Here is a 131961-nt window from a genome sequence, read left to right on the forward strand (position 1 = left end):
AAAGGAGTTCTTGCAGAGAAATAAAGAGAAGTTTTCAGACTTGCCGGGGCTAACTAGTATCATAGAGCATGATATTATCACGGAACCTGGAGTCAAAGTTTTTGTCAGGCCCTACCGCATCCCAGAGGCTCAAAGGAAGGCCGTTTCAGAGGAAGTAAAGAAGATGCTGGACCTGGAGATCATTGAGGAATCGCAGAGTGAGTGGTCGAGCCCGATTGTGTTGGTACCAAAGCCCAACGGGACTCTGCGATTCTGCAATGATTTCCGGAAGCTTAATGAAGTTTCACGGTTTGATGCCTACCCCATGCCCCGGGTAGATGAACTTATTGAGAGACTAGGTCCAGCTAGGTATATCACAACATTAGACCTTACCAAGGGGTATTGGCAAATCCCATTAACTAAGGCTGCTAAAAAGAAAACTGCTTTTTCTACTCCAGAGGGGAGTTTTCAGTACAAAAGAATGCCTTTTGGACTGCAAACTGCTCCAGCCACGTTCCAGCGAGCAATGGATAGGATTTTACGACCTCATCGGGAGTATGCCTCAGTGTACTTGGACGACATAGTCATTTTTAGCAGAGACTGGGAGTCACACTTGCCCAAAGTCCAGGCAGTACTGGACTCTCTCTGGAAAGAGGGGTTTACAATAAACCCTGAAAAATGTGCTTTGGGAATGGAGGAGGTGAAATACCTGGGCTATATTGTGGGTAGAGGGGTGGTGAAACCTCAGGTCAGCAAGGTAGAGGCTATAAAGAGTTGGCCCCGCCCCCTCACAAAAAAGCAGGTACGTGCATTCCTGGGCATGGTGGGATACTACAGGAGGTTCGTACCCAACTTTGCCACATTGGCGGCTCCATTGACCGATCTGACTAAGGGTCGGAAATCGGTCATGGTGGAGTGGAATGCAGACGCTGAGAAGGCTTTTTTGGTGCTCAAGTCAGCACTGTGCCAACACCCTGTCTTGATAGCGCCCAATTTTTCAGAAGAGTTTGTTGTCCAAACTGATGCTTCCGATGTAGGATTGGGAGCTGTGTTGTCACAGGTTGTTTGTGGTGAGGAACACCCAGTAGTCTTCCTCAGTAGAAAGTTGACACCAGCGGAGAAAAACTACGCTATTATTGAAAGAGAGTGTCTGGCCATTAAGTGGGCTCTGGATTCCCTCAGGTATTACCTCTTGGGGAGGAAGTTTAGGCTCATTTCTGATCATGCCCCTTTAACATGGATGAGGCAGGGTAAAGGGACTAATGCCAGGATTACACGTTGGTTCCTGGCGCTCCAAGAATTTAAGTTTGTAGTGGAGCATAGGCCCGGGAGACTGCATCAAAATGCAGATGCCCTCTCCCGAGTCCATTGTTTGAGCTCCACTGTTGCCTCCACCTCCTTGGCGTTGGGGCACAGGGGGGGGATATGTACAGGACGCCATGGCTGGGTCCTGGAAGGACGTTATATTTCCCCTCTGTTTGGACTGTGGTGCCTTTAAGGGAATGGAAAGGGTTAACGCACCTGTGTAAGGAAGTAGTTTAAAGCAGACAGGAAGTGCAGGTGAGAGTGAAGGAGTGTAGGAGAGTCCAATGCATGGTGAATGGTGGACAAGGAAAGCTGTGGAAGCTATGAAAAGCTATGAAAAGCTGTGAAAGGACTTGGCAGTGTCCTGCCTAAAAACCTGCTACTGAAGGACTTACCTGGAAGGACTGTTTAACTGCGATAGCAGTTCTGAGCTGTACAAGTCGGTGAGACTGTTATTTCTTTTGTTTTTGCTGCTGCTAAGCCATTTAAGTTTAATAAACAATAGTTTTGATTTAAGAAGCCTGTGTCCTGCGATCAAGCTGGTCCCCCAAACATTACACAACGCTGAATAAGCTACACTTTGCTACAATGTAAAGTAGTGAGTGTACAGCTTGTATAACAGTGTAAATTTGCTGTCACTTCAAAATAATTCAACACACAGCCATTAATGTCTAAACCACTGGCAACAAAAGTCCAAATTGGGCTCAAAGTGTCAATATTATGCATGGCTACCACATTATTTTCCAGCACTGCATCAACCCTCTTGGGCATGGAGTTCACCAGAGCTTCACAGGTTGCCACTAGAGTCCTCTTCCACTCTTCCATGGTGACATCACGGAGCTGGTGGATGTTAGAGACCTTGCACTTCTCCACCTTCCATTTGAGGATGCCCCACAGATGCTCAATAGAGTTTAGGTCTAGAGACATGCTTGGCCAGTCCATCACATTTACCCTCAGCTTCTTTAGCTAGGCAGTTGTCATCTTGGAGGTGTGTTTGGGGTCATTATCATGTTGGAATACTGTCCTGCAGCCCAGTCTCTGAATGGAGACCATGCTTGACTGTAGGCAAGACACACTTGTCTCCTCACCTGGGTGCCCCCACACACAATTGACACCATCTAAACAAAATAAGTTTACCTATCAGTTTATATATAAAATATGTTTATTTATCATCAGTAGGGATGAGCTTCGTATTCAAGTCGTTCCGAATTACAAATGTTTTGGGCCGTTCGCGCCAAATTCGAGTTGCGTTTCACGGCCCATAATTCACTGCGGCATCGCAGTGCATTGCTGGCTGATGATTGGCCAGGCATGCACTATGACCCGCATGCTTGGCCAATCACAGCTTGCAAAAAACGGAGAGCCATAATTGGCCAAAGCCAGGGTGGCTTTGGCCAATTATGGCTCAGTGGGTTTAGTACACGCCCCACACTATAAAAGGCCGCCTGCAGGTCGGCCTTGTGTAGTGTGTTGCGGTGGTTAAAAGAGAGAAGACAGAGAGAGTTTCATTTTTAGTAGGTAGATAGAGCAGGCAGGCAGGCTAGTCAGTTAAAGTTACAGGGCCAGATTCACAAAGAGATACGACGGTGTATCATAGAATCAGATACGCATAGATAGGGCTAAGATCTGACAGTGTTACACTGTGTTACACTGTCGGATCTTTTTTTCCATTTAAAAATGGCGCCAGGGGGCGTTCCCGCTGATTTACGATAAATAATATGTAAATCAGCGAGATACGCAAATTCACGAACGTACGCGGACCCGACGCAGTCTTCTTACGACGTTTCCGTAGCGGCTTTCCTGGCGTATACTTACCCCTTCTTTTATCAGGCGCAGCCAATGTTAAGTATAGCCGGCGTTCCCGCGTCGAATTTGAATTTTTTAACGTCGTTTGCGTAAGTCGTTCTCGAATACGGACGGACGTCGTTTACGTAAGCGTCGAAACCACTGACGTCCTAGCGACGTCAGTGGGAGCAATGCACGCCGGGAACGCGCCTGATTTAAATAGTACACTCCCCTAGCCGCGGAATTAGAATTCCGCCGGGGGATTTAGGATCCGCTGTCACAAGTTTGGAGGTAAGTGGTTTGTGAATTAGCCACTTGCCTCCTAAAGATGCGGGAGCGGATCTTAATTCACGTAGATCGAGCGGATCTATAGATCCGCTGAGCTACGTGAATCTGGCCCACAGTGTGTAGAGGATATATATGCATCCCGGGTGTTGTGTATATATATTTATACACTGTATAGTTTAGCTAGATCTGCACTTCCTAATTTACTGGCAGGCATAGAAATTTGTGCTAGCTGCAGTATTCTCACGTGGTGTACTGCCTGTGTCCTCTGCAGTGTGCACCTAAAGATATGTGGTGTGTACTGCTTGTGTCCTCTGCAGTGTGCACCTAAAGCTACGTGGTGTGTACTGCCTGTGTCCTCTGCAGTGTGCACCTAAAGCTACGTGGTGTGTGTACTGTGTCTGTGCTATTTTTCTCAATGATTTTCATCCATATTGCAGGGACCAGACATTACATTAACCACTTAAGACCCGGACCAAAATGCAGCTAAAGGACCTTGCCCCTTTTTGCGATTCGGCACTGCGTCGCTTTAACTGACAATTATGCGTTCGTGCGACGTGGCTCCCAAACAAATTTGGCGTCCTTTTTTCCCCACAAATAGAGCTTTCTTTTGGTGGTATTTGATCACCTCTCTGTTTTTAATTTTTTGCGCTATAAACAAAAATAGAGCGACAATTTTGAAAAAAATTCAATATTTTTTACTTTTTGCTATAATAAATATCCCCCAAAAATATATATAAAAAATATTTTTTTTTCCTCAGTTTAGGCCGATACGTATTCTTCTACCTATTTTTGGTAAAAAAAAAAAAAAAAATCGCAATAAGCGTTTATCGGTTGGTTTGCGCAAAATTTATAGCGTTTACAAAACGGGATAGTTTTATTGCATTTTTATAAAAAATTATTTTTTACTACTAATGGCGGCGATCAGCGTTTTTTTTCGTGACTGCGACATTCGGGCGGACACTTCGGACAATTTTGACACATTTTTGGGACCATTGTCATTTTCACAGCAAAAAAATGCATTTAAAATGCATTGTTTATTGTGAAAATTACAATTGCAGTTTAACCACAGGAGGCGCTGATGGGGTTATGTGTGACCTGAAGCATGTTTACAACTGTAGGGGGGTGTGGCTGTAGGTGTGACGTCATCGATTGTGTCCCCCTATAAAAGGGATGACACAATCGATGCTGCCGCCACAGTGAAGAACGGGGAAGCCGGGTTTACACACGGCTCTCCCCGTTCTTCATCTCCAGGTACCGATCGCGGGACTCCAGCGGCGATCAGGTCCCGCAGCTTCGGACCGGGTCGTGGGTGCGCGCCCGCGACCCACGGCTGGGTACTAGTACAGGACGTACCTGTACGTACATGTGCCCAGCCGTGCCATTCTGCCGACGTATATGTGCAGGAGGCGGTCCTTAAGTGGTTAAAGCCGCAAGCAGTTTTAAATTACTTTTTTCTTATAGTAATCTCATTTTGTGCAGGGACAGTTCTAAACACGTGCCACTTCACAGACATACTATAGACACCCAGCAGGTACGATATTTAAAGGAATTTTTCACTTTAAGCATCATTAAAATCACTGCTCCAGAAAAAACGACCGTTTTTAAAACTTTTTTTCCATTGATACATGTTCCCTGGGGCAAGACCTGGGTTCTCAAAGACGTTTTACGACAATAACTTGCATATTAGGCTTTAACCACTTAAGACCCGAACCTTTAGGCAGCTAAAGGACCCAGCCAGTTTTTGCGATTCGGCACTGCGTCGCTTTAACTGACAATTGCTCCCAAACAAAATTGGCGTCCTTTTTTTCCCACAAATAGAGCTTTCTTTTGGTGGTATTTGATCACCTCTGCGTTTTTTTTTTGCGCTATAAACAAAAATAGAGCGACAATGCAATATTTTTTACTTTTTTCTATAATAAATATCCCCCAAAAATATATAAAACATTATTTTTTTTCTTCAGTTTAGGCCGATACGTATTCTTCTACCTATTTTTGGTAAAAAAAAATCGCAATAAGCGTTTATCGATTGGTTTGCGCAAAATGTATAGCGTTTACAATAAAGGGGATAGTTTTATTGCATTTTTATTTATTTATTTATTTTTTACTACTAAAGGCGGTGATTAGTGATTTTTTTCGTGACTGTGACATTATGGCAGACACTTCGGACAATTTTGACACATTTTTGGGACCATTGTCATTATCACAGCAAAAAATGCATTTAAAATGCATTGTTTACTGTGAAAATGACAATTGCAGTTTGGGAGTTAACCACAAGGGGGCGCTAAAGGGGTTATGTGTGACCTAATTTGTGTTTCTAACTGTAGGGGGGTGTGGCTGTAGGTGTGACGTCATCGATTGTGTTTCCCTATAAAAGGGAACACACGATCGATGACAGCGCCACAGTGAAGAACGGGGAAGCTGTGTTTACACACAGCTCTCCCCGTTCTTCAGCTCCGGGGACCGATCGCTGGACTCCAGCGGCAATCGGGTCCGCGAGTCCAGCGGTCACGGAGCTTCGGACCGGGTCGCGTGCCGTGCCATTCTGCCGACATATATTGGCGTGAAGGGGTCCTTAAGTGGTTAAAATGAGCACTTTTGAATTTGAACGTTCGAGTCCCATAGACGTCAATGGGGTTCTAAATGTTTGCGCAAACGCTCGGTCCGTTCGAAGGTTCTGGTGCGATCCGAACAGGGGGGGGAAAGTGTTCAGCTCATCCCTAATCATCAGACCACAGGACATGGTTCCAGTAATCCATGTCCTTGTCTACAGCAAACTGTTTGCGGGCTTTCTTGTGCATCATCTTTAGAAGAGGCTTCCTTCTGGGACGACAGCCATGCAGACCAATTCAATGCAGTGTGTGGCGTATGGTCTGAACACTGACAGGCTGACCCCCCATCCCTTCAACCTCTGCAGCAATGCTGGCCACACTAATATGTCTATTTCCCAAAGACAACCTCTGAATATGACGCTGAGCACGTGCACGCATCTCCTTTGGTCAACCATGGAGAGGCCTATTCTGAGTGGAACCTGTCCTGTTAAACCGTTGTATGGTCTTGGCCACTGTGCTGCTGTTCCGTTTCAGGGTCTTGGCAATCTTCTCATGGCTTATGCCATCTTTATGTAGAGCAACAATTTTTTTTTTTAGATCCTCAGAGAGTTATTTGCCATGAGGTGCCATGTTGAACTTCCAGTGAGCAGTATGGAGAGTGAGAGCGATAACACCAAATTTAACACACCTGTTCCCCGTTCACACTTGAGACCTTGTAACATTAAATGGCTAATTGGGCCCAATTTGGACATTTTAACTTAGGGGTTTACTCACTTTTGTTGCCAGCGGTTTAGACATTAAAGCGTTTGTAAAAGAAATAATTTTTTTATCTTAATAGCTTCCTTTACCCTAATGCAGTGCTGTTTTCATGTCCTCATTGTTCGTTTTTGCTCTCAAGTTGCTGTAATTCTTCTCTGATCTTCACACTTGCTGGTTGTCTGTTTCCTGATAACCACAGTACTGGGAGCTTTCCCTCTGTGGTCACTAATCAAGGAGGTGTGATTACTGTGTGTCTAAAACCCCACAGCACCGTTTCGTTTTCCAAACCATCACTGCCCTGTATTGGCTCAGTGGCTCTGTACATCACAGAAGCAGGAAACAACATGCAAAAACGAAACTAGAAACTGCAGGTACATTATATGATTGTGAAAGGTGAAACTCCTGCGCTGTCTGTGAATACAAAGGGGGAGGGAGAGTGAAAGGGGCACTGCTGCAAAACCTAGGAAGGTCTACCTTGATAGACAAAGTGATAATGGAACAAGTGAAAGATGTCTGCGCTGTGAAAACACACTATCAATAATATATTGCAAATGTGTGAAAGGGGAGGGACACAAGTGATAGTGAATACGTGGGTATGCCGTGGTAATAACTATAGATAGCAAAAAAATTGAACAATAACTCAGTAAATATAAAAGATACACATATGCAACTAAAAAAGAAAAAAAAAAAAAAGTCCAAGAAACGAAAGAAATCCCAGGTCTCCAAAAGTCTGGCAAGTCTGATGGTTGAAAAATGAGGACAGATATTCAACGAAGGGAGACCCCACAGCCAACTCTGGTGAAGAAAGGATAGACCGTCACCTTAAAAATCTCCACACACACCTCTGGTGGTCCCAGCAGCTCACCTTACATCAAGCAAAAAGAGCCTGATAGGAAAACCCTTATGGTCTGGTCTTGATGGTATAGATTGCTCTCACATTCCAAGGCAGTACATGGAAATATAAGGAACATAGAACAGGATGGTGTAATATTGATAGAGCCAGGGGGTCTTGCACATAACACACTCAGATGCACTCACATGGAATATAAAATATGAGGCTTATCTCCACGAGCAGCGAGCTCATCAGTGTCCTGCTTCTCCTCTCCTCTACATTATATGATTGATTTTTATCTATTTTTAATCATTTTTAAAAGGAATCAGTTAACTATTATGTCTCTATACCCTGTAAACAGTAATTTCAGCAAAAAAAAAAATGTTTCCTTTACCCACTTAAGACCCGGACCTTTAGGCAGCTAAAGGACCCGGCCAGTTTTTGCGATTCGGCACTGCGGTGTGGCTCCCAAACAAATTGGCGTCCTTTTTTTCCCACAAATAGAGCTTTCTTTTGGTGGTATTTGATTGCCTCTGCGTTTTTTATTTTTTGCACTATAAACAAAAATAGAGCGACAATTTTGAAAAAAATATTTTTTACTTTTTTTCTATAATAAATATCCCCCAAAAATATATAAAACATAATTTTTTTCCCTCAGTTTAGGCCGATACGTATTCTTCTACCTATTTTTGGTAAAAAAAAAAAAATCGCAATAAGCGTTTATCGATTGGTTTGCGCAAAATTTATAGCGTTTACAAAAAGGGGATAGTTTTATTGCATTTTTATTTTATTTTTACTACTAATGGCGGCGATCAGCGATTTTTTTTTCGCGACTGTGACATTATGGCGGACACTTCGGACAATTTTGACACATTTTTGGGACCATTGTCTTTTTCACAGCAAAAAATGCATTTAAAATGCATTGTTTACTGTGAAAATGACAGTTGCAGTTTGGGAGTTAACCACGAGGGGGCGCTGAAGGGGTTATATGTGACCTCATTTGTGTTTCTAACTGTAGGCGGGGTGGCTGTAGGTGTGACGTCATCGATTGTGGTTCCCTATAAAAGGGAACACACGATCGATGACAGCGCCACAGTGAAGAACGGGGAAGCTGTGTTTACACACAGCTCTCCCCGTTCTTCAGCTCCGGGGACCGATCACGGGACTCCAGCGGCGATCGGGTCCGCGAGTCCCGCGGCCACGGAGCTTCAGACCGGGTCGCGTGCACGTGCCCGCGACCCCACGGCTGGGCTTAAAGAGCCACGTACATGTACGTGGATGTGCCCAGCCTTGCCATTCTGCCGACTTATATCGGCGTGAATGGGTCCTTAAGTGGTTAAGGCTGGATTCACACCTTTGCATTTTCAGTGCTTTTTGCATTTTGCAGATTTGCACTACAGAACGTGTTCCATAGGAAACCATGTTAAATAGACTGCAGTGCAAAATGCAAAAAGCACTAAAACTGCATAGGTGTGAATACAGCCTAATGGCTGTGTTGACTCATTTTGAGGGGATGACACTGTTATACAAGCTGTACACTCACTACCTTACATTGTAGCAAAGTGTCATTCTTTCAGTGTTGTCACAAGAAAAGATATAGTAAAATATTTACAAAAATATGAGGGGTGTACTCACTTTTGTGATATACTGTGTGTGTATGTATGTATATATATATTTATGGCCCGCATGACACTGCGCTAAGAATAAAGCCCAGAACATGAACCGGTGGAGTACTACCACGCTCAGAACCCCCGCGTAAAGTAGCAGGGATGAAACTGAATGTGTAGCTCCCAACAAGCGGCATGCCCAACCCTAGGAAAACACAAAGAACAGATAACCAGACACGAGACACCCTTCCCTCTGTACCTGCCTGGGCCAAAGACGTGAGCAGAAAAGACCAGACCTCAGCGTGTGAATGAACCCGACGACAGATCCCACCCTAGTGTATATAGTAAGTGTATGTAGTAAGTGAGCCAGAGTAACCTACCGCGCAGAGACAGGTAATTAAAAAACGAAACACTCAGGGCCGGTGTACCCACAGACCGTGTTGGGTAGTTGTATAGGCGTAAGAATGAACGTGCACATATGACGTATGGTATACAGGCGAGAAGATTGTGGTCAACAATCAATTAAAAACGAAACCTCAGCCCGTATGCAAGAACCTGAAAGAAAGGTATGACGAGACAAAGAAAACAAAATGAACCTGCAACGGCTGATCGTGTGGGCCATGACTGCATAGCACCGACAAGCTATGACAGAATATGCTACGACTGGCTGAGACATGCTATGACCGAAACACGCTGGAGTGAACGCACTACAACAGAAACACAACCCCCAAGTATGAAGACATATGCAGTGATAGTGGGACCACAGCATGTCAATTAACCTGATGACCCCCCCCCCCCCCCCCGGTGAATGACGTGAGAGAGTGCAAGTGACCACAACCTGAAGCCGAGACAGAATGCTGGAGCAGAATGGTGCAACAGAAACCCAGGGGCAGAAACGCTATGGACAGAACGCCATGACAGGAATGCTGGGCAGAAACGCCATGACAGGAACCGAGGAGCAGAAACGCCATGACAGGAACCGAGGGGCAGAAACGCCATGACAGAAACCGAGGGGCAGAAACGCCATGACAGAAACGCGGGGGCAGAAACGCCATGACAGAAAACACTGGGGTAAAAACGCTATGACAGAAAACCCTGGGGCAGAAACGCTATGACAAAAAACCCTGGGGCAGAAACGCTATGACAGAAAACCCTGGGGCACAAACGCTATGACAGAAGACCCTGGGGCAGAAATGCTATGACAGAAAACCCTGGGGCAGAAGTAGTATGACAGAAATGCTGGGGCAGAAGTAGTATGGCAGAAACACTATGACAGAAAATGCAGAGACTGAAACGCAGAGACAGGATCTGACGAATTGCATGTCGCAAGGAAAACTGCCAGCATGACCTGTGGAGACGAGGGTGGACAACCTCCCCCCATGCTGCCAGCATGACCCCTGAAAATGTGGTGGACAGCCTCCCCCCATGCTGCCAGCGTGACCCCTGAAGATGTGGTGGACAGCCTCCCCCATGCTGCCAGCGTGACCCCTGAAGATGTGGTGGACAGCCTCCCCCCATGCTGCCAGCATGACCCATGAAGATGTGGTGGACAGCCTCCCCCCATGCTGCTAGCATGCCCCCAAGAGGAGGGGATGATGCTCCCCCTCTCATGCTGCCAGCGTATCTGGGATGAGTAGGTAGATGCCCCCCCCCCCCTGATGGCAGCAAAGGCCATGGAGGAGTGGATGGATGCCCCCCCATGTTACCAGCAACAGCCCGGGAGGAGTGGATGGAAGATCTCGGGGGAGTGGGTGGAAAGGCAGGTGCCCCCCACAAGACAATGCGGGATTGAGCCCAGGAGAAATAGGTGTATGTACCGGACCCCCCGCGAGAGTTGCTGGATAACGGGCGGCGCCCCCCCAACCCCCATGCGGGATGGCCCCCCATAATACCCGAGCGAGTGGATGCCCCCCCTCTGAGCATGAGCCCGGGAGGAGGAGTAGCGGGTGTGTGGTCGCCCCCCTCCCGATACCAGCGTGCGCCTGGAAGCCCTCGGATGGATGGGATCTGGTGGCTGGGATCGGAGCCCCCCTCAGCGTGAGACCGGGAGGAGGCGTGGGTGGACGAGCGGGCGAACCTGCAAATGATGGCAGCGTAAGCCCGGGAGGAGAAGAGGAATGGGCGTCCCCCGACACCAGGCGGGCGCACCGGCAGAAGCTCCCCGCAAACTGCCGGCTGAGCACCGTAGAGACGTGGAGAGTGGGCAACCCCTTCTCTGCTGCCAGTATGGGTTCGGAAGTGTGGCTGGACGAAAGAGCGATAGGCGAATCCTCAGGAGAGCACAACTGGTGGGTGGCAAGGGGGCCCCCCCACCATGAAGCCTGGCAGAACCCCCCCTGCATAACAACACAAACGCCACAAGACTCCTGCAGCTGATGCCATCGGAAACCGTAAGCGACGTGCGTCGGCACCCAGAAAACCCCACCGACGCAGGAGACAAGAGAAGAGGAGGGATAATAGCCCACAGACTCCTCCTACAAATCCAGGCTAGCCTGCGGCCAGCCTTTACACACACACACACACACACACACACACACATTATACATATATATATATATATATATATATATACACATATCTATATATGTACAGTATATATATTTAGCAGAAGCCCTATAGAATCAAATGATGGATTTTGCAATTTTTATGTTACATAGTATTTGCACAGCGATTTTTCAAATGCATGTTTTTGACAAAAAATACACTTTAATAAAACATATTGCACACAAACACAATATAATACCCAATTGTTTGGTAAAATGTGGTAAACGATAATTTTATGCCAAATAAATAGATACCCAACATGTAACTCTTTAAAATTGTGTATGCCCGTCAAAACTACAATATTTCAAATTCAATATAGGTGAAGTTTTAAAAATGTTTGCAGGTTACCAGTTCAGAGTTATACAGGAGGTCTGATGCTAGAATTATTGCGCTTACGCTAAAGCTCGCAACAATACCTCACAAGTGGTGCGATTACTGTTTACATATCCATGTTGGATTTACATCTATGTTTGCATTTGCACATAAGCATAAGGGGGGGGGGGTGCTTTAATGTTTAAATGTTTTATTATTGATTTTTTCTAAACCTTTTTTTTACACTGTTTCTTAGTTATTATTATTATTATTTTTTTTAGGGCTGTGGAAATTAAAGATTCATTCCTCGATTAATCGTAAAAATGTTTGATCGGTACTAGTGGTGCAAAGGATCGTAAATGATCAGTTATCCGAACGGATCACCATATGCAGCACACCACGTGATCCACAGAGCTCCGCTGCTGCCTCGGCCATAGGAAAGGCCGCGGCTTTGGCCTAGCTCCTGGAGCGGTGGCCATCTTGGTCCAGCCAGTGGCGGCCTAGGTGAGCCTAGAGCGGCGTGATGACGTCATCACCCGGCCTCAACTGCACGTGTTCGGTGTTCTCTGGTAAGACTAAGCAAGCACTAATCTTCCTATACAGTGGGGGAGATGTGAACCATATTACAGTGGGGAGATGTCTGTGGATATTACAGTGGGGGGAGATGTCTGTGGATATTACAGTGGGGGAGATGTCTGTGGATATTACAGTGGGGGAGATGTCTGTGGATATTACAGTGGGGGAGATGTCTGTGGACATTACAGTGGGGGAGATGTCTGTGGATATTACAGTGGGGACTATATATAGTGGTGGTCCCAAAAATGTATGTGCGTTATAATTAATCGAAATTAGTCGATTAATCGTTTTATAAAAATCAATTAATCGAACGTGAAAATTTTAATCAGTAACAGCCCTATTTTTTTGTAATGAACAATATCCCTTTTGACAGCATGGGCTGTGACATGTCCTCTTTATGGAGAGATCTGGGAAGTAGAACTCAGATCTCTTTGCAGACCTCCAACGCAGCCGATCATACACAGAGTGGTCTGAACGGTTGCTTTCCTGCAAAATTCTTGTTTCCGGAATCACAGAAAGGGAGGAATAACGTAAATTTCTCTCTCTGCTGTGCAGCCATCGCAGCCGGTCAGAGTGCTTCTTGGCTCTGCAATCAGTTGGCAGAGTGGGGGGGGGGGGGGGAACCACATGTGTTAAGCCACTCAAATAATTTTTGCATTAGAGGGAACCACTGGTTGCAAATTTTAATACCAGGTTGATATAAGTTGCTGCAGGCATACAAAGACTATATAAAACCCACAACCTTTCAAATACTACCCAGCTAGAAGTCCAATGTGCTCTCCATTAAACCACAGATACATCCCGGTGAAAGTCGTCAGAAGACGTTGCCAAAGGAGCTACCCAAGTCGTAGCAAAAAAAAAACACATATTGTCTGCCACTAAATAACAGGGATGAGCTCAAGATCTGGTCCAGTTAAACAAATTACGTTTGAAATGTACCCGTTTGGGCATTTGCCGAATCACTAGATCTTTTGATCTTTAGGTGGGAACCGGAGGTCATGTTATGTAGCAATATTTGCACTGTTGAGTTGTTGGAGAAAGGAAAAGCTCAGCTATTGGGAAATTTCAGGATAGACTTCCTGAAGAGATGAGTTTCCAGGGATCATCTGAGGCATAGAGAGTGGGAAATAGCCATATAGATTAGAGTAGGGAATTTAAGAGGATGGGAGAGCCCCTGGGAAAATCCCGGAGTCAAGCATGGGAGGAAGTGTTAAGGGAGCTAGCGAACAGAAGTTTTTGGAAGGAGAGAACAGGGTGGTTTGTTTGATACTTACAGATAAGGTTGATGATGTAGCTAGGGGCAGAGTTGTGGGTGGCTTTTTATGTTGTTAGTATTTTGAATTTTATTTGTTGGGCGAACGGAAGCCAGGAAGCGATTGGCAGAAAGGTGGTGGCTGACACTTCTGCTGGTAAATGGCTGGTAATGGGGATAAGACTGGAAGCAGCATATAAGGTAGGGCAATGGTCTGTTTAGAGTCAGGCCAAAGAGTAGGGAGTTGCAATAGTCAAGGCGAGACATATCAAGGGAGTGAAGTAGAAGTTTGGTGGTGTCATCGGTTAAGGTGGGGCTTTCTTTGGAAATCTTATTGAGGTGAAGGTAGCAAGATTTGGAAAGTAAATGGTTGTGGGGCTGACAAGAGAGGACACAGTAAAGAATTGCTGTTTGCAATTGGCATGAGGGAAGGGAACAATAGAATGCAGGTTAACTTACCTTTATGATTTCAATTTCACAGGGTACCTCCAATTTTGCTGATATCAACTCTCAAGTGAAGCCTGAAAAACTAGGCGCTATCAGTAGCTTGTTTGGCAAATACACTTTACTACAGCAATCTAGTGATTGGAATCCGTTATTTTATAGCATGAGCAGCATCACTATGAACAAGAACTATATAAAACCGACTATGGTGGGACTCGAACCCACAACCTTTGAATTACTACATCTACTAGAAGTCCAATGGGTTATCCATTGCGCCACATAGCCCTCCCTGTGGATGATGTCAGAGGACCTTGCCTGAGGAACTACTCAAGTCGTAGCTAATTAACACATCCACATAATGGCTGCCACTAAATAACAGGGATGAGCTCAAGATCCGGTCCAGATACAGTTTAAGATTGAAATTGACCTGTTTGGGCATTTGCCTTAGCGCTACACCATTTGATCAATAGGTGGGAACCGGAGGTCATGTTAAGTAGCAGTCTTGGTACTGTTGATGTGTTGTTGGAGAAAGGAAAAGCTCAGCTATTAGGTAATGGCAGGATAGACTTCTCCGAAGAGTTTGCAGGGACATATCATGGGAGTGAAGTAGAAGTTTGGTGGTGTCATCGGATTCAATGGAGTGTTTGGAAATCTTATTGAGGTGAAGGTAGCAAGATTTGGAAAGTAAATGATTGTGGGGCTGACAAGAGAGGATACAGTAAAGAATTGCTGTTTGCAACTGGCATAAGGGAGGGAAACAATAGAATGCAGGTTAACTTACCTCTATGATTTTAATTTCGCAGGGTACCTACAATTTTGCTGATATCAACTCTTTAGTGAAGCCTGAAACACTAGTTGCTATCATTAGCTTGTTTGGCAAATACACTTTACTACAGCAATCTTATGATTATAATTCATTATTTTATAGCATTAGAGCAACATCACTATGAACAAGGACTATATAAAACCGACTCTGGTGGGACTTGCATGAATTACTACATGTACTAGAAGTCCAATGCGCTATCCATTGCGCCACAAGATTAGCACCAGGCAAAGCTATTAATTTTTAAGTGAGCACCAAATATGCCAATCCATGATAACAAAAGACACAACAAAAGGGAACGTTACTAAAGAAAGCATTTTATATTAAATAATGATTCACAATATTACCTTTAAATAACAGCTTTCATTTTGTTGCAATAAAAAATACCCCCTGATATTTATTGTCAAAATTCAAGTTGTAGTTGTTATTTGCTTGTATTGTATTTCAGTATGACTGTCATCCACAGCATTAAGGAATAATATACATTAGTACCAAACACTGTGTAAACAGTTGGCAGGAAGAAGCTTTGAGTTTTATATTTTCTTGGATGGATTTAAGTCCTCTTACTTATCTACAAAGAATTTTCTTTGTGCTCTTCTGGCTTTTTCAATCAGCTCAAAAGTTGGCAATCCTTGTGGCAACTCAAGTAAATTATTTTCATTTTCAATAATATTCTCGGCACTACCTGGAATGAAAGAGAACAGATGTATATTCATTCATCAATGTACACAGTAACACAGGGAATATAAACTACACTTGTCTGTAAGAGTCTTGTCATTATAATCCTTGTATTAAAAATGAAAGTTTAAGATGAAACTCAAGTCTTGTTGCGAAAACAATAGGCAATCACCTTAGTAAACGTTTTATCTATTAGTAAACTAAGCATTAGCACTTTCTGATTGTGACTGTTAATTGGGAGTCTTTCTTCACTATAATCACAGGATTAACCTTGGGGTGCATAAGCATCCCTGCTGTGGGGCTCAGATGAGGATTGGGCTGTTTGGGAAAGCTATAAACGGCCAAAACCTCATCTAGGGCTGTCCATGCTCCTTCTAGACCAAAACTGTTAAAGCGAATGTAAAGTTAGCTATATTTTTTTTTTAAGGCCCCCCCAGGTGGGTTATGCCATAATGTACTAGCATGCACAGCATATTAGTATATCATGGCAGACTTACCTGTCATAATTTGTCCCGCAGCGCTGGGACCGATCCGGCGGGCCCCCAGCGCTTCCATCTTCGCCCGCTCTTTCTTCTGGGTCCCATGCCTTCGGCCACTTGATAGGCCAGGTCGCGATGATGCCACTCCCATGCATGCCTTCGGGAGTCACATCGCCGCAACACGGATCAGGGCCATTCGGGTCCATAAATGTTCTCTGAGCTGTACATGCGTGGCTCAGTGAACATAACAGCTGACAGGCAGAAGGATGCCTTTATGGCAGAAGAGACCAATAGGGTCACTTCTGTCATAAACAGTCATAAACACCCTGCCTGTCAGCCATTTGATTAAAAAACAACTTTACTTTCACTTTAACCACTAGTGTTCCTCTGTCCATTGGACAAGTCACACAGGAAGTGGTCCCAGTATTACAATAAGATTGCAGATGTTTCCTTGCCCATTGCTCTTGAGGATACATCTTTCAATCTATGGTTAGAACTTCTATGGCAAGAGATAACTTTAACTCTTTCCCAGTGACTTTCTATAAATTGAAAATGAAGATTTTAGACATACCGAATATTAAAAATTCCTTAAACATTGTTGGGGAATTCGATAAAGCTGCTGTGGGCCACTTATTCTGGCATTAATCCCTCTTGTTAAGGTATTGCACCAAATTCATGAAGCACTTTTGTCTCCGACAGCGACTCACGTACCAAATTCTTTTTTTTTTCATATTTAAATTTTCTTTATTTTAAATAGTCAAGGTTACAGAGAATTCACATAACATATATCTTATATGTATTAACATATTGCTACCAAACATACAGTCTGAAGGAAACCATCAGGTGAGCAGGCCGGATGGATAATAAAAAAAAAAAAAGAAGAAAAAAAAAAAAAAAGAAAGGACAGAGAACTCGGATTTACACCTTCCCGGTTCCCCTCCCCTATTCCTATATTCAACAACTTCCTATCCGAAGCCTGTTTTCCCATTTCCTCCAGACCAATGTATTACCTCATACATACTCTGTTCCCTTAACCTTCCGTATTCCCTACCTAACTCCCCTTTGATCTAATAAACAAAACAAACCTCAAAAAAAAAAAAAAAAAACCCCTAAGAAACCAAACCCCCCCCCTCCCCCCTCTCTTCTCTCCCCCCTCCCCCCCTCCCTGCCGGAGACGGACGTGTCCTCTCTTGTTTCTCCTCTTCAGCTCCTCTCTGTCTACTCCCGTCCTAACAAATTCTGTTCTTCTTTCTCTATTCCTCTAACATCCTCTTCCCTTCTTCCGTTTTCATGTACTGATTCCACCCTGTCCATGTTTCTACGTATTGTTCCTTTTTATTCCTAGCTGAGAGTATTAAGTCTTCTATAGCTCCGGTCTCTCTCACTCTGTTAAGCCATCTCGCAATAGATGGTGGTATGCTATCTCTCCACTGTAGTGTTATCCCTTGCTTGGCCGTGTTTATCAGATGACATATCACCGATTTTTTATATTCTCGCATTGGGATTTGTGAGCAATGGAGCAGAAAAAAGGCCGGATCATCCGGAATCTGGTGCTCCGTAAATTTTTGAACAATTCTCTGGACTTCTTTCCAGTAATCTCTTACTTTTGCACAGGACCAGAAAATGTGTAGTAAGGTTCCCTGCTCCAGCCCACATCTCCAACAATACTCTGAATTTTCCTTGCTAAATTTATGCAGCTTTTCTGGTGTATAGTACCATTGGGTCAATAATTTGTAATTGGATTCCTGTATACGTGTGGATATTGAGGAATGTAATGCTAAATGTATTATGTGTTTACGCTGTGTCTGTGAAAAATTTCTTCCCAAATCTCTCTCCCATTTTCTCAACCCTGGCAACTCAAAGTCTTCTTGAGGGGAATTCAATATTCTGTACATCTTTGAACTTACTCTTTGTATTGGTTCCTCCTCATCACAGTATTGTTCAAATTTAGTTAATTGTCGCCGAAAATTAGATGGTTGTCCCAAGGATCTTAAGAAGTAACTTAATTGAAGTGCTTGCCAGGCGCTTAACTCATAATTCCCCCCTCTCCTCGTCAAATCCTCTATTGATGGCCATGTGTTTATTTGTAAAAAGTGTGATACCTGCACCTTGCCCCTTTCTTTTAGTTTGTTAAAAACTATTCCTCCTGTGCCTGGTATAAATCCTGGGTTCCCCAATATGGGAAACAGCGACAGCGACTCACGTACCAAATTCTTAAATGCACCACTTTTACATTGTGTCCCATTGAATGCTTGAAAATCAACTGTCACATTTACTGTGACAATATCAAAAGAAAATACTGACAGTTGGTATCTTAAGAAAGTAATTAAGACCAACACTCTTTTGGTGCACATAATTAAACTGGTGCAGACAGATTTTGCCAAAGTGTCTTGTGTGTGTTCTAAAAGTGGCACAGCACAAGCCAAATTCAAGTACAAATTCTAGACAGGTACATGATTTTGGCGCACGCTGCACCACTTTTACAACACACGAGAGACGCTTTCGTAAAAACATGTCAAGCCTTTAACCCCTTCACTGCCATGTCCATACGCCGTACAGACCTACAGAAGTGCCCGCAGTTTGCCAAGTTCGTAAGCTGTACAGACCTCATTTCTTCTTTTGCTATAAGCTCATGGTGACTTCAATGACCATAAAGTTATAGCAAAATTGTTCAGCAGGCTCTGCTGAACAATTCTATAACTCTGGCCAGCGAATTAGAACCTGCTGATCAGTTATTAACCCCAAATGTGACCGCCCCCCCACCCATGCCGCCGCTTCCCTGTCCCTAGCCCCTCCACCTCCCGCCACTAACTTCCATCTAAAACTACTTCCCCCCACTCGCCTTTACTATCCCCTTTGCCCCTAGCACCGATTACCCCCCCACACCCGATCCAAGAAGCATCCCTCCTTGCCTTCAGAAGCTGTCAGGCTGGAGAGCGTGGCGGGGATGAGGGGAGCAGTGCAGGTGGGGGTGAAGTTGAGGCTTGGTAAACATGTGTTTACCAAGCCCCCCATAGTAGAGTGGGCGCAGGCAGCGATCACTACAGATCGCTCCTAGATGTCCCACTGGCAGAAGATCATAGTAAACCACGAGTGTTACTATGTATCAGACTAATTTCATGAATGAATTAGGAATCTCTATACATATTCCTTATTAATTCAAGTAAAGTGCTGCAGAAAAAAAGGGACTTTCTCCGTCTCCAAAAAAAAAAAAAAAAAAAGAGATATGGGGTCTGTTTAGACCTCTGATATCATCTCGCCATCTACCCCCCCCCCCCAAAAAAAATATATCACTGTAAAAAAGAAAAATCATAGAAAGTCCCAGTGACTTTTTTGGGAGATGGCAACCCCCCCCCCAGGTCCGCCCGCATGGTGACGCCTCCTCCTTCCGCACTCACCCCTCCACGTGTTGGTCTCCCCCCGCACTCACCCTTATTGGCTTCCTCAGGAAATGCTGGAAGACAATAGCGAATATTAATTTGCTATTGTCACAACTGGGTGGGTTCGGGGTGCAATGCAATGCTCTGCAGTAGCACCTTCTTTTTATTCTACTGGCCGTGTGCTGAAATATTACAAATATTTGTTATTTATTAACTAAATACAGGGTAAGCATTTATATTTAGTAGGAATTTAGCAGGATTTTTTTTTAATTAGCTGTGTTTGTATCTGCTATTAATGGTTTGAGTGTCATTAACAATCTCTGAAAGCTGTAAGGGAACAATGAAAACTTTCAGATTTTTTTTGAGAAATGTGGTCATTTACATTTTTGCGTACATTCAGTTTTCACCTCTTTGCAAAAAGGCGTAATTTAAAAATTACAAATATTTGTTACTTAATAACTCAATACAGGTTAAACTTTTATATTTAGTAAGAATTTTGTAAAATGTACTGTGTTTTTATTTGCCAATAATGATTTTAGTGTATTTTTTACTAATATATTGTTTGATAAACATTTGCGGAAATATCAATGTGCCCTAAAAGTCAGTAGCACCTTATTTGTATTCTACTGGTCTAGTGCTTTCAGAAAATATATGGTTTTGGGGGGGGGGGGGGGGTCTTTAACCATTTAACCCCCGGACCATTTTGTTGCTAAAGGACCAGGCCCCTTTTTGCGATTCGGCACTGCGTTGCTTTAACTGACAATTGCGCGATCATGCGATGTGGCTCCCAAACAGAATTGACGTCCTTTTTTCCCCACAAATAGAGCCTTCTTTTGGTGTTATTTGATCACCTCTGCTGTTTTTATTTTTTGCGCTATAAACAAAAATAGAGTGACAATTAAAAAATATATATTTCTCTTATCGTCCATGGACGGACACAGCTCCTTAAGTCTTGACAAGTGGGTTATGTTCCCTGTTTACAGGAGAGGACTAGGCAGAAACATGTTAAATGGTTAAATACATGTTACATTAACAGAGTTGAACAGCCCCGCCCAGGGGGCGGTCCCTCCAGACATAACCCTCCTCACTGCAGCTTGCAGCCTCAGTTTCGTTCTGCCTAGCAAAGGAGATGGACGTATGGCTCCCTTTGGGCCCAGCGCCTTGAGGAGAAATTTTCTTTTATTTTCTTTTCACTCGTGTTTTTTTCCAGAGGGAAATGCTGTCGAATCTCTGGTCTCTGAATCATCAGATTCAGGTACGCCACCTAGTCAGTGTCTCTCTGAATTGGTGGCTGGGATCCCTGACTTTTCGGTCTGGGAGGTGGTTTCTTCCCTTCTGTGGAGATTACAATGGACGCCAACCTCTAGGGTTGTGAGGGCATCTGGGGGGTCCGGTCGGCCCAGAGTCGCTGGACGTGAGTGGACCTACGACCACACAGGCCTATATGCGCCCAATCTCGGTAACTGCCCAAGCTCGGGCCTGGTTAGCACCTGGGTGGGAGTCCGCCTGGAAATACCAGGTGCCGTAGACCTTGTCTACTGTTACTTGCCCTAGTACTATGGGCGGTACTATGAGAGGCTATGCCTCTCCTCATGGTCGAGGGGGTTGCAAGGTCGTCCGATCTTGATTCAACCTAACAACGCCACGCCGGTGGCTTCGGGCTACCATCAGGTATGCCGGCAGGCGGGCTACTGGAGTCGCCTGATGTTGAATCAGGACAACTGGTCTTGGTACATGGAGTCAACTCCCCGGCAGGAGGTGAGCCTCGCAGGGCATGGATCTCCTAGCCACTCGTCTCAGCCACAGGGGTATCAAGGTTAGTGGCCAGATCTAGCGATCTGGTACAGACGTGCAAGTTGCGCTGGTGGCCCTGTGGGGTCTGTCTCTGCGACTTTTATGCCTTTCCCCCATTGTAGTGGCTTCCCCACAGAGTGGAGGCTGAGGAATCCCGACGACTTTAATAGCTTCAGATCCTGGGTGCGCCGATTTCGGCCGCCTGGTAGCGGAGGTACCCTGGCGGTAGCCAGGGCAGGAGGTCCTCCTGTCTCGAGGTCCCATACTTCCTCCTGTTGTACAGTCACTGACTTGCTCAACAGGGCTATTGGAAGCCAGACTTTAAGGGACCGGGGTCTGTCCGACCCAGTCACCTCAACAATGCTGAGGGCACGGTAGTCTTCTTCCGGTGAACCTACCGTCGTGTCTGGCGGACCTACATCTCTGGGTGCAAAGAGATGGAGTGACGTCCACGGACGTACTCGGGGTCCATCGGCCTGCTGTTTTTACAGCTCGGTGGATCAAAAAATTACCTTAGAGCACCGTTTGGGGGCAGATTTCAGCCTTGGCTGTGTTCTTTCAGTGGACACTACCTCAGAAGTGGCCCCTTTAAGTGGCTTTTACCTCTGTTACAGAGGGGTTTCTGAGTTGGCGCTCTTGTCTTGCAAGCCGCCATGTTTGATCCTTCATAGCCTTAGGTGGTGGTGCGTCCGCGACCTACCCTTCTTCCGAAGGTGGTTTCGGCTTTTCGCCAGAATAAGGACATTGTTTCTCACATCTTTCTGTCCTCGGCCGCCGCATCCTACGGAGGTTGCCTTTCATACTTTAGGCGGGGTACGCACTTTGCGGGTATACTAGCCTGCTACTGCTCAGTTTCTGAAGATCTGACTCTTTAGTGTCGGTGTCTGGTCCACAAAAGGGGACTGACAATCTCGTTGCCCACCATTTCTCGGTGGATCAGGTAGGCTGTCATACAGGCCTGTGTTCTTAAGGGGCGGGCCCCCCTTTTCCGGTCCGACAACATGCGTCGGTCTCAGGTGTGCGAGGCGGCGACTTGGTCGTCCGTTCACAGCCTTTCCAGAATTTACATGGTTGCTGTGAGTGCATCTTCTGATGCTTTTTTTCGCCCGCTAGTGTTTGCAGGCGGCCGTTTGAAGTCGCATCTCCTCCATTTGAGGAGCTCTGCTTGTTTTGGGGTGAAGTTAAAATTGGTTTTACTGATATATTTCCCACCCCTCGTTTTTTGACACTGCTTGGGGACGTCCCACTTGTCAAGACTTAAGGAGCTGTGTCCGTCCATGGACGATAAGAGAAAATAGGATTTTTTGTACTCACCGTAAAATCCTTTTCTCTGACGTCCATGGACGGACACAGCTCCCACCCCTCCTTTTTAGGTTTGTACTGCTTGTTACGAACTGAGGCTGCAAGCTGCAGTGAGGAGGGTTATGTCTGGAGGGACCGCCCCCTGGGCGGGGCTGTTCAACTCTGTTAATGTAACATGTATTTAACCATTTAACATGTTTCTGCCTAGTCCTCTCCTGTAAACAGGGAACATAACCCACTTGTCAAGACTTAAGGAGCTGTGTCCGTCCATGGACGTCAGAGAAAAGGATTTTACGGTGAGTACAAAAAATCCTATTATTGTAACGGAATGACCCGTGACACCCAAAGACTTTGTGAGGATGGGGGATACTCCTGTGTCAGCTTCACTGATAACTCTTGGGTCTGAGTCCACTCTGTGCCCTTTGGGCATGGAGTGGCAAGTGAATCATAATTCATGTATTACATGAGATTTGACATCACGGACAGTTCATATTGCAGGATCTTGAGAGACTACAAGATGTTGGTTAATTGTGACCCCAACCAGTCAATATTCTATGACTCAGTCTAGTGACATGCTAATTGCGTCAGGGCCTGGGAGACAGTCCATTGTCCTTATGTAAAGGTGTTGTAACGGACAGGTGTTAATCCCAGGTCTGCTCCCAGAACTCTAATTATGCATACTAAAGACTGCTTACGTGTGATAACCCTGTCTACAATCTATTGATGCTCAGAGGTGTCAAGCGGTATGCGGAGACGGAGTGGGTGAAGGCTTTTGTTGTTAGTAATTGAGGAATGTTTAGTAATTAGCCTTAGTGTGTGATTAGGGGGGGGGGCAGTTTGATTGTTCCTGTAAATTCTGTGACCTGTTGTACTGTATATAAAAAGACTGAGAGAAATCATTAAAGTATCTTTACATTTGGAACAAGTACAGAGCTGCGTGTCTCGTCTTGATTCTGGGAAATTGATATGGATCGGGTCCTGTGGGTTGGAGTGTCGATAAGCTGTCGTGACTGGGATGGAAGGTCGTAAACGGTGGTGACCGTTACAGTGGTGGCACAGCAGTGGGATAATTCCATCCCTTAAAGGACGGCTACAAGGACACAGGACGATGGAGACGCTGTATGAACGGCTGAAGCTCTCTTCCCTCAAGGACTTACTGGAGAGCCGGGGCAGATCGGCCAGCAACCGTAAGAGAAGGGACATTATCGCACAACTTGTCGAAATGGATAGAGCTGAGAGGCCCAGCGTAACAGACAGGACACCCGATGAAGAGTTTTGGGACCGGGCTGTTAGACGTGGACTGGCACAGTATGGACCTAATCCTCCACCGGAGATCATAGACCGGGTTATAGCGGCTGTGGACGCCACTTGGCTAGAGCAAAGAGGTGCTGCAGCAGCAGAAGTCACAGCAGCACCAACTGAAGAGAGGGGAGAGGTACAGATGCCAGTCACCATGGAAGTGGAGTTCCAGGGAGCCGGGGCAATTGGCCCCTCTCCCCAGCAACAAGCTGTGGTGGTAAAGCATTTACCCCCAGCTGAATCCCTGGCAGCAGGGCAGGATGATACTGGCTGCGGCACACAGCTGCAGCTTGAGCTGACATCGGGGGATGGGACTGTGGTCTCCCCCCAAAGTGACCCAGCAGAAGAGCTGGCAACAGAGCAGAGCGCCACCAGCCTCTGCTCTCACCTAGCAGGAGAGGGAGTTCCTGTGGGAGTGGATGGGACTGTGGTCTCCACTCAAAGCGACCCAGCAGAAGGGCTGGCAACGGAGCAGAGTGCCACAAGTCTCTGCTCTCACCTAGCAGAAGAGGGAGTTCCTGGGGCAGTGGATGGGACTGTGGTCTCCACTGACACAACCCCAGAAAATGGTGCGTCACAGAGACAGGGGGATGTCGGCTTTGCTTTGCAAGCATCAGGGGATTTTCTACTACCAGTGGATGGGACTTCAGTCTCCACTGGAATACCCCAGGAATGGTGGCCAGTTGGCCCAGATCCCCAACCACATGATGGACTGAGCCCAGTCACCCTGTCTTCTCTCCAGCGGCTGAAAGGACTCCAGGGAGAAGGGCCAGTCCAGGCCTCTCCCCAGCGGCAGGCAGATTCTCTTAGAGAGAGAGGTTGGCTGGGTGAGTAATGCTCTGTTTGGAGCAATTTATTTGGGGTATGGTATGGATACCAGCATTGGAGGACTGGATCTACTGACTGACTTCGGAGTCAACCCGTTCGGGGTCTCCTCCTGTGTCAGTCTCCCACCGAAAGGGGAGAGATGTAACGGAATGACCCGTGACACCCAAAGACTTTGTGAGGATGGGGGATACTCCTGTGTCAGCTTCACTGACAACTCTTGGGTCTGAGTCCACTCTGTGCCCTTTGGGCATGGAGTGGCAAGTGAATCATAATTCATGTATTACATGAGATTTGACATCACGGACAGTTCATATTGCAGGATCTTGAGAGACTACAAGATGTTGGTTAATTGTGACCCCAACCAGTCAATATTCTATGACTCAGTCTAGTGACATGCTAATTGCGTCAGGGCCTGGGAGACAGTCCATTGTCCTTATGTAAAGGTGTTGTAACGGACAGGTGTTAATCCCAGGTCTGCTCCCAGAACTCTAATTATGCATACTAAAGACTGCTTACGTGTGATAACCCTGTCTACAATCTATTGATGCTCAGAGGTGTCAAGCGGTATGCGGAGACGGAGTGGGTGAAGGCTTTTGTTGTTAGTAATTGAGGAATGTTTAGTAATTAGCCTTAGTGTGTGATTAGGGGGGGGGCAGTTTGATTGTTCCTGTAAATTCTGTGACCTGTTGTACTGTATATAAAAAGACTGAGAGAAATCATTAAAGTATCTTTACATTTGGAACAAGTACAGAGCTGCGTGTCTCGTCTTGTTTCTGGGAAATTGATATGGATCGGGTCCTGTGGGTTGGAGTGTCGATAAGCTGTCGTGACTGGGATGGAAGGTCGTAAACGGTGGTGACCGTTACATATATATTTTTTACTTTTTGCTATAATAAATATCCCCCAAAAATATATAAAAAACATTTTTTTCCCCTCAGTTTAGGCCGTATTCTTCTACATATTTTTGGATAAAAACAAACAAACAGGCCGCGTACACACGGTCGGTCAAAACCAATGAAAACGGACTGAAGGACCTTTTCATCGGTCCAAACCGATCGTGTGGGGGGCCCATCGGTCAGTTAACCTTCGGTCAAAAAATTTAGAACTTGCTTTAAAATTGAACCGATGGACGCCTAACCGATAGGTCAAAACCGATGGTTAGTATGCAAAAGCATCGGTTAAAAACCCGCGCATGCTCAGAATCAAGTCGACGCATGCTTGGAAGCATTGAAATTCGTTTTTTTTTCAGCACGTCGTCGTGTTTTACGTCACCGCGTTCTGACACAATCGTTTTTTTAACTGATGGTGTGTATGCACATCAGACCATCAGTCAGCTTCATCGGTTAACTGTTGTCATCGGATGGACCGATCGTGTGTACAGGGCTGAAGCATTTATTGATTGGTTTGCGCAAAAGTCTACAAAATAGGGGATAGTTTTATGGCATTTTTATTATTATTATTTTTTTTACTAGTAATGGCGGTGATCAGCGTTCTTTATCATGACTGGGACATTATGGCGGACTCTTCGGACAGTTTTGACACTATTTTGGGACCATTGTCATTTTTACAGCGATCACTGCTATAAAAATGCACTGATTACTGTGAAAATGACACTGGCAGTGAAGAGTTTAACCTGTAGGGGAGCTGAAGGGGTTAAGTGTGCCCTAAGCGGTCGGCAAGCAGTTAACTCTAAAAGCTGTAAGGGAAAAATCAAAAAGAAATGAAAAAATTTGCAAAAATGGCCTGGCCACCTGAGCGTACAAAATGGAGCACAGGGCCTGGCAGCGAAATGGTTAAACCTTACTAACAGTTAACAGTAAAGTATGGTTCTAGAAATGTTTCTCTGACCCTGCAGCAGTAACTTATATGTGTGGTACAACCTTCATATACAATGTGTACACACCTGATCCAGGCTTTTGCATTCTTATGTGTGTGTGTGTGTATATTTTTTTTAATCGTTTTTTTATGCAAAACTTTACTTTTTTCCTTTTTTACTTTACTTTATTGCTATCACAAAGGGGCTGATGTAATACAATTGTACAGGTGACATATTCTAATTAAGGAGACATCAGGGATCTATTAGACCCTCAATGTCACCTCTGCACTTTTGCTTGATGTGCTTGATCAGCTTCTTATCTGGCCAGAAACTGATAGTTCTGAACCAGGAAGTGATCAGAGCTGAGTGCATCCGGGTTCATTCTTCACAAGAGAGATCAACGAATGGATGTTCACTGATCTTCCACCACTTTTTATCCTGACACCCACCACGGAGGTCCCATGTACCCAGAGAGCACCTCCCTTCACCTGTAGATGTGATTGGGTGGATTTACAGTTTATATTACAGAATCTGTTTAAATGCCAGCGCTACAAACTAAGCTACATCAGCGACAGTGTAAGGGTTAATCCGATCTTAAAGAGAAACTGCAGTCTGCTCACATAATTTGTAAAAAAAACATCTTTGCCATTATAAAGCTTCCCTCCAACCACTTTGCATATTATTTTATATACAGTCAGGTCCATAAATATTGGGACATCGGCACAATTCTAATCTTTTTGGCTCCATACACCACCACAATAGATTTGAAATGAAACAAACAAAATGTGCTTTAACTGCAAACTTTCAGCTTTAATTTGAGGGTATTTACATCCAAATCAGGTGAACGGTGTAGGAATTACAACAGTTTGCATATGTGCCTCCCACTTTTTAAGGGACCAAAAGTAATGGGACAATTGGCTGCTCAGCTGTTCCATGGCCAGGTGTGTGCGTTATTCCCTCATTATCCCATTTACAAGGAGCAGATAAAAGGTCCAGAGTTCATTTCAATTGTGCTATTTGCATTTGGAATCTGTTGCTGTCAACTCTCAATATGAGATTCAAAGAGCTGTCACTATCAGTAAAGCAAGCCATCATTAGGCTGAAAAAAACAAAACAAACCCATCAGAGAGATAGCAAAAACAGTAGGTGTGGCCAAATCAACTGTTTGGAACATCCTTAAAAAGAAAGAACGCACCGGTGAGCTCAGCAACACCAAAAGACCCGGAAGACCACGGAAAATAACTGTGGTGGATGACCAAAGAATTATTTCCCTGGTGAAGAAAATACCCTTCACAACAGTTGGCCAGATCAAGAACACTCTCCAGGAGGTAGGTGTATGTGTGTCAAAGTCAACAATCAAGAGAAGACTTCACCAGAGTGAATACAGAGGGTTCACCACAAGATGTTAACCATTGGTGAGCCTCAAAAACAGGAAGGCCGGATTAGAGTTTGCCAAACAACTTCTAAAAAAGCTTTCACAGTTCTGGAACAACATCCTATGGACAGATGAGACCAAGATCAACTTGTACCAGAGTGATGGGAAGAGAAGAGTATGGAGAAGAAAAGGAACTGCTCATGATCCAAAGCATACCACCTCATCAGTGAAGCATGGTGGTGGTCAGGGCCGCCATCACGGGGGTACAGGCAGTACACCTGTAAGGGGCCCGGATGGCAACCTCCTAAAAAAAAAAAAAAAAAAATGGAAACCCCCCCCCTTTTTTTTTAAGATAAAATGTATTAATATATTTTTATTTTATTTTTTTATTAAAGGGCCATTTTTTTGAGGGGGGGTCCAGAGGTCCCCAGGGGCCTGGATGACAACCCCCTTTTTTTATATAAAATAAATAAATAAATGATATATTATTTTATTTTTTTTCTTTCATATATATATATATATATATATATATATATATATATATATATATATATATATATATATATATATATATATTTTTTTTTTTTTATTATTATTATTAAAGGGCTCAGAGGTCCCCAGGGCCCCATGTGGAAACCCCCCCTTTTTTTTAATAAATGTTTATTTTTTTTATATATATTTTTAATTTTTAATTAAAGGGCCCAGAGGTCCCCATGGCCCTGGATGGCAACCCCCCTTTTGTTTTCTTTTTTTTATAAATGGTTATTTTTATTTTATTTTATATATATTTTTTTTAATACAGGGCCCAGAGCTTTCTTTATTTTTATTAAGGGGCCAAGAGGTCGTGGATGGCAATCCCCTTTTTTGTAATATATATATATATATATATATATATATATATATATATATATATATATACACAGGGAGTGCAGAATTATTAGGCAAATTAGTATTTTGACCACATCATCCTCTTTATGCATGTTGTCTTACTCCAAGCTGTATAGGCTCGAAAGCCTACTACCAATTAAGCATATTAGGTGATGTGCATCTCTGTAATTAAAAGGGGTGTGGTCTAATGACATCAACACCCTATATCAGGTGTGCATAATTATTAGGCAACTTCCTTTCCTTTGGCAAAATGGGTCAAAAGAAGGACTCGACAGGCTCAGAAAAGTCAAAAATAGTGAGATATCTTGCAGAGGGATGCAGCACTCTTAAAATTGCAAAGCTTCTGAAGCGTGATCATCGAACAATCAAGCGTTTCATTCAAAATAGTCAACAGGGTCGCAAGAAGCGTGTGGAAAAACCAAGGCGCAAAATAACTGCCCATGAACTGAGAAAAGTCAAGCGTGCAGCTACCAAGATGCCACTTGCCACCAGTTTGGCCATATTTCAGAGCTGCAACATCACTGGAGTGCCCAAAAGCACAAGGTGTGCAATACTCAGAGACATGGCCAAGGTAAGAAAGGCTGAAAGACGACCACCACTGAACAAGACACACAAGCTGAAAGGTCAAGACTGGGCCAAGAAATATCTCAAGACTGATTTTTCTAAGGTTTTATGGACTGATGAAATGAGAGTGAGTCTTGATGGGCCAGATGGATGGGCCCGTGGCTGGATTGGTAAAGGGCAGAGAGCTCCAGTCCTACTCAGACGCCAGCAAGGTGGAGGTGGAGTACTGGTTTGGGCTGGTATCATCAAAGATGAGCTTGTGGGGCCTTTTCGGGTTGAGTATGGAGTCAAGCTCAACTCCCAGTCCTACTGCCAGTTTCTGGAAGACACCTTCTTCAAGCAGTGGTACAGGAAGAAGTCTGCATCCTTCAAGAAAAACATGATTTTCATGCAGGACAATGCTCCATCACACGCGTCCAAGTACTCCACAGCGTGGCTGGCAAGAAAGGGTATAAAAGAAGAAAAACTAATGACATGGCCTCCTTGTTCACCTGATCTGAACCCCATTGAGAACCTGTGGTCCATCATCAAATGTGAGATTTACAAGGAGGGAAAACAGTACACCTCTCTGAACAGTGTCTGGGAGGCTGCGGTTGCTGCTGCACGCAATGTTGATGGTGAACAGATCAAAACACTGACAGAATCCATGGATGGCAGGCTTTTGAGTGTCCTTGCAAAAAAAGGTGGCTATATTGGTCACGGATTTGTTTTTGTTTTGTTTTTGAATGTCAGAAATGTATATTTGTGAATGTTGAGATGTTATATTGGTTTCACTGGTAAAAATAAATAATTGAAATGGGTATATATATTTTTTTTGTTAAGTTGCCTAATAATTATGCACAGTAATAGTCACCTGCACACACAGATATCCCCCTAAAATAGCTAAAACTAAAAACTACTTCCAAAAATATTCAGCTTTGATATTAATGAGTTTTTTGGGTTCATTGAGAACGTGGTTGTTGTTCAATAATAAAATTAATCCTCAAAAATACAACTTGCCTAATAATTCTGCACTCCCTGTATATATATATATATAAATACATAGTTACATAGTTAGTCAGGTTGAAAAAAGACACAAGTCCATCCAGTTCAACCACAAAAAACAAAATAAAAAAAACACAGTAAAATCCTATACACCCAACTCCATACCCACAGTTGATCCAGAGGAAGGCAAAAAACCCCAGCGGAGCATGATCCAATTTGCTACAGCAGGGGAAAAAATTCCTTCCTGATCCCCCGAGAGGCAATCGGATTTACCCTGGATCAACTATACCTACAAATCTTAGTACTCAGTTATATTCTGTACATTTAGGAAAGAATCCAGACCTTTCTTAAAGCAATCTACTGAGCTGGCCAGAACCACCTCTGGAGGGAGTCTGTTCCACATTTTCACAGCTCTTACTGTGAAAAAACCTTCCCGTATTTGGAGGTGAAATCTCTTTTCCTCTAGACGTAAAGAGTGCCCCCTTGTCCTCAGTGATGACCGTAAAGTGAATAACTCATCACCAAGTTCACTGTATGGACCTCTTATATATTTGTACATGTTGATCATATCCCCCCTTATTCTCCTCTTCTCAAGAGTGAATAAATTTAGTTCCTCTAATCTTTCCTCATAGCTGAGCTCCTCCATGCCTCTTATCAGTTTGGTTGCTCTTCTCTGCACGTTCTCCAGTTCTCCTATATCCTTTTTGAGAACTGGTGCCCAAAACTGAACTGCATATTCCAGATGAGGTCTTACTAATGATTTGTACAGGGGCAAAATTATATCTCTGTCTCTGGAGTCCATACCTCTCTTAATACAAGAAAGGACTTTGCTCGCTTTGGAAACCGCAGCTTGGCATTGCATGCCATTATTGAGCTTATGATCAACTAAAACCCCCAGATCCTTCTCCACTACAGACCCCCCCAGTTGTACTCCCCCTAGTATGTATGATGCATGCATATTCTTAGCCCCCAAGTGCATAACTTTACATTTATCTACATTAAACCTCATCTGCCACTTAGTCGCCCAATCAGACAGAGCATTGAGGTCGGCTTGTAAATTGGAGACATCCTGCAAGGACGTTATTCCACTGCATAGCTTGGTGTCATCTGCAAAGACAGAAATGTTACTTTTGATCTCAGACCCAATATCATTTATAAATATATTGAAAAGTAAGGGTCCCAGCACTGAACCTTGGGGTACACCACTGATAACCTTGGACCATTCAGAGTAAGAATCATTAACCACGACTCTCTGAATTCTGTCTTTCAGCCAGTTTTCTATCCATTTACAAACTGATATATCCAATCCTGTAGACCTTACCTTACACATGAGCCGTGTGTGCGGAACTGTATCGAACGCTTTTGCAAAATCCAAATATATCACGTCCACAGCCACGCCTCTGTCCAGGGTTTTACTTACCTCTTCATAAAAGGAAATCAGGTTTGTCTGACAACTTCTGTCTTTCATGAATCCATGTTGTCTGCTGCTTAAATAGTTTTTTTCCAGCAAGAACTCATCCATGTGGTCTTTTATTAAACGTTCCAGTATCTTCCCAACTATAGAAGTTAAACTAACAGGTCTATAGTTACTTGGTAAAGACTTTGTTCCCTTTTTAAATATGGGCACCACATTGGCCCTGCGCCAATCCAGTGGTACTATTCCTGTCTTTAATGAGTCCCTAAATATTAGATACAGTGGCTTTGAAATGACAGAGCTCAACTCACCTAGGATCCGTGGATGGATGCCATCAGGTCCAGGTGCTTTATCCACCTTTATTCTGTCTAAATATTTCTGGACCATATCACTTTTGAGCCATTGTGGATTTGGGGCTGTGTCACTCCCACCCCCATTTTGGACATGAGCTCCCCCATGCTCCATTGTATACACAGAGCTGAAGAAAACATTTAATAAATTTGCCTTCTCTTTGTCCCCAGTCACCCACTCTAGATTATTTTGTAAGGGGCCTACATGCTCAGACTTCACCTTTTTACTATTAATATATTTAAATAATTTTTTGGGGTTTGTCCTACTATCTTTTGCAATCTGTCGTTCGTTTTGAATTTTTGCATCCTTGATTTCCTTTTTGCATATCCGGTTATATTCTTTGTAACATTTAAACAACATTAGTGTTCCTTAATTTTTATATTTTTTAAAAGCTACTTTCTTATTGTTTATAGCTTTTTTAACTTTGACCGTGAGCCACATAGGTTTTATTTTTAGCCTTTTAAACTTATTGCCCATGGGAACATACTTTGCAGTGAGGTTCCACACAGTCTTTTTGAAGAATTACCATTTCTGTTCTGTGTTCATCAATGACAATAGTCCCTCCCAGTCCAAGTCCTGGAGAGCAGCCCTCATCCTTGGAAAATTTGCTCTCTTAAAATTTAGTGTTTTAATATTTCCTGTATGTATTTCTTGCTTATAGTTAACATTAAATGAAATCATGTTATGATCACTGCTACCCAGGTGTTCCTTTATCTGAACATTAGTAATAAGCTCTGCATGGTTTGAAATTATCAGGTCCAACAGAGCATCATTCCTAGTTGGGGCCTCAATAAACTGCACCATAAAATTGTCCTGCAATAGGTTTTTAAATTTTTGTCCTTTAACTGTCCCAGAAGTGCCATTAATCCAGTCAATTTCTGGGTAGTTAAAATCCCCCATTATTATCACAGTCCCAGACCTTGCAGCCCTTTCCATCTGTGCAAGGAGCTGAGTCTCCACCTCCTCATTAACATTGGGTGGTTTATAACAAACTCCAATGATTAATTTTGAACTACGCACATCTGTATGCAGTTCCACCCATAATATATATATATATATATATATATATATACACACACACACCTGTATTTATATATAGCCTATATTTATATATATTTTTTATTAAAGGGCCCAGAGGTCCCCAGGGCCCCAGATGGCAACCCCCCTTTTAAAAAAAATAAAAATAAACATATATGTTTTATATATATTTTATTTATTTTTATTAAAGGGCCCAGAGGTCCCCAGGGCCCCGGATGGCTACCCCCCTTTTTTATATATATTCTAGTTTATTTCTGCTTTTTTTTGTAAAGGGCCCCCACCGCTTCTCAATTCCAGGCGGTAGCACCCCCCCCCCAGTGCTCCAGGGGGCCCATGCCTGAAGCTGTGTAAGGGGCCCCATAATTCCTGATGGCGGCCCTGGTGGTGGTAGTGTCATGGTGTGGGCATGTATGGCTGTAAATGGAACTGATTCTCTTGTATTTATTGATGATGTGACTGCTAACAAAAGCAGCAGGATGAATTCTGAAGTGTTTCAGGCAATATTATCTGCTCATATTCAGCCAAATGCTTCAGAACTCATTGGACGGTGCTTCACAGTGCAGATGGACAATGACCCGAAGCATATTGTGAAAGCAACCAAAGAGTTTAAGGGAAAAAGGTGGAATGTTATGCAATTGCCAAGTCAATCATCTGACCTGAATCCAATTGAGCATGCATTTCACTTGCTGAAGACAAAACTGAAGGGAAGAAGAACAAGAAGGGACTGAAGACAGTTGCTGTAGAGGCTTCAGGCTGTAATTGACTGCAAAGGATTTACAACCAATTATTAAAAAGTGAAAGTTTGATTTATGATTGTTAATCTGTCCCATTACCTTTGGTCCCTTAAAAAGTGGGAGGCACATATACAAAACTGTTGTAATTCCTACACCGTTCACCTGATATGTATGTGAATACCCTGAAATTAAAGCTGGAAGTCTGCAGTTAAAGCGCATCTTGTTTGTTTAATTTAAAATCCAATGTGGTGGTGTATAGAGCCAAAAAGATTAGAATTGTGTTGATGTCCCAATATTTATGGACCTGACTGTATACTGTGATTCTGTACTTGCCGAATATACTGCAGAAATCTCCCTCCACAGAGTCTGGCTGCATCAATTTTAACTGTGGGCAGCTTCAGCTGTTGCCTGTTCACTTCCTGGATTTACACAGAGGCACACCTCCAGCTCTCCTTGGCCCTCGTATAACTCATCCCCCCTTCCTTCATGGCAAACTCTTACGAGAGTGAGAGAGAGAGAGCTGTGCATGATGTCATAAGCCTAGGCTAATGACCAGACAGGAAACAGGAAGTTGGCTGTATAAGGTTATTTACTGACAGAAAAAAATTGTTTTACTATCCAGTTAATCCAAGTTAAAACAACAAGGGCAGACGATTTAAAAGATGGAAGGATGAAATAATGACTGAAGTTCCGCTTTAAAAAAGTAAGTTAACAATGGGCATTTTCATGAATCTAAATTATACCAGTTCACCCACATATCTCAAAGAGAGCCTTTATTAAAAAAAAAAATGTGATAGGCAAAATCTGTGAATTATGACAGCCTTTCGTTTTCTTTCATGTAATGCAGACAACACCTAAGTTATGAGTCAGTATGTTCTCAGCACTAACAAATAACAGGATTACTTTGCAACCTGACACTAATGCCGTGTACACATGATTGGATTTCTGATGGAATAAAATCCGATAGAATTTCGATAAAGCTGACTTTCATCGGTCTTGCATACACACTATCAGACTAAATTCTGACCGTGCCAAAATACGGTGACGTAAAACACTACGACGAGCTGAAAAAAGTTCAATGCTTCCGAGCATGCGTCAACTTGATTCTGAGCATGCATGGATTTTTCTCCGATGGAGTTCCACACAGAGCGTGTGTACTCGGCATTAATGGTGTATTTATAAAAACAAACTGTAGAGCTATGTGTCTTGTAAAACTGCATGCACATTCAGTCTGTGCAAATGGGTTAAATGTTTTTTCATTTATACAGTAGAGTGGTCTTGGAAAGTATTGCATTATGACCACAAGATGAAGCTGACGATCACAGTAAATACATATTTATGATCATCAGCTCTAGTTAGTGGCCATTTTGCAGTAGTTTCCCAACTCAATCACTTCTGTATGAATGAAAAACATAAAATGAATGTAATTTCTGAAAGGTGAGCATTTAGTAACAGCTCAAGGGTGGAAACACAGCTGATGAAATGAAGACTGGTTCTCTTTAAACCCTCTGTAGAACAATTTTATGAAGTTGTGTATTGTAATTAATATTTTTATTTTTTTGCAAGGAAGAGAAATTAGAATTTTTTGGCTGTTTTTGTAAAAGCACAATTGGCTGCAGAATAAAATGCACAATTGCTTGCGCAGCAGTTTTAGTAAAAATAATTTAAATCTACTAAAACTAGACAGTACAATAAAATGAACGATTGTTATATTCTGTTATAACTGGGGTAAAATAAAACCCACATACATACTGTACATATGTTTTTTTTTTATTTAGTAATAAAAAGGGCCATTGACGTTTATGCTGTTAATACGATTAGTTATGTCAACAGCAGCTGTTCTTTAGTGTTTCAGGTAATAATGTATATCTTTAATACAACAGTCACAAAATAATCCCCATTTTAAGCTTTAACATACATAATGTAACAGGCAGATGTTTTTTACAAACTGTAGGTAACACACATCACAATTTCCGTGACATCAATTTTAATTTCAGTGATGCACACATTTGTTATGCAGACAACTCCTTATATGTAATATGGATTATTACTAGTTAGGAAACAGAAACTTGCTGCCAGAATATACTTACTACAATAATGTGTGGTAAACAATTAACTATGATGTAAGGAGAAATATGGAAAGACTAGAGGGGTCGGCACATTGTGTTCCAGTTTTGTTTCAAACTCATTTTGTATATTTACCAGTATCAGATTTAAGGTCTATGGAAAAAAAAAGTAAAACGTGAAGTCAGCAGCTAAAAATACTTAAGCTGCTGACTTTTAAGATAAGGACACTTACCTGTTCAGGGATCCCATGATGTCGGCTCGGTGCAGGCGCTGGCATTGCAACTAAGGGCAATCAGCAGTGAAGCCTTCAGGCTTCACTGCTGGTTTCCTACTGCACATTGCACTTTCTGAATGGCCCTGTGGTCTTCTGGGACACACACAGGTCCCAGAAGGCAGTGGGGGGGGGGTTATATTTGAGCAAAAACTAAAATGTGAGTGGCAAACATGACCTGTGTGAGAATATAGCTGTATTTCAGAATGTATACTGTATGTAAAAACTATAGGAAATGTGCAATTGAACTGAAAATATATGTATTATGCTTTATGTAAATACAATTTTCCTGGAAAGGAATTACATGTGCGCTGAATGTCTAAAGGATAGTCTTCAATATTAATCAGCATTTTCCTGTCAAAGTCCTGAAGCTCTTTAACATGTCTCTGGCCTATATAGTAGAAACAGCATTTGTCCCAAATGCAAAGAGGCCTCCGGAATGAATCTCAGGAAATTCCTGTTTTGCATATTAACCAGCTAAGGACATACTATAAACGTCTCCAAAAAATTATAAAAACCTCACTATAGTACACAGGACGTATGTAGCGTGCCCAGTCCTTCTGCCCCTCTGCCATGTTATCCTCTCCCAGCTACTGACAATTAGAATTGACAATGAAGCAGAGAGTTACCCTGTATATACAGCAGCTCTAGTTGTCGAAAAAAAACATCTGAATCACACAGTTTAGGCACGAAATTGAGAGATACAAAGTAATTTTGACTACTCGGCTTAATTCATTGCCAGATAAAAAGAATGAACTTTGATCTGCAGATGCTGTCAGTTAAACCAACCAGACAAGTAAAAAAATGAAGAGTATTTATGTAAAATAAATTCTGTCTATTAAACCCCTGTATTAAAGCGGATGTCCGCTGAAAAAAAAATATTAAAAGCCAGCAGCTACAAATACTGCAGCTGCTGACTTTTAATATCAGCACACTTACCTGTCCTGGAGTCCAGCGCCGTCCGCAGCAGAGGACGAGCGATCGCTCGTCACTCTGCTGCCCCCCCCCCCGCCATTCTCAGTGAGGGAACCAGGAAGTGAAGCGCTCTGGCTGCACTGCCCGGTTCCCTACTGCACATGCGCGAGTCGCGCTACGCCTGCCGATTGGCTCCCGCTGTGTACTGGGAGCTGAATGTTCCCAGAATACAAAGGGGGGGGAGATGGTGGGGGGGGGGGGGGGGTGACATCATGCCCGAGACTGTGTGGCCGGATATGGGTGCAAATACCAGGTATCTGCACCCCCCTCCCCCTGAAAGGTGTCAAATGTGACACCGGAGGGTTCCGATCAGCGGGAGTTCCACTTTAGGGTGGAGCTCCGCTTTAACCTTTAGTTTCCCTTAATCAGTCTACATTAACTCCCTTTTCACCTTCTCCATTCAACTATTATTTTCCTGTGTTTTTTTTTTTTTTTTTTTTTTCATGGATGCTTAGGAGAAGGGCACAAGGATGACAAAACAATATTCTTATTGAGATCGAATGCTGAAACCACCTTAGGAAGAAAAGATGGTCTTGGGCGAAATACAATCTTGTCGTGGTCTTGGGCCACCAAAACACATCCGACATATGTTATAGCAACAAAAAAGGATAATTTGCTGGCAGGAATCTCCAAAGGGAATATCCTTGATGAGTTTAAAGGGTGGTTTTTGCAAGGCAGAAAAAAAACAAATTAAAGTTTCCAGGGAACCATTGGGTTCTGCAAAGACATACAACTTGAATAAATGTTTTTACAAGAATGTGAAGCCAAAGGCTGAAAGTTGCTTTTCTTACTTTTAGCAAGATAGGAATCACAAATTTAGAAACGCTTCTACACTTTAAGACCTGTGTTTCAACAGCCATGCCATTAAACCAGAATATGTGAAGCAGGATGAATTAGAGGGCCTCGGGATAGCAGATCTAGTTAGTTGGGAAGAGCCCCTAGGTCATCTGCAAGTGGTCTAAGTATATCTCTGTACCAGGCTCTTCTGCGCCAGTTCAGTTCTCTTTCTTTATTTTGTGGAGCAAGTAAGGTAGCATGCTTACTGTCTGCCGTGAGCTGTGTGAGCGCACCCACGGGACCCGATCGCCGCCAGTGTCCCAAGATCGGGTCACATAGCTGAAGAACGGGGAGATGTTAGTGTAAACACAACATCTCCCCGTTGTGCCTAGGTGACGCTGTCACTGATTGTGTTCCCTGTCATCGGAACAACGATCAGTGACGTGTCACGACAAGCCAAGTCCCCTAACAGTAACAAGCACTCACTAGGACACACTTAACCCCTTCAGTGCCCCTATAGGTTAACCCCTTCACTGCCAGTGTCATTTTTACAGTAATCAGTGCATTTTATAGCACTGATTACTGTAAAAATTACAATGGTCCCAAAATATCGCCAAAAGTGTTCGATGTGTCCGCCATAATGTCGCAGTCACGATAAAAATCGATGATCGCCGCCATCACTAGTAAAAAAAAAAAAATATTGATAAAAATGCCATAAAACTATCCCCTATTTTGTAGACGCTTTAACTTTTGCGCAAAACAAATAAACAGAATATGTATCAGCCTAAACGGAGGGATATATATATATATATATATATATATATATATATATATATATATATAGATATATATATATATATTCTTGGGGGATATTTATTATAGCAAAAAGTAAAAAATATTGAACTTTTAAAAAAATTGTCACTCTATTTTTGTTTATAGCGCAAAAAATAAAAACCGCAGAGGTGATCACATACCACCAAAAGAAAGCTCTATTTGTGGGGGAAAAAAAAAAGGACATCAATTTGTTTGGGAGCCACATCGCATGACCGCTCACAATTGTCAGTTAAAGCGACACAGTGCCGAATCGCAAAAAATTGGCCCGGTCTTTAACCAGACAAATGGTCTGGGGCTTTAGTGATTAAGAAAAGCTTTTAAGAGTGTCTTAAATTTTCTGACCTCTTTAAAACAAGGAACATCTTCAATAGGTACAGGGAGATGTTGGTTTAGGACAGAGACGGCAGGGTCTACTACAGGAAGAGCCCACGTTTTTGCAAACTTACCACTGGAAAGAGTGTAGCAAAGACTTTTGGGGGAGAGAAAATCATTTTAGAAGCGACACAATTATCAAAATACACATTCTATCTTTTCATGAACAGAAAACATCTTAGTACCCAAGGGGGAGTGAAGAGATGAAGTAGAGACAACCTGCACAATGCAAAGGCTTTTGCAGAGGCATTGAGCTTTTTTAACATTTACAGCCATATTGTATAAAGCTCCCTCTTCAATATATTTATTTTAGTGCTGTCAAGCGATTAAAATTTCTAATCGCGATTAATCGCATTAATGTCATAGTTAACTCACGATTAATCGCGCGATTAAGGAGGTTCACCCTTTAAAACATTTTTTTTTTGTTTTCTTATTTATTTTTATTTTGTTTATAATATTAAATAGTGTTTTTTTATTTTTTTACATTTTGATCACTTTTATTGCTGTCACAAGGAATGTAAACATCCCTTGTGACAGCAATAGGTGGTGACAGGTACTCTTTATGGAGGGATCGGGGGTCTAAAAGACCTCCGAGCCCTCCTTTGCACTTCAAAGTATTCATATCGGCGAAAACGGCGATTCTGAATACTGTGTACTTTTTTAAATCCGGCGCCATTGGCAGCCGAGAAACCCGGAAGTGACGTCATGACGCCGCTTCCGTGGTTTCAATGCGGAGACTGAATCAAAGCCGTTTACGGCTTAGTGTCAGTCTCCGCCTGGACACAGAAGGCGCCGGATGGAGGATCGGGTCTCCCGGTGGGACGGGAGGCCTGGTCAGAGCGGCGAAAGTCGGCGGGAGGGGGGGGGATGTCCCCTCCCGCTCCTCCGGCATAACAACCGAGCGGCTTTTAGCCGCATCGGTTGTTATGTTTGGATAGCCGATCGCCCGCTCTAAACAACGGTACCGGGATGATGCCTGCGCCTGCAGGCATCATCCCGGTATAACCCCCGAACGTTAATCGCGCGATAAAAAAATTTACGGCGTTAACATGGGTTTGTGTTAACGCCGTTAATAACGCGTTTAACTGACAGCACTAATTTATTTATAATATAACTCCAGCAAGGATGCTCATGAGTTACACATCAACAGCTGTCCAATGGCCAACCCCAAAAATGCTGGACAAAGGCAAAAGATGTCAGTGGCAGTAACAGAGTGACAAAGCAAAGCCCAGACACTGCATCACTGGAGGAGGGCATATTGGAGAAGTGTGCCATAATGTGCATACTTGCACATAATGGCAAGAACGCATGAATTTTAAAAGCGATAAAGTTTCACATTAATGCAATAATTTGCACATGGTTAGGACAATGAGGAAAAGCAAAAATTGTGTTGGGTAAACTAAGTAAAATAAATGTATTACCTTTCATCCTTTGAATTAGGGTTCCATAGGCCATATCATATTGGTATGCACCAACAATTCCTAGCGGTATAAGAGGGGCAAATAACACTGGTTTCTTTCCTTTGATGGCCCTGCACACAAAACATAACATGCGTTATTTAGGTTATGAGTTATAATCTGAACATCATAATTTATTAAATAAAAGATAAGACAATTATACAGATACAATACATTTACATATATATTGATTGCATTATATAATTGGGTAACATTCTATGTATTCATTTAAGAGTATTTATATCCCCTTTTATTTTCTGCTTTCCATTTTTGTCCTAGCCAACTTACGGTACTTAATTCTTCCAAGATTTATCTCATTCCCACCTCTCTATTCTATTCATTCCTAAACATTTAAACCACTATATTCATTACCTACAGAAAGAAAAAAAAAGGAGAGGAAAGGGGGATATGGTCCCCCTCTATAGATACTATATAATGCTTGCCGAGGCTCGAAATTTTTCCCATTGCTGCCATGCTTTTAGATTTTTTGTAATTTAGAGCTTTATTGTCATAGAAAGTGCAATCAACACAGATAGCAGAGATACATATCAGGGATCAGAAAAAAACGGTCAAACATGGTCACGGAATGGGAGAGGCATATCAGATATCCCGGTGATGCACAGTGAGCAGGCACATGAAGAGTAACACAGAATAGAGGTAGAATCAGTGTGCATAGCCGGGGAGGCATCCTGACAATTACTTGCGCGACCTAGAACAAATTTTAATGAAAACTAAGCTATCCAAATATTAACAAATTGTAAATTATATAGTTGTTTGGGAGACAAGGCAACCCAATGGCCAGATAGGCCCAAACATGGGACACATGAAAATTTAATGCACATCAGGATATGCACAGTATCTGCTCAAACAACCCATGATTAAGTAAGAATTATGGGGAGGGGATGTGTACCTAAAAGGGAGGGATAAAGAATCGGAGGGGGAGAGGGGGAGAGCATAGTGGAGTACATGAGCAGATAGTAGAACAGGGGTCTCAAACTGGCGGCCCTCCAGCTGTTGCGAAACTACAAATTCCCATGAGGCATTGCAAGGCTGACAGTTACAAGCATGACTCCCACAGGCAGAGGCATGATGGGACTTGTAGTTTTGCAACAGCTGGAGGACCGCCAGTTTGAGACCCCTGTAGTAGAACCTAGAGGAGGAGTCGAGTAAAGTAAAGTAGGGTAGGGTAGCCAAGTAAAGTGTTGCCAAGGTCTCCAGGTCTCCCGGAAGGTCTCCTCCCTGTTGTGCAAGGTGGCAGTGAGATCCTCAATGTCTCCAAGTTCATTCACTTTAGAAAACCACAGAGACTTCGCCGGCGGGTTCTCCGATCTCCAACAGAGGGGGATGCATGCCTTGGCCGCATTCAGCAACTGGATGGTGAGGGAGGCCTTGTATTTCTTAATGGGTCGCTCTGAAAGGTGAAGCAAGCAGGCCACCGGGTTCCCCTCCAAAGAGACATCAGTCAGGTGCCTGATCGTGCGAGTCACCTCGAGCCGAAAGAGGAGAGTTTGGGACCAAAAAATGTGCAGCATTATATATACAGTGGGGATCGAAAGTTTGGGCACCCCAGGTAAAAATTTGTATTAATGTGCATAATGAAGCCAAGGAAAGATGAAAACATCTCCAAAAGGCATCAATTTACAGATTAGACATTCTTATAATATGTCAAAAAAAGTTAATTTTATTTCCATCATTTACACTTTCAAAAATTACAGAAAACAAAAAAATGGCGTCTGAAAAAGTTTGGGCACCCTGCAGAGTTAATATCTTGTACTGCCCCCTTTGAACCTTTTGAACCTATTCGCCATATTCCTTTGATTCTTTTGAGCAGGAAATTGGCCTTTTTAATTGCTATCTCTACTGCTAGGAGAGTATCAGAATTAGCAGCCCTTTCTTGTAAAGAGATTTATTTAATTTGTCACAAGGACAAGATTGTTCTATGACCCCATCTTACCTTTTTACCAAAGGTGGTGTCGGCATTTCATTTGAATCAAGATATTGTTCTGCCTTCCTTTTTTCCGGATCCGCGGATAGCGGAGGAAAAATTATTGCACACTCTAGATGTAGTGAGAGCAATAAAGATGTATCTGCAGGCAACCGCTCAGATACGTAAAACAGATGTTTTGTTTATTTTGCCAGATGGTCCCAAGAAGGGACAAGTAGTATCAAAATCCACCATAGCAAGGTGGATTCGACAAGTAATTATTCAAGCTTATGGTTTAAAGAACAGGATTCCTCCCTTTTCTGTTAAGGCACACTCTACCAGGGCGATAAGTGCTTCATGGGCAGTGCATCACCAGGCTTCGATGGCTCAGATCTGTAAAGCTGCTACTTGGTCTTCAGCCCATACATTTTCCAAATTCTATCAAGTGGACGTGAAAGGACATGAGGATACCGCCTTTGGGCGTAGTGTGCTGCAGGCAGCAGTATAGGGCTTGCCTGATCTGTGTCTCCCACCCTTCATTTGAGCATTGCTCTGGGACATCCCATTATGTAATGACTGGCTCTGTGTCCAGTGGTGTACGATAAAGAAAACAGGATTTTTATAACAGCTTACCTGTAAAATCCTTTTCTTGGAGTACACCACGGGACACAGAGGTCCCCCCTTCTTATGGGAACCTTAGTGCTTTGCTACAAAACTGAGGTACTTCCCTGATGGGAGGGGTTATATGGAGGGGAACTGTCTTCAATTGGTTGTGCCAGTGTCCAATCACCGCTGGTGACCCTTAACCCATTATGTAATGACTGGCTCTGTGTCCCGTGGTGTACTCCAAGAAAAGGATTTTACAGGTAAGCTGTTATAAAAATCCTGTTTTTTGGGGTTGTCTCTGCCAGCATTGCACATCTAGTGAAATGTGTGCCCGATCTTCTTTGCAAAAAAGATCAAGCTCTGTCAGATTGGATGGAGAGCGTCTGTGCCACAAGTCCTGCCACAGATTATTAATTGGATTTAGGTCTGGACTTTGACTTGTCCATTCAAACACATAAATATGCTTTGATCTAAACCATTCCATTGTAGCTCTGGCTGTAGGTTTAGGGTAATTGTTCTGCTGGAAGGTGAACCTCCGCCCCAGTCTCAAGTGTTTTGCAGACTAACAGCTTTTCTTCTAAGATTGCCCTGTATATGGCTCCATCCATCTTTCTATTAACTCTGACCAGCTTCCCTGTCCCTGCTGAAGAAAAGCATCCCCTGAACATGATGCTGCCACCACAATGTTTCACAGTGGGGATGGTGTGTTAAGGGTGGTGTGTAGTGTTAGTTTTCCACCACACATAAGACACATAATATTGCTTTTAGGCCAAAATGTTCAATTGTTGTCTTGTCTGACCAGAGCACCAACAAATAGCTGTCCTGTGGACAGATTCTCCCACCTGGCTGCTTCTCTGATTAAGACTCTCCTTGCCTGGCCTGTCAGTTTAGGTGGACAGCTATTTGTGCCACACTCTTTCCATTTTGGATGATGGATTGAACAGTGCTTCGTGAGATATTCAAAGTTTGGGAACCTAACCCCATTTTAAACTTCTCCACAACATTATCGCTGACCTGTCTGGTGTGTTCCTTGGCCTTCATGATCCTGTTTATTTACTAAAGTTCTCAAACAAACCTCTGAGGGATTCACAGAATAGCTGAGTTTATACGAAGATTAAATTACACACAGGCTGTGACTTCTGAAGGCAGTTGTTCCACTAGATTTCAGTAATTTGTTTTTTTTAGTTATTTAGGGCCAGATTCACAAAAGGGATACGACGGCCTTTCTCCTGATACGCCGTCGTATCCCTGTTTCTATCTATGCGACTGATTCATAGAATCAGTTACGCATAGATATCCCTAAGATCTGACAGGTGTAATAGTTTTACACTGTCGGATGTTAGGATGCAGTACCGCGGCCGCCGCTGGGGGGAGTTCGCGTCGTAAACCAGCGTCGGGTATGCAAATTAGGAGTTACGGCGATCCACAAAGCTTTTTCCCGTCGTTACGTAGCCGCGAGTGTTAGTTTGCCGTCGCAAAGATAGGGCACCTTTTACAAAGTGGAAAATTACTCCACCATGTAAAAGTATACCAGTCTTTCCCGCGTCGCTTTTGAATTTTTTTTTTAATTTTTTATTTTTCCCGGCGCAAGTCTTTTTTTCACGTCGAGATTCACAAAACGTCGGCGCGTCGTAATTTCGCGCAAAGCACGTCGGGAAATTTGCGTCGGGAGCATGCGCAGTACGTCTGGCGCGGGAGCGCGCCTAATTTAAATGGTACCCGCCCCATTTGAATTGCCCCGCCTTGCGCCGGACGGATTTACGATACACCGCCGCAAATTTCCAGGTAAGTGCTTTGTGGATCGGGCACTTAGCCAGAAAATTTGCGGCGGTGTAACCTAAATCGGTTACGTTACGCTGCGCCCGGGCTACGTGAATCTGGCCCTTAGTTTTTAAACATGCATTTTTTGAGTATTCAGGAAGTTTTGATTCCATATATTTCAATGGGCACTAGAGCTGCATGATTCTGCCTAAAATGAGCATCACGATTTTTTTGCTTAGAATAAAGATCACTCACAGTGTAACATCTTCTTTCACATTATACAAAAAAAAATTGGGCTAACTTTACTGTTTAGTTCTTTTTTTTTTTTTTATTCATTAAAGTGTATTTTTTTTAAAACATTGTGTGTGTAAAAAAACGCTGCGCAAATACGGTGTGACATAAAATATTGCAACAACTACCATGTTATTCTCTAGGGTCTCTGCTAAAAAAATATATATATCACATTTGGGTGTTCTAATTAATTTTCTAGCAAAAAATAATGATTTTTAATTGTAAGCAACAAATGTCAGAAAAGGTTTGGTCTTTAAATGGTTAAACTTGCCTCATTTACACGCTGGAGTTCTTTCCTTTGATAAAAGAATGACAAGATACTTGTTTCTACTTATTTGTGTTGTGAAAAAACTTGGCAGGCGGCCTGGATTTTTGTTCCCAGCTGTGAGAACTCTCTGCACTTGTTAGAAAGATTGTCACATTCTGTTTTGAAGATCGTGAAGGGAAAAATATTGCTATTTCGATTCCTAGCGATTAATCGTGCAGCTCTAATGGGCACACCTGCAAATGCAAGTGTCCTTGTGCATTTTTTTTCCATCTTAAGATCTCCTCTACTCCTATAGAGCTGCTTTCCTCTTCTTAACCAGAAAACAAGTTCCTGAAGTTGAATAAAGATGCTTGTAAAATGCCTGTAATATGCTTATAAAAATGCTTTGAAATCACCAGGAATATGCTCTACTCAGGTAGGAATGCAAGCCAAGTACATTTACTTGATAAGCCTTGATAATTCTTCTTTCCCTTTTGCATATGGCAGCTGTAAAGGTTTGGCTGTGTAAAGTTTTGTGTCACTTACATTGATGTTTAAAGATGACAGCCGTTTGTCCTAGCTGGTTTAATATGTAATCTAAAATGTACAAACCCTGTTGTCAATCCAAGTGCTGCCAATCCTAAAAAAGTCCCATAATATTTAAGACATTCCCGACTCCAGGCAATCTGCATGGCCATCTGCCTCTCCCGCATCTGATTCTGCATCAGGATCTGTCTCTCCAACTGTATAAGAAAAAAGCAATATATGACAAACTCTGTTATGAGAAACAAAATGCAATTTTCCTACTTGTGCAACAGTGTTGGTTAAATTTGCCCATCCATCAATACACACATTGTTTTTCAGTCAGCTGCGAATTATGTACATAAACTCATAAAAAAAAGGTTACAGCGGTGTTCAATTGGTGTGCACATTAATTTCTACATGTGTACATATTTTAATATTGGGTTTCAGGTGGTTTTAGAGTTATATGAATGCAAGCAATATTTTTGATAGCAATAAAATATTAATCTTGCTGACAATGCCTTTGATTCTTAAGCGGTTACTACTTTACGATGTGAACTTGTATTTACATTTTTTAGCACCACGGTGAATGTTTAACCACTTGCTGCCAGCCTGACGACTTTCTACGGCCGAAATGTGGATCCTAATTCCCGGGAGGCCATCTATATACGGCCTCCAGCCACTGGGGGGAGCAAGGGCTGCCGCCGGCAGCGCGCGAGTGTCTGCCGCATCACTGAGATGCCGATGCGCTTGCCTGGCGGCCGCGATGTCCGCCAGACACCCGCGAACGGCAGTTACACAGACAAGGACGTGGATCTGTGTGTGTAAACACACAGATCCACGTCCTGTCAGGAAGAGAGGAGACCGATGCTGTGTCCCTTGTACATAGGGACACAGATCGGTCACCTCCCCCAGTCAGTCCCCTTCCCCCACAGTTAAAAACACTATGCAGGGTACACATTTAACCCCTTCCTCGCCCCCTAGTGTTAACCCCTTCCCTGCCAGTCACATTTATACAGTAATTAGTGCATATTTATATCACTGATCGCTGTATAAATGTGAATGGTGCCAAAAATGTGTCAAAAGTGTCCGCCATAATGCCGCAGTCCCAATTAAAACCGCAGATCGCTGCCATTACTAGTAAAAAAATAATAAAAAAAATAAAATAAAAATTCTGTCACCTATTTTGTAGGCGCTATAACTTTTGGCGCAAACCAGACGCTTATTGCGATTTTTTTTTTTTTACCAAAAATTTGTAAAAGAATACGTATCGGCCTAAACTGAGATATTTATTATAGCAACAAGTAAAAAATATTGATTTTTTTTTCTTCAAAATTGTCGCTCTATTTTTGTTCATAGCGCAAAAAATAAAAAAAGCAGAGGTGATCAAATACCACCAAAAGAAAGCTCTATTTGTGGGGAAAAAAGGACGTCAATTTTGTTTGGGAGCCACATCACACGACAATGTGCAATTGTCAGTTAAAGCGACGCAGTGCCAGAAGCTGAAATTTCGCCTGGGCAGGAGGGGGGTATATGTGCCCAGTAAGCAAGTGGTTAAAATCTTGCTCAAGTTTTTCTGGCACACTTTTATTGCTTTCAGTTACCGTTAGGAAGATTTCACCTCATATCACTCAAGGGACAAAAAGTAAAAATAAATCAGACAACAAGAGAGGGGTTCTAACTATTTCAAACAGTACAATAAATAAATAAAAATGAAGGTTTTGTCTGAAATTACACTTTGAAATATATGCCCAGCATTTTTCTGATGGGATAGGGAATGTTCTGAACCCCTGCTGGGTTTTTACTGCAATCTGGGGTTCCATAATTTACTGTTCTGGTATTAATAATAAACGGCAATACACATTTGTGGGACACAAAGTTTATTTTATTTGTTTTTGAATCCCCCCCATTAATTTATTAATAAAGGAGCCTAAGCTATATTTACACTCTCCAGTGCTGTCCTAAGCTTCCTCCTAAATCCAGTGCCATCAATCCACTTAAGGAAGATTGACCGTTATGTCGTTCTGACATTTTCTGTAAACCAGCCTTGTGGTTGAGTCATCATGCAGGCTGAGCATACAGTACTCAAGGACTGAGCGGCACTCGTACATTATTATGTGCCACCCAGTCCAGTAACAATACTAATCCCCCTCACTGACCGCAGAGAAAGAAGTGGAAGTAACAGTGACATCATTGGACAGATAGAAGACTGCAGGAAAAAAAGGTATGTACAGTATAAGGTTACAAAAAAATAAGACCTGGGGAGGTGGTGTGGTTTTACTTTTATTCCACAAGCTGAAATTATGCAGATTAGCATTATACTTGATGCTGCTCCTCCTACCTTGCTGGTAGAATCACCAAATGAAAATAAAGTGAATAAAGAGACTTAAAAAAAAAAAACGAATGCAGCTTCCAAACTTAAGAACAGGCAAACAGAAATATATTAAATTTTTGTTTTTCGGGTTTAGATGCTAATAATGTCTAATTGTTTTACTAAAAGATGTTTGGTTAAAAGACAAGTATGCTTCTTTTTTTTTTTTTTTTACTATACATACTTACCTCGTGGATGGAGCATCAGGCTGATGCTGCCGCTGCCCCCCGGCGTCTCTGCACTGAGAACCGAGCCAACGAACACCGCCAATGGCTCAGTTCTCACTCCTCCCCGAGCAGTGCCATACTGACTGTCAGTCAGCAAGGCTTCTGCTCTACTTCTTAGCGATCATTGTAGCGCCGAGCAGTGGAGGGGTGGGGAGAGGCTGTCTCAGCGGCTGAGGTGCTCACACTGCCATCAATCAGGGCAGCTGGCAGATCCCAACTTGTAAGTCATAATGACACGCTTCCCCGACTGATGGCAGTGACGTCAGCGGTATTATCATAATGTCAGTAATGTATGGTCAAAGCACAAAAGGATGAGCGTGGGATATCCAGGGTTGCCAAAAAAATCGCAGCAACTGGTCATGGGAGACAGCAAAGATGTTAATTTCTCATTGACCATAACATTATTCATGCAATGTTTCACTGCTTCTAAACTGGTTAGTGTGGTGGGGTTATTCTACTTCTACCCATTTGGTTTCCTTAAAGCGGGAGTTCACCCAATTATATATTTTTTTATCTTTTCCCCTTAGATGGATGCTCGTTTTGTCTAGGGGAATCGGCTAGTTGTTTTAAAATATGATCTGTACTTACCGTTTTCGAGATGCATCTTCTCCGTCGCTTCCGGGTATGGGTCTTCGGGAGCGAGCGTTCCTTCTTGATTGACAGACTTCCGAGAGGCTTCCGACGGTCGCATCCATCGCGTCACTAGTAGCCGAAAGAAGCCGAAAGTCGGTGCGGCTCTATACTGCGCACCGACGTTCGGCTTCTTTCGGAAAATCGTGACGCGATGGATGCGACCGTCGGAAGCCTCTCGGAAGACTGTCAATAAAAATAGGAACGCCCAGTCCCGCAGCCCATACCCAGAAGCGACGGAGAAGATGCATCTCGTAAACGGTAAGTACGGATCATATTTTAAAACAACTAGCCGATTCCCCTAGACAAAACGAGCATCCATCTAGGGGGAAATAGTGTCATGTGCGGGTGAACCTCCGCTTTAAGGCTCCGTTTACATCTAGGCTATTTTACAGGCGTTTTTGCAGAGTTTTGCAGCGTTTTTGTACAGGCATTTTCACTGTTAAAACATCACCAAAACGCCTGTAATCTGCGACAAAATAAGCCCCTGTACTTTTTTGAGCGACGGGCGTTTTGCTTCAGGTGACAGATCGCTCGGATGTGAACAGGGGCCATTGAAATGAAATGTCCAAAAATGCCTAGGTGTGAACAGAGCCTAAAATGAAAGCCTAACTCCAAGTTTAATGTCCATTTAAATAATTTGTTTGGGCAAAAGTTGACACAAGCAATTTACTGCACTAACAGGTGTGCTTGCTGTGTGCGCTGTATTAACTGCATGTAGCCTCTGATACATACAGTATACAGGACTGTGTTCCGGCAGTGGGTCGAAAACTTCCTGTCCCACTCCCAGAACAAAACAAAATTAAGGTGAGTACTGCTCAGCCATTCACGGAAGCTTTGTATTCTATGAAAGAATACAAAGCTTCCCCTGATTGGTTGATGTGGAGGGGCAGGCAGATGACAAATAGCTGAGTGGCACTCAGCCCAAATCGATGTTATTCCGGGAGTGGAACAGAAGTTCTCGTCCCACTGCCGCAACACAGCACTGTATATTTTATGTAGCTGAGGATAAATCTTGACATGTTAGATATCTGTTTACTTGACGCAACATCATATTTTACATGGAAAATTGGTATTATATTGTGCCTGTGTGTATACAATTCATTTAAAGTATAAGTTCACCTTTACAGAAAAGTCTGTATAATGAACTTACACCCCACCTCGTCCCCCCAGTCCAGATTTTTCTGTAAAGGTGAACTTACCCTTTGAGGGTATTTTTCCTGAAAATATGAATTTGATAAATGGCTGCACACATATCGTGTTACAAAACAATGAATAAGTGCAGCGCAAAAAAGAGTGGGGTGAATGTCCATTCAGCAATATAAAAAAAAAACGACAAGATCCCTCGTGAGGAAAGATGGAAAATGATCCTCTGGCAAGATACGTGTGACACGATCCTCCACCACAAACACAATTGCGCATGCCAGATGAGGTGGACCTCTATGTTATTTTAGGCTTGTGATTACCCATTAGTGTTCAGCTTGCATTATCTGTGCTTTTTTTGGTTGTCTGCGCTGATTGTTTTCTCTTTTATACATATCGTGTTCCATAAAAAAAAAATATTGCACTAGCCACCATTTAATTTTCCAGGGCCTCTGCTTTTTTATTATCGTGTGCCATAAAAAATTGCAATAGACACAAATTGTAATTCCCTTAGCAAAGACTGTGAGACCAGGAAGTGAGGGGAGAGAGCCACTGCAGACCAGCACATCGCTGGATTGAATGAGGGCTTAGGTAAATATAGGGGGGGGGGGGTTGAGGAGGGATACTACTACCTAAACATTTTTTACCTTGGGGCATGGCCAAGAAGGCGGACTGAGCTCTGATGGAGTGCGATCTGTGTTTTTATTGGCACCTGGGCGATACTGTGCTTTTGAGGTGACCTGTGGTCTCTGGATGCCTTCTAAGACTCCTGGGCATCAGAAAAGGGGTAAGAAACCAAAATGCCCCCATGTGAGTAAGCTGCAGCTAGCCCGGTATCCGGTGCATCGGGCTCGGCATGAGGACTCTGCACCACCTGGCATCCTGCAGGTGACGGCAGCTATTACCTCCTGCCAGACTGCATTAGCCTCCAAGATTGAGGCAGTCCAGTTGGATGTAGGCTTACTCCAGCAAGATCTGGACAAGATCTGTACCAGGCTTACAGCTGCTGAACGTTCCATCAGGGATGTGGAGGACTCAGTGCTGCATCTATCTGGGCCCTGCAAACAAAGGTCAGAGCCTGGCATATAGAGCAGGAGACGCCAAGAACTGGAGCCGCCGAAACAATCTCTGCATTGTGGGGCTCCCAGACGTTGTGGAGGTCTGCAATCCTTTGGTTTTCAATGAGAAATTGCTACATTCCCTGCTGCCTGCGACCCAGCTCCCCCCGTGCTTCACAGTGGAGAGAACCCATCATGTCTCGCCTCGTCCTGGCTCAGAGGGGACATTGCACATTCATCCTCCGGCTGCTTAATTTTTGGGAAAGAGATTAACTACTTAGGGCTGCTCGAGTGGCGGGAGAGTTACCCTACCACAATGTCAAGCTTCTGATGTTCCCGGATTATACCATGGAGACCCAAAGGCAACGCCACTATTTTGACAAGGCTGCTCTGCGCAAAGACATCAGGTACAGCATTTTATTCTTGGCAAAGTTGTGGGTGATTGATGGTAAGAGTGAGAGTCTTCACCAACCCCAAGGATGCCAATGCATGGTTGGAGATGCTACCTCCATAGTGGTGTCGGTGCTTGTGTATTTAATGCAGTCCTTATTTTGCTTCATAATCTGCTCTCCTCATGCTGCTACAGGAAAAGGGAGAGCTCGAGCGTGTCTCCCTGAGACTGCCTTATGGTTCCTGCTATCCCTTGAGCACTGTTGCTGACAGGGGAGGTTGAGAGGGGCGGCTCGGGCTGCTTCCATTGTTCTGATGCTGTGGAGGAACTAACTTTCAGTGCAAGACTCCCCAATTTCTTGTTCCCTGTTTTGTTGCAACTTACTCTAAGTATGTGCCCCTGATCATACAGGTTAACAAGTGATATTGTCTACAGCTGTCTGGGACAGTTCACCATTTGTGCCTCATATACCATATCTGCACCACATTTCTGAGACTTGAGAATGTCCCAGTCTGGTTACACGACTCCCTCATAGGGTTTTGGACTAGGTTTGGGACTTAAATGCCTTTCCATGTTCTGGGATGCACGGGGTGGGGAAGGTTGGCCGTTGCTGACCATGGTTGGATTTGTTCTAGAGGTGGCGCTTACTAAATAAAATTAAACCACTAATATATGCAATGATGTGAAAAATACCAATTGATTCTGTCCAAAAAAAACAATGAATAAATAAGTGTCCAATTGAACCCAATTGGTCTTGTGCAAACAAGCAAACAATGAATAAATGCAAATAAAGTGCAAGAAATGATAAATGATCTGTGCCCAATTAATCCTGTGTGAGATGAACGTGATTAAACAAATGTGAAGATATGCAAATCCATAATCGCATCCATAGGGCAAATAAGCAAGAATGCAAAATGTAAAGATAAAAATAGTAAAATATATAAATTATAAATACTAATACATATAATATAAATACGAATACAGTTAATCAAAGTCCAAAAAACTGACGTGAAGCAGAAGTCCTAAATCTCCACTCCAAAAACCTGCAAAAGAATCACTATACAAGAAAATTTCTGAGCAATCCAAAACAGCATGCATAAAGTCCAAGTGTAGATGCAAATTCCAATTTCTAGTGACATATCCTCCAATGCAAGGTGCATGTGTAATCATCCAGTGCAAGTGCCCATATTTCCCCCATCCTCTCACCTCATCTGGCTTATAAAAAGCCTTTTCACATAAATTCCACTGGCCGAGATCAAATTCTTGCTTTACTCCAACACGGTCAGGTTTCCCAAATGTACATGTTCAAAGGACATAGAGAGGAAAATAGGGGGGCTCCATGGTGTAGTATAATTGATAAAAGGTAGTTTATTAATTAATAGATACACTTACAATAAAACAGCAAACAGTGCCTTCCCCACGGCTTTGTATCACTGATGCGTTGCGCCCTTTGAGAAAGTCACGTGGACAGGGACGCAAGGGCGCCCCCTCTTTTCCACTCTATGTCCTTTGAACATGTACATTTGGGAAACCTGACCGTGTTGGAGTAAAGCAAGAATTTGATCTGTGGGTGATCACTCGGCCAGTGGAATTTATCAGAAAGGCTTTTTATAAGTCAGATGAGGTGAGAGGCTGGGGGAAACTTGGGCACTTGCACTGGATGATTACACATTGGAGGATATCTCACTAGAAATTGGAGTTTGCATCTACACTTGGACTTTATGCATGCCGTTTTGGACTGCTCAGAAATTCTTATATAGTGATTCTTTTGCATGTTTTTTTGAGTGGAAATTCAGGACTTCTGCTTCATGTCAGCTTTTTGCAAATTTTTTTTGCACATTGCTGAGTTTGGACTTTGATTGTATTAGTATTTATAATTTATACATTTTACTATTTTTATATTAAATTTTTATCTTTGCATTTTTGCTTATTTGCACTATGGATGCGATTATGGATTTGCATATCTTCATATTTGTTTAATCACGTTCATCTTACACAGGATTAAATCGGGCATAGATCATTTATAATTTCTTGCACTTTATTTGCATTTATTCATTGTTTGCACAAGACCAATTGGGTTCAACTGGACACTTATTTATTCATTGTTTTTTTTGCACAGGATCAATTGGTATTTTTCACATTATTGCATATATTAGTGGTTTAATTTATTTAGTAAGCGCTACCTCTACCCCCTATTTTTATTGCTTTAGGGTGTAAACACCTCAGTGGTGGCTGCTGCTTTTTATTAACTTTCAGATTAGTTTTACCCTTGTGGTTGTGCATTAGTATCCCTTATTTATCATTCAGGTGTGATACTCCCTCTCATTGTAGAAGGTCTTTACGGAACTCCTGTCTCCTCTATTATCTCACATATGGCCAAATTTACAGTAGTGTCATGGAATATTTTGAGGTCTCAACGTTCGTTAGTATTTAATCATTTACGGAAACTTAACCCACAGATGTGTATCCTGCAGTCCAGGGATCTGGCTAGGCTTCACCCCTCTGGTCCCCTCCAGGCTGGACTCTCCCACTGGGCGTCTTATTTTTACATGACTGATGTTTGGCGCCATTTTCACCCCTCAGATAGGAAACATACATGTCTCTCTACCACATACCAGACCTTGTCCCGCTTAGACCTGGCATTTGCCTCCCCTGCTCTGTTGCGGTGAGTCTCTGCTGAGATCCTCTCTAGAGGAATCTCGGATCATGCTCCGTTATTTGTTACAATTCAACTTTTCCCTGTGGAGAGACGGGGGGTGTGGAGGCTCTCCAGATACTGGATCATGGACCTCGAAATTCAAGAATCTCTACCTGAGGCCCTGTGTAATTTTTGGCTACGGAATGTAGACTCAACTAGCCCCTCAATGGTATGGGATGCTTTTAAATCCTGGTTTAGAGGGGAATACATTGCTCAAATAGCCGCAAGGAAGAGACAATCTGTGCAGTCTCTGAGGCAATTGGAAGAACAGATCGCACTAGAAAATCTATGCTGGATGGTGCCAAAAGGTTGTTTGAGTTCGGGACCAAAAACGGTAGACTGCTAGCTTGGCTGGCCAAGGGACAATACATGGTGACTCATATTGGTAGGCTGAAAGATTTGGATGGATGATCACCGACTACCTCGGCAGAGATTAGTGATCGATTCTTCCAATTTTATCGAGAATTATACTCCTCTAGGGTGACTTATGACACTACTGAGCTGACTCATTACCTGGACCAGATTACTTTCCCCACGCTTGACTTAGAGAGACATAGGGACTTAGACAGACAAAGACATCTCCCTTGAGGAAGTGCAGAAGGTGCTGGGGTATATGAAGTCAGGAAAAGCCCCTGGCCCAGATGGAATTCCAATTGAATTCTACTCTGTTTTTCAGGAATTGATGGCTCCTAGGCTTACTTCTCTATTAGCTAAATTTTCCTCCCTCCACTCCCTCCCGGACTCAATGTCTGAGGCAATAGTGGTATTGATGCCCATGTCGGGGAAGGGCACTGATATCAATATCCGTTGAGTGTTCCTAAATTTGGCAACTTCTCATAGTAATGGGGGAACAAGAGTCATTGCTTCACTAGATGCGGAGAAAGCTTTTGACTCCGAAGACTGGGAATACCTGTGGGAGGTTCTGAGGTGGTTTGGCTTTGGTTCCAAGTTTCTACACTGGCACGTTACGCAAAGGATTCACACAAATTACACCTTCTCTGATTGTTTTCGCCTCCAGAGGAGGACTCGCCAGGGATGCCCGCTGTCGCCCAGCCTATTTGCGTTGGCCCGTGAACCATTGGCATTCTTGGCTCGAAATATTTTCATTGCATTGGGGCTTGGTGTACAATCCTTTCATTCACACTAGTAGCCAGTGTGAAGGTCCCCCTTACATTGGTGGTCAGTGTAAAACTTGCCTTACATTGGTGGTTACTGTGAATGCTTCTATTACATTAGTGGTCAGTGTAAACCCCTATTACATTGGTGGTCATTGTTGAAACTCCTCTTTATATTGGTAATCGGTAACAGAAAAAAAATCAGCAGTGTCATTGATCACACCCTCCCCTCCCCCCAGCACTGTCAGTAATCCCAAGAGTTCTAGGATCCCTAGGAGTTTTCTGTCTATTGATGGGTCCCCTCACCACCCCAGTCCATGGTGTGCAGGCAGTGAGATGATGTTCTGTAACCTCTAGCAACCAAACATTGAATAGTATTGATGTACAGTATACTCTAGCAACCAATCAACAAGCAAAAGTCATGTGCTGTAACCTCTAGCAACTAGTCGCAATCACTGCCTGATCAGATTCAGTAAACTGATTTTGAGTTTAGCAACAATTTATTGTATGTCTCAGAGCAGATGGAGAGTGAAATTGATGGGGGGGGGGGGTAATGTTTGCCCAGGGTCCAATCTATATTAAAGATGGTCCTGTATAAAATCCTCACATACTTTTTCCTGAATTTGTTAAATAATATTTTTTAAGTTAGGGTTTGAAAGATATTTCCTATTTTTTCTTTTTGTTTATGTTTCTTTCGCTCTCAGTCCATACAGTTCTTGAGAAAAAAAAAAAAAAAAAGAATCTCACTATTCATAAATTGGGATATGCAGAATTGTTTTCTCACTCCTTGTTCATATTGTTAACGATTTTCCCACAAAAATGTCTTTATTTTTACTTCTGCAAGTATTACAAGGGGTTACTAAAGGTATTATGTTGGCAGATGCGAAGTGTCACCACTGATGAGTTCTGGGCAATGAAATCTCATATGCAGAACAAAAACCCTTTAGACCCGGTTCACACTGGGGCAACACGACAGGCGGCTCAGCCACCTGACGTGTCGCGTCCCATTCAATGCAATGGAACCGTTCTAATAGGAGCGACGCAAGTCGCTCCGACTTAGAAAAAGGTTCCTGTACGACTTCGGGGGCGGCTCGGGGTGACCTGCATTGACTTCGATACAGAAGTCGTTTTGCAAATCGCCTCTGAAGTCGTCCTCAGGACCACTTGCAGAGTCGCCCCCGAAGTCGTGCCACTGCTGTGTGAACCGACTCGGAGATTTACATTTTTTGCAGCAAGAGAGAAACTTGTGTCTGTACCATGCCCTCTCCTACTTAACGTTGACTGATGGTGCCCTTTTCAAAAAACAAAGCACAAAAAAGTTTCCTTTGCGTTTCAGTAGCATTTTTCCCCAATGTAGGCCTGTGCAAATGTGACATGCAGTGGGGCTGTGAGCCATGACTACATAATAAATTGTACGTTTCTTTTACCAAAATATTTGTAGCTTTTATTAAATTACAGTGGGGTTATATTACCACCCATTAACATATAAAGAGCACTAAGCCCCTGTTCACACCAGTGTGACTTGTCATGCGATCTGACAGGTCAAGTCACGTGACAATTCGCACCCTATTGTTGACAATGAAACCGTTCAAATGGGTGCAACGCTGACTTTGCGGTGCTGCACCAATTTGAAAAAGTAGTTCCTGCACTACTTTTGGCGATTTTAGATGCCACTTGCATAGACATTTGTGCATGAAGTCGCACAGATGTCAGCCCAGTCGCACTGACATGCAGCTTTGAAATTGTGCGGTTCTAAATTAAGTCGCCTAATTTTAAAGCCGTTTTCATTTTGAGCGAGTGCTTATCTGAAGCTCAGCAAGCTACAGACCCTTCTTTTTGATTGTTTATATAGATCTATTTTTATTTTACTTATTAATATGTCGTGACCTAATTTTTGTTTGAATAGAAATTACTAAAACTGTAAAAACGGTTTACCAATTATTCCCCCTATGGCAGTAAATCAATTATGTAACTGTACCTAATATTTCAATCATAGAACTGAGCAAAATAAAAATTGCAGAAAACAATTAAACATAATGACTATGACAAAGGATGAAAAACAAAGTGGTCATTTAAGTGATCACACTGTATGTTACTATAAAATGAATCTTCGTAAAACGTATAAAAATACATTAAAACAAAGGTTTAGCACAGTGTCAAAACATAAAACGCCCACAGTCATTTGGTCTCATCAGAAAACACGGTGTGTATTCACCCCCCAAAAAATTAACTACAATAGAAATCAAAACGTTTATGACTCCCAAAGCATTTAAAAAAGCACATACAAAATTAAAGGTAGCAGCAAGGGTTTTAATGCCTCTTCGGGGAGTGCTTTATATATTCTAACTGTGGCTATCAATACAGTTTTATTAAAGTGATTTTGGAGAATGCAAAAAGTCATGCTATGCAATGATCCATGGGAGATCTGATAAGTGCATCCAGATTCCCTATGTGACAGTCACAATGAGTAATGGAACAGAATGTCAATTGTATTTTAAGCGAAAAATGGTTACAACTTATTTGTAAAGTTGAGATTAGCATAGGAGCCCTTTCACACGGCCACCTCCTGTTCTAGATCAGCAAGGGATCTGTCCTCTGTCCTTATGTAGTGTGAATATGGACAGACCCCGCTCTGCTCTATGGGTAGCCGGGAGTACACGGCCTCCGCTGTCCATTTTTACACCTAGCTGCCTCTGATCCAGTTTGGCCAAAAAATAAATAAAATTGGGGTCACTTTTATTCCTATTACAAGGAATGTAATAGAAAACAAAGCATGACAGGACCTCTTTAATGTGAGATCTGAGGTCAAAAAGGCCTCAGATCTCACATTTACACTTAAGAGCTATTAAAAAAAATTCCTTTAAGACCATTGGGCGGAAGTGACGTTTGACGTCACTTACGTCACCCAATGGTATGGTGCCAAGGGGGGCCATCTTTTCCTCACTTGGCTCCTTGTCTCAGAGGGGAGAGGACCCGATCGGCTCCGCCGATACCGAAGGCTCCAGTAAGCGACGGAGACCACTAGGGAGCGGCAGAGAGGGGCACCTCTTTGGCTGCCGATAAAAGTGATCTTGCAGCCAATGCGCTGCAGAGACCACTTTTATCTGAAAGCGGATCGGACCGCCCGCTGTTTAAAAAGATACTGGGGTTATGGCATCAAACAGCTGACGTACAATGACAGCGGGCGGTATGGAAGTAGTTAAAAAAACACCCCCCTAGCATTTCTGGTCATGGTCAGCTTGAGTAGAGGCAGATGATTCATATAGCTTTTACATTCTGAATCCATCTGCCTCATCCCCTCGTGAAGACTCCTGTATGACATAATTTGCCTAGGCCTGGAAACCAGGAAGTAACTAAGGAAATAAAAAATAAAGATTAAAACAAGTAAATAATATATACTTTCCTAAGGCTAGAATCATAAGGATTACATATAGTCAATGTTGACAGATAGTTTAGTTATGCTTTAAATATAATTCACAGTTCTATGCTGTCTGTCTTGTTTTCGTACTGATGCCAATGAATGAAGGCAAATAGGTGTATCCATGCCAAAAAAAAAAAAAAAAAACAAGACTACACCAACAAACGAAATGCAATTTCGAATAGTCTATAGAGATTAACCAGCACTCTGTAACGTTTAGAGACATTAGTGGACCTAACTGTGCACATGGCTATATCCGTTACCAATTACAGCTAGGGAACCGTTCTGCTCACTGTGGTCTACAGGTGCAGAGTAAATCTAGAACATTATGGTATAAATCTGAACTTCATGTAAACAATTGAAGTGCACAGTTGAAAAGCACTTATTTCAATTGTCTTACCTGCCAAAATATACAGTAAAAGTCACTCTTGAGCTCCTGCCAAATCAGCTGTGCTATTGTATTCTGACAACGCGGGCTCCTCCACTGTCAGAATACACTAACCGGCACTTCCACTGATGGGCTGCAGGCGCTGATCAAATCAAAGGTTTCCAAGAATTTGATTCGAGAAAAGTTGAACATTAGATCGACTTCTGTGAAACAGGAATGGCCATAAATGGATTGAAATTTGGACGGTCCAGCAGGACATTTCTATGGCCAGCTTAAGAGTGCAGCCCCTTTCTCTCCTATCGGGAGTCCACCATTAGGAGGCAGATATCTAAACACACTGAGGTACTAATATTAATTGTAAATGTACATTATTATTTATAAATAATTGTATTGTGTGGAATGATCAGCAATAATCGCCAGAATTTCAACACAAATTATTTTTTTACCTTTTTTTTCTTTTAAATGTATGATCTAGTCTAATGCAATGAGATGTTTCTAATAATAAAAAAAATGCATGTCTTCATTAATGTTTTGCTTACTATGAAAATGTGAAGAAATAAAACATAGATTTTGTTCCATTTCTGCTGGGAGCAGGTGGAGCAGCACACACCTAATAAGTCAAATCTCCCGAACTGCTCCATTATTTTTATTTGACATTGTGTGTAGGAGTTGAACATTTAAAACTTACAGTCTTGAAAAAGACAAATTGAGCAATTATACTGCAATATGAGAATATCTTTCTGTTATAGTAAATAATTCCTATATATGTACCAGCATATGTTATAAACCATAAAATAAAGATTGCACATTGTACATCATTATGTCTTCAAGGGACAATACTTAGAAAACTTCATTCAAAAATGTTATAGAAAAAGAAAGATGCTTGATGGTTATGTGGAAATTAAATGTGCGATCAATGACAATAATGAATTCCCTTTAAACGGAGTTCCACCCATTTTTTTACTTGCAATTTATCCCATGCCCATCTGCATTTCTATTTAAAATGGCAAATACTCTTATTTATTTTTTCTAAATACCTTTTTTTCCCTTTATATCCTGGAGCACTTCCGGCTCTGGACGCCTAGACGATGACGTAACTAGACAATTCCCATGGACTTCTGGAATATCGGCACCATCAATCCCAGAAGTCTATGGGAATCGCCCAATACCGTAATCTCACGTGATTTCAATAACAGAAATTATGCGATCAGGAGGACCTTCTGGGATGTCCTGATTGTATAGCAATAGGGTGGCAACTTCTGCTGATGCCGCCATTACTATTCCAACTTGTTAGGAAGAAAGAAAGTGGCATTACTGTGCCGGCGTAAGATAGGTAGGTGCATGCTGGGTAGCCAGCTGCACTGAATCCTGAAAATGAAGACTACTGTGGGCTACAGATGCCCACAGTAGAGATGAACCCTGCCTGCTTCTGAGATCGGGTTAATTTTGCATGATTTAAAACATAAAAATTAAAAGGACCACATTAATGACATTATCTAAATGTTGAAGTGGACACAATTATGGCGGAGTAAAAAAAAAACAACTAATTGGGGGACTGGAACTCCACTTGATGTCCAAAATAATTTTTAAAAGACAGTTTTATGTATAAATATTAGATATAAGAACAAGAAAACCAAGGATATGTTATACACTGAGTGAAGTACCAATACCCTGTGCTGAAAAACCATAGGAATCCAAATTCTAGATGTCTTGCTTTTTAAATTAAATAACCCCACCACTTTGGATATGCATTTTTCTACCGCAATTTTAAAAGGGTTAGGTTGTGGAAGCATTATGAATCTGTCAGCACTTTATAGGTTTAAGCCTCAACGTTAACCAAAGGTTTTGTTTTTACGTTTTACGCAGAATAGGGAAAGAAAATATTGCTAACTGGCACTATAGTCAACCATAAAAAAATGTAAAAACATGTTTCAGTGGGGAAGTGTTGCAGCCTTGTACAAGGCTTTCAGATAGGCCAGCGCGACTTTAAAATAGCAGCATATGCGGATGATCTTTTATTTATTTTTTAACATGGCCCCATATCTCGATTGCGAATCTTACCAAAACCTTTACAATTTTTAGCTATATTTCCAATATGAAAATTAATTATTCTAAGTCAGAAGCCCTCAATCTTACATTGCCATGCGACTCCTTCTTGCTCGTTTAAGTGGGTAACCTCATCCATTACCTATCTAGGAATCAAACTCGGACAATTTTGGGGATATTTATAATATTAATTTCCTCCCTTTGTTAAATAAAATTTAAGCAGATCTTAAAGGTTGAACCTCTAGACCCATCTCTTGGTTTGGCAGAGATGCTATCCTGAAAATGGTAATTTTGCCCAGAATCCTATATCATTTCCACACTTTACCTATCCCACTTCCAGGTCCTTTTTTCAAAGGACTTCAGGCCATTCTACGCATTTTTATCTGGAAGGGGCAAAAACCTTGGATAAAGCTTGACACGCTTACAAAACCTAAGGAGGAGGGGGGTATAGGCCTGCCTGATTTTAAACTTTACCATTCTGGGATACACTTAGCCAGAATTATGGACTGGAACTGTCACAGGGACGAGAAGGATTGGGTCACATTGGAGGAAGCATCTTCCACATTACACCTTAGATTCCTACCTTGGATTCCCTGGCAGAAACTGCCGCAAAGTTTGCAGCAGCACCCTTTGGTGGGGACCACGCTTAGAGTGTTTCACACGATGACGAAGTATCATAAATTATCCTCATCTCCCGGTCCGCTTACCCCTATCATCCGCAACCCGGACTTTCTGCCCGGGATGGATCTGCATTTTTCTGCACCCACTGACCAATCGATGCCCCTTTTAATGATACATTGTGTAGAGGCTAACACTTTAAAATCCTTTGATTCTCTAAAACAAGATTTGAACCCTCAGAGCCCTCTTTCTTTTTGGACCTACCGCCAGCTGCATAGCTATACACGGGCTTCCCAGACTAAAAAACATTTTTTTAGACCGACAACTCCCTTTGAACAAATTTGCCTGGCTGGAGCTCCGGTCTCTAAATCCACTTCTCTTACGTACTCCTGGCTTCAACTAGACTGGGGGGGGGGGGGGGGGGGGAACAGCCTCCGGAACATGAGCACAATGGGAAAAGGCGATCAAAACAAGCTTTACTGATAAGCAATGGAAACGTGTCTGTATCTTTGCTCATAAGTGTTCTATTGGTACGAGATTGCAGGAAATGTCTTTTAAGCTTTTAACACAATGGTAAGCCACTCCGGATAAAATTAAAAAATGGTACCCTCTTACCTTGGGTTCCTGCTGGAGATGTGAGCTGGCCCAGGGAACCATTGTTCATATTTGGTGGGACTGTCCCCGACTGAGACCCTTCTGGGACAAGGTATGCGAATTGATCAAAGCCATTACGGATACCACAATCTCTCTTACGCCTGCATGTTGCTTACTCCATATTGCGTACTGCTCTATGCAGTATTACAAAAAATCATCGACTAGACATCTGTTGAATGCAGCAAAAGTTTTGATCCCCAGGCACTGGAAATCAAAGCATATCCCTTCCATCCCTGAATGGTTTAGCTCCATCGGGAACATTCACTAAATGGAGGAAACGGTAGCCATTGCCAGGGAATCATCGGAAAAATTTAATCAGACATGGTCACCCTGGGTGGTGTTCAGGTATTCTGATCAGTACTCACAATTAGATATGGGATGAGATTGCTGTTCTGGCTTTGATCTTTTCCCTTTTTTTTTTCACACACCCTGGCATGTTGAGACCCCAGATAGCTTGTTCGCCACAGTGTTCTCTTGACTGTGTGTCTGTGTTTGTACCTGAGAGATTCTTTCCTCGCGCCTCTTTAGAAGAATGTAGTCATTTGAAGTTTATTATTTTTCCCTTTTTTTTTTTCTTCTTTCCCCTTTCTCCCCTAGTCCTAGCTAGTATTGGGTAATATCTTAGGTTGTGATGTTTCCCTCTGCTTTCTTTTGACATAAAAGTTGTTTACTTTCAGAGTATGTATTGATACGTTTTGATTATGTGTTAATGTGTGGTACTCATGTACCCTTGCTGTATTCTGTACTCTTAAAACTTTAATGATCAAAAGTGTTGCAGCCTTTGTAAAAAGTTTTGATTGTTTTTTATGCCCTTCCTCTTTTGTCCTGGTGTCAGAGATAAAAAGTAAAGCACATATTTTCCTAATGGAGTTGTTGTCACAATGCTTTGGCTAGAGATGGACTTTAAGCCTTATAAACAGAAATATTCTAAGATCTAAAGAAATTAATTACTGTATTTATTGGCGTATAACACTCACTTGTTTACCCTATAAATAGAGGGTAAACTGTGCCTGCGTGTTATACGCAGGGGGCTGTGGAAAGTATTTTTACTGAAACTTCCCTTTTAGGGTGCGTGTTATACGCCAATAAATACGGTACATGTTTCTGCTAAATGTGAACAAACTGGTATTTAAACTATGAAACATTACTAGAATATACTAGAATATATTGCACATATGGTTGTAAACATATGATACAGACAAATTGTAATAATTTGCTATGGTTTTATCACAATCATGTCCTTTGGTGCAAATTCAATACGGTACTTTATTTTTAAAGATTTACCACAGTAGCAGTTACAAATGTACGAGTAGAAAGTTTGTCAAGCCCTACTGACCAATTAGGAAGAATAAGGCACGCAACCTGCACTAATTAGTCTATCCAGGCTGACGAGATCACACGGTGGCGTCATAATGAAGTGTAACAGCAAATAATGCTCGGAAATCTTACCTCAGAGGACCTAATTTGAGGTTGTATTTTGTGCGTCTGTATAAATGATACAAATGTGTGAAGGCTTGCAATGAAACACAGCAGCTCATGCTACCTGTCAAAAGATAAACACACAGGACCTCTGTGCCCTAATCAATACTGTCAGGAAGCAAATGTTTCATGTTTTCGCTAATAGGAACACATTCTCATCATTACTTCAGATTTCCTGCTTTGTTTTTATCTTATGTTTTGTCTTAATGAAAGTCCAGTCTTACGTAGAAAATGGTGCAAAGGGTAAATGGAGAATTTGATGTTCATTACTTTATTTGCCATGTTTGTCCATTTCCTGTAAAAAAAAAGTAAATTCTTCACATTGAACCCTAACAGTACAATACTGTCCAGACATCTCATTTTTATACCTATTAATAAAATGCTTTTAATCCTGTTCTGGGGAAACGTATTAATACCAATGTCTCAGAAACTCGAAAAAAGAAGGGGTGGCAGAGTAGCATGGTCAATTAAATACTAATTGGAAAGGTTAACTAATTTTATGCAATTATCTGCAAAAATATAACATTTTCTTTTTAGTCCAGGTTTACACTGGTGCGATGCAGGAAACCCTGCGATTCAGTGCTGGTTCCTGTATGACACCCTTAGATCGACACGCAAATCACAGTGCGAACTGTCAAATGGTGCAGGAATTGGATCGCATAGGGGTGAACACCCATGCGATCCGATTGCAGTGCAGACCAAAAACAGGGTCCTGCACCATTTTGATGCGAATGCAATGCAATTTCAGCCATACAGTTTATATAGCTGAATTTGCATCGCACAGACATCGCATGTGATCTGCAAAGCAATGCGAATCACATGCGATGTCTTATTGCACAAGTGTGAACCCAGCCTGAATCTCTCATGTTTTCTTCTATGCAGTATGGCCACTATAACCTTACATGAAAGGCTCCCCTTTTAGATTTATGTTCTCTGCTTCCTGAAATACACCTGAACATTTTTCCAAAAATGAGATCACATGAAAAAGAAAATTCCTGATTATTTCATCTGCACATAATTGGGTACTCAAAAGGGAAAGCAGGTGCAATTTACTGAGTGAAAATTCTCAACTGCTTTAGTAAATCATTCTCAATGCAGATAGAAGTCTGCAGACATAGTTTTGAACTGGTCACCCCTGCTCTGCCTTTGCAGCAGCCTGAGTAATTTCATCTGGGGTATGGGATGATGGTAATTTAATATATAAAAATTATAGATCAGTTAAAATGTATTAACTATGTCAGCTTGTTAAAACCGATATACATGAATGCTACATAAGCCACTTTGTAATTTAGTATAGAGGAAGAAAAGCTAAAGGGGCATCTACAGCATTGCCTTTATGTGAAAGTATGCACAGCAAACTTGTACATGATGGAAAACTTCCCTCTTAGTTTGTCTTCTTCCAGCAATGATCTGTGCTCCTGTCTTTGCCCTCTTCTCGACCATTTTTAAGCATCTGATGTATTCTATCTTCAGCCACTGGGTGGCCATTGATGTTTTAATTCCTGAATTAGTGCTGCTGATTCTACTGAACTGTAAGCACAGTTCTTCCTCAATGAAAAAGATGTGTAGGATTTCTGAGAATATATCCTGCTTGTATATCTAAAGGCAAGTTGTAGTCACAAAATATTCAGTTATACTCAACTATCCATTGGTTCCTGCAGCTGTCAATCAAATGCTGTGAGGAGAGAGCAGGGGATGGGGTAGAGCCACGCTGTGTATGCCAATAGAGCGAGCCCACAAATGCACCAGTAGGAAGCGGCTTCCTGTGGGGGCGCACAGAGAAAAGGAGGAACTGAGAGCGGTGGCGAAGGACCCCATTGCACATAGCAGGCAAGTATAACATGTTTTTATATTTAAATGTATACACTCACACACAGTGTACAGAATATACTGGCACTGCTAAGGTGTTATGGAAGCCCAGGTTGCTTTGATTGCAGCCTTCAGCTCTTCTGCATTGTAGGGTCTGGTGTCTCATCTTCCTCTTGACAATACCCCACAGATTCTCTATGGAGTTTAGGTCTGGCGAGTTTGCTGGTCAATCAAGCACAGTGATAGCATGATCATTAAACCAGGTATTGGTAATTTTTGCAGTGTGGATAGGTGTAAAGTCCTGCTGGAAAATTAAATCAGCATCTCCATAAAGCTGGTCAGCAGAGGGAAGCACCAAAAACTTTGGACTTGATAAAACAGTGGACCAACACCAGCAGATGACATGGCTCCCCAAATCATCACTGACTGTGGAAACTTCACACTGGACCTCATGCAACTTGGATTCTGTGCCTCAGACTCCACTCTTCCTCCAGACTCTGGGACCTTGATTTCAAAATTAAATGCAAAGAGGACTTTGGACCACTGAGCAACAGTCCAGTCCCTTTTCTCCTTAGCCCAGGTAAGACACTTCTAACGTCTCTGGATCAGGATTGGCTTGACACAAGGAATGCGACATTTGTAGCCCATGTCCTGGATACATCTGTGTGTTGTGGCTCTTGAAGCACTGACACCATCCATAGTCCACTCCTTGTGAATCTCGCCCAAATTCTTGAATGGCCTTTGCTTCACAATCCTCTCAAAACTGCGGTTATCCCCGTTGCTTTTGCACCTTTTTCTACCACACATTTTCCTTCCACTCAACTTTCCATTAACATGCTTGGATACAGCACTCTGTGAACAGCCAGCTTCTTTAGGAATGATCCTTTGTGACATACCTTCCTTGTGGAGGGTGTCAATGATTGTCTTCTGCAATAACTATCAAGTCAGCAGTCTTCCCCATGATTGTGTAACCTACTGAACCAGACTGAGAGACCATTTAAAGGCTCAGGAAACCTTTACAGGTGTTTTGAGTTAAAGGGGTTGTAAAGGTTTGTTTTTTATTTTCTAAATAGGTTCCTTTAAGGTAGTGCATTGTTGGTTCACTTACCTTTTCCTTCGATTTCCCTTCTAAATGTTTTTTTCTTTGTCTGAATTTCTCACTTCTTGTTTCTCCTCAGTAAGCTTTCGACCATCATCCGAGCGGTGGAAAGTCAGTCAGAACAGCTTACTGAGCAGGAACAGGAAGTGAGAAATTCAGACAAAGAAAACAAAGAAAAAAAAACATTTAGAAGGGAAAATCGAAGGAAAAGGTAAGTGAACCAACAATGCACTAGCTTAAAGGAACCTATTTAGAAAATAAAAAACAAACCTTTACAACCCCTTTAATTAGCTAATTATAATGTGACACCATGAGCCTACAATATTGAACTTTTTCACAATATTCAAATTTCCTGCGATATTGAATTTTGGGTTTTCACTAGCTGTAAGCCATAATCATCAAAATTAAAAGAAGAAATTCTTTAAATATATATCACTTTGTGTGTGATGAATCTATAAAATATTTGAGTTTCACTTTTTGAATTAAATTACTGAAATAAATTAACTTTTATGATGATATTAATTTTTTTTTGAGATGCACCTATATATACACTGCTCAACAAAAATTAAGGGAACACTTTTGAATCAGAACTCCTGGGATATTGATCTTGTCGGATAAGTAGCAGAGGGGGAGGGGTGTATACAGAGGGGGTTGTTAATTTCAATTAACAGCAAAGCAGCTGAAACTGATTAAAAACAGGTGCACTAGATGGGCAACAATGAGATGACCTCCAAAACAGGAATGGTTTTTCAGGTGGAGGTGTCTGACATTTTTTTTCCCCTACTCATCTTTTCTGACTGTTTTTCACTAGTTTTGCATTTGGCTAGGGTCAGTGTCACTACTGGTAGCACGAGGCGATACTTGGACCCTATAAAGGTTGCACAGGCAGTCCAACTCCTCCAGGATGGCACATCAATACATGTCATTGCCAGAAGGTTTTCCGTGTCTGGCAGCACAGTCTCAAGAGCATGGAGGAGATTCCAGGAGACAGGCAGTTACTCTAGGAGAGCTGGACAGAGCCATAGAAGATCATTAACCCATCAGCAGGACCGGTATCTGCTCCTTTGTGCAAGGAGGAACAGGATGAGCCCTGCCAGAGCCCTACAAAATGACCTCCAGCAGGCCACTGGTGTGAATGTCTCTGACCAAACAATCAGAAACAGACTTCATGGGGGTGGCCTGAGGGCCCGATGTCCTCTAGTGTGCAGGGTTCACCCCGAGCATATGTGACAGACGTGAAAGGGTCTGGAGAAGCCGCAGAGAATTTTATGCTGCCTGTAACATTGTTCAGCATGACCGGTTTGGTACGACTAAGCACTAGTTGATAGTGGAAAGGTGTCGGCTGCTCATCCCTGTATTTTTCTGCTGTGATTTGTAGTGCATTTATCCTTTTAAAATAAAGACAGCCATAAAGGGTTTTTTCGGAGTGTGGCTGTCCATACCTTCTTTTCAACTAATTGCCTTGTTCATTGCCTGGTGGTGGGTCAATGATGGTCTGGGGAGGCATATCCATGGAGGGACGCACAGACCTCTACAGGCTACACAATGGCACCCTGACTGCCATCAGGTATCTGGTTTAAATCCTTGAACCCATTGTCAGACCCTACGCTGGTGCAGTGGGTCCTGGGTTCCTCCTGGTGCACGACAATGCCTGGCCTCATGTGGCGAGAGCATGCAGCCAGTTCCCGGAGGATGAAGAAATTTATACCATTGAATGGCCCCCACGCTCACCTGACCTAAATCCAAAAGAACACCTCTGGGACATTATATTTTTCGGTCCATCCGGTGCCGCCAGGTTGCACCTTAGTCTGTTCAGGAGCTCAGTGATGCTCTGGTCCAGGTCTGGGAGGAAATACCCCATGACACCATCAGTCGTCTCATTAGTAGCATGCCCTGATGTTGTCAGGCATCCATACAAGCACTTGGGGGGCCATACAAACTACTGAGGAGCATTTTGAGTTGTTGCAATGAAATTTCAGCAAAATGGATTAGCTTGCTGCATAATTTTTTCACTTTGATTTTTGGGGCGTCTTTGAATTCAGCCCTCTGTAGGTGGATAATTGTCATTTCCATGAAACGATGTGCCATCCTTTCATTCCTAACACATTACCCAGTCCATATCAGTATAGATATCCAGTATGAGATTTTTGCCCATTGAGATCTGATATGTTTTCAAAGTGTTCCTTTAATTTTTTTGAGCAGTGTATATTATATTCACCCCTTTGCCATTGTTATAATGTCCCAGGTTCACATTTTGGGGGTTAATCCTCTGCAGCACAACCCGTAGACTAAACAAGCATTAAATTATTAATTTACAGGAGTGGTGCCACCCTCATGGAACGTGTTTAAAGCTGACCAGAGTTTAGCTATAAAAAGTGTATGTTTATGCAAAACCTAACAAAGCTGGATTTTTGTACTCCCCATAAAATCCTTTTCCATTAAGGGACACAGTATAACACGAATTAAGTAACACAGGGTTATACTCTCGCCTATAAGATACATGCCTTCTAGGCACATTGAAAACTATAGGCCAGTAAGTACCCTTGAGGCCACAGCCCCCCCCCCCCCCCACTGGCCGAATTATAGCCTATATAGAGAATAACTGCATTTTATGGGAGGGAGATATGTCCCTCCCATAAAAATCCTATTTTCTCTATCGCCCACTGAGGGGACACTGCCTGATGATACTTAACCACTTGCCGCCCGCCATATAGCAATATGCCGTCAGGAAAGCGGTTTAGTTATCCTGACTGGATGTCATATGATCTGATCAGGATAACAAGCCAGCGTGTGCCCACGCAGTGTGGCGATCGGTGGTGAGGCGTGTCAGTCTGACAGTAGCTCCAATCTAGGTAGAGTCTCTGATGGAGACTTTACCACGTGATCAGCTGTGTCCAATCACAGCCAATCATGATGTAAACAGGAAAATAAATGTATCGTGTCAGACGCGAGTAAAGGAGAGCCGATCGGCTGCTCCTCTGACAGGGGGGCATGCGCTAATTTGATTACCCCTGAGGATGCCGACCCAGGACTACCAGGGATGCCACCATGACCACCAGGGATGCCCACCACTTGTGACCACCAGGTATGCCATCCAAGGCCACCAGGGATGCCAATCAGTGCCCACAATTGATGCCAATCAGTGGCCATCACTAATGCCTGCCAGTGCCTCCTTATCAGTGATGCCCATCAGTGTACATCAGTGCTGCCTATCAGTGTACATCAATGCCAATCAGTACTGCATATCAGTGCCACCTATCAGTGCCGCCTTATCAGTGCCCATCAGTGCAGCCTCATCAGTGGCCATTAGTGAAGGAAAAAACATACTTATTTACAGTTTTGTAACAGAAACAAAAAAACAACTTTTTTTTTCAAACTTTTTACTCTTTTTTTATTTGATTAGCAAAAAATAAAAATCCCAGAGGTGATCACAAGCCACAAAAAGAAAGTTCTATTTGGGATTTGGAGTGAGAGGAAATTTCCCCAACCATGGAGTTTGGATAACTTGTATCATAGGACTGCAAGGACACATTTTATTGGTTACATAACCTACCGTATTTTCCGGCATATAAGACGACCTTTTGGATGCAAAAATATGCATCCAAAGTCGGGGTCGTCTTATACGCCGATGACAGTCTCCGTGACTCCGTCAGGCTGCGGGCATCCATGATTTAAAAGCCGCGCCTCCTCCTGAGACTGTTACGTGATAGGCGGAACACAAATTTTCCCAGCAGGGCCTCTGTTCAGTGTTCTGCCTATCACGGATGCCTTCTCATCCTCGGACGAGAGGACATCCGTGATAGGCGGAACACTGAACAGAGGCCCTGCTGGGAAAATTTGTGTTCCGCCAATCACGGAACAGTCTGAGGAGAAGGCGCGGCTTTTGAATCATGGATGCCTGCAGCCTGGAAGCCAGAATCTACAAAAAAATAAGGTAGGGAGATCGTCTTGGCCGGCAAAGTGATGGCACAGTGGAAGCAAGTGATGGCACAGTGGGGGCAAGTGATGGCACAGTGGGGGCAAGTGATGGCACAGTGGGGGCAAGTGATGGCACAGTGGGGGCATGTAATGTAATGTAATGGCACAGTGAGATTTGAAAAAAGCCTGTTTCTGTCAGCGGTTGTTCCTGTCAGTGGTTGTTCCGGCTACCCCTCAGCTTCCAGAAAGACTAGTAGGAAGGGGGTAGTCTTATATGGCGAGTATATCCCAAAACCAAAAATTTTCCTGGAAAATTAGGGGGTCGTCTTATACGCCAGCAAATACGGTAACTGCAAAATGTATGTCAATTTATACAAAACTTCGAGTCAGTTTTTCTAACAGTACTGTTTAATGTGGATAATGAAGAAATGACCTATACCGAAAAACAAACTTTCAAGACAAAAGGGACCATGCCTATTTTAGTAGCTTCTAGTACTGCCATGAGTCATCAATGAGACACAAAGGAACAAATAACTGAGCATACACATTGTATGCTAAAAAAAAAAAAAAAAAGCTTGTCAAAGACCGATATAAATATGATGTATTGAATGACAAGATATATTTGAAGACTGCAGCATAACAAAATGTATCCATGCTGACGGAATGTGAAGTGACAGATAAGGGAGAAGGAGAAAAGGTCACTGGCTCTGAAAGTGATAGTGGTAATAAATTAGTCAGAGCTAACCACCTTTATGTTACTCTCTGCTCTCCAAGTAATGGCAAACTATAAGTAGGCCTGGAAGGTAATAGATTAAATGATTATTTGAATTGCCTCTCACTTTTCTAGTTTACCAGGAGGTAAACAGCCTACTGGGATAAACTGTTTGCAGAAGCACAGATCTCACCAACGGTATACATAATAAGGCTACTTTCACACTGGAGCCGCCCGAGCGTTAGCGCTAAAGCGCAGCTCGTTATATCAGTGCTTTTCGACAGCTAGCGGGGCGCTTTTCACGCCTTTCCTGAATGTACAGCTATTTAGCACAACATCACACCAGAATCTTTCCCAGTTACCCGGATCGTGCGAGGAGCCTGTGGGACGCAGTAGAACTGCCTGGACTACATACTAATGAGGAGTTCCACTTATATTTTGTAAGTGTTTTTAATTTGTGCTATAAATGATACGGTTTTAATACTACACTTAGAGAGCCCCCCCCCCCGTTCCTTTTATATGTTTTGCAGAGTTGCTGGACACACTGAGGATGGTTGCCTCTTTTAAATCACCCCCTTACCGTGGTTCAACTTTGTTTTTACATAAAGACATTGCCTTCTGGAGCGCCAGATACACAATTTACCTTAAGCTGTGTACTAGAGCAGTACTAGAGCAGTCTTTTTCAACAAGGGTTGCCTTCTGGATTCTCCAGGGGTGCCTTTGCAAAATGCCTAAAAACTTGCCAAAAATTGGCAACAAACATGCAAGTGGGACAAACCTGTCTTTTTGCACAAAGCTACAGTTTTTTCTCTTCGTGCAGCATTACAACCTTGGGCACAGTGTGGGCCAACCACTGGTGTCCTAACAACTAATGATGTCATTGCTTAATGAGGAGGGTGCCTGCACAGCATCCTTGTTTGCTCTTCCCCTGACCTTCTCAATCAGCACTGTGGTCACATTAGGAAAAGGAGAAACAGAGGGAGAAGAGAAGAGAAATACTACAATACGACTAGTCAGTATCAATGTGCAAAGGTGGAGGAATGGGTCACCTCTATTATTGAGTCGCCTATGTGTGTGGATGTTGCTGCAATATGTAAAACTATGTAGGAACACAGCTGCAGTTCCCAATTTGACAGGCGTGTGGGTGCAGGTGTACAGCTCCAGACAGTGTCATTTTGGAGCCATTAACACACCTGCCCACCTGTCAAGTTAGGACCTGTACCTCTGTTTGTACAGCCGCTGTCTCCTCTTAAAGCAACAGGCAGCTCCAGCCACATGAACAATCCACTCATTCACACAGCCAGAGTACCTGTGTGTGAATGAGCCTTTAGGGCTCATTCACACATGAAGTTGGGGGGGGGGGGGGTTTGATAAAAACATACAATTGAGCTACACTTTTACCACCCACCAACCGCTACCCTCCCTTTAGCAGCAGAGGCAGTGACTAGGAGTGTACACATGCCATGGCTGCAATGCTATGCTTCGCAGCTATTGCAGAAATGATATCCCCATTGAACAAGACCTATTCAAGTAAATAGCACTGCTCTGCAAGCACCCCACAACCTCGTGGTTGAAGCTAGTGTGGGGTTAAAGCAGGCAGTAAGGAGATGATATGTTTCCTCACTGTCTGTCAAATGCTCTCTGAAGAGCAATCGAAATGCTGACTGCTCTTCAGACAGCTAAGCACATGTGAACAAGCCTTTAAGTTTTAAAACTATATTATTTTTCTATTGCTCAGTTGGGGGGCTTATGTGAAACATGGAGGTCTAATCAGACCCCTAAAGTCTCACTGTTGAAAGGAAGCACACTGTAATAAAAAGACACTGTGTTCATTCAGGAAAAGAAGGGGCCGGTAAATAGAACATATTTAACCCACCCCCCTCCGGGTTTCCATCCTGAAACAGATTCCCCTCTGTGCCCACAGCAGACAGCGAAAGAGGAGGGTAATTGGCAGTGCTGCTGGGGGAGCCACCAAAGGAGACTGTACAGCCAGCACTCCTGCGTGGCAGGTGCCCAGGGAGTACCCCCTTTTTTTTAAACTGATGGGGCCCAGTACAGGAGGGCCAGTAGCACGGACTTATCAGTGGTCCTGTGCTAGAGTGTCAGACTCACTGATGGTATGGATACTGGGGAGAGGGCTGTGTATGCTGGAGTGCAGATTCCACAGGTGACAGACACTGGGGAGTAAAAGAATGGAAAAATACCCTCTATTACTTTTCTGGGGACAATCCAAAATTTGTGTTTTTTTTTTACTTTCCCTTTCAATGATAATGGTAAACAGGGCAAACAGAGAGGGTGAATCTCCTTAAAGTGGTTGTAAGCTTCCATCAATTATTTTTACCTACAGATAAGCCTATATAGACTATGTCCATGCACACAGGACCCGTGGACTCTATGCCCGCCGGTGTCCCGCGATCGTGTCACGGAGCTGCAGAACAGGGGATGCCTGTGTAAACAAGGCATTTGCCTGTTCTGCCTTGTGACAGGACCCTGATCTACTGCTCCCTGTAATCGGGAGCAGTGATCAGTGTCAAGTCACGTGTAGCCCAGCAACTCCCACAGTTAGAATCACTCCCTAGGACACATTTAACCCCTCCCTCGCCTACTAGTGGTTAACCCCTTCCCTGCCAGTGTCATTTACACAGTAATCAGTGCATTTTTATAGCACTGATCGCTGTATAAATGACAATGGTTGCAAAAAGTGTCCGATGTGTCCACCATAATGTCACAGTCACAAAAATATGCAGAATACATATCGGCCTAAACTGTGGAAAAAAAATTATATATTTTTGGGGGATATTTATTATAGCAAAAAGTAAAAAATATTGAATTTTTTTTCAAAATTGTCACACTTTTTTGTTCATAGCACAAAAAATTAAAACCGAAGGGATGATACCACCAAAAGAAAGCTCTATTTGTGGGGGAAAAAAAGGACATCGATTTTATTTGGGTACCACGTCGCACAACCGCGCAATTGTCAGTTAAATCAACGCAGTGCCGAATCGCAAAAAATGGCCTGGTCATTCAGCAGCCAATTCTTCCGGGGCTGAAGTGGTTAACCCACATTTTGTCAATACAGTTGAGCTCCAGACAAAAGTTTTTTTCAGTTTTGGATAAAGTGATGAAGAATTAGAAACGATCATTCCTTTTCTGTCTGTGCAACATGCATTTCCCCTCATTGCCTGTCCCAGTGATGATTTTGTGACCAGGACAGGAAGAGAACATCACATGCATGTAAACTTTTAACTGCAACCATGTTCAGCTAAAGCCTTATATAGCTGCCTCTAGAAACAAATTTGGAGACATTGGTATGAAATATAACATGTTTTCTGACCAGTTTTCAGTTTTTTGAGCAGTCAACACAGCATTTAAAACAGTAATGCCCCATACACACGTGCGGGATTTGGGAAAGCCGATAACCTGCTCGGGCAGTCTTTCCACCTACACACGGCCGGTTTTCCCGACAGGAAAGCTGCGATGGAGCTTTGGTCGGGAAACCCAGCCGTGTGTATGCTCCATCGCAGTTTTTCCTATAGAAAAAACTGCCAAAAAACACCGGCAAAAGTCCCGGTGGGTAAAACGAGAGCTGGTTTTCTTTTTTTGTCTGGCGGTTTTTGGGCAGTTTTACCGTTGGAAAAACTGCGAGGAACATACACACGTCCGGGATTCCCGGCCAAAAGCTCTCCTCGCAGTTTTCCCGTCGGGAAAATTGGCCATGTACGAGGCATAAGTTATTGCAATGGATGTTATTTTTTTTTATTTATTAAAACATTTAAGGTTTCCTCAGCTCTTTGATCCAGGGAAACTCGGCTGCCCAATTCCATTTTTTTCATAACAACATGCATCAGAAATTTTGTAATTACAACAAGGGCAGGAAAGAAGTCAGAGAGCAGTTTCAAACATTTCAATAAAATCAATACAAGGCATACTCAAATCTATTGGTATCACTATTTCAACTGGTAATTATTTAAAATAACAATAAAAAAAAGTTTTGCTTTTTCCTGCTAGCTTAAGCATTCCGTTATTTAGTCGGAATCTCCAGGGCTTTTTCAGCAGGTCAGCAAGTTCATGTTTATAGACTGTACTCCCATATTGTTTCGATTTTTACTACTAATTATAAGACAATTCAATTTCACCTTTGTACAGTAATAAAATAAACACCCAAAGTTTTGAATTCACTAAAATGCCATTTGTTACTCCATTTTTCTGACATATCTAATACTATATGCCAGGGGTAGTGAATTAAAATTCACGGGGGTCCGGTCGGAAAAAAATTCTTCCAGCGGAGGTCCGAATGTCATATTGGTGCTATGACGCCACATGATATCCTCCACTTCACAGCGCCCCCCCCCCCCCCCCACACACATGCACACACCTTTAAGACCCACACACCATCGAAATCGACATAAAAATCTCAAAATACATTTCTTTCATTTTTAGGCAGCACAGATCAGTTGCGGTGCATAGAAACAGAATGCATTTTGCACCACACTGCTCAGCACGCAGGGGCGCTGTTTCAATGTGAACAGGACACATAGAAATCAGAGACCTGTGTTTTGCCAGTGCAGAAATCATAGAACCCCTTGTCCTCAGCCCCCCCCCTTACATCACATCCCCCTGCCTCATCACAAACCCCCCATTACAGACTGACCCCCCCAAATCACAGATCCCCCATCCCAGACTGACCCCCCAAATCAGACTCCCATCACATACCGATCCCCCCCAATCACAGATGGACACCCCCAGCACAGACTGATTTCCCACAATCACAGATGGACCCCCCAATCACAGACTGAACCCCCACAATCACAGATCCCCCTATCACAGGCTGACCCCCCCCAAATCAGATCCCCCAAATCACAGACCCCCTATTACAGACTGATCCCCCAATCACAGATGGACCCCCCCAATCACAGATGGACCCCCCACAATCACAGACCACCCCATCACAGACTGAACCCCCCCACAATCACAAACCCCCCCCCAAATCAGACCCCACATCAGACTGATCCCCCCAATTACAGACTGAACCCCCCCACAATCACAGAACACCCCATCACAGACTGAACCCCCCACAAACACAGATCCCCCCATCACAGACTGACCCCCCAAATCAGACCCCCTATAACAGACTGACCACCCAATCACAGACTGACCACCCAATCACAGACTGACCCCCCCCCCCAATCACAGACTGAACCCCCCCAATCACAGACCCCACCATCATAGACTGATCCCCCCCACAATCACAGACTGAACCCCCCCCCCCACAATCACAGACCTCCCCAATTACAGACCACCCCATCACAGACTGAACCCCCCCCCCCACAATCACAGATCCCCCCCTATCACAGACTGACCCACCAATCAGACTGACCCCCCAAATCACAGACCTCCTATCACAGACTGAACCCCCCCCCCACAATCACAGATCCCCCCCTATCACAGACTGACCCACCAATCAGACTGACCCCCCAAATCACAGACCTCCTATCACAGACTGACCCCCCAAATCAGACTTAACCCCCCCCCCAATTACAAACTGAACCCCCCCCCCACCCACAATCACAGAACACCCCATCTTAGACTGACCCCCCCAAATCAGACCCCCTATCACAGACTGACCCACCAATCAGACGGACCCCCCAAATTCAAAGACCCCCCCATCACAGACTGAACAACCCCCTCCCTACAATAACAGACCCCCCCCCCCATCACAGACTGACTCCCCCCCATCACAATCCTCTCAATAGCAAACCCCTGTCCTGTCCTGTCCTGCACAGCACAACACTCCCCCTCCCCACAGAAAACCTACCTTATTCACACAGGACATGGAGCGTGAACGCTCTGGACAATGGGCGGGACCTTTCCCATTAAAAGCGAGTGATTTGTTGCTGGGACCGACCCGCTGCCTAGCAACCAATCACCCACTTTTTAACTTAAAAAGTCCCGCCCATTGTCCAGCGCGGTCGTGATTCATGATTGTGTGAATAAGGCAGACAGGCAGTGTGGGGAGGGGGGAGTGCAGAGACGGCACAGACCTGCTGCGCCTGCCATGCTGTGTAAATAGCGGCATCGGCAGGCGGGCGAGCCGGCCACAGAGACACACAGGCGAGGCTGCGGTCCGGGTAGAATGGCCACTGGGGCCGGAACCGGACCGCGATCCGCCATTTAGTGACGCCCGCTATATGCCATGGGAGTGAAACACAAAAACGCACTTAAAAACTAAATTTATTACATATCTTGTTAAATTACGTCTGTGCAGCATGCCAGATTTCATCATGTGCCGCTGAGACAAACTGCATATGTCTCAAGTCTGTATAGAAACAAATGTGGCCCTTGAATATTAAGGCCATTAGAATGGTGGAATTCCACTTAAACCCATATGTCAGAAGTTCAGGTGTAGATGGAATTCAATATATTTTAATGACAGCATGGGGCTGGTCCAGGAGCTATGCCACTACCATATGTCTACTCTAGTGATTGCCAGCAATACTGAAATGCACAGCCGCTTACTCTCCTAAAAAGTCAGTGGCAGGCCCTCCATCAGACTGAAGTACAAATCAAATAATGTTCTGAAAATAGTTTTTCGAATGCCTGGCATCATAAAAGTGCAGCTTTGGTGTTTCAGTATCTCTGCTTGGTTTGGTTAGTATGGATTTGATGTATTCTCAAAATAGTTTTTTTCCACTAAGACAGACACTAGAACTTCCTTGACATAAAGCTTTTTATTTACTTTTTAAGCAGTCTGTATTTTGACTCACTTATCTCTCTAATGATGGCTATTATGAGTGACTACGTAGGATGGACATCTGTGGTTCAGGGATAATGAAGACAAAATGTGGACAATTACTGCCAAACGCGATCAAATTAGCAGGACCTAGATAACGATCTCTGTGACACACATGTACAAGCAATTATTTTATGCTTCACAGAAAGTTGATACAAAAAAAGTGAACAATTCTTCCACTTATGGGAATCTGTGAACTCGCTGAGTTTTCTGTGGAGACTACGTATTCTAGCGCTAATAACCAAGAATGTCACCTCTGGTTTCAGGCTCTCTTCTGTTCGTCACTCTTACATCAACATGTGACCTTTCCATTCTCAGCTAAAAGTAAAATAGGTATATGTGGGCTTGTGTATGTTCAATGACTTTTAGCACTATTGTTTAGCCAGTCCATGAGTGTTCTACCGCTTTCTCTAAGGCCTGTTATAAGCCATGCTTTTGGGAAACTACACATCTAAAGCTCATACAAGCAAAAACAAATTGTGTAATGACTTGTTAATTTGAAAAATACCTTGATTTTGACCCCTGGAAATAGAACTCTTGACCCTTCTTTAATACCTGGTGGTATTTCTGCTCAAAAGGATACCGATACAGTCTGACATGTCAAGAAACCTTGCTAGTTTATGGCAAACAAAACAGCTTTGTGAAGAAGCACAGGTCAATTAGTGGGTAGATGTAGGGCCAGCTCATTAGTTGCCAGTAAGAGCCAATGTAATGAAAAGCTGGATGGCGCAGTTATGCTCCTGAAATCGATTAGTGATATTAGGGAAGCACTTAAAAGAGAGCATTTATTAGAGATACGGCTACAAATAACAATCCGTCTGTGGGGGAAGGAGAAAATTGCTCTATGAAGAGTCTTATAAGTGAAATGTAATTTCCTTTCCCTAATAACTTACACAAAAATCTTCTAATGAGAAAACATACAAAACAAGATATAGAGATAGTAATCTTGTTTTAAATTAAGAGGGCCTCAATTAATAAAAATAACTATAATTTAGGTCAACACATGTATCAGCAATGGATTACCTCATAGCTAATATTATAAAGCGAACCGTGTATCAAGTTTTATATATATATTTATTTTAACAGGAAAAAAAGCCCATGTTGTTTTAACTAAAATGAATGCGATCACAGCTCAACAAATCCAGATGCCAGTCATTGTCAGGCCTGTGTAATTGAGTGCGTTTTATAGCATAGTTACAGTCACAAAAATATACACAAATGCACAGAATCTCAGGTTATATGCACTCTAACATTATGCTGCTCGTAGCGAGCTGTAAACATCCCTCTGTAACAAATGCAGTATCATGTCACCAACAAGTCTGACTACTTTTTGCTGCAGGCGCAAGATGTTACTGCTTGTTTTTACATGGAAGAGCAAAAAGCAGACAAAAGGAAATGACTTTCCGTTCCCTTTCGTTCCTTCCCAGGCCGCTACAACAAAAGTTATGTAGTGAGGGAAAACAGAGAAGCTGGGCCAGCACGGAGAGTAATTAGTCACACTCAGAATAGAAAAGCACTAGCTAGATCATTTTCTTACTGGAGTGGTTAATTTGCCTAGCAAATTCAAATTAAAAATAATAATAATAGTAATAATAATAATAAAAAAAAGGGGGGAAAAATTATTCCTCCATTGTATTCTGACAGTGGGACTCTGTCTGAATACAGAGCAGCTGCTGCTTGAAAAAAATGTTCCAAAATTCCCATTTGACAAAAGCTGATCTAACGACTGACCCAAAACTCTGAATCGGACAAATTGCAATACAACTATAGCCAGCCTAAAATGTACTGTTAACTCTATTTCCAAGGCCGTTCCAGCGAACAGCCCATCAGCATATTGTCTGAGAACTGTTGAACGTAACTGGAAGACATAAAAACAAAAAAAAAAAACAATGGGGAGGGAATCAAATAAATTGGATACTGCGCTATCAATCTAGGTTTCAAAAGTTGCAAGCACCACAATGGACAAAACATTGCGCAATAATCCAACATACATAAAAGTGCTGCACTATGTGAGTATGACAAGTGCTCAACTCTCTTAATACGAGTAAACAATGTCTCATACATAAATAGTTCAAAAGAAAAGACATTGACGAATGCTCAAAACTAATTTTATATAAACGTACATAAAGTGCAGAGAGAAAAAATTAACTTATTAACATTCAAAAATAGAAGTGCAAAAAGTCTATTCAGTAAATCCCAATGGTGTTCATCCCAATCACTGATCACTGTGGATGCCAGCAAAAGTTAATATGCAGATCACCAAGACGTGGTTATCCACCACCAAAAGAGGGTAGATACGCTTACCAGAAATCATAGATTTGGCTAATTGTAACAGATTATTTGGATAATACCTACACAAATTCTTATTGGATATATTACACATATATACAGTATCTCACAAAAGTGAGTACACCCCTCACATTTCTGTAAAAAATGTATTATATATTTTCATGTGACAACACTGAAAAAAATGACACTTTGCTACAATGTAAAGAAGTGAGTCTACAGTGTAAATTTGCTGTCCCCTCAAAAGTCTACTCCTCCATGACAACATCACGGAGCTGGTGGATGTTAGAGACCTTACACTCCTCTACCTTCCATTTGAGGATGCCCCACAGATGCTCAATAGGGTTTAGGTCTGGAGACATGCTTGGCCAGTCCATGACTTTACCCTCAGTTTCTTTAGCAAGGCAGTGGTCGTCTTGGAGGTGTGTTTGGGGTCGTTACGTTGGAATACTGCCCTGCGGCCCAGGCTCCGAATGGGAGGGGATAATGCTCTGCTTCACTATGTCACAGTACATGTTGGCATTCATGGTTCCCTCAATGAACTGTAGCTACCCTCATGCAGCACCAGACCATGAAACTCCCACCACCATGCAGCTTGACTGTAGGCAAGACACACTTGTCTTTGTACCCCTCACCTGGTTGCCGCCACACACGCTGACACCATCTGAACCAAATATGTTTATCTTAGTCTCATCAGAACACAGGACATGATTCCAGTAATCCGTGTAGTTAGTCTGCTTGTCTTCAGCAAACGGTTTGCGGGCTTTCTTGTGCATCACCTTTAGAAGAGGCTTCCTTATGGAAATGCAGACCATTTTGATGCAGTGTGCGGCGTATGGTCTGAGAACTGACAGGCTGACCCTACCCCTTCAACCTCTGCAGCAATGCTGGCAGCACTTATATGTCCATTTCCCAAAGACAATCTCTGGATATGACGCTGAGCACATGCACTCAACTTCTTTAGTCAACCATGGCGATACCGGTGGAACCTGTCCTGTTAAACCGCTGTATGGTCTTGGCCACCATGCTGCAGCTCAGTTTCAGGGTCTTGGCAACCACCTTATAGCCTAGGCCAGTGTTTCCCAACTCCAGTCCTCAAGGCACACCAACAGGTCATGTTTTCAGGCTTTCTATTATTTTGCACAGGTGATTTGATCAGTTTCACTGCCTTAGTAATTACCACAGCCGTTTCATCTGAGGGAAATCCTGAAAACATGACCTGTTGTTGTGCCTCGAGGACTGGAGTTGGGAAACACTGGCCTATGCCATCTTTATGTAGAGCAACAATACTTTTTTTCAGATCCTCAGAGAGTTCTTTGCCATGAGGTGCCATGTTGAACTTCCAGTGACCAGTATGAGAGAGTGAGAGCAATAACACTAAATTTAACACACCTGATCTCCATTCACACCTGAGACCTTGTAACACTAACGAGTCACATGACATCGGGGAGGGAAAATGGCCAATTGGGCCCAATTTGGACATTTTTACTTAGGGGTGTACTCACTTTTCTATCCAATGGTTTAGACATTAATGGCTGTGTGTTGAGTTATTTTGAGGGGACAGCAAATTTACACTGTTATACAAGCTGTACACTCACTATTGTACTTTGCAGCGTAGTGTAATTTCTTCAGTGTTGTCACATGAAAAGATATAATAAAATATTTACAAAAATGTGTGGTGTGTATTCAATTTTGAGAGATACTGTGTGTGTGTGTATACAGTGGGGATCGAACGTTTGGGCACCCCAGGTAAAAATTTGTAATAATGTGCATAACGAAGCCAAGGAAAGATGGAAACATCTCCAAAAAGGCATCAAATTACAGATTAGACATTCTTATAATATGTCAAAAAAAGTTAGATTTTATTTTCATCATTTACACTTTTAAAATTACAGAAAACAAAAAAATGGCATCTGCAAACGTTTTGGCACCCTGCAGAATTTATAGCATGCACTGCCCCCTTTGCAAAGCTGAGACCTGCCAGTGTCATGGATTGTTCTCAACCATCGTCTGGGAAGACCAGGTGATGTCAACCTCAAAAGTTTTAAATGCCCAGACTCATCTGACCTTGCCCCAACAATCAGCACCATGGGTTCTTCTAAGCAGTGGTCTAGAAAACTGAAACTAAAAATATTTGATGCTCACAAAGCTGGAGAAGGCTATAAGAAGATAGCAAAGCGTTTTCAGATGTCAATATACTCTGTTCGGAATGTAATTAAGAAATGGCAGTCATCAGGAACAGTGGAAGTTAAAGCAAGATCTGGAAGACCAAGAAAAATATCAGACAGAACAGCTCGCAGGATTGTGAGAAAAGCAATTCAAACCCCACGTTTGACTGCACGATCCCTCCAGAAAGATCTGGCAGACACTGGAGTTGTGGTACACTATTCCACTATAAAGAGATACTTGTACAAATATGGTCTTCATGGAAGAGTCATCAGAAGAAAACCTCTTCTATATCCTCACCACAAAAATCAGCGTTTGCAAATGAACATATAGACAAGCCTGATGCATTTTGGAAACAAGTTCTGTGGACCGATGAGCTTAAAATATAACTTTTTGGCCAGAATGAGCAAAGGTACGTTTGGAGAAGAAAGGGCACAGAATTTAATGAAAAGAACCTCTGTCCAACTGTTAAGCATGGGGGTGGATTAATCATGCTTTGGGGTTGTATTGCAGCCAGTGGCACAGGGAACATTTCACGAGTAGAAAAAAAAATGGATTCAATAAAATTTCAGCAAATTTTGGATGGTAACTTGATGCCATCTGTGAAAAAGCTGAAGTTAAAGGGAGGATGGCTTCCACAAATGGATAATGATCCTAAACACACCTCAAAATCCACGGGGGATTACATCAAGAGGCGTAAACTGAAGGTTTTGCCATGGCCTTCACAATCTCCTGACCTCAACATAATTGAAAATCTATGGATAGACCTTAAAAGAGCAGTGCGTGACAGACAGCCCAGAAATCTCAAAGAACTGGAAGACTTTTGTAAGAAAGAATGGGCAAAGATACCTCAAACAAAAATCGAAAGACTCTTGGCTGGCTACAAAAAGCATTTACAAGCTGTGATACTTGCCAAAGGGGCAGTACAAGATATTAACTCTGCAGGGTGCCCAAACTTTTGCAGACGCCATTTTTTTGTTTTCTGTCATTTTGAAAGTGTAAATGATGGAAATAAAATCTAACTTTTTTTGACATATTATAAGAATGTCGAATCTGTAATTTGATGCCTTTTGGAGATTTTTCCATCTTTCCTTGGCTTCGTTATGCACATTAATACAAATTTTTACCTGGGGTGCCCAAACTTTCGATCCCCACTGTGTGTATATATTATATATATATACACACACACACACACAAACGCAATCACAATTACTAATGCAGACTCTTACCCCAGATGAGGTCTATGTAGACGAAGGGCGTCGAGTCCTGTCCAGGCCATTGCGTACAATATGTTTCCTACTTGTTGGATGAGATAAGCACTGTAACTTCAAAATTTATGTAAGTATTTTTTAATACATTACATAATTTGCGGAGATGTTTTATTGTTATGGATACATGGATCGTATGATATAACTAAGAGGGCGGTGCCCCTTCCATAGCAATATGTGGTGAGATCCCTGGAGCTGCCTCACTGATCATCCGTCTGGAGATATATGCTTATATCAGCTTGTAGGACTCAGTGTCACTGATATCTGAGTCCAGATTATATATATATATATATATATATACATGCAATATATACACTAAAAATTTGAGTAGGTATTATCCAAATAATCCGTTACAATTAGCCAAGTCCACGATTTCTGGTAAGCAGATCTACCCTCCTTTGATGATGGACAATCACGTCTTGGTGATCTGCATATTAACGCCAGTGGCCGCATTCCACAGTGATTGGGATGAACACCATTGGGATTTACTAAATATACTTTTTGCATTTATATTTTTGAATGTTAATAAGATAATATTTTCTCTTTGCACTTGATACATTTTATATAGAATTTGTTTTGAGCATTCCTCAATATCCTTTCATTTAAACTAATTATATATGTATTCACATTGTTTATATTAAGAGAGTTAAGCACTTGTCATATTCACATAGCACAGCACTTATATTGGGGAGGGAATCCCTGCTGCCTTGGAAGACTGGAAATAGAAATACCGGTAAGTCCAACTCAGGGGTAGGCATCTCCCACCACGGGTGCCGCAAGCGGCACGCAAAGCCTCTTTTGCCAGCACTCAGCTACCTACCTATCAGCAGAGCAGGGCAGGGAAGTGTCAGTGAGTAACTAATGCATTGCAATTTCAGAATTCCCCATGCCGCACCTGCACTGAGGGGAGAGGCACTGTGCACCCAAACATTGTAAAAGATGGGAAGCATTGATTGGTTCTCTAACTTCGCTGTAGCTGCAATTGTCAGCTTTTGTGATGGGGAAGAGATTGGGTGCAGTTCTGCTAGGAGGGCGGTCCCCGATTCCAGGAGGAGGATGACTGTAATTTTCCACTGCTAAAGCCAATTACAGTCCTGCTAGCCCCATCCACCATCTGGAGGAAAATGACTCGTTCGGTTGTTGCCACTACCAATTTCAGAAGGAAGGGATTTCACTGTGATTGAGAAAACCACAGTTTGTGGAATTACTGGAAACTTTGTAGTTATTTCTAAAGCTTTGCGTCACTTACTATTGAACCCTTGCACTCTGTGTCCCTTTAAGCCACAGCCAGTATTCAGCGCAATAAAAAAAAAAAAAAAAAAAAAAAAATCACATCCAACTTTTGCTGCGGCGCTCAGCACTGCACTTTTTCTCAGCTGTGGGGACCCAACTTATGATCCTGCACACAGATGGTGGGACAGAATAGCAGGGGGGTACAGAGATGAGACAGATGTGCAGGAGGTACATTGGAGGGGCAGATGAGAAAGCAGGTTACAGTGGTGGGGCAGATGGTCCAAGTTCTTTGTTCTATTTATCCATTTCCAGATGAGCAGATGGTTTCAGTGTTAGGACAGGACATATGCGAAGGTGAATCAGTAGTGAGACATAAGAGCATGGGGATACGGCGGTGGAGCAGATATGCAGGGAAGTAAAGTGGTGAGGTCGATGAGAAAAGGGGTACATTGATGGGGCAGATGAGCAGCGGGGTTACAGTGGTGGGACAGAAGAGAAAGGGGGTACAGCGGTGGGGCAGAGGTGCAGTAGTGGGAGGGATGACAAGGGGGTTCAGTGTGGGACAGAAATGCAGGGGGGGGTACAGTGATGGGGCAGATGAGCAGGGGGTTACAGTGGTGGGACAGAAGAGCAGGGAGGAACAGCGGTGGGACAGATATGAAAGGAGGTGCATTGGTGGGACAGATGAGCAGGGAGTTACAGTTATTGGGCAAAAGAGCAGGGGGTACAGAGGTGGGGCATATGAGAAAGGGGGTTATAGCGGTGGGGCAGATGAGCAGATAAGTTTAGTGTTAAGACAGATGAGAGGATGGTCCAGCGGTGAGACAGAAGAGCATGGAGGTACGGCGGTGGAGCAGATGTGTAGGGAGTCACAGTAGTGGGACAGATGAGAAAAGGGAGAATATTGGTGGGGCAGATGTGCAGGGGGTTACAGTGGTGGGGCAGATGTGCAGGGGGTTACAGTGGTGGGGCAGATGTGCAGGGGGTTACAGTCGTGGGGCAGATGTGCAGGGGGGTTACAGTGGTGGGGCAGATGTGCAGGGGGTTACAGTCGTGGGGCAGATGTGCAGGGGGTTACAGTCGTGGGGCAGATGTGCAGGGGGGACAGTCATCTGAGGTGTGAAGGTGCATGAATTGGGGCGGATCTGAGGCGTGAAAGTGCAGGATGTTAATTTCTCACTACTACTCAAGCCGTTTACAGCATTTGCACACTGTGCTCAAAAGGTTGTCTACCCCTGGTCTAACTGATTTTCTTCAATCATCCAGGACAGCACATGAGAGAATAAGCAAAAACGTACCAGATTACTGAGGAACAACTGCCTGAAGAACTTCTATCTCAAAAGACTGATCCTGAGAGGAGCAAAGATGAGGAAGGTAGAGTAGCTTGCGCCTTTAGCTGCTCTGGAAATTTGGCCTGGAATGGCACCAGCCCGAGGTAGATAAAGCCCTAGTAGAATGAGACAAAAGGCTCAATACGCCTCTTGGATAGCTTGTTTAATCCAGCAATATAATTTTTGGATGTTTGATGGCCGTTTCTTTTGCCAGTATGCAGAAAAAAAAAAAAAAAAAAAGGGCTTCTGACTTGATAAACGGTACCACAACACACAATTTCTATTTTCCCAAGTACATGGAGTTCTTTCTTTTTCTTGTTAGCAGAATGAGAGTATAAGGAGGGCAATACAATATCTCAAGATGAATGACAATTAGGTTAAACTTTAGGTAAGAATCAGTTTTAAAAACAAATGTTGGCACTTCGCTCCTACATGTAAAAATCATAATTTTTTCCCTAGAAAATAACTCGGAAACCCCAAACATTATATATGTAAAAAAGGACAAAACATTCATTTGGATACAGTATAACATGACAGAGCAATTGTCATTCAAAGTGTGAGAGCATCGAAAGCTGAAAAGTGGTCTGAGCAGAAGGGGGGTTTAAGTGCCCAGTAGGCAAGTGGATAAAAAAAAAAATTGAGCACTTTTATTCTTACAATGTAAACATCCCTTATAATATGAATAGTGCGTGACAGGTCCTATTTATGAGGAGATGTGGGGTCTATAAGAGCTGAAATGACCAAGGACGGGCGAGTGTGTCTACCCCTAGCACCGCACTCCCTCTGTTTAGGGAGAAGAAATTGAGCATCTTGGCATTTTGCTTGATTGGCAAACAGGTCTATCTGTAGGACTGTACCATTGCCAGGAAGACCTTTGGATTCAGAGTGCATTCTGATTTTTGAATTTGGTGACAGCTCAAGGAGCCTGCTGAAAGATTCAGAGTGCCCTTGAGATGTGCTGCTAAAATGGGACAGTAAGCGACTTACTACTCAGGCAGAAATGCTGTTTGCTAACCCCTTGTTTGTTCAGAGAAGCTACTGTAGTCCTGTTGTCTGATAGAATAAAAAATGCTGACCTTCCAGTTCCTGAATTGCATCTCATACAGCCAATTGTAGGTCTTCCTGGACTTTGCCTTGGACCAGCAGCTTTGTGCCACCTTCTCTTCAAGATGTATGCCCCAACCTCAGGCAATTATAATGAGTGTTTTGGAAATAGGAAAGGACCACAGAAGGCCTCTGGAGAGATTTCACCTTTCTCTCCACCACCAGAAGATGAGGAAGTGGCCCACACCTAATCGTCACCCAACAGGAAGGCAGTCTAGAGGACTGAACATAGAAAAAAAAAAGATCCCTGCTTACTAACCATTGATGCAACCTACAGAGTTCCAAAAAAAATTTAATCTGACCTTGGGGCCGCCTTCTAAAGTCTGTGGTGATTGGGGAGGGTGTGAGTCATGCCCTCTCATGTACTGACCTGGACAGACAACTGTGCTTTTACATGCATTTAGAAAGGGTTGACAGGATCTGTCAGGGACTCACCTCTCAATTCCGGAATCCTTCCAGAGGGTTAAATCAGCGGCGCGCAATCGCGCACCGTCGTGTGCCTGTGGTGCGCGCGCGTGCGTTAACGGCGCGCGCACGGCGGGAGCGCGCGCAGCGGGGCGCGCGCGTGCTGACTCCTTGGCGCCAAAACGGCTTTAAATGGACACTGACAGCTTCAGCACATTGCTGTCTGATCTACAGTCTCTGAACGCTGTTGCCCTGAAGAAACCTGATTATCTGCTATCACCTATTTGACCCGGCTTGTTTGACCTTCCGCACCTCTCCGATCCTGACCTCGGCTGCTATCGACCTACCTCTGATTGATCCACTGTTGCCTGACCTACCTGCCTGCACAACGACTACTCTCCTGCTTATCCCATCTGAATACCTGAACTCTCTATTGTGATCCGGCTTGTTTTGACCCTGCTTCCGTCTGCTGTCTATTAACCAGCTTGCCTTCTCAGTTGTTGCTGTGAATCTTCTGTCAGTGTCACGGACCCTACTTCCGGTTTCAGCTCCAGTCTACACTTCCAGCAGTGGTCTGCATCTACTCACCTATCCAGCCAGCCGGCACTCCTACCCCGCCAGGCTTCTGAGTCTGCTGTTCCATATCCAGCAGCTCACAAGCCGGAGTTGTAAGAGAGGCCTACTCCTACCACCGGGCTCTGGTTACCAGGTACGCGATACATAACAGTATCAGACAGCCATGTCAGAGCCCTCAGGAGTGGCCCCAGCAATGGAGGAGATTTGTAAACACCTCGCATCTCTCACCCAAGCTGTTAAAAATCTACAGGACGGCTACATGCGACTGGAAGGCCGAGTACAGAATCTGTCCGGAGACGCAACTCCTGAATCTTCCGCCAGATCGTCTTCATCAGCCGCTGCTCCAACTGTAGTGATGCTACCACCCGAACCCAGGGTTCCGATGCCAGAGCGATTCACCGGGGATCGCTCCAAATTCCAGAATTTCCGCAACACCTGCCAATTATATTTTGCTCTCCAACCTAGGACTTTCTCTTTAGAAGCCACAAAGGTGGGATTTGTGGTGTCGCTTCTTCAAGGAGAGCCTCTAACCTGGGCACACCGACTATTGGAGGAAAATGGCACCAACACTGAGACTCTACTTGCTTTCTTTCAGGCCATGGCACAACTCTATGACGATCCTCAGCGAACTGCTACTGCTGAGGCCGCCCTGCTTGCGCTTCAACAAGGCCGCCGAGCCGTTGAGGAGTACGTTACGGATTTTCGCCGCTGGAGTGCGGACACTCAGTGGAACAGCGCAGCTCTGCGTCACCAATTCCGTTTGGGACTTTCAGAAAACTTAAAGGATGAATTGGCCCGTATTGGGGTTCCTGATACCTTGGAGGACTTAATTGACAAATCCATACAGATTGACCGACGCCTACGAGAGCGACGAGCAGAGCGATCTTCTCATCTAAGTCGCCCTGTATGGGTCACTACTAAAGCACCCCTGCCTGCCTCTCGCTACCAACCACCCGTCCATTCTAGTGCGGCCAGCTCTCCTCCTGATACCTCAGAGCCTATGCAACTTGGGGTCATGCGACCCACTCTGCCTCCAGAGGAACGAACACGTCGTCGGCAGCTAAATTTGTGCCTCTACTGTGGTGAGCCCGGTCATTATGTCGCCAACTGCCCCATCAAGATGCGTAAGTGTCGTTTTTCTGTTCCTGTCAACGTCTCCACTCTCTCAACCAATACAACACACCTTGCTCTTTCTCTGTATTTACAGCTCCCAGGAAGAACGATTCCGGTCAACGCAATCATTGACTCCGGCGCCTGCAGTTGTTTTATTGATGCCACCTTTGCCAGTCTGCACCACATTCCTCTTCGAAAGAAAGACTTCAGGCTTTCAGTTTTTCTGGCCGACGGATCCCACATTAAATCGGGTCAAGTGACCCAAGAAACCCTTCCTCTACCTGCTTCTACTTCCGCTAATCATAGGGAATTATTAATTCTGGATGTAATCTCTTCACCCTTGTTTCCAGTGATCCTTGGCATCCCCTGGCTCCGGGTCCACAACCCCCAGATTGACTGGGTCTCTGGAACTTTACAATTTCCTTCCCAATACTGCCTGGAACACTGCCTTCCTGGATCTTCCAGTTTCTCTCCAACTCTGTTATGTCTGAACACCGACCCCAGTTTATTTCAGTCTGTTCCGGAGCCCTATCATGAGTTCCTCGATGTCTTCAGTAAAAAGGGGGCCGACTCCCTACCTCCTCATCGCCCCTATGATTGCCCGGTAGAACTACTTCCTGGGGCCGAGATCCCTTTTGGGCGCATCTTCCCCCTATCCGAGAAGGAACAAGATGCTCTAAAAATCTACATCGACGAGAACCTAAATAAGGGGTTCATTCGTCCATCCACCTCACCAGCAGGTGCTGGTATATTTTTTGTCGCTAAAAAGGATCAGACCCTTCGCCCGTGCATCGACTATCGAGAGCTCAATAACATCACGGTTAAAAACCGTTATCCATTGCCACTGATACCCGAACTGTTTCAAAAATTAAGGTTCGCTACTATCTTCACTAAACTGGACCTGAGGGGGGCCTACAACCTAATTCGCATCAGGGACGGTGACGAATGGAAGACTGCTTTCCGTACTCGGTATGGTCACTACGAGTATTTAGTCATGCCATTCGGGTTATGCAATGCTCCTGCCACCTTTCAGCATTTCGTCAATGACGTGTTCAGAGACTTTTTAGATATTTTTGTCATTGTCTACCTGGATGATATCCTGGTCTTCTCGGGCTCATTAAATCAACATCGAGAGCATGTCCGGAAGGTTTTGAATCGTCTTCGTCTACACGGTCTATATGCGAAAGCAGAAAAATGTGAATTCGAGTTGCATACCATCCAATTTTTGGGTCTAGTGATCTCCCCGACGGGAATTGAGATGGACCCCAAGAAAGTGTCTGCTATCCTGGACTGGCCGGTGCCCCTGGACAAGAAGGGGGTCCAACGTTTTATAGGCTTTGCGAATTTCTATAGACGTTTTATTAAAGGATTTTCTACCATTGTTGCTCCCATTACACAGCTTACAAAACAAAACTTCCGTTTCCGTTGGAATCCTGAGGCACAAAAAGCCTTCGACACGCTAAAAAGATTCTTCACGACCGCCCCAATTCTCAGCCACCCAAACCCGGCTCTACCCTTCCTCCTTGAGGTAGACGCCTCCGAAGTCGCAGTGGGGGCCGTTCTCTCCCAACGCATGGGAGACAAAGACCTAATACATCCCGTAGGTTTCTTCTCCCGAAAACTCTCCCCTGCGGAGAAAAACTATGACGTAGGTGATCGTGAGTTATTGGCCATAAAGGCCGCTTTGGAAGAGTGGAGATATTTATTGGAAGGAGCTTCACACCCTGTGCTAATTTATACGGACCATAAAAACTTGGAATATTTAAGATCAGCCAAGCGATTGAAGCCCCGACAGGCCCGGTGGGCACTCTTCTTCTCCCGTTTTTGCTTCCACATCACTTATCGCCCAGGCTCTAAGAATATCAAACCAGATGCTCTGTCCAGAATGCATGACAACCCAAAAGATACCTCCACTCCTGACACCATCCTACCAGAGAACAGTTTCTTGCTACTGCACACTGACCTACTTTCCCTGCTCCGGAGAGCATCTTCAGACTCTTCCAAACCTCCCAACATTTCTTTAGAATCCCGAGATGGACTGTTCTGGAGAGGAAGCCAGATTTTTGTCCCGGAAGACATCCGAGTAGAGGTTCTAAAACACCTCCACGACCATCCAATGGCAGGACATTTTGGGGTTCGTAAGACACTAGAGCTGGTGCGTCGCACCTTTTGGTGGCCTGGATTAGAGAATTTCTGCAAATCGTACATCAGCACATGCCCTATTTGTAATCGGAACAAGACACCTCGAAACCAAGCCTGGGGTTTATTGAAACCCTTACCAGTACCCGACAGACCATGGAAAATGGTGGCCATGGATTTCATCGTAGAGCTTCCTTGCTCCGAAGACTGTACTGCAATTTTCGTGATCGTGGACCGTTTGACCAAAATGGCCCATTTTCTCCCTCTAAAGAACACACCTTCTGCCGTTGAGACTGCTCGTGTCTTTATTAAAGAAGTCGTTAGGTTGCATGGGGTACCCTCCAACATAGTATCAGACAGGGGAGTTCAATTTACCTCTCGGTTTTGGAAGGCCCTCTGTGAAATATTACAAATTGAACTCTCTCTTTCTTCAGCATATCACCCCCAGACCAATGGGCAAACCGAACAAACCAATCAGACTCTGGAACAATACATCAGGTGCTTCACTACGTTTTCTCAGAATGATTGGGTCTCTCTGCTACCCCTAGCGGAATTTGCCTACAACAACGCCAGTCATTCTGCCACGGGGCAATCTCCCTTTTTTGCCAATTATGGTTTCAACCTAACTTTTCTACCAGATTTTCTTTCAGAATCTTCAGTACCGGCAGTACAGAATACAGTGGAATTCCTCAAACAGAACACCAAATTACTACAGGAAGCTGTAACCAAGGCCCAGGCTGACAGCAAGAGGTTCTTTGACAAGAAAAGGAAAGGAGAGCTGGATCTGAAAACAGGGGACCAGGTATGGCTTTCTACCAGTAACCTCAGGTTAGCTTGTCCTTCTAAAAAATTGGGACCCAAATTTATGGGACCCTTTCCGGTCAAAAGGAGAATCAACACGGTTTCATATGAACTTTCTTTACCTGATTCTCTTAAAGTGCACCCTGTATTCCATGTCTCTTTATTGAAACCTGCAGCTCCTGATCCCTTCCCTAATAGGGGTACAAGGCCTCCTGAACCAGTTCATGTTGACGGATGCGAGGAATTTGTAGTAGAAGCCATCCTGGATTGTAGAAGGCGACAAGGACAGAACCAATTTTTGATTAAATGGAAAGGCTACGGACCAGAAGAAAACTCCTGGGAACCTGAAAGCAACATCCATGCCAGAAGATTGGTACGTTCATTTTTTCTTGATCATCCTGACAAGGTGGCCCGACTAGGCATCCGGAGGCTGCCCCTTGGGGGGGGGCAATGTCAGGGACTCACCTCTCAATTCCGGAATCCTTCCAGAGGGTTAAATCAGCGGCGCTCAATCGCGCACCGTCGTGTGCCTGTGGTGCGCGCGCGTGCGTTAACGGCGCGCGTGCACGGCGGGAGCGCGCGCGTGCGTGCTGACTCCTTGGCGCCAAAACGGCTTTAAATGGACACTGACAGCTTCAGCACATTGCTGTCTGATCTACAGTCTCTGAACGCTGTTGCCCTGAAGAAACCTGATTATCTGCTATCACCTATTTGACCCGGCTTGTTTGACCTTCCGCACCTCTCCGATCCTGACCTCGGCTGCTATCGACCTACCTCTGATTGATCCACTGTTGCCTGACCTACCTGCCTGCACAACGACTACTCTCCTGCTTATCCCATCTGAATACCTGAACTCTCTATTGTGATCCGGCTTGTTTTGACCCTGCTTCCGTCTGCTGTCTATTAACCAGCTTGCCTTCTCAGTTGTTGCTGTGAATCTTCTGTCAGTGTCACGGACCCTACTTCCGGTTTCAGCTCCAGTCTACACTTCCAGCAGTGGTCTGCATCTACTCACCTATCCAGCCAGCCGGCACTCCTACCCCGCCAGGCTTCTGAGTCTGCTGTTCCATATCCAGCAGCTCACAAGCCGGAGTTGTAAGAGAGGCCTACTCCTACCACCGGGCTCTGGTTACCAGGTACGTGATACATAACAGGATCTTCTAAACTCTTCGATCCCAGAAATAAAAATCTTAAGGCTTTATGCCGGGTACACACGATCATTTTTCGGCATGAAAAATAACGATGTTTTTCGGCATGTAGAAAAAAAAGTTTTTTCCAACTTCATCATTAAAACGACGTTGCCCACACATGATCGTTTTAAAAAAATGCTCTATCAAAGCACGGTGACATACAACACATACGACGGCACTATAAAGGGGGAGTTCCATGCGGATGACGCCACCCTTGGGGCTACTTTAGCTGATTTGTTAGTAAAAGACGATTCGCGCTTTTTTGTCTGTTACAGCGTGATGAATGTGCTTACTCCATTATGAATGGCAGTTATACCAGAAGGAGCGCTCCCGTCTCATAACTTGCTTCTGAGCATGCGCGGGTTTTCAACGTCGTTTTAGCCCACACACGATAATTTTTTACAACCCGAAAAACTACATAGTTTAAAACGTCGTTAAAAAATGCAGCATGTTCGAAAAAAAATTGTCGTCTTTCAGAACCCGAAAAATGATGTGAAGCCCACACACGATCATTTTAAATTACATTTTTTTAAAACGTCGTTTTTTTTCATGCCGAAAAATTATTGTGTGTATGCGGCATTAGGTTTCAGCCTGAATAGCCTTATCTGCAGAAACTTTTATTCTTTATCAAAGCTTTACCATATAATGAAAACTCCCTTTATTACCGTCCAATCTACATTTCTATCTTAAAATTTTTTTTTTTAATTACATAGCTTTAAAATTTCCTCAATCTCATCTTCCAGAACTTTTGCTTTACTGACAATTATCCTCAGCATTATTAAAATTTCCTATCAATCATTCTGTTGTGAGTGATATATTGTACTTTCATAATTTTTTCCAATTCAGAGGAATCTGATGAAACTATTTATTTTAGATTTTGCAGTTTAGTGGTTATAGATATAAGCTTTCATTGTATTTTGGATTTCAGGTTTACAAAATTATGTAATTGACTATTTGATAAAATAACCTTGTAAATAAAATTTCAAGTTTCTGGTCTCTTTCTATAGAAAAGCAAGACACTTATTTCACATGTCCACTACTAGAGGCACTCCTCCCACCCAAAAGCTTATGAATGTTTACAAGCCAGCTGAAAAGAGCCATCTGAACTGAACTGAGTGCAGTCCTCCTTCACTTACCTCATCCTTCGATTTTGCTTTTTAAATGTCCTTATTTCTTATGAGAAATCCTCACTTCCTGTTCTTCTGTCTGTAACTACACACAGTAATGCGAGGCTCTCCCTGGTGTGGAGAAAGCCTCCTAAGGGGGGAGGGGGCGAGCAGGAGTGTCAGGACGCCCACTAACACACAGCTCCTTTCTCTAGCTGCAAAGTAGAGTGTCCTGACTCTCCTGCTCGCCCCCTCCCCCCTCAAGAGGCTTTCTCCACACCAGGGAGAAAGCCTTGCATTACTGTGTGTAGTTACAGACAGAAGAACAGGAATTGAGGATTTCTCAGAAAAAATAAGGACATTTAAAAGCAAAAATCGAAGGATGAGGTAAGTGAAGGAAGCTATTTAGGGGGGGGGGGGGGGAAATGTACCTTTACAACCCCTTTAACATGTATTAGCAAGAGCTGTAATAAGTAACCCATGACCTACATTGGGGATCTCTCCTAAGAAATACTTCTATTCCTGTCTGTAATCTAAAAAATTTTTTATTTAAAATGTCATTCTTCTTAATGTCCCTTTCCAAGTGGGCGGATTTGTCTCTTGAGTTTTAAATGCCAGTAGAACTGCAAACATGCTCTTTTAACCACTTAAGACCCGGACCATTATGCAGGTTAAGGACCCTTTTTGTGATTCGGCACTGCATCGCTTTAACTGACAATTGCGCAGTCGTGCGACGTGGCTCCCAAACAAAATTGGCGTCCTTTTTTCCCCACAAATAGAGCTTTCTTTTGGTGGTATTCGATCACCTCTGCGGTTTTTATTTTTTGCGCTGTAAACAAAAATAGAGCGACAATTTTGAAAAAAATGCTATATTTTTTACTTTTTGCTATAATAAATATCCCCCAAAAATATATATAAAAAAACGATTTTTTCCTCAGTTTAGCCCGAAAAGTATTCTTCTACCCATTTTTGGTAAAAAAAAAAAAAAATAAGCGTTTATTGATTGGTTTGCACAAAATTTATAGCGTTTACAAATTAGGGGATAGTTTTATTGCATTTTTATTAATAATTGTTTTTTTTACTACTAATGGCGGCGATCAGCGATTTTTTTCGTGACTGCGACATTATGGCGGACACATCGGCCAATTTTGACACATTTTTGGGACCATTGTCATTTTCACAGCAAAAAGTGCTATAAAAGTGCACTGTTTACTGTGAAAATGACAATTGCAGTTTAGGAGTTAACCACTAGGGGGCACTGTAGGGGTTAAGTGTGACCTCATATGTGTTTCTAACTGTAGGGGGCGGGGCTGGACGTGTGACGTCAGTGATCGTCTTTTCCTATATCAGGGAACAGACGATCACTGACACTGCCACAATGAAGAACGGGGAAGGTTTGTTTACACACACCTCTCCCCGTTCTTCAGCTACGGTGACCGAGTCCATGGGTCCCGCGGGTGCGGTCACGGAGCTTCGGACCGGGAAACCCCATGGCTGGGCTTAAAGAGACACGTACAGGTACGCAACTGTGCCCAGCCATGCCATTCTGCCGACGTATATCAGCGTGAATTGGTCCTTAAGTGGTTAATGAGCAAATTTCTATCTTACCAATATGTATTTGTTCTAAAGACTATGGCCCGGATTCACGTACAGCGGCACATAGTTATACCGGCGTATCGTTTTGCATATACGCTACGCCGACGTAGCGCAGAGCGGCGAGCACAGTATTCACAAAGCACTTGCTCCCAACGTTGCACCGGCGTAACGTAAATTGGTAGGCGTAAGTCAGCCTAATTCAAAGTAGGTGGAAGTGGGCGTGATTCATTTAAATGAAGCATGACCCCATGCAAATGATGGGCCGAACAAACGGCGCATGCGCGTCCCGTGGACGCATCCCAGTGCGCATGCTCTCAATCACGTCGGAAATACTCCCTAAGATACGCCGGATCACTGCCTACGACATGAACGTAACCTACGCCCAGCCCTATTCACGTACTACTACGTAAACAACGTAAAATACGACGGCTGTTCCCTGGTCCATACCTTTGCATGAGTTGCGCCTCATAGACCGGGAATATCTATACGCCGGACGTAAGCCTTATGTAAACCGCGTATATTAATGCGCCGGGCGCAAGTACGTTCGTGAATCTCACTCATTTGCATATTCAAATCGTAAATCAATGGGAGCGCCCCTTGCGGCCAGCGTAAATATGCGCCCACGATACAACGGCGTAGGAAACTTACGTCGGTCGTAGGAAGCCTATTTTCAGGCGTATCTAGTTCTGTGGGCACGGCGCACAGATACGACCGGGCACATTTACACTTACGTGGCGAATCTCGAGATACGCCGGCGTAAGTGCTACGTGAATCCGGGCCTATGGCTACACAGACCCCCAAAGTTTCCTCTAGCATTCTGCTCTTGTCTGTAGCTTTTCCCAATTGTCTTAGCGATCATTTTTTTTTGTTTTTGAGAAACAATAGAGGGAGATCACCAAAGCAATAACTGCAGCTGAAAAGTAAAATAACAAAGGTTAGGCTTGACACACAAATTATTTTTGTTCAACCTGTTGGCTGAATGAAAATAAACAGACTACCCCATCCACATTGTACAGCAGGGGTGCTCAACCAGTGGCCCAGGGGCCAAATGTGGCCTGCGACCTCCTGCTCTGGGATGGAATAGAATACGGTTATTAAATGTCAGTTTATGACTAAAATCACAGTGTACATATAAACATATCTGTTCTGCAATGGTTACTGGGCTGCTTTCAAACTGATCCGCAGGTGCAGAGCAGTTTACCTGTGGGGTACATGCACTGAGCCATAGATTTCTGTTATTACCTGTGAGTTTGGTGAGCTTTCTAAAAGTGCACCAAACCTGCAGAATATAATAGAAGTCTATTGCAAAGTGCAGGAAAGCCAAAAGGTACACTGCGTTGCCCCCGCGGTGCGGGTAAACCGCAGAACATCATTGTGAAAGCAGCCTTGGTCCCCTTTCACATAGTCAGTCCGACAGTCCGACCAATTGGACCCTCCATTCACCTCTAAGTAGTGGCAGACATAAACCGACTTGTGTTCTACCTCCAATACGATCCGCAAAAAAGTATCGTGGGCTGTACCCGTGTCCGCTCTGCACATGCAGACTGGTTACCAAGTCGCTTAAAGCGGAGGTTCATCCAAAATCACAACTATAGTGTAACACAACCACTGCAATATGTACATGATCCTAAGGCACAAGATTTTTTTTTGCCATATGTAAATACCTTAATATTGCCTTTTATAAAGCGACTTCCGGGATTCCCCTCCCACGGGAGTAGGCGTTTATAAGCCTTTCCCCATCGCCACAATGCAATGTGGGACACGGTGTCGTGCTTCCCAAGATACATTGTGGGTCTCTGTGCGGCGAAATCTCAAGAGATTATACATATCACGTGACGCCGGTCACGTGACGAGGGCGTCTCTAATTGCGCCATTTTAAAAAAGGCAATGCAGTTAAATAATGCCATTATCGAGAGAATGAGCAGTGAATGCTGGGAGATCAGCATTCACCGCTTCCAGGAAGTGATTGCTTGTGGGCTTCACAATGCCCACAAGCAAAATGGAAACTCCACCACACAGATTTTAGAACTCCTTCTTTGCCGAGAAAACGGACAGCAATTATATACAGCTACCAGAGAAGTAAGTGTACCTCATTATTGTTATACCACAGTGAATGCTTGAAAAAAAAAAAAAGCTTGGCCACGTAACCCCCACTTTAAGAGGCCCTCGCTTTTCAAAGGGTTGGGCACCCCTGTTGTACAGCATGGATGATGGAATCTCTTGTGGTGGTTATTTAACAATTTATTTGCCAATTTTGCACCCAGCTCCTTTGATTTTAAAACAAGGGATAGCGGATTAGAGGTGGCTGACAGGGCCATACATGTATTGAGTTTTGGCCGGTGTAACGGAATGACCCGGGACAAACAGAGACTTTGTAAGGATGAGGGGTACTCCTGTACCGGCGTCACCAAGGAGTCTTATGTTCGATAGGGCCATAGGGTGACTGAGAAATTATATCCTAAATTACAGGACAGGGGACATCACTGATAGTTCATATTGCAGGATCTTGAGATATTGCAAGTTGTTGGTTAATTGTGACCCAACCAGTCAATAGTGACTAATTTCTATGATTAGCCCTGGCTAGTAACATGCTAATTGAGTCTGCTTCTGAAAGACCTCTCATTGTGTGATGCTGCTTTGTGTGAATTCTATTGATATAAGATGTGGAATGGAACTTGCCAAGCTGTATGCGGAGACAGAACGTCTGTCTAGGGATGTGGATTAAGAAGAGATCATTGTGTGATGGTGTTTTGTTTGAGTTCTGTTAATGAAGGAATGTGCAGTGATTAGATCATGATAATTATAGGCCGGTGCCGACATGTCTAGAATGTTTAGCAATTAGCCATCTGAAGGTGTATTGAAGCCCTACCAGGGTGTGGGTGGAGAGTTTGATTGTTCCTTTCATGCTTAAACTGTATATAAGACTGAAAGCTGACCATTAAAGTTGTGTTACATTTGAAACCAGAGAACACGGAGCAAGTCTCGTTATTCTGGGAAATGGGATGCCTGCTGGTTTGTCTGTGTGTCAGATGAGCTGTCGTAGTTGATGGAAGGTTGTAAACGGTGGTGACCATTACAGCCGATCCCGGAGGAATTTAATTGCCGTGTACGCAGCTTAACCCTTTGAAACTCAACGACAGGAAACTGTATCCAACTAAACAGGCATGAAAGATCTCAGCTTTCATTAAAATGAAAGACAACCACTGCCTAACTGCAATTTGCAATAAATAGCATTTGTGTGGCACCACAAAACACCATAATTATTACACCTTTTAAAACAAATATGGTAAAGCATGAAGCAGAGGTCTCCAAACTTTCTTAACAAAGGGCCAGTTTACTCTCCAGGGGGAATGTGGCCAATGGGAATAGAAAATGTTTTGGCATCAGTGGGAGTAAACAATGCCCAATCTTTGTTGCCTTTTATCGAAGGGAAGGCTAGTACCCCAAGGGCCGGATAATGATAAACAAAGGGCCACATCTGACCCCCGGGCTGCCGTTTGGAGACCGCTGGCACACATGACTGATTAAGCATATGACTTTACCTGAAGCTGTGAGTTCATCAGCATAAATTCTTGCTGTTTCTTTAGGTTTTCATCCATACTTTTGGAGAAAAAGGACCCCATCTATAAAATAAAATAAACATAGGAAATGCTCATACTACTTAAATGTCTATTTACTGCACAATATTTCTAAGCATCATTTTCAAATACACTGTAAAAAATATTGTTACATGGTACTTAGACTAGTTACTTTATATGCAGACCAGGGGAGTCCTGACTATAACATCAGTTAAAGCAACTTTTCAACTAAAGAAAGAGGTTTTCTCGGTATATACAGGGCTTAAAGTAAACTGGGGTAAGTCAATATTATTCCCTATAGATCAAGGAGCACAGGAAACCGCTGCCCCAAATACGCCGTTGAAATGGGTACTGGAATTTAAATATTTAGGCATTAGAATATCCAGACAGGTTGAAGATTTTCGGAAATTAAATTTAGATCCGGAGGTACAGGAGCTTGGGAGGAAAATAAAGATCTGGGCGACACTGCCTCTGTCTTTACTGGGACGTATAAACCTAGGGAAGATGAAGGTATTGCCTAAATTTTTATATGTCTTCAGAAACTCTCCACAGTGGCTCCCAAAAAGTTTTTTTGTAAAACTACATGGAATGCTCTCCGCATTTATATGGGCCAATAAACCAGCTAGAATTAAATTAAGCACACTTATGAGACCGGAAGTGCAGGGGGGATTAGCATTCCCAGACGTCCATAAATATTATACAGCGGCACAGTTAGTGACAGCAGGGAGATGGTTAGACCCGGATGGATACGATTCGGCCACTATGTTGGAAGCAACAGTGGTCCAATCGGTAGAAGCACTACAGGGACTGCTGTATAGGGGTATTAAAACAAGGAGAGATTTGACACCAGCGATGAGAACAACAGTCAAAATATGGAAAGCCGTCATAGGAAGAGAAGGGGGAAAAAATTTTTTTTTATCTCCAAATACCCCTCTGTGGAGGAACCCTGAATTACCACATATAGATTTGGTCCAAGACCCGGGAGCATGGACTAAATATGGGGTGAAGAAATTATCACAGTTGATACAGGGAGGAAAGTTTCTATCATATGTGGAAATGAGACAGCTTTGGAATATCCCCGAGAGTTATGAGTTCAGGTATAGGCAGCTCAGCCATGCCTTAATAGCCCAGTTCCCAGAGGGGACCCCGCAACTGATGGAATCAGATGTAGAACAAATGGTAAAAAGCGGGAAGAGGACAATCTCAAATTTTTATGGATACTTGATAAACACTACACCTTATGATATAAGCAAACTAAGAGAAAATTGGAAGAGAGAAGCCCCGGGTTTGGAGAACTGGGAGGAAGTATGGAGGTTCCCATTGCAGATACTGGTATCACTCCGAGATAAACTGATACAATATAAAATTATACATAGAAGCCATTATACACCATACAAGTTGTATAGGATTTCACCGACCAACTCGCAGAATTGCTGGAGGTGTGTGGTTGCTCCAGGAGACTTTATGCATATATTCTGGCTTTGTCCAAAAATAGCAGTGTTCTGGAGTGAGATTCTGAGAATGATAGCAAGAGTGACATCTGTAAGGTTGGAACAAGAAGTGGAGATTTGTCTCTTAGGATTAATAGGGGGTAATGCTATTTCAAAAGAAAGGAAAACGCAGATAGGCCTGTTGCTGTTCTATGCCAGGAAAGTAATAGTCCTAAATTGGAAAAAAACAGAGGCTCCTTCAATAGCACAGTGGAAAAATCTAGTAAACAGCAATCTGATATTATACAGAGAAACATATTGTAATAGAGGATATGGGGAGAAATATAGTAGAGTATGGGCAAATTGGATAGAGAACCCTATAACAGCGTCAGGATAAAGGGGGAAATTGGGAAATTAATCACACCATTGGGGGAGGAGGGGGGAGGGAGAAAGAGAAATGTATGGTATTGGATGGAAGGATATTGTATGGATGCTTTGAAGAAATAGAGGAAGGTCAATGTCAATGCCATTGGAATCTAAGTGAAATATGAATGTAATGTATGTGTACGATTTTATTTTTTGTATGGGAAAAAAAGAGAAAATTTAAATAAAGAGATTTATAAAAAAGAAAAAAAAAGAAAGAGGTTTTCATTTTTTAATATAAATTGTTACCTACTTAACCCCTAAGTTAACCTTATTCAGACCAAATAGATCAGACATCTGGGTGGACCCCGACATTATTGTTTGGATGCCTGCAAAGCCTGGACCGGCTCTGTGCCATCAGCTGAATTTGGACCATAAGACTGCAGAACTAAGTGCACATTCCTGAGACTGACAGATTTGGCCATATCTCTCCTTTAAGTATATGCTTATTGTGTGAAATTGCATTGTGTGGCTGCACCCCACAGTTCTTTGCATTGAAACAGATGGCTGACAAAGAATGAGACAGCCTAATAACATGCAGACAGGGCCAGCGCTACCTATAGGCAAGGTAGGCGCCGGCCTAGAGCACACATCAGCCAGGGGTGCCGTCAGTGGCATAGCGTGGTGGTGGGGGGGGGGGCTTGCAGGCAGGTTCGGTGGTGGCAGTGGAGTCATGGAGTCCAGGTCCGGTGGTGGGGAACAGGCAACAAAGGCCTCGGCGTGCGGACAGGATGATAGCATGTACCATGATTTCTACACGGCGAGTGGGCGGCCTCACAGTCGGAGGCCATGGGGTAGATGAGCAGCAAGGGTGGCCTGGAGGATAGGCTCACAGGGGGCGTGCAGGAGGCGCAGGCAGTCAGGGATCGCTGCTCGGGAGGGACAGTCCAGCTATCACACTAAATGGATCCGCTGAAAAAAGCAGAGCACAGCACACCCATCGTCGCCAGAATTAGAACAAGCCCTGCCTGCTGATAGTTATCGACCCTCCTCCTACTGCTGTCAGGAAGGTAATGGGCATTGCACTCATACCTACCCGCAGACATGGACTGGGACACGGGAGACAGGAGGGAGAGACTCCAGACACCCCCTTTCTCCCTCCTACCCCCCCTCTCTCACCCACCTTCCTCACCCTCCCTCTCACCCCCTCTCTCATCCTCCTCTCTCTCACCCCCTCCTCTTCCCCCCTTTCACCCCCACCTTTTCCCCTTCTCTCTCACCCCCTCTCTTTCACACCCCTCCTCATCCTCTCTCTCACCCCCCTTTCACCTCTCTCCCACCCCCTCTCTCGCTTTCTAACCCCCCTCTATCCCAAACCCCCCCTTTCTCTCACCCCTCATCCCCTCTACCCTAGCCTGTCTATATACTACACTTGCCTGCCCATATGCCTGCAGACCACGGCTGGTGTGAGGAAGCGAGCCGGTGCCGCCACTTTTTTTCTTCAGGTCGGGTCCAGAGGTGCAGGTGTGGGCCTGAAAACCACGGCTGATGAAATAGGTGGAGAGGCAGCGCAAAGATCTCCACCCCGCTACCTCCACTGTATACATGGGCAGGGCAAAGGGTGGAGTCATGGGCAGAGCCAAAGTGTGGCAAATGGAGGTTTTGCCGAGGGTGTCAAAAATCCTTGCACCAGCCCTGCAATTGGTATTAGTGTGTAAAAATTTCAAAGGCAGGGGCTGATCTCATTGCCAGAAGAGTATCTGTGCATCTGATGAGCACACGTGTGTGTGGGGGCAGTGAAAAACAGTGCAAGGATTCCAGTTCAAATGATAGTTTCGGAAATCTCAGAAGCATACATCACCTAGCTGCCACATCAGCTGTGCATCAGATTGTATATGGGTTTTGCATCTGCCTGTGTGTGTCCACCAGCTAGATTTTGTGTCTCTGTTTAGTGGTAGCTGGTTGTAAGGGGCTGTGAGTAAGTGTTTGTACAAACTCTAGAAGTAATATTATCTGGCCTGACTAACCTGTAGATGCTAGTGAGAGAAGTGTGTGTGGTAGATATCTAATGTGTCAAACAAATATAAAGAGATTTACAAGCTCAAACTTACTAACCAGCCAGAAACAGGGTGCCTTGGCAGGGCCCTCAGCTTACGCATGTACCCCTGTTCTTAACGCATATTGTTAGACAGGTCAATTCGGTTGGTCGCTGGCTGGTTGGCAAGTTTGAAAAATTATATTTGTTTGACATACGGCATATCTGGTTTGATCACGCCTGTTACCAACTGAGTGCCAAGGCTTAGGCAATTTTAAAAGCAAGCGGCCACTCGGCCTGTGTTTTTTACTAATTTATTTTATTAAATACGGAATAAAAGGGAGCTGTTACTTTTCAACTTCACCAACACAAGAGTTTTTTCTCTTTCTCTTATTCAAAGCACCTTGTGCACTTTCTTTCCCCTGATAATGGCACCCAAACGCACGTTTTGCAGCATTCGCTATGCAATTTGGAATCGTGACTGTGCCCACGATTCTAAATTGCAGTGTGAATAGAGCCTTAGTCCCTGTTCATATTGGAGCGACTTGTCATGTGATTTGACAGGTCAGATCGCATGACAAGTCCCACCCTATTGCTGGCAATCGCACTGTACAAATCGGTGCAACGCCATCTTTGCGGTGCCACACTGATTTGAAAAAGTAGCTCCTGCACTACTTTTACAGATTTCGGGTGCGACTTGCATAGACATCTGTGCATAAAGCGGCTTTGAAATCGCACGATTTCACAGCCACAAAATGAACGGGGGCTTAGAGCTGGCGATCTGCTTTAGGTAATCAGGCAATTCAAGTGGCTGTCACTTTTATAGGGCTTGGAAGGGGCCCCTCCCTTCTACTGCTGTTCCACTGGGTGGCCTGGGACCACTGTAAGCAGTCAGAGCACCATTATCTTTTAGGCCTCATGTACACTGGACATTTAAAAAAACGCCAGTAGTGTTAGCTGTAGAATTCGTTTTGCAATGTTCTTTTCAGCATTTTTTTAGCTGTAGAGTTTTTAGCAAAACTATACTCCCACAAAAGCTTATGGCTCAAAAACGCAGAATAGCCGCATTTTTGCTTTAATCAGCGTAAGTGTTTTTACGGCTGAAAAACTGCTCTTCAAACCCACTAGTTCTAGGGGGTTTTCCAGCCAGAAAACGCTGATAACAGCCTATGTGTGCATGGACACATAGGATAACATGCTGGAGAGTTTACTGGCTGCAACAGAAAAAAAAAAACGCATGAAGCCAAAAACGGCAGCTGTAAAAACGTCCAGTGTGCATGAGGCCTAAGGCTAGGTTCATACTGGTGCTATGTGGGAACTACAGTGATTCCTGTGGGAATTTCTGCATTGCATCTGAATCGCAGGCAGTTCACACTGCGCTTTGCGAACTGCTGCGAATATCAATATAAAGTTAAAGCAGAGTTCCACTCAAACGGAGAGCTTCCACTGATTTGTCTCCCCCCCCCCCCCCCCCCCCTCCGATGCCACATTTGGCACCTTGAAAGGTATCCTGTCCCCATGGGAGTCCAAGCCACAATGAATTACGTCAGCGACTCTGCGCCCCTCCTCCTTCCCCCGCCGCTGGGCCAGTCGGAGAGTGGTGCCTTGTGCAGTAGGGACCCGGCGTGAAGACGTAATGCAGCAGTATCAGGTTCCCTTACCAGCAATGGCGGCGGCAGCACCCGACAGCTGATGGAAACAGGTGGGATCTGCCAAAGTAAACAAGGAAGATCTCCGTTTTGTCAGGGGATGACACTGCTAAGCAGGAAGACTGATCTGTGTATTTCCCCAGTCACACAATTCCCCATACAGTTAGTAATCACAAACGGGGAACACAGTTAACCCCCTGATCGCCCCCGATGTTAACCCCTTCCCTGCTGGTGTCATTAGTACAATAACAGTGCCTATTTTTCGCACTGATTACTGTAATAATGTCACTGGTTCTCAAAAAAAGTGTCAAAAATGTCAGTTAGGTGTCCAATCTGTCCACCACAATGTCGCAGTCCCGCTAACAATCACTGATTTCCACCATTACTAGTAAAAAAAAAAAAAATGCCATAAATCTATCCCCTATTTTGTAGACGCTATAATTTTTGTGCAAACTAAACAATATAAGCTTATTGGGAATTTTTTTTACCAAAGATATGTAGAATACATATTGGCCTTGACTGATGAAGACATTTTTTTTTTTATATATATATTTTTTTCTGGATATATATTATAGCATATATTGTCGCTTTTTTTGTTTATAGCGCAAAAAATAAAAACCACAGAGGTGATCAAATACCACCAAAAAAATCTCTATTTGTGGTGAAACCACGGAATTGTCACTTAAAGGGGTTGTAAAGTTAAAAAAAAATTCCCTAAATAGCTTCCTTTACCTTAGTGCAGTCCTCCTTCACTTACCTCATCCTTCCATTTTGCTTTTAAATGTCCTTATTTCTTCTGAGAAATCCTCACTTCCTGTTCTTCTGTCTGTAACTACACACAGTAATGCAAGGCTTTCTCCCTGGTGTGGAGGGGGCGAGCAGGAGTGTCAGGACACTCTCTACTTTGCAGATAGAGAAAGGAGCTGTGTGTTAGTGGGCATCCTGACACTCCTGCCCGCCCCCTCAAGAGGCTTTCTCCACACCAGGGAGAAAGCCTTGCATTACTGTGTGGAGTTACAGACAGAAGAACAGGAAGTGAGGATTTCTCAGAAGAAATAGGGACATTTAAAAGCAAAATGGAAGGATGAGGTAAGTGAAGGAGGACTGCACTAAGGAAAAGAAAGCTATTTAGGGAAAACATTTTTTTACCTTTACAACCCCTTTAAAGCGACGCAGTGCCGTATCGCCAAAAATGGCCTGGTAATTTTAAGGGGGGGGGGGGGTAAATCCTTCCGGAGCTGATGTGGTTAATGACCCCCTCAAATTGGTTCGCAGAATGCAGTGTGAACTGTGGAATCAGATTGCATGAGTTTGAACACCCATGCGAACCGATTGCAGTGGGGACCAAAATAAGGGTCCTGCATCATTTTTGGTATGAATGCGATGCGATTTTAGCCATACAAACTGTATGGCTGAATTCGCATCTCACAGACATCCAGTGCCAGGACAAGGTCATCCAGTGCCCAGGGCAAAGATGCCAAACTGCGCCCCTCCTTTCCTTTAGGGATAGGGTCGGGGCGCCCCCATCCCTGCAGTAAACCATTGCGCCCAGGGCAGCCGTTCTTCCTGCCCACCCCTTGTCCAAGCCCTGCAGAGATCGCATGTGATTTGCACAGACAGGAATGCGGTGCGAATCACATGCGATGTCTGACATCGCATAAGTGTGAACTTAGCCTTATCGTTTACCAAAATGGGTATCACACTGTATTTATGTGCACAAAAGGCCTAGTTAGACTTACCGGTGACGGTATTTCTAAGAGCCTTTCAGGACAACCTTGGAGAGAGCGCAGCTCCGCCCACTTTTTAGGAAACACATGATCCTTTAAGATCCCTCCTCTTCCACCATGGCCTCAGTTATTGTGGTCTCCGACAACTGGAAAACAAAGCACAGAAGAACCACAACAAACCATGATAGACATTTAAAACATGCTCCTATTCAAATACTTAGGGAGGGAAAATAGCGGTTGTCCTGAAAGGCTCTTAGAAATACCGTCACCGGTAAGTCTAACTAGGCCTTTCTCATATCGCCTTTCAGGACAACCTTGGAGAGGATAACCGAGTAACTTACCCTAGGGTGGGACCACTGCTTGCAGAACCTTCCTGCCGAAGGCTTGCTCCGCAGCGGACAGTAAGTCTAGCCTGTAGTGCCGCAAAAAGGTCGAATAGCTGGACCATGTAGCTGCCTTGCAGATCTGTTCAGGCGTAGCACCGGCTCTTTCGGCCCAGGAAACTGCCGTAGACCTCTAAAAATGGGCCGTGATTCCCGTAGGAGGCACCTCTCCTTTGGCTTGGTAACTCTCTACAATGGCTTGTTTGAGCCATCTACCCAACGTGCTTTTGGAAGCCTTTTCTCCTTTCCTTGCTCCTGTGAATATTATAAACAAGGCGTTTGACTTCCTGAATTCCTTGGTGACCGAGAGGTATCGAAGTACACATCTTCTTACGTCAAGAGTATGAAAGGTTTGTTCTCCTGCATTAGAGGGAGCTGAACAAAAAGTAGGAAGGATTATTTCCTGAGACCTGTGAAAGGTTGATGAGACCTTAGGAAGAAAGGCTGGATCTGTCCGAAGAATTATCCTGTCCGGAAAAATTCTTAAATAAGGCTCTGTAACTGCCAAAGCTTGGATTTCGCTGACCCTTCTTGCGGTCGTGATGGCCACCAAAAAAATTGTTTTTAGTACTAAATTCTTTAAAGAAATATTTTCTAAGGGTTCAAACGGAGCCTCCGTGAGACCCTGTAAGACGATTGATAAATCCCAACTGGGAAAGGATTTAAAGGCTACCGGCCTACTTCGACCCAGTGCCTTAAAAAATCTTGAAACTAAATGTTCCTTAGATAAAGTTCTTTCTAAGTAAACCGAAAGAGCTGCTACTTGCGTCCTTAGGGTGCTAATTGCTAACCCTTTCTCCATACCTGCATGAAGGAATTCCACAACTGAAATGACGCTATTAACCTGAAGTTCTTTGGGCGTACACCAAGAATTGAATTTTCTCCAGACCTTGAGGTAAATTGCTCTGGTTACACTTTTCCTGCTGTCTAGTAGTGTTTTTATCACTTTATCCGAGAGTCCCTTTGATCTTAAAAGGTCTTCTTCAGAAACCAGGCTGTCAACTGTAAACGTTCCACCTCCGGATGGTTCACAGGACCTTGAGACAGTAGGTCTTTCCTGAGTGGTAGCTTCCACGGTGGTTTTGTGGCTAAATTCTGAAGTGATGCAAACCATGGTCTTTTTGGCCAGTAGGGAGTGATTAAGATCAGACTGGCCTTTTCTTCCCTGAACTTTCTTAGGACTAGTGGTATTAGTGTGAAAGGGGGGAAGGCGTAGCACAGCTGGTAGTGCCACTGCTGGGCCAGGGCGTCTATGGCTGCTGCCTTGTCTTCTCTGTGAAGGGAGAAGAATCTCCGCACTTTCGCATTCTGTTGGTTGGCGAACAGATCTATCTGTGGCTGACCCCATTCCTGAGTGATTGCCATGAACACCTCTGAGTTTAGGCTCCATTCTGCCTCCAGTATGCACCTCCTGCTCAGTAGGTCCGCTAACAGGTTTTGCGACCCTTTTAGGTGTACCGCTGACAGGGATGCTAGATTTAGCTCTGACCAGGACAGCAGATGGTTGGCCAACTGCATAAGACCTCTGCTTCTGGTTCCCCCCTGCTTGAGGACGTACGCCACTGCTGTGGTGTTGTCCGAAAGGACCTGCACATGGTAACCCTTCACTAACTGATGAAAGGCCTGGAGCCCCAGGAATATAGCTTTTAGTTCTCTCCAGTTTGAAGACCTTCTGGTTTCTGGTTTGGACCAGGTGTCTTGAGCAGTCTGTCCCTCTAGATGGGCTCCCCAACCCCAGGAACTCGCGTCTGTTGTTAGGCGCTTCTCTACCGGAAAGACCCAGGGAAGACCCTTGGTTAAATTGACGGGGTTTCTCCACCACCAGAGTGCTCTTTTTACTTTTGATGTTAAACTGATACGTTTCTCTAGTGACTCCTGATGTGACCAGAACTGAAGAATGCTCGTCTGGAGAGGACGAGAGTGTAACCTCGCCCATGGAACTGCCGGGATTGAGGCTGTGAGTAGTCCTAAGACTGCCATTGCTGTCCTGACTGACACCTCTAGGTTTGTCTGGACCTGAGCTACAGCACCCAGAACCTTCTCTATCTTCTCCTGGGGTAAGAAGACTTTCTGAAGGATTGAATTTATGGTATACCCCAGAAATCTTGTCTCTTGGGAGGGTACCAGATTTGATTTCTCGCGGTTTAGTAACCAACCTAAACCCCCGAGATGAACCTGCGACACCAGAAGGTTCGTCGCAACTTGATCCCGAGAGTCCGCGAAGAACAGCAGGTCGTCCAAGTATGGGACAACCGAAATCCCTTTCAGCTTCAGTGGTTCCAAGGCCTCTGCCATGATCTTTGTGAAGATCCTGGGGGAGGAGGAAAGCCCGAAGGGGAGGGCCCTGAATTGAAGATGCCATACCCTGGACCCCAGGTTCACTGCCAGTCTGAGAAACTGCTGGGAAGCTTGGGCAATCGGGACGTGTAAATAGGCATCCCTGAGGTCCAGGGATGCCATGAAACAACCGGGGGTCAGCAACTTTACTATGGAGTAAATGGTATCCATACGGAAATGTTTGTATCTGATCGACTTGTTTAAGACCTTCAAGTTTAGGATCAGGCGAAACTTTCCCGAGGGCTTCTTTACCAAAAAAATATGGGAATAGAAGCCCTGGCCCTCCTGATGTTTTGGGACCTGAACTACAACTCCCTGACTCATCAGATCCTGAAGCAGGATCATCATTGCAGAGGCTTTTTCTTTGTCCCGAGGAAGGGCTGTAATATAGAACCTTCTCGGGGGACACTCTGAAAATTCCAGACTGTACCCTTCCGTGATGATTCTCTCCACAAAAGGGCTTACGGGCATCTGCTTCCACTGTGGGAGAAAGGCAGACAAACTTCCTCCTACCGGAAGCAGATCGTCATTTATTTTTGGTAGTCTGTTCTGAGGGGTTTTTGAAAAGGATACCTCCTCTACCTCTACCTCTTTGGGACCCCCAACCTCTTTTATTTTCTTCCTTTTTCTTCTGGGATTGCTGAAAAGGACGAAAATTCTTTTTGGGGTTCTGACCCTTTTTAGGGGGAAAAGCCTTTTTCTTATCCGCCGTTCTGTCAAGTACCTTTTCCAAGTCTTGACCGAACAAAAGGTCCCCTGAGAAAGGTAAACCGCACAGTTTAACCTTAGAGGGTGTATCACCCGACCAGGTTTTCAACCATACCGCTCGCCTGACAGAGTTTACCAAGGCTGTTGACCTTGCAGCCATTTTAATGGACTCCGCAGATGCATCTGCCATATATTTGATGGCTTTTAAAATTAAGGGAAAGGACTCCAACAGATCCTTCCTTGGGGTGCCTGCCTCTACATGACTTTGTAATTTTTCAACCCAGCACTCCAGATTGCGTGCAACGACTGTGGCGGCCATAGCTGGTTTTAGGCTGGTTGAAGCGGAATCCCAAGCCTTCTTTAGGAGGGAATCAGCCCTCTTATCCATCGGGCCTTTTAAAACCCCCATGTCCTCAAAAGCCAGATCTGTATGACGCGATACTTGCGAGAAAGCAGCGTCTACTTTAGGGTTTTTGTTCCATACTTCAGAATCACTTTCTTCGAATGGAAACCTTCTTTTAAGAGTCTTGGAAAAAAAAGGAGCCCGTTCAGGGTCTTTCCACTCTTTTTTGATTGTGTCCGAGAGGACTTTGTGGACCGGGAAAACCCGGTGTTTGGATTCGTCCAATCCTTGATACATTTTATCATGTATGGATAACTGGACCCTTTCCTCCTGGATATCCAGGGTGGTGTAAATTGCCTTAAGTAACTCATCAACGTCTTCTAAAGACAATTTAAATTTAGAAATTTTACTACTATCTTCTTCCTCTTCCTCCTCATCTGAATCCCTGAGGGAGGCGAGAGTACTGGTTCCTTCATCTGCCGAATCCCCATCTGTTTGTCTAGATAAGGGGACTTTTGGGCTAGGTGGTGGCTGCTGAGGTTCCCTTTGACTTGCGGAGCCTTGTGCAATCAGATCCTTAACTGAACCTAAAGAGCTTGCTAGTTCCTGAACTGAAGAGAATAGGTCCTTATATTGTTGCGAAGTTTCCTCTTCTACCAAATTTTTAATACAGGATCTGCACATGGGTTTTTGCCACGAATCCCTTAAAGGATTCCTGCAAGATGGGCATTTTCTTGGTGCATCCAAGTGTTTGGTTTTGCCTACAGATTTTTCCTGCAACGAGATGACAAACCAAAAGTTACCATCCTTTTTTTTTTTTTTTTTTTATATTCTAACACCCAGTGCTGCCACCACCAGAAATAAACAAGGGGCCTGAAAATAAGTGCCACTACCCCTTACGGCTATGCAGACCAAGGACATTAACTTGGTCTGGTAACCACAGGCTCCCTCAGGGAGGACAACAATAAACCACAAAATAGGCCCACATAAAGTAAGAATAAAAGGCACCAGTGTACCCCTCTTACCTGGGCCTGACCGGTGCTTGCAGCGCCTGTTTCCGCTGGTGCTGTCAGTCTCTCCTCCATTGTAGAGCGCAGCAGGATAGTAGCTAGAAAGCTCAGTTTTTTTAAATTTTCCCGGCGTCCCGCGTCATCATCGGGGGCCGGAAACGGAAGCGCCGGTCACCTGACCCGTCCCACAGACGCTGCGTTCCAGGCGTCGAGAACCACTGCGCCACGCCCCCACCAGGAAGCGGCGTCACCGTGCGCGACGCACTCGCCGGCCGGGACCCGGAGCTGAAATGCGGAACAACGCCGACCTGCGGCGGTTACCGCTCGGCCACCAGGCCCTACCGCAGCACCCGGGCACACGCCACCGCCTCCTGGGAAGCCGAATGCTCCACTGAGCCGGAGCGTCTGGGGACTCCTGAACGCCCCCTCCCCGTGGAGGGGGGCCGGGATGGTCACTGCACTAAACAACAGAAAAAAGGTAAGCTAACAACCCCTCCGCCTTGGAGAGAGCGCAGCTCCCTGGTTCCCTATGATGCTTCCACCATGGCGGAGGAAACACAATAACTGAGGCCATGGTGGAAGAGGAGGGATCTTAAAGGATCATGTGTTTCCTAAAAAGTGGGCGGAGCTGCGCTCTCTCCAAGGTTGTCCTGAAAGGCGATATGAGAAAATGTATTAACCCCTTAACGCCCGCCGCACGACTATATACGTCCGCAAAATGGCACGGACAGGCAGAAGGGCGTATATATACGTCCTTGCCTTCTAGCGGGTGGGGGGTCCGATCGGGACCCCCCCGCTGCGTGCGGCGGGCGGATTCCCTCAGGGAGCGATCTGGGACGACAGCGCGGCTATTCGTTTATAGCCGCTCCGTCGCGATCGCTCCCCGGAGCTGAAGAACGGAGAGAGCCGTATGTAAACACGGCTTCCCTGTGCTTCACTGTGGCGGCGTATCGATCGAGTGATCCTTTTTATAAGGGAGACTCGATCGATGACGTCAGTCCTACAGCCACACCCCCCTACAGTTGTAAACACACACTAGGTGAACCCTAACTCCTACAGCGCCACCTGTGGTTAACTCCCAAACTGCAACTGTCATTTTCACAACAATGCAATTTAAATGCATTTTTTGCTGTGAAAATGACAATGGTCCCTAAAAAGGGGTCAAAATTGTCCGAAGTGTCCGCCATAATGTCGCAGTCACGAAAAAAATCGCTGATCGCCGCCATTAGTAGTAAAAAAAAAAAAATTAATAAAAATGCAATAAAACTATCCCCTATTTTGTAAACGCTATAAATTTTGCGCAAACCAATCGATAAACGCTTATTGCGATTTTTTGTTACCAAAAATAGGTAGAAGAATACGTATCGGCCTAAACTGAGGAAAAAAAAACATTTTATATATGTTTTTGGGGGATATTTATTATAGCAAAAAGTAACAAATATTGAATTTTTTTCAAAATTGTCGCTCTATTTTTGTTTATAGCGCAAAAAATAAAAACCGCAGAGGTGATCAAATACCACCAAAAGAAAGCTCTATTTGTGGGGAAAAAAGGACGCCAATTTTGTTTGGGAGCCACGTCGCACGACCGCGCAACTGTCTGTTAAAGCGACGCAGTGCCGAATCGTAAAACCTGGCCTGGGCATTTAGCTGCAAAATGGTCCGGGGCCTAAGTGGTTAAAGTGTAATTGTTTTTGCTGAAAATGTATGTTTGGTGAAGGGCTGCGCAAGTATCCTGCAGCCTGGAGAGTTGCAGCAACCTCCATGTTATTCTGCAGGGCCTCTGCCTTCAGAAAATATAATGTTTGGCGCTTTCTAAGAAATGCAGGTTTTTCCATGCATGAGAGAAATGTCAGAAGAGGCCTGGGCAGCAAAGTGATGAAACAGAAAAGTAATGATGGGTAAGCTGCATGATATGACATGGTGGTGGTTTTTGTGTTCCTAGTTCGTGCCACAGTGCTATGTACACAAGGCAGGAAGTCGTGGAGCACACACACATTGTGTATATATGGGCTTTTCTAGAAGAAACCATTTACCGTTCAGCTCGGAGACGACCTTCCTAGACGTGACACACGTTACCGTACACAGGAGAGAGGTCAACGGCTCCTCAATGACATGTACATGCTTAACTCCTTGTGTCCCGCCCCGGGCCTACAAGTCTATGCATTCCTCGCACAATACTTTTTAGTAACGGCGGCTAAGTGGTTAATGAAGGTGTTCCCGGCAGTACAGGAAGGGAGGGCTCTGTAACTTGGTGGGAGTGCTACAGGCTCAGCGCGGCTTGTTGTGGCGAATGGAGCATAGTCTGGTGCGCGGGCGCCATCTATCGGCAGTTCTCTAATAAGGCAGCACACTAACAAAGCATGGTGTTTTTCTCTGGTCACGTGATTTCACTGCCTTGTGACCATGTGACCCCGAAGAGGGTCATGTGACCCCGAAGAGGGGTTTAGTCTATAAAAGGATTAAAGTGGACTCATTATACTTTTGTGTGTTAAAGTTTAGGAAGCTGCTCTGAGGGGACAGCTGGCATTGAAGTAAATGCTTTGTTGTCAAATCTAAGACCAGTATGTGAGGTGCAAGGCTGGAATTTCAACAAAATCCACCTGGGTTTTGGAAGTGTCTGTTTCATATATAGGAGCTCATGTACATGGGTAGTGTGATGGGTGTAATTAAAATACTCAGATCTACCCTGGATCCTGCTTCCAGAAAGATCCAGTGTAAAAATACACGTAATGGCGTCAACTTCTTGCGTTTATGCACGTTTAGGGCTCATTCAGATGGGCGCTGAGATCCCTCTTTCATGCTGGGTCTCTTTTTGGTGCCTGTGCATTCTGATCCAAAAAAGAAATAAATAAAATCTATACAGATCTGAAAGTGCTGTTTATTTGTGTCCATAAGACCCCTTTCACACTGAGCCGCCCGGTAAAGGCTGCTATTTTTATCGCCGACGCTATGGGCGGATTTGTGGCGCATTTCGGCAGCTAGCAGGGCGCTTTTAACCCCCACTATACCGCCCGCAATAAAGCAGCGCATTACGGGCGGTATAGCCACGCTGTCCCATTGAAATTGAAATTTCAATGGGCAGGAGCGGTAAACGCACCGCTTCTTCACCGCTCCAAAGATGCAGCTAGCAGGACTTTTTTTTACCGCAGCACTTTTTTTTTACCGTCCTGCTAGCGCAATGCTCCAGTGTGAAAGCCCTCAGGCTTTCACACTGGAGTGAATGTAACATCTGTTTAAGGACAGTTTGCAGGCGTTTTTTTTTACGCTATAGCGCCTGCCAAATGCTCCAGTGTAAAAGGGGTCTAAGTCCTAAAACTTTTTTTAAAAAAACAAGCCTTCCTAAAGCTAAACTCTGGGGAAGAAAAACTTTTACATCCCCCTGTGCACTGCAAGAGTTAAAGTGGTTGTAAACCTCAGCCTATCCATTTATAATGTGTACTTATCTCGATTAAAAATTTACACTTGATTCAACTTCAACACGCATTAAAGCACAAAACACACAAAAAAATTGTTTTTATGTGTTTTTGATGCTTCGGTGGTGCTCTAATCACTTATTGACTGCCCATTGCAGATATACTGTGGCAGGGCGGCCGCTCTGCGCCAGATCACGTGCTTGGTACATCAGGGATGTGCAGTGAGATCAGTGACTGGTGAGGCACTGGCTAGTATCAGAGCCAGATACACACAGGTTACATACGCTGCAATCGTTGGAGTGAGAGCAGAGGGCCAGATTCACGTAGAAGTGCGGTGGCGTAACGTATCGTAGATACGTTACACCGCCGCAAGTTTTCATCGCAAGTGCCTGATTCACAAAGCACTTGCAATGAAAACCTACGCTGGGGGCCTCCGGCGTAAGCCCGCGTAATTTAAAGGGTTGTGTGCCATTTAAATTAGGCGCGCTTCCACGCCGGACCTACTGCGCATGCTCCGTTTCGAAATTCCCGCCGTGCTTTGCGCGAAGTGACGTCATTTTTTCGAACGGCGACGTGCGTAGCGTACTTCCGTATTTCCAGACGTCTTACGCAAACGACGTGAATTTTTAAATTTCGACGCGGGAACGACGGCCATACTTTATACAGCACATACATGTGCTGTGTAAAGTTAGGGCACCCAAAACGACGACTAAATTTGCGACGGGAAACTAGACTAGCAGCGACGTAGCGAACGCGAAAAACCGTCGTGGATCACCGTAACTCCTAATTTGCATACCCGACGCTGGTTTACGACGCGAACTCCCCCCAGCGGCGGCCGCGGTACTGCATCCTAAGATCCGACAGTGTAAAACAATTACACCTGTGGGATCTTAGGGCTATCTATGCGTAACTGATTCTATGAATCAGTCGCATAGATACTCTGAGAGATACGACGGAGTATCTGAGATACTCTGTCGTATCTCCGCTGTGAATCTGGCCCAATGATTCTAACTCTAGACCTCCTCTGTAACCTGTAAAAAAAATTAAAGCACCCCCTATGGAGTACTGAAGTTTGGCGCCATTCCAAATATGTGTGCACAATTTTAAAGTGTGACATGTTAGGTATCTATTTACTCGGCGTAACATCATCTTTCACATTATACAAAAAAAGCTAACATTAGTGTTTTTTTTTCTTTATTCATGAAACAAGTTTTTCCCCCAAAAAAGCGTTTTAAAAAATTGTTGCGCAAATACCGTGTGACACAAAGGTTGCAACGACCACTATTTTATTCCCTAGGGTGTCTGCTAAAACAATATATATAATGTTTGGGGGTTTTGAGTAATTTTCTAGCAAAAAAATTGATGATGATTTTAACATGTAAGAGAGAAGTGTCAGAATTGGCCTGGGTGGCAAGGGGCTTAATTAATATAGGTAAGTAAGGCCCCTTTCACACTGGGGCGGAGGTGGCGTCGGCAGTAAAGTGCCGGTATTTTTAGCGGCGCTTTACCGCCAATTTCACTGCGCTATTTGACCACTGGCGGGGTCGGTTTTGCCCCCGCTAGCAGCCGAAAAAGGGTTAAAAACCTCCACAAAGTGCCTCTGCAGAGGCGCATTGCCGGCGGGAAAGGCCGCGCTGTCCCATTGATTTCAATTGGCAGGAGCGGTGGAGGAGCGTTATACACACCACTCCTTCACCGCTCCAAAGATGCGGCTAGCAGGACTTTTTTTACCGTCCTGCTGGCGCAACGCTCCAGTGTGAAAGCCCGAGGGCTTTCAGACTGGAGATACAGCAGCGGCTGTTTAGGGTTATTTTGCAGGCGCTATTTTTAGCGCAATAGCGCCTGCAAACCGCTTCAGTGTGAAAGGGGTCTAATATACAAATAATGATACATTGTTTTTAAAGCGGTTCTCCACCCTAAAGTGGAGTCCCGCTGATCGGAACCCTCCCCCCCCTCCGGTGTCACATTTGACACCTTTCAGGGGGGAGGGGGGTGCAGATACCTGTCTAAAGACAGGTATTTGCACCCACTTCCGGCCACACGCTACGGGCAAAAGACGGGTTTTTCTGACTTCCCGTCTGTCGCCCGTTGTGTGCTGGGAACACTCGGCTCCCAGCACACAGCGTGTGAGCCAATCGGCGGGCGCAGCGCGACTCGCGCATGCGCCGTAGGGAACCGGGCAGTGAAGCCGCAGCGCTTCACTTCCTGGTTCCCTCAGCGTGGATGGCGGGGGGAGCAGCAGAGTGACGAGCGATCGCTCGTGCCCTGCTGCGATCGGCGCTGGACTCCAGGACACGTAAGTGTCCTAATATTAAAAGTCAGCAGCTGCAGTATTTGTAGCTGCTGGCTTTTAATATTTTTTCCCCATGGCACATCCGCTTTAAGGTCATTTATTATATTTTCAAAATCTGTATTTAAGCAGGTGGCTTAATGGAGAGATTACAGAAATTTGAAGTTATAACTTCCAACCAGTAATTTCAGAGTAAATAGATAAATAATAAATTATTATCCAATAACATATAGCATAATACAGTGGAAGATTGGATTACGAGCATAATCCATTCCAGGAGAATGCTTGTAATCCAAATCACTCGCATATCAAAAAGAGTTTCCCCATAGAAGTCAATGAAAATGAAGATAATTCGTTCCACAATGACTTCTATTGCATGCAATAACTCATGTGGCCAGAGGTGGGGGGCAGATGGTGCCGGCGAGACTCAGAAATACTCGGAGACTGTTTGGATGCAGTCGGAAAGGCTCAGGAACATCGTGTTTCTGAGTATTTCCAAACAGCTCCGAGTTTCACTGGTGCCCCCGCACCTCTGGCCAAATGCAGCACTGCATACCTCAGAGGCTTGAATCCTGCTTGTATTGTGAGACAACACTCGCAAACCGAGTCAGGATTTTGAAAAAAAAAGCTTGTATTGTGAAACACTCGTTAACCGCGTTACTTGCAATCTGAGGTTCCACTGTAATATATGATTTAGCTTGATTATAACAGTACCTTTTCAACAGAATTAGTTTCTTCCTCTTACCTGTGTGAGAAAAACATGGGATTGTGGGTACATTTTATAACCATAAACACATGTTTTTTCCTTGTAGTTAAAGCGGTTGTATACCCAAATGTTACACTTTTACCTACAGGTAAGCCTATAATAAGGTTTACCTGTAGGTAAAATTAATATCTCCTAAACCTGTGTGTATAGGCTATCGGTCCAAAATTTCTAAACATGCTTCAAAACCGAACCGATGGACCGCTGCCCGATCGGACCAAACCGATGGTTAGTACAGAAAAGCATCGGTTCAAAACCCGCGCATGCTCAGAATCAAGTCGACGCATGCTTGGAAGCATTGAACTTCGTTTTATTCAGCACGTCGTGTGTTTGACGTCACCGCGTTCTGACACGATCGGATTTTGAACTGATGGTGTGTACGCACATCAGGCCGTATGGCCACTTCAGAGGTGAACCGATGAAAACGGTCCGTCGGACCATTCTCATCGGTTTTATCCGACCGTGTGTACGGGGCCTAAGGCTCCTCTCTTCTCTTTTTGTACTCAGTTGTGACATGACGCTACTCTTATATCAAGACATTGCTTGTATATCAAGGCAAAATTTATTAAAACATTTTGCTCATCTTGCAAAAAATCGCTTAAACCAAGTTACTCTCAAACCAAGGCTTTACTGTATAGTCTATATTTCATGTGTTTAATGAATGACAAAAGGAAATAATGTTTTTTTTTTAAATGCTAAAGTTTACCACAAGATGGCGATATTTACTAGAAAAATATACTAAATTGCCACAGCATCTGTCTAAAAATGAAGTAAATTATTGTCATAGTGGCAATGATGGTAAGCAGCTAGGTTAGTCTTTATGTCATGAAAGGTGTAGTCCATAACCACTTGCCTACTGGGCACTTTTACACCCTTTCCTGCCCAGGCCAATTTTTTAGATTTCAGCACTGTCAGGCCTCGTACACACGGCCGAGGAACTCGACGTGCCAAACACGTCGAGTTCCTCGGTGAGTTCAGGGATGAAGCCGCCGAGGAGCTCGGCGGGACGCCTTCTCCCATAGAACAACGAGAAAATAGAGAACATGTTCTCTATTTTCTCGACGAGTTCCTCGGCGGCTCCATCGGGCCGAAAATGTACAGACGACAGAGTTTCTCGGCAGAATCCGGGTTTGACCGAGTTTCTCGGTGAATTCTGCCGAGAAACTCTGTCGTGTGTACGAGGCCTCACAGGTTGAATGACAATTGCGCTGTCATGCTACACTGTAACCATATGGAATTATTATAATTTTTTTTTAAAATTTTAAGTTTTTTATTATATTCAAAAAAGGTTTTATTACAAAACAACGCCAATTGGCTTGATGTGCGTACATGAAAAAAATAATAAAAGATTGCTTTTCAAAATGTTCAAGGACTTGAGATGTTAAAACACCCTAAACCAAGCATGCATATAGATATAAAATAGCACTATGTTGAGTAAGTTAATAATAGGTGAAGGTCTACAAAGGGCAACAAACAAGAGATTTGTTGATATTTATGAAATATTTTGAGTACAGCATGGGATCGTTATGAGGGTAGTCGATTGGAGGGGCTGGGGTTGGTAAAGAACCTGAGTGGAAGTTGGTGAGAAGTTGGGCCGGTTTGGGAAGCTGACAGAGGAACAATATTTCATCTGTTGGTAATAGCTGGGGTGGTAGGTCCAATACAGGGGCGGAACTACCGCCACGTGGGCGCTATGGGGCCTGCAGCCGAGTGGGGCCAGTGAGGATGAAGAATGTAAGTTTACTATTAAGCCTCCCGGGCCCTGTGAGTCCGGCCGTGTCTTGACACACGAAGCCGCATACAGCAGGAGGCAGGAGCAGAGAGCAGAGTGGCAGGAGAAGAATGGGCGGAGCAGAACGCTCGAGTGCGCCTGTGAAGGGACATAATTTTTGGCACATGAGGAGGCTTTGGAGTCTGGACAGGAGGTAAGAAGAGAGTGGGAGACTGTCATCTGTTTTGCACTGTTTTGCTATTTTTGTGAAAAAAAATTTGCTATATTTTTTCATTAGGATCATTTCGGATCATTTTTGGTTCACTTACCTCAGTAAGCTGTTCTGGCTGACTAACCCCCAGCCAGAACAGCTCGGATGATGGGGGAAAGCTTACTGAGGAAAAACAGGAAGTGAGAAATTCAGACAAAGAAAAAAAAACATTTAGAAGGGAAATCGTAGGAAAAGGTAAGTGAACCAACAATGCACTAGCTTAAAGGAACCTATTTAGAAAATAAAAAATGAACCTTTACAACCCCTTTACGAATAAACTTGATCAAACTACCATTAAGGCCACTGTTCATGATTGCTGTCTTATTTCTCCCCTATTTGTCTTGTATTTACACACAATTTAAAAACAGAAATTGGCTAGAATGCATGGAGGTCAGCAATGTGTGGCTGCACACAGTATACTGCATACTTTGTTGTTCAAAATGAATATAAGCTGCTGCTTGGGTGCTGTGCCACATGGGTGTGGTAATCTGGGCCCACATGGGCCAGTGCTGGTAGGTGCCTGTTATTATCTAGCTTGCAGTCAAATGCAATTGAAGAGATTATGGCCCAGATTCACAAAGACTTACGATGGCGTATCTCCAGATACGCCGTCATAAGTCCGAATGAGCACCATCGTATGTATGCGCCTGATTCATAGAATCAGTTACGCATACATTTTGCCAAGATACGAGCGGCGTAAGTCTCCTACGCCGTCGTATCTTGGGTGCATATTTACGCTGGCCGCTAGGTGGCGCTTCCGTTGATTTCCGCGCTGAATATGCAAATGAGCTAGATACGCCGATTCACGAACATACGTGCGCCCGTCGCATTTAGTTACGCCGTTTACGTAAGACATACGCCGGCGTAAAGATAAAGCAGGTCTCTAGGTGGCGCAGCCCATGCAAAGTATGGACGTCGGAACAAGCGTATCTTTTTACGTCGTTTGCGTAAGTCGTACGCGAATAGGACTGTGCGTAAGTTACGTTCACGTCGTAGGCAGTGTTCGACGTATCTTAGGCATTCTATCCGACGCATGCGCACAAAACGTCAATCACGTCGGGTCACGATTCATTAGCATAAAACACGCCCACCTCTTCACAATTTGAATTAGGCGCGCTTACGCCGGCACATTTACGCTACGCCGCCGTAACTTAGGACGCAAGTGCTTTGTGAATACAGCACTTGCCTCTCTAAGTTGCGGCGGCGTAGCGTAAATACGATACGCTACGCCCGCCCACACTTACACCGCCCTACGTGAATCTAGGCCTATGTTGCTATATTAAACTAATAAAATAGAAATAAAGAATTCAATTAATAATTATCTGTCCCATTGTCTGTCCTGTTGAAGTGTTAAGGTTGCTGAAAAATGTTCAGCATCTTAGGCCCCGTACACACGACAGAGTTTCTCGACAGAATTCAGCCAGAAACTCGGTCGGAGCTGGATTCTGCCGAGAAACTCGGTCGTGTGTACACTTTTCAGTGAGGAAGCCGACGAGGAACTCGTCGGGCCGAAAAGAGAACATGTTCTCTATTTCCTCGTTGTTCAATGAGGAAAGTCGGCCCGCCGAGATAAATATGCCTGGCTAACAAATTATCTGGAATCTGTTGCATTGCATAATAAAGTACTACTTAGCCCTTCATTAGAACTTTCTGTTAAAATATCTCCTAAGTAAGGTCGATGAGTCTTTATTTCCACAATGGAAGATGCTCATATCATAGTAATACCTGTACATAAGTAAGGTTGGTAGATGTAGATACACGCCCTTCATTCGTTTCAACATTTCCATCTCAAGGATGATACATTTTCTCATGCCTTAGTTATTCAATATAATGTTTTTCTATCGTGTTTGTTTTTTCCCAACTTAGTCTAACCCCACTATTTCCTCATATGGTTCCCTCTTTAGTTCCCTGTCTGTACTTCCCCCTGGACTCCTAAAATGTGGTTCTGCTTAAATGCTTACAGGAAAATAATATTGGTGCTTCTGTTCTTGTTATTATTGTTGTTTCGCGAAAGTATATTGCTCTTTTCCTTTTGTTGAAGAGCTAAGCATGCTGAAGAATCTATAGCATACCTCACACTTTCAGTGTGTTGGATGCCTGGTTCCCCCACCGCAGGTGCAGTGGTTTTAACCATTTCCTGTTTCTAATATCTCCTGGAGCAATGTGAGCTGATGGATGAAACCACAACACACATGGGGGGGGTCAGACATCTGACACTCCTGGAAGTGTAAGGTCTCATGTACACTGCTGCTGGTACCTGGACGTTTAGGAGCAGTTGGGCATTTTTTTCAACTGCTCCTGAACTCTCCTCTATGTTATCTTATCGGTACATGTACACAGGGTCGTTTACAGTCGTTTCTAGGCAGTAGAGTTTAGAGGCTTTTTCTTGAACTCAAAAAAATGCGTTTGGAAGCTGTGTTTAGAGGCTGTTGAAGCGCCAAACACAGCTAAACGCGGCAACTCGTGTTTAGCAGCGTTTCGTTTACAGACGTTTTTAATTTTAACAAAAAAAACGTGGCATGTAAACTCAGCTAAACTGCCATTTTTAGAAACTGGTTTCTAGTTGTCAAGTTAAATTGTTCAGGAGAGGTTGAACAACGTCCCGTGTACATAAAGCCTTATAAACGATCGTGTGTAGGCTCCAGAGAATTTTTCTCAACGTGAAAAATGGGCATTAAAAATTTAGAACATGCTCTAAATTTTCGCATCGGTTTTCACGTTGTCGTTTTTCACGTTGTGAAAAAGGGTCATGTCTAGGCTTCATTCACAAACAGAAGCATAGTAAACACAGTTTATTACACTTCAGTTATGAATGGCCACAGTGAGCGAGTGTGTTCATTTAGAAAAGGAAAGGGCTGGTAAATTGCATATTTACTTACCCCCTTCCCCTGGTCTCCATCCTGAAACAGAGGAGAGGAGGGAAGCCAGCAGGACTGCAGGGCCAACAAGAGGGGAGGGGAAGCCTGGGCAGTAGGGGAAACCGCCACCGCACATAGTGATTAGGGTGTGCCCAGGCACACCCCCTGCGCACGCCTATGCGCAGGATGGTTTACTTGAGGGATTAGTAACATGTATCTGTAGGTTTAGCCCACTGCTTCTATTTCCTGTGGGACACTCTCTGTAAAAAAGAAAATCCACCACTTTCCTTTTCAATGCAGCTTTCTCTTTATATAATGACAGTGTGAGCTAGAGACAGCCATCACTATTGTAACCATGCCGCATTCCCGCAGTTACAGAGCACAGTGTGAAGCCAGCACTCCTTTCCCTAGGATATCTGGAGGTATCTTGTGTGTGTCGGAGGGAGACTGCAGAAGTTCTGATGATTGCGCTGAGAGGTGTCCACATCGGCGTTGTGACACCCGTGGGTAGCGGCACCACACTAACACCGCCCGCCTGCTGCCCTGTGTCTCGGGGCTGGCGCGTGGCTGTGTCCCTTAGCGGAGCGGAAGGAAGCCGCCGCCCCCTTCTCTCTGTTTACATGCACAGAGGAGGAGGAGCCCGCGCTCGAGGGACACACCGCTGTGTGTATCTGCTGCTCTGTTCTGAGGTCTGTAAGGTAAGGGGGGGCGTCTATACTGATGGGGAGAGGGGGTGTCTAATGCTGGGAGGGGGGGTGTCAGTACTGCTGGGGTCTGCACTAGGGGGGTTTGCACCAAGGGGGGTGTCTGTAACTGAGGGGGGGTGTCTGTACTGAGGGGGGTCTGTAACTGAGGGGGGTGTCTGTCACTGAGGGGTGTCTGTAACTGAGGGGTGTCTGTAACTGAGGGGGGGTGTCTGTATTGGGGGGGCCTGTACTGCTGGGGGGTCTGTAACTGAGGGGGTGTCTGTAACTGAGGGGGGGTCTGTAACTGAGTGGGGTTTGTAACTGGGAGGTGTCTGTAACTGAGAGACACACAGCTTTACCTTCGAATCACCAACAAAAAATACCAATTTCATGAACTAGGAAAGTGCCTTACACTGATCGACAATTGGATGACTGAAAGCTGCCTCAAACTCAACGGATCCAAAACAGAGCTACTCACCCTTCACGCAAATAGGAAATCCATGTCCAGGACCACATGGACACCACCCACCATCCTCGGACAAACCATCGCGCCAAGCAATAAAGTCAAAAGTCTAGGAGTCATCTTTGACGCAGACATGACGATGGATGCACAAATAGGATCAGTCGTCAGCGGTTCTCATCATCTGCTCCGCATGCTACATAGACTCATCCCCTTCATCCCGGAAGAGGACACAGCAGTAGTGGTTGGAACAATCATCAACTCACGACTCGACTACGCAGATTCCCTCTACTTAGGACTACCGAAATACCAGATTACACGTCTACAAGTCGTCCAGAACACAGCAGCCAGACTGGTAACGGGTAAAAAGCCATGGGAACCAATCTCCCCGGCCTTGAGGTCCCTCCACTGGCTGCCCGTACAGGACCGGGTGACATTCAAGACTCTCTGCCTCACCCTCAAATGTACACAGGGTAAAGCTCCTCAATATTTAAGTGAGAAAATAAAACCCTACGTCACCCAGCGCGTGCTCCAATCAACCAACCAAAACCTTCTCCAAATCCCCAAATCTCGCTACAAATCTAAGGGAGAACGTAGATTTTCGGTCCAAGGACCACGGCTCTGGAATGCTCTACCCACGACCATCCGATTGGAAGAAAACCATTGGGTTTTTAGGAAAAAACTGAAGACCCACCTCTTCTGAAAGACCTGTACAACTCTGGAAGCCAGCGCCTTGAGGCGATTAAGTTCGCATTTGTTTGCGCTATATAAGTTTCTCACTCACTCACTCACTCAGAGGGGTCTTTAACTGGGGGGTGTCTGTAACTGGGGGGTATGTAACTGGGGGTATGTAACTGAGGGGGGTCTGCACTGGGGGGTGTCTGTAACTGAGAGGGTGTCTGTAACTGAGGGGGTGTCTGTAACTGGGGGGTGTCTGTAACTGTGGGGGTCTTTAACTGGGGGGGTGTCTGTAACTGGGGGGGTCTGTAACTGGGGGGTGTCTTTAACTGAGGTGGGGGTGTCTGTACTGATGGAGCGGTCTGCACTGAGGTGGGGGTGTCTGTACTGAGGGGGGAGGTTTATACTGAGGGACAGGGTCTATATTGATGGAGGGGGGTCTGTACTTAGTGGGGGGTCTGTACTGAGGAAGGGGGAATCTATACTGTGGGAGGGGGGTCTGTACTGAGGGGGGACTATAGTTGGTGGGGGTGGCACCATTTTTTTTTGCATCGGGTGACACCAACTCTAGTGACACCACTGGGTGTCCAATAGGATGCACAAAGTTCCCTAATTCTGCCTCTCTCTGCCAGCAACCATTTGGATGCTGGACAGGGTGACATCAGGCTTCTTCCATTGCAGGTGCTGAAATTCATCACTGTCTTGTTTATTTGTCAGATACACATTAAGGTAGAAGCATGTGTCTCAGCCTGCCAGAACCACCAACCTAAAGGTACTGGTGAAAAGGGAAGATTGGCTGCAGTCCCTGGGAATGTTTTGATGGCTGCCTCTGGAGCCATTGGAGATCTATTAAACTCACTGAAAAAGGGAAGAAAGGTATAGTGTGACCCATCAACAGACACCGTCCCCATGCCTTTCCGCTTCAACTTGGAAGTCCCATTGGCTTGTTCTAATAATCGTTGGTTAGAAACTGGGGTAAGGGGGAAGAGGCAGACTCTGAACTCCAGAAATATCACACAGAGAAACAATATAACAAACAGCATTGGTGCATATGCAGGGCTGAGAGCTAGTGGAGGCCTTTTGCACATGAATTCTGAGAGGGACTAAAGAGCTCTAGTGTAAAAATCATTTGGAGCTGCAGGTGGCACGTACTGCTAACTTTAGAAGTGATTGACCATACGCCCCTATACCTGGGTAAAAGCAAATGCTTCCTTGCGTTTACACATGCATGTGTGTATGGTATATTTCTCTAACACAAAGCTTTGTGTCCCTCAGCTAAGCTGATGGCTTAAAAAAAATCCATACCTGTACCTGTAATCAGCTGTGGTGGGTCGGGTGGACCTATATTTTAGTTAAAAGCAGATAGATGTGCATTCTTTTTTTTTTAAAGGTACATTTTTATTTAGAAATTTTTGTACATACAAAACAGACAGTACAACAAACACAAATCCTAGGCGAACATCGCCCGGTACATCATTTTACAAAACTTTGGTAGCTGGTACACATTGAGCATTTTCATAAAAACACACAGAGAAAGGTGGGAGAAAAACAACAGAATCGTTAATTTACTCACTTAGGTCTATTCAACGGGCAGAGGTATCAGCCATCAGTCAAAGTTCAAGGAGCAGGAGGTATGGTGCTCTCGGAATCAACCCAAGAGCCCCAGACCTTGAAGAATTTTTTTGGACACCCTCTGGCCTCATATGTCATCTTATACAGCGGTATAGCACGATTGATGGTGGTGAGCCAAAAGGCAATGGTAGGTAAGGATGGAGACTTCCAGTGGAAGGTTATAGACTTCTTGGCATAGAACAGTACTATCCGCAGGAAGGTTTGCATATTCTTAGATATAGTCTCGTCATCAATGTGGCCCAGTAAACACCTCAGAGGATTACATATATTTGGTATCTGCGTCAGCGAGCTAATGAAGGCCGTGACCTCTGACCAGAACTTTCTAATCGGAGCACACCCCCACATCATATGAAATAACGTGCCATCGGCCACGCCGCATCGGGAGCATAGCGCTGAGGGGATTCTGCTCAGTTTTAACAGTAAGCATGGTGTGAAGTAGGATCTATATAACAGTTTGGTCTGTATTACCTTGTCATGGGACGAAATGACAGGGGGGACCTGGAGGGGCAGTACCTCCTGCCAGATCTCCCCCGTCAGCTCAGGGATGTCGGCTCTCCAGCTAGCAGCCGCTTTGCTCAGCCTTTGAGTCGTAGTGTGCAGGAGAGACCCATAATATGTGGAGACTAACTTGGTATGCGAGGGGTCAGTTAGTAGTCGCTCCAGCCGAGAAAGCTGGACGACTATGTTACGAAGGCCAAACTGCGTTGCTGCAGTGTGGCGTATCTGTAGGTAAAGGAAGTAAGCCGTGTGTGGCAGATTATAGTCTCTACGAAATTCCTCAAAAGCACAAAACACATTGCCTGAGAACAGATGTAAAATAGTTTTTACCCCCCTTTTCAACCAGTATCCCCCATCCGATCTACGGAAAAATTACGGAAGGTTCGGATTCCCCCACAGTGGAGTGTTCGATGAGTATGTATTACTGCTGGAGGGGACTTGCAATTTAGTGAGTTTAATAATTCGTAGAGTCATAGCTATAATACTCGTTCCCTCCCGTCCCCCAAGGGACATACGATGAATCAAATTTTGCAGGGATTCATAGGAGGTAAGGATGGTTGCCTCCAATACAGTGGCTGCATTGTTGGCTTCGGGGTAAAACCACCAGTGTACGTGGGCCAATTGAGAGGCAATATAATACGTTTGAAGGCAGGGGAGGGCCAACCCGCCCTCCAGTACTGGTAACTGAAGGGTGTCCTTGGCAATCCTGACTGCCCCCCCTCCCCACAAAAAGGAGGTGAGGATGGAATCTATCTCTTTGAATTTATTTTTAGTGACATACACTGGCAAATTACTCAAAACATACAGAAATCGTGGCAAGAAAATCATCCTCAAAATATTAATCCTACCCAGTAATGTTAATGGAAGATTATCCCAGGTTTTGAAAGTAGTTTTCATGTGCCCTATGAGGGGGTCTAAATTCGTCTTCACATAGGAGGCCATGGGATGTTGTATTATGACTCCTAAGTACCGGAAGGAGCTGACTATCTGTAGTGGACAAGATGGTGGTAGCCGGACCGACGTCGCCTGGTCCATCATAAACAGAATGGACTTGTCCCAATTAACCTAAAACAAATTTGCCGCGAACATCTCAAATTGTTCGTTGTTCGCCGAACTCGAAGCTCATCCCTACCAATCAACATAAAACCGACAGCCCTGCCTTAATATCATGAATCAAGTAAATATAGGCTACTGATGGCCCCAGTTTCATTTTTACCTTTGTTTCAGTCGTTCGGCACTTCCGTTCGTCCTTACTCCACGCACCCAACATAGTCACATCGTTCTCATTATATATCCTGCGCATGCGTGAAACGCCGCCCTCTTCGCCCGCCCATGACAGACTTTTTCCTCTATTCCACGCCCCTTCTCAGTGGGAAACGACAATATGGCGGTGTCACATGTGCGTGGTATACCTCGTACCGACGAGGAAAGCCGGGAGGCGGGAATGTCCCGATCCAGGCCCAGACGATACAAGGCCACGAATATGTCACTTGATGAGATGGTGGAGATGGTGGACATACTGCGGAGGAAAGATTACGATGGCGATCATGGGCCATACCACACCCCTAATCTGAGGAAGGCCCAAATAATGGACAAAGAGTCTTTACCATAAATTTTGGGTCAGGAGATGCAAGGAGCAGCTCCGTAAAAGGTGGTCTGACCTTAAATTGAGGGAGCCGGAGCAGTATAGGAAGATCAAGAAAATTCTTGACAAAAGTACGTATTTTTCATGTGTTTATTGCAAATTTGTTTATTAGATTCTTGCATGTTTTTCTCCATGTGCTTGGTTGGCCTGCTTGAACTTTTGAAAATGACAACTTTCAGTGGCCAAAGTTTATTATTTATAACGTTCGTAGAAAACATCGTTCGTCAAAAATCCGATGTTTTCCACAAGCCAGGTAAACCACACGTGGTCATGCCTATTTGGCATAAAACAACGTTTATAAACATTGTTGGCAAGATGATGTGTTTGTTTGAACTTACTGGAATGTGAAATGCAAACCTGATTCATTCAGTGTAAAGGAGAGGATACTAAGCAGTTGGTTACACATCTGTACTCAGGAGCACCTGTGTGGCCCATCAAAATGACATTTTTAGGGTCTCATACAAAGGATACTTTGGGGTGCCTCCATGTGTGTCACTTTGACAAAAAGCGTCAGTATTCCAGCTTTGTGAAAATCCCCAAAAAACTTGTGTTGATTTTAGGACTGATCCAAAACAGACAATTGTACCCCACTTCCAAGCAATGTTTTCTATTTCAGCCCTCCAATATCTGTGTGCTGAGTATACCCTTTGTTTCATTTTCTTAAGGGATAGAAGACTGGGAGGACATCATTCGGAGGAGGCTAGGAAGCACAAACATCCTAAACAACACCAACCTCAGCATGTGGAGGAAGTAGATGTTTGCAAAATGTAGAATGTGCTATCTCCATAACGAACGCTAGTTTTACCAGAACGAGCGCTCCCGTCTCCTAATTCAGTCTGAGCATGCGTTGATTTTTAACCGATGGACTTGCCCACAGACGATCGTTTTTTTTCTATTGGTTTTTTAACCATCAGATAATTTTAAAACAGGTCATCTTTTTTTTCACCAATGGGAAAAAAAACGATGGGGACCACAAACGATCGGTTCGTCCGATGAAAACGGTCCGCTTTCATCAGGCGAACCGATCGTGTGTACAGGGCATTAGAGACAGCAAGCCATTAGCCCATACTGCTCCAACATTCACCCAGGTTATTCATAATGATGCTTAGCCAGAGCACTCCCCAGTACTCTGATGACTTTCAAACTTTTAGGCTCAAATGCGCCTCTGCCTCCTACATGCACAAGCTGCACTCCAGTCACATTCAACCAGTTAATGCATGGCCCCAGCATCACCAGGGCACCCCTCTTACCCCCCCCCCCAATCTGAATGGAGTTGGTTACTGCTTTGTGACATTTTTCTTGACCCTTTTACTCAGTAATGCAATATCTTCGTGGAGTTTATATGTTCTCCCTGTGTTTGTTTATTGCTCCCCCCTCCCCCCCAACAGCTGCTTTACTATTTGAAACCAATGTTCTAAATTCTGTATGTAATTTAGGGTTGCCACCTGTAATTGTAGTTCTCTTTGACTTCTACTTCCAGTTTTACAGTAGTAAATCAACCCCTATGTCTTCATACAAGGCCTGTCTGTTTAACCTAAAGTTGCACCCCACTCAAACTAATTGCTGGCATAGAAAAAAAAATAACCATAATGCCCATTTACAATCTCTCATTTTCTGTTTACAGGAGGCAGGATCCTTCTTCCAGTTTCCATGTCAGTCAATTGGTGGGGGTTCTCTGTGTCCTGAAGAGGAGTCTCAGCAGTGAGATCAGAATGAGTGGCTTGCAGGGGCGAACTGACAACTCATGGGGCCCCCAGGCAATAGAAGATTATGGGGCCCGCTTGCAATAAGAGATTATGGGGCCCACAGGCAATAGGAGATTATGGGGCCCCAGGCAATAGATTATGGGGCCACACATAGCAGCCAGAATCTCCCTCCATCATGCTTGTGATGCCAGGATTACGCACAAAATGAGTGATCTCTTAAAGTTTGAAAGTTGTAGGAAAGTGCTTTAGCTGAGCAGCATCATGGACAGAGCAGGAATTACTTATGGCTGGCTCTCTTGTGGCTGGTTCACACCAAATGCAGTCAATTGTGTTTTTATTCTGCATCAGAAATGCATGGACAAGGTTTAACGTGGATTCCAATGGTCCTAATTCACACCAGTGCAATGCGTTCCAGTGCAGTCAACAAAAGTAGAACCTGTTGCATTTTTCTGTATGGAACGCATCTGAAATAAGACGAAACGCATCAAAAACGCACCACAATGCACATGTCCTCAATTGTCCTCAATTGAGATGAAAGAAAAAAAAGGAGGGGAAAAAAACATACCGGAACACATCAAAAATGTGCACGCAGAAACACATGTAGAAACGCAGAAATTGTGGTGTGAACCAGCCTTCGTAGTAATAGTTGTGCCAGTGTGTGGGGCAGTGCAAGGATGTAAACAGATTATTTTTTTACATGAACGTAGAAATAAATGGAAAGTGCCTCTAAGATTACTCATCTGACGACAGCACAGCAATAGCACCAGATTGGTGGATCACATGTTACGGGGGGGGGGGGGGGGTGACCACATGCCTAGACGTTTTG

The 131961-nt window shown here is 44.0% G+C and overlaps 1 protein-coding gene across 1 annotated transcript; it reads right to left on the minus strand.

Moving 5' to 3' along the window:
- Nucleotides 1-15360: 15360 nt before the first annotated feature.
- PLGRKT (plasminogen receptor with a C-terminal lysine) lies at nucleotides 15361-114723 on the minus strand. The gene is made up of 5 exons (XM_040357492.1): nucleotides 114558-114723; nucleotides 100504-100584; nucleotides 46174-46304; nucleotides 40697-40806; nucleotides 15361-15740 (listed from the first exon to the last, which is right to left on the minus strand). Exons 2-5 carry the CDS (start codon nucleotides 100582-100584, stop codon nucleotides 15619-15621), a joined length of 444 nt encoding a protein of 147 aa, XP_040213426.1. The 5' UTR covers nucleotides 114558-114723; the 3' UTR covers nucleotides 15361-15618.
- Between the last annotated feature and the right edge of the window lie 17238 nt (nucleotides 114724-131961).

The sequence above is a fragment of the Rana temporaria genome, chromosome 1, assembly GCF_905171775.1.
Source record: "Rana temporaria chromosome 1, aRanTem1.1, whole genome shotgun sequence".
Lineage (NCBI taxonomy): Eukaryota > Metazoa > Chordata > Amphibia > Anura > Ranidae > Rana > Rana temporaria.

Excerpts from the sequence above, each read along its gene's own strand:
- PLGRKT (XM_040357492.1), bottom strand. The coding sequence starts at position 100,584 with ATGGGGTCCTTTTTCTCCAAAAGTATGGATGAAAACCTAAAGAAACAG. Across the intron at positions 46,305-100,503 it reads TGATGAACTCACAGCTTCAG|TTGGAGAGACAGATCCTGAT; the intron begins GTAAAGTCATAT and ends TTTCTTATACAG. Across the intron at positions 15,741-40,696 it reads CCTAATTCAAAGGATGAAAG|GTAGTGCCGAGAATATTATT; the intron begins GTAATACATTTA and ends CTTTCATTCCAG.